General features: G+C 46.9%; 6 protein-coding genes across 23 annotated transcripts; 2 read left to right on the top strand and 4 right to left on the bottom strand.

Moving 5' to 3' along the window:
* Positions 1 to 2,084: 2,084 nt before the first annotated feature.
* LOC149331552 (neprilysin-1-like) lies at positions 2,085 to 38,155 on the bottom strand. Its single transcript, XM_089557363.1, has 5 exons — positions 38,092 to 38,155; positions 36,135 to 36,367; positions 34,318 to 34,461; positions 7,387 to 7,447; positions 2,085 to 2,146 (listed from the first exon to the last, which is right to left on the bottom strand). The coding sequence occupies exons 1-5, from the start codon at positions 38,153 to 38,155 to the stop codon at positions 2,085 to 2,087; spliced, it is 564 nt and encodes a 187-aa protein (XP_089413489.1).
* Positions 8,686 to 29,346, top strand: LOC149331553 (peptidoglycan-recognition protein LF-like). The gene is made up of 8 exons (XM_089555743.1): positions 8,686 to 8,698; positions 8,770 to 9,117; positions 10,202 to 10,407; positions 17,868 to 18,044; positions 22,185 to 22,299; positions 25,260 to 25,508; positions 26,409 to 26,695; positions 29,161 to 29,346. Exons 1-8 carry the CDS (start codon positions 8,686 to 8,688, stop codon positions 29,344 to 29,346), a joined length of 1,581 nt encoding a protein of 526 aa, XP_089411869.1.
* On the bottom strand, positions 31,136 to 34,086 carry LOC149331554 (neprilysin-3-like). The gene is made up of 2 exons (XM_089555744.1): positions 34,066 to 34,086; positions 31,136 to 31,511 (listed from the first exon to the last, which is right to left on the bottom strand). Exons 1-2 carry the CDS (start codon positions 34,084 to 34,086, stop codon positions 31,161 to 31,163), a joined length of 372 nt encoding a protein of 123 aa, XP_089411870.1. The 3' UTR covers positions 31,136 to 31,160.
* Positions 38,137 to 82,013, bottom strand: LOC149331555 (uncharacterized). 18 transcript variants are annotated; one of them, XM_089556719.1, is made up of 12 exons: positions 63,505 to 64,223; positions 57,594 to 57,680; positions 57,201 to 57,305; positions 56,907 to 56,978; positions 55,335 to 55,367; positions 52,208 to 52,408; positions 50,018 to 50,181; positions 48,582 to 48,722; positions 47,410 to 47,586; positions 45,832 to 46,013; positions 43,781 to 43,876; positions 38,137 to 38,289 (listed from the first exon to the last, which is right to left on the bottom strand). In XM_089556719.1, the coding sequence occupies exons 1-12, from the start codon at positions 63,521 to 63,523 to the stop codon at positions 38,277 to 38,279; spliced, it is 1,290 nt and encodes a 429-aa protein (XP_089412845.1). In that variant the 5' UTR covers positions 63,524 to 64,223; the 3' UTR covers positions 38,137 to 38,276. The 18 variants fall into 18 exon arrangements, 16 of the variants coding, with proteins under 16 accessions (XP_089412845.1, XP_089412858.1, XP_089412852.1 ...); XM_089556732.1 differs by lacking the exons at positions 38,137 to 38,289; positions 63,505 to 64,223 and adding exons at positions 40,023 to 40,202; positions 81,854 to 81,873; XM_089556726.1 differs by lacking the exons at positions 38,137 to 38,289; positions 50,018 to 50,181; positions 63,505 to 64,223 and adding exons at positions 40,023 to 40,202; positions 53,351 to 53,455; positions 81,854 to 81,872.
* LOC149331556 (uncharacterized) lies at positions 68,963 to 72,151 on the bottom strand. Its single transcript, XM_089556733.1, has one exon. The coding sequence runs from the start codon at positions 72,118 to 72,120 to the stop codon at positions 70,156 to 70,158; it is 1,965 nt and encodes a 654-aa protein (XP_089412859.1). The 5' UTR covers positions 72,121 to 72,151; the 3' UTR covers positions 68,963 to 70,155.
* A 12,584-nt stretch (positions 82,014 to 94,597) lies between the features above and the next one.
* Positions 94,598 to 106,059, top strand: LOC149331557 (uncharacterized). The gene is made up of 5 exons (XM_089557364.1): positions 94,598 to 94,969; positions 98,153 to 98,428; positions 99,608 to 99,835; positions 102,467 to 102,725; positions 105,741 to 106,059. Exons 1-5 carry the CDS (start codon positions 94,598 to 94,600, stop codon positions 105,860 to 105,862), a joined length of 1,257 nt encoding a protein of 418 aa, XP_089413490.1. The 3' UTR covers positions 105,863 to 106,059.
* Positions 106,060 to 139,973: the final 33,914 nt, after the last annotated feature.

Consider the following 139,973-nt stretch of genomic DNA (forward strand, 5'->3'; position numbering starts at 1 on the left):
CTAACCGCTGTTCCACCACCTCGGTGGTGTAGCTTCTTCTTCGAATCTATAAAGTCTAACATATCTTCATTTCTTCGCTGTCTTAAGCCAGCTAACGCTGGATTACTCGTTCTGGACAAGCAAATTTACATCGCGAAGTTATTTATATCAAGTCATTTTTTCACATGTAAGATTTAACCATAACAAATATTGCTGGGTGCTTCACCTAAGGTATTCTGCATTTGTTTTAAATAGGCTTTTTGAGTTAGAAGAACGGTTTTTTCGGCATAACATTGTCAGTGATGTAGCGCATCAGAATAAAGCTAAGATGTGCTAGCTAGTAGGTTGGTTAACTAATACTAAATTCTTAATGCTTTAAATATCACTGTTAATGTCCTTATTTATTGAGAGACAGGTAGCCCACCGTAAGTAATATACATATCAGTTTTTAGAATTACGAAAACGCAGCTACCCTCGGCGCTTGACCACCCGGGGTCGAAATTTCCGGAGCCCTTCACTACGGCGTCCCTCATAGTCTAAGTCGAGTGGGGACGTTAAACCCCCATAAACTAAACTCAACTAAACTAATTTTCAATCACATGATTCAGGTGAGTGGTCCTGTGGCATTGAAGGCGAGCCCCCGCGTGTACGCGGGAAGGGTGAAGTCTGGAAATTGTGCGTTTTCACTGGCTGGAAGATCAAAGCCGCAATGCTCCATTTTTACTTGTCAGGAAGGCACTATGCGCTCTCGTAGATTTCTCTTTCCACGGACACGGTACTCTCATAGTGCTACAATGACAACAACGTGGCCAGCTGCACCCGAACGCAGTTATTATTCGAAAACAGACAGACGAAAAACTACGTCGCAGCAAGCGTAGTTCACCTTTAATAGGCTCTAAATTCATGCTGTTCTACCTTCTATTTACCACGAAACAAAAACCATAGCGACAACAACTACTGCACCTAGTTCTAAGCACCTACTATGTAACAGTGGTGCGGGTGAGGGCCTATCTGTTTGGTCTCATCTTACTGTCAGTCTGTCTGTACGGGCAGGACACTTTAATTTTATTTATTTTTTCTGCGCAAACTAATCTCTGTCAGTCAGTCTAGCCTCTTGTGTGCATGTGGTGTAGACTGGGGCATTTGTTTTCCAATTTTTCAGGCAGCCCCAAACTGTTCAGTGTCAATATGTCTTGGGCTGGGGAATGTTATTTCTATTTCTTTTTATCTACTCACACTACTTTGTCAGTAAGTGGGCTAGTACTAACACTTATAGCACTTTTATCTACTCCTGAGACTACTATCACTCGTCGAGCCCGCTTATAATGACCGCGGTTGTAATGAACGCAATTATTACGAAAGAGTGTGGTGCTACTGTCAAAATATGTATTCGAGCTACGTCACCGCGTCTTCGGTACAACGAATGACCGTGGCATTACAACTCGGTTAGAGCTAAGGAGTAGGCGCCGCGAATTCGGCACCGCAGGCGAGGAACGCGCGTTTCCCACCAGCGTGCAGACAACCCTTATAAAAATGGTCTATAGAATGTCTATAGACTTCTTATATACTCTATTGCCTTCCCAAAGGTATTCACTTTTGTCTATTCAGTCAACAGACTGTCGATAGACAAAAGTACTAAAAGTGTACGGCCATAAATCTATAGATCGTCTATAGGCTGTCTATAGCGTTTGTATTGCCTATAGACTGTTCTCTAGGATTTGTCTTTAGAGAGTCTACAGACTTTATAGACAGCAGTCTATGGACAGTTTATAGACTGTGTAAATTTTTTTTTCTAAGGGCAAAAAGCGTTTTTTAGCTCCTGTGGCACCGTCGCCCCCTTCCAAAACAACGCGTCGACCTCAAAAAAAAAAAAAGAAACAAAAGTACACCATTGTCACTGGCGGCCAATCGGGGCACACCGACGGGCCGCTGTGTCAACTGGTGCATGCCTTGTGCCGGTTGGCCTCAAGTGGAAGCAGAAGCGCGATGCGCGCGTGACAGGGGCAGCGTTGAAAGCGAAACAAACGCACGCGGTCGGTGGTAAACCTATCGCAGCTAGCTGAGAACCTTGTCTGCCAGCCTTGTCTACCAGTCACGTGGTACGCCTAGGTGGCACAGTTGGCCACGTAGCGTGCGTACTGCAACAAGTAGCCCAACTTATGCGCTCCTGCCGGGCGGAAGCAGCGCATATACAAGCCGTGCAAGTGGTACGTTCTGCGCTCACATGCGTTCCACTAGCTTTGTCACTGCGTCCCTACAGCATTGTAGAGGATCAGAGACGCGGATGCAGACTTGCCGCTATAAGTTGAAGAGGCCCAGAGGTTACTTCATTATAGCCGCAGCTTCGTTATAGCCCGTGTATACCGAGGTTTCCAGGAGGAATCGGCAGTCCTTCGTTATATCCATTATTTCTTTATAAAATGTTTCGTTGTAAGGCTCGACTGAAAGTTGCCGCTAACGCTTATATCGTATTTAGTAATATCACGTTTTTAAGGCGAAAGCCTTTAATGCCTCATGGTTGTCGACAGAAGGTTTTTAGCAGCAGTTTGTCAGCAGAGGTGTCACGCTTTTCTAGTCAGACCAGTAAAGAAATCTTTTTGCACGATGGGATTCGAACCAGCAACCTTCCGTTCGGCAGCCGAGCGTGCTAATGGCTACGATACTTCCTACCAACGCATATGCGGTTCTCCAAGTCTAGGACTCTAGAGAGTGTTTGCAGAAAGGCGTCGAATCAGACGGATGCCTCCCAAACGCCCTCCAGTGTCTTCAGCATTTAAGAGTCACAAACAATTGTGTACTTAATTAGCATCTTAACCACACATCAGTGACACAAGCAGCAACACCGTGCTTAAGGCTTTCACCTCACCGCACTTTAGGTCAGCAAAGTGCCCCCCCCCCCCCCCCCCCCCACCCCCCTGAATTTTTAACGAAGTGGCTCGGTGGGCTAGTTGGGTTAAGGCAGTTAGTTTGTAGGAATTATCTCGATGACAAGCAAATGACCACTCTGGAGAGCTTGGAAAGCGCTGTAACTTGCCCTGCATGAAGAAGTAGATATAAATAATATACCTTTTTCGAGAAATAAACGCCACTTTTGCCTGATATCTCATTTTTCAGTTTAAAAGGGGAAGTTCCCTCACTTACAACGAACGCGGTCCCCGTGATCGTTAGGTATGTTATAAGTGGGCTCGACTTACTAAGTTTTAGCTTATCCCTGCTATAACCAGACAAGAAAAGAGGTGTTTTGAGACTGTTAAGTAGTTAATCTCTCCCATAAGAACAGTCTCGTTAGAATGGCCCGTAATAAGAGTCAACAGCTGGGGCTTCCAATATGCTGCAATATTGTTGGTGAATAACACAGAGATGCTATAAAAACGGACGACTCAGCTTTCCTCCCTGTCCCACGGTTGCTTGTGGCGCATCCTCACTTGCTTATATTCGTGTTACGTCATGCGGAAAACACAGAATAGAAAGAAAGGGGGGCGGAATGGTGGCTTTGAGCACAAATCGGTCGCTCGTAGAGAGGTGACAACCGGAACGACACCTGACAAGTAAAAGGATCTGGCCCCGTTCAAGCGTAGGCCAAGCTTTGGATGACACACACAGTAATAACTAACAAGGAAGCGAAGCAGGCCCAACAAGCGACATGGTATTCCGGCCTCGGCACACTACAAAACAAAATAATTGCTTCGAAAAGATACGGTGACAACTTTAAGGAACAAATAAAGAAATAAGGGGAAAGGAGGCAGAGAAAGTGGAGCTCGTAGAGAGTGAGAGCAGAGGAGAATTTTCTTCAGTATTATGCAGACGCATTGTTCTGTGCGTGCATAGAAGCGTACCTAGAAGAGGCAATACATCATACTGGCAAAGCTGCTGGCGGTCTCCACGATGTGCGAACCCGAGCCGCCCGGGAGCATTCGGCGATGTGATAGCGAGGTCCAGGAAGCATAAGACGCAAGGGACGTTATTAGGAGGACGTGTGCACTTATCATGGCTCGTGGGCTTGTCTTCCTGCTTCTCCTCATCGGAATTATGCTTCAGAATGTGGCGCCAGGTGAGGAGGAAACAGAGATACCTCACTCTTATTGTAAGATCTGCGCGGGCAATTGTGAACACAAAAGAAAATCGCTTTCTTGGATGTTGAAGACAACAAGAAAATTACACTGTCCGTTGCATATATAGAAACCATAGCGATCATAGGCCTGAGGCATAGAGCTTGTTTACCTCTCTAGATATTCGGTACTGCAGAAATAGGTAATTTCCCAGCTCACAGCCAAAGAAGATTTTTTGCGCTTTGAAAATCTATATAGTTATGTTGATGCTCACCTAAACTGTATTTTGTTAAAATAAGCCTGCGTTTTTAGCTTTGTTTTCTGCTGTTCGTCTCGAAGTTGCCGCTTTTTGGATTGTGAAAGAGGGCGAGGTCCTTTGTCAAGCAGCTTTTCTCAACTTTTACGAAACGTCGGCAATGAAATTAAGATGACTGAGGCCCGAAGACTGGATGAAGTTATGATGCAATCGTATACGGCGTAGCGTCGAAGGTGTGAAGCAATGGTCATGGCGCTCGTACACGCATTTTGCCTTATGTTCTGCAGCGAACACTTGACGATCGAAATGGCCGCACTCACAGCTGTTCCCCGCCCTCGGAAAAATGTATTAATGATAATGCACAGCAATGTAATTAAGTATGCTTCCTTCTGACGGTGTAGGTCTCAGTCTTGGCATATGGTTCTATCTTGGTTCTACAGACTTGTTTTAGAAATTTGAGGAAATTAGCGATAAAAAAAAAGATTACTATATTCAAAACTGCCATACTTGAGACAGTGTTTTATGTGTTTCAATTCGTCATATGTATTACTAGGAAAGTCGGTATATACTTCTTTAGCACATATATGTGTTTATCTAATAAGGGAGTAATTACTCATTGGCATCCACCCGAGCGCAGCCATACGGCTACAAAGGCTACGGCATACGGCCTTATTACAAATCTACTCCACCTTGGGGGATTCCCCTAAACATTCGACCATGTGTTTGTCTAGTGTGCTATTTTAAGAAAAGTGTTCCGTATGGTCGTGGAGAAAATATTCATGAAAATAGCTTCCCCTGACAGCTAAGGTGCTTTCGAAAATTCTCCTAGGAAGTGGTAATTCCATTAGGCTAAACGGTCGAAATATACCTGACATGCTTTTTCTTACATTTACTTTAAGAACGCGAAATATATTCACCGTTTATTATATATTTCGGTTCGTGCGTCATTTTTAATTTGCGAAATAGCGCTGTGCGCGAAAACGCTGCCTCCGCACACGACGTCATTCTTAATTTCTTTTCCTCCCAAGCCATTAGCGTTTTAACGGAACGTAATTGACTATCTTCCTACTGAATAATGCGTGCATAATATATAAAATATGGAAGGAAACTAAGAATCTCAAATGTTTAGGCAGTCTAATATCATGAAAGATAGGTTACAGAAATTCGAGATTCCAGGCGCCGGCGACCTGAGTGTGTAGTTAGCTGCAATGAGTTAAGAACAGCAGTAGGGCAAATATCTCTGAGGTAATTGTTTTCAAATGAAAGAAATATCTTGTTCAGATAACTTTCGATTTTGGTAGTACCATTAGTTGGCAAGGGTTATACTCCGTTTCATGCATAGCAGGAAACGCTACCGAAGCTAGCGCGCCTGTTCGCGCAGGATAAGTCCGCGACCAAAAAGTAGCTCGCCGTACAGCCACAGTAACCACAGACGTATTTCGTGCGGCAAATCCCAGGTACAGTGAATGGCAGCCTCCTACAGTTCGTTGTACATTTGCCATCTTTTCGTCCTGCGACTCACTGAGACTTCTAGAAGTAGGAATGACGAGGTGATATTTTACGCGGCTTGAAGGGCGAATCGTCCTTACTCCCTATGCGCCTAAAAAGTAGTCCCACACTCGGCTCTTCAACGCGTGTTTAGAGAAGCTATCAGATATCTCGATTGCTGGGAGTTGGGGATAAAAGTTAATGAATAATGCCTTAAGAACCTGTGGCATACTGATGACGTTGCCTTACTAAGTAACTTAGAGGAGGGATTGCAAAGCATGATCGAGGATCTAGAGAGGCAAAGCAGGAAAGTGGATCTAAAAATTAATGTGCAGAAAAAATCAAGAGTCTCGGTAGGCAATGGGAGTTTATGATAGCCAGCGAAACGCGAAAAAGGTAAGGGAAAACATCAGCTTAAAAAAGGTAGCAACCATAGATCCTGACGATGAGGGGGAAATAACAAGGACAGTAAGAATGTTGCGGAGTGAAATGGCATGGTACTCTCAAATTATGAATGCCCGTTTGCCATTATCCCTCAAAAGGAAAGGATATAAAAGTGTATCTTACCAGTACTCACCTACGGGGCGGAAACTTGGAGGCTAATGAAAAGGGTTGAATTTAAAATAAGGACAGCGCAGAGAACTATGAAACGAAAAATGCTAGGTGTAGTGCTAAGAGACAGAAAGAGAGCTGAGTTTATCAGGGAACAAACGCTTGTTAATGACATCCTAGTCACAATCAAGAAGAAATGGGCATGAACACGGCATGTGATGCGTATGAAAGATAACCGATGGTCGTTAGGGTTAACAGCTCGATTTCAAGAGAAGGCAAGCGTAGCAAGGGGTGTCATAGGGTCAGACAGGAGGGTGAGATTAGAGAGTTTGATGAGATAAGGTGCCCGCAGCTGGCACAGCGCAGGTCAACTGGAGGGATATGAGAGAGATCTTTGTCCTGCAGTGGATGTCGTTATGGGACATCATCAGCATGACTGTGTCCACTGCAGGACAAAGGGACACTCCCATATCTCTCCAATTAACCCCAACTTTTGTCAACTGCGGCCATCGTATCCCCGCAAACTTCTTACTCGCATCCGCACACCTAATTTTTGCCGCCACCGGCTACGCCTGCCTTGTCTTGGAATCCACTCCGTTACCCTTAATGACCAGGGGTTACCTTGCCTTCGCATTACATGCCCTGCCCAAGTCCTCTTGATTTCGACTAGGATGTTATGATGGCAATTTCAGTCATTGTTATACAGAAGCACAAATGACCTTCCCCGGTTGCTCCGTGGCTATAGCGTTAGGCTGTGGAGATCCAATGTCGCGGTATCGAATGCCGGCCGCGGGGGCTGCTTTTTGATGACGAAATGAAAAAAAAGCGCCTGTGTGCTGTGCGATGACAGTACACATTTAAGGATGTCCAGGTGGTCTCAAATAATCCGAGGCCCTCCACTACAGCGTCCCTAATAGCCTACGTTCACTTCGGGACGTTAAAGTCCCCATTCCGCTATAAGGACGTACAATTGTTCTGACGTTCAATACATCGAGTCATTAAAAAAAAGTATAAAAGGAAGCTGTCAAGTAGTTTGAAGTTCTCATAACTGTGCTGACTCACCTTGTATGAGCAAAGCGATGAGAAGGAATCTCGGCACCTTCCGTGGCGGTTGCTGTGTGGTCTAAACTCCGCAAATGAACGGGGAAGAGGGAGAGATGTAAAAATACGCTTCACATAAAAAATGCCAAATTTATAACCATACCTCGGCTAGAAGGTAAACAGTGATGGTAAGGAATGTTCCTTGAGGTCATGATTTCCGTTCTTTTTAATACAGACACCGAAGACCTAAAGTATTTTCAAAGGGTCAAGCCAATTTCGCCCGTTTGTCAGAAGGTTGGTTCTATGAACGTCATTACGTGTGCTCAGCATGCGCAACATACGCGTGACAGACCGGCGTAGAGAGAAGCTCCTCCGAAAATAATTGACTTCTCCGAACCACCAGAGCATACAAATCAAAATAGCGCTCATGGTTCCCTTCAGCAATCTACAGAACGCGCCGGTCCGAACGTCGAGCCTCGCATCCAGGAAGTGAACAAGTGGCGGTATCAATCACGGGACATTGCATCCCCTCGTTCCAATGACGGCCATCGCACGCTTCCGGTGGGCTTCCTACAACGCCCAATATGTCACTGTTGGAATGAGGCTGATGCCAGAACGATTGCCACCGAGTGTACACGATGCAGCTGGCATTTCAAAAATATCCGGCCATTTTGCTCTCTCCGCTCACTCTGAGGTGGAGTGCTACATGCAATTCTCCGAACTCATTCAACGCAGGTGCTGAATACTCACTTCTACGGCATATGACATTCTTGGCACAATTATTTCTTACTACTGCTATTTTATTTACAATCTTTTATGTCCGTTTTGCCATGCACCATGTGAGACAAGCAAATCGTGCTTCCGTGCGTACACAGCCGTCAGCCTCCGGCGGCCTGTAAGGCCGACTTCTGATAATCATTGCGCGGACAGTTTCCTTTAAACCAGGTGTTAGCTAGCAGGGTCACCTGAAGTTGCAACGAAACAGTAGCAGTCAATGTAAATTCATCGATGGCCAGAGAAAAAGCACGTATACATTCAAAGGTTGCTGGCCGCCACGACAGTGGCGTCATCTTCCGTGCCCATAGGAATCTACATTTTGTTTCTATAGCGCATAGCTCAAAACACAGATGGCGCCACACACACAACCAGGGGCTTTAAATCAAGCTAGATCAGGCTAGGGAATCTAGATAAAGCGTGAGAGAAGCGCGAGGAGCAATAACTTAAAATATGCAGCAGAAATCAAGTCACTGAATAGCCTTCGATAAGACCTTTCGAACGGTACACACCGATATGCCCTGACTGCTGAAATTATGGCACGTGATGAACGGGGGAAGTATGGTTTCTACCATAACTTCGTTTTTGTCAGCAAACACGACTGCGCAGAATACCGACCGTAAAATGCAGCCTGCGCTAAAGGCTCCACAGTTCGTACACGCTTGTTACGAGGTTGTTGCAGTTCTCATTTTCACGGAGCTTTCCTTCTCTACCATCAACTTGATCCAGGGCTCGCAGGACTGTGGGGACACCAGTGGATGCCAGGATACAAACTACGGGTGATGCTGGCCTGCTCAGGTATCCAGTTCGTGCCCCGCTCCGGCTGGGGTGCACGTCCACCCAAGAACCAGGAACCGCTGAAAGTTCAACCCGTGCCGCGGTTCTTCGTGCACCACACGTTAGGACCGGAGTGCTTCAACTACAGGACGTGCTCGGAGAGAATGCGGCACTGGCAGAATTTCCACATGGACACAAGAGGTTTGCATGCAATGGCCTTCTTGCGCGGGGCGCCTCTCACCTGTTCAACAGGGAGACGTCATCATGAAACATTCTAAGAGCTCTCTATCTGAAACTCTCTAGTAACTCCAAACAGAGCGCATGTGTTTGGGAAAGATCAAATAATCGCTGGCTGTGAGTACGAAATGAATAAGTTCCTGCATGGGAATGTTCAAGATGCAGTGAGGAATGTGTCTTCGCTGTGGTAAAGGAGCATGTGTCTCAGAAGGTACCTCAATGACGTCAATACAGTGTGAAGGCTTGAACATCTTCTGAGCTATGAGAACTTACCATTGCCGCATATTCACTGTCAGCCAGTGAGCATGCGCCGTTTTGGATCTCTGAGAATAAGAGTCGGCAGCCTAGGCGAAAAGTACGGAGCGGTGGCGGCTTCTTCGCTGTGTATGTTTAAAAGTCTAGGAGTTTTTGCAGTGACATTTCTCTTCTTCCAGGTTAAACGTGGCCGGTGCCGCGGTATGTCGCAAAATTGTTAGCCTGCGTCCTGGGCACAATGTTGCCGACTTGGGGCTGAGCCGCAGGGGACATATGGGCTGGGCAGTTGACACTCTTAGATTGAGTGCCATCTGCAGACATGTGGTCCAGGAGGGCTACTATAATTCCCTAAAAGACTATAGTCGGATACAATTCAAGAAGAAGCGCCTTTTCCCCGCCAAAGGGCCCCTTTCCAGCCTATGGCGTCGGCCGATTCTCACGAACGTGCTATCGTGACAATACAGGGAGTGGCAGATGAAAGGGGACAGTCTCCTCTCTGCAGTGTCATGCCACTCCCTGTTTTGTAATATTCCCGCTAGAAGGTTCATGAGAATTGCCTGGAAGGGGGCCCTCTGACAGGGAAAAGCCGCGTTTTTCTTGACTTGTATCCAACTATATCTACATCGTGACATCAGCGACAGTTACGCTTTTCCCACGGACTAATCGTTCGTCGCGACGACAAAGTGCTGCTTTCACTCCCATTTGGCTCTTCCTTCGCTCGCAGCAAAAATGCATAAAAAATGAGTAAAAACAGCAACAAAGAATTTCATCTCGCGTGTCTTTGACAATCCAGGCTGGGACGACCTCGGCTACAGCTTCCTCATCGGGGGCGACGGCCGGGTGTACGTCGCCCGGGGCTGGGACCGCACCGGCGCACACACCAAGGGGCACAACAGCGATGCCCTGGCGGCGTCCTTCATCGGCGACTTCTCGCGGCACCTGCCGACTCCGAGGGCGGCGTGGGCCCTGAAGAGGCTTCTGGACTGCGGAGTCGCCCTGGTACGGTACAGCGAAGTGTTTACTCGGGCCATTCAGTTACGATGCATGCGTACAGGGCAGAGGAGCGTGAGGAAGGTAGCTTGAGGTGGGATTTATGAAAATGCAGATTTGGGTCGATGATGTTATGGAACTAAAGCGGAGAGGGAAGCAGGAGTTCTTTGGTTTATTGGGGTTAACATGCCAAAGCAACTCAGGCTATGAAGGACGCCGTAGTGAAGGGCTCCGGAGATTTCGACCACCCGCGGATCTTTAACAGGCACGTTCGAGTCAGAATGACCCGTAATCAATTGACCGTTTCCCAAGTGACTGAGTGCTGGACGAGATGCCCTGTATCCATAATATATTTAATCCAACTTTCGGTGGCATAAGCGATGCATGAGGTTAATATTACACGACCCAATGTGCACTCATCTTCCGCTTTCGTCAGTATCCTAATCACTTTCGTCAGTGCTCATTTTAACATTCGCTTACGCGCCTGCTATCTACCGAGGTATACGTGAAACATGACGCCCACGCCGTTGCACTGGCTGTGGAAAGTATTAGCGGTGCACAGTTGAGGATATCTGTTTGCGCAGTAATATCCAGATTCCGACCAAAATGCATGACCGAGTAATCAAAGTGCTACTTGTATACAGAGTCAAAGAAAGAGCTTAGATCAACGTGTTACGTGCTTATTGCCACATGTTCAAAAATATAGTATTTTGTAACAGGACATCTATACTAATCTTCAGGCGACGAAGTTTCTTCTTTATAGACGAATAAATTTCCCCCATGCAAAGTTCTCGAGGACAGACTGTACAGAGGGCAAAACACATGCCTAGAACAAACAAACTGTGTGTTCCGGAGCTCCCAAAGCCGCTGCGACCAAGAAGGCAAAAAATGGCGATGAAATTTTATGAGTTTAACTGCACATGTTTACATCGAGACCATTTTTAACCAAGTCTTATCGCTAGTTATCGTGTTTTACGCCGGAAACACGCTCAGAGCGTGTTCTAAACAATGCGTTTTGCCCTCTGTACATAATTTCTTGTTTTTTGTTTTTCTCGCCATTGCAGAATAGATCTTTTCCTTTGATTCCGAACGTTACCGTTCTGACGGTTTCTTGTAGCCCGCCTGCTACACGCAACGAGAGAAAGACTCTAAACAGAAGGTCTAAGAAACAAATGTTATATAAACAAAGGCGCTTAAAACGCGACACGATGAACCGACCTTTTTGCAAATACTTGTCGGCATGGTCTTCAGCGAGAACGCATGGCGACAAAATGTTTACAAACATTCTATGCTCATTACAACATAGGCCAGTTTCCAACTGCCAACTGTTCAGAGCAGCGTTTTCAAAGAACGACAAGAAAAACCTGAGCTGCGCTCTAGTGGAAGCTCATTGTTCCTACGAAGGCCAGCGAGACATTGTTTCCTTGAATGAGAGGGAGTCCGCAGCTAAGATGAAAACACGTGCAGCGAAAAAACAAATCACAAAATTTTTCGCCGCACATGCAAAAACACTTGCGGCCCAACTACTCAACCAATTGTGTTCTCACCGACGTGGTCGCTTAATCGATGGGCTACAGCTGTGTGCTCAGTGACGACAAAACAGAAAAAGGCAATAAGTAATGCACTCTATTCGCATGACGTTTTTTTGAAAAGAGTGGGTAAGCGGGCAAGGCGTGTATGAAAACCAGATATATGAACTTAATGCTACTAAAAATTTGAAGAAAAAAAAAGAACATGAAAAGCTAGATGCAGGAAAGAACGGAAATCAAGGATCTCAGTTTGAGCCTACGAAGAGAATGTACGCAGATGAGGTATGCAAGCTAAGGCAAAGTGTTCGACACGTTAACTACGTCGTGTATCTCCAGCGTTTTATGCAGCATATCATGGAGGAAGGAAAACTAAGGAGAGGCCCTTCGTATTTCCAATGCATTGACGAGAATGTGGCGGAAGTGACGTCAAAATTTAGGCTTAAAAAGTCGGGCCACTAGCAACGTTGTCGTTGTTGCTAAGAAAACTCGGGCCACTAGCAACGGCGTACGGCGTCGTTAGCGTCGTTGTTGCTAGGGGCCCGAGTGTTTCTCGGTGGCGGTGGACGGGCTTTCGGCACGGTGTGTTCGGCCTTGCGTGTTAAAGTCTACATGCCTGGCGTCGTGACGTTACGCACGCATCTAGGATTACTTTTAAATGCAGCAAATAACCGCTCATTTGATATTTTGTTCGTCAAACTTGGTGTCGTTACGCGGAGCGATCGATGCATTGAAATGAATCTCGTGAAAAGGTGGCACTCCGGAACCGCGCTTCGACACGCGAAGAAGCGTTGTTTTGATCTGCGAACCTCACCAAACAGCACAGAAACATGAAGCCGCTCTCGGCGATGCTAACCTGCGTTTCGAAGGCCACACGGCGGGTGTGCGGTAGCCCGAGGAGGATGGCGCGCAATGTCGTCTTTCTTCCCCTGGCGTCGGAAAAGGTTCACCGCATCTATGCGCCGGTCTGTGTCTAGGTGCGTGTTTGCGGGGAGGGAGGTGTAAGACTGTAGCGGCGAGCGGCGCGTTTTTTTTTTTTTTTATAACTTCCTTTTACGAAGCGCTTGCGAGCCGCGCGCGGTCACCGTCCCGTAGCTCGGTGGAGAAAGAAGATAGTGAGGAGAGCCGAGCCAACTTCCGGTTGCGGGGCGGCTTCACAAAAAGTGACGTCAGGGCCTCTCCTTAGTTCTTTCCGACAGACTCATTTCTTTGCCACTCATTTCATTGCCACTCTTTTTCCTTTTTTCCCCTTTGTTCCCCTCCCCAAGTGTAGGGTAGCCAACTGGGCATCGCCTGGTTAACCTCCCTGCCTTTCCGTCCTTTTCTCTCTCTCTCTTCCTCCATGCAGCATATTCATGCTCTGCGGCCAAGAACACTGACTCGTGTGATGACGCCGTGGGTATAGCCATGGGACCGCTCAGATTTTGCTGAAAAAGCGAAAACATATAGATGGATGGGTGGATGGATGCACAGATGGCCGTAGATGCATGAATGGATTGATGGGAGCATTTGAAACGCGGTGGTGACATTTTTCACCGTGCTCGGCTTTTTGTATTCACATTTATTTAAGCTATCCGTCAAACTTCACTGTACATCTACACAATTCACCAAGTCTTCTTTAAATTTAATTTTTAATCCTGATGTCCTAGCCTTACGTCACCACCTTGCTTTTGAGCCACTAATCTTCCAATCGCTTTTTTGCTAACTTCTACCCTAGATTTACTCACGCGACCTTTGTTATCTCTGAAACAAAGGGACTCAGGGAGAGGGAATGTGCCTGCATCGACATCTGGATGGATATTGACACATAGTATAAGATGTGCCACGTGTCAGTTTGCTATTGCCATCTGTTGGCGGTTCCAAGAAGTTTGCTTTGCCAGAGCGTGGCCTCGGCCGGAGGCTCACTGGTGGGTCACGGCGCAACGATGAAAATTTAAGTGTGCATCACCGGTGGGTCACGAGGCACAGGAATTAGGCTACGAAAATTGCTGCTGCAGTGAGCGTGTTAAAGCTGAGTGAAAAGAAGAAAAATTAGAGCAGGCGAGTAAGTTTTGTAATTTAAAAATCTTAATGTCGAAAATGTAGGAGACGATCTGTAATGCAAAAAAAAATAAGAAAATAGTGAGGCCAAGAAATACTCAGTAAGAAATATATTTGTGCTGGCTGTATTATTTGCATCTACTGCGCCCGAGCATTATTATCGCTCTAAAACGAACGACTGTAGGCTGCTCATGACTGCTCGTGGCTAGCAATTGTTCTGGATTTACAAATCTGGCAATTCAGAGCCCGACAAAGGAACATTGCCTACTCAGTTCTTCTCGAGGCCAGCAAGATGAGTGTCCCGCGAGTACCAACAAAGAAATCTTTGTCAGCGAGTAGGCTCACAGCAATAAAACAACCTTACAACGCTCATCATATGCGAGACAATGCAGAAATATTTTTTGAAATGAACGTTGCCTCTTTGCATGCAAAAAAAGAGGCGATCGATCATTTGCGGAAAACACATTGTCTAGATGTAGACAGCTCCTGGGCACCGATTTTAGCGATGTGGCGGATATGCTTTATTAAAGTGTGCATTGAAAGACTGCTTTCCTGGCTCCTCTGCCGGCTGGTTTAGACCGTAAAATAACACAAATCACAAAAAGGGGCCGCGTTCTAACGCTGCGTACTAAACTGAAGAAATTGCCCAGGGGGCGAAACTGGCATATCCGCGAAGTACCGTTTCATAACTGTCTAGAGATCCAATTTCTATGCTGTGAACTACACTTGGATTGGACGTCGAAATTACGTACGAGAAGGCTGTGAGAGCGCAAAGTGGCTTAAGAGCTTTTTAGTGAATGATTTCTCCATCATTCCAATGGACACTGGAACTCTCTTGGACATCCTATGGACGTCCTCAACGTCCACAGGACGTTCAAGGAAGCTTCAGTGCCGATTGGGATCGACATCTCAACTATAATCATTATCGACCATCCTTACAACGTTTTTCGCGAGCGGTTCACCAAAAATACCATTCCCTGTAGTGCGTAACATGAGCGTCAGCCGCCGAGTATAGAGATGCCCTTTGCTTCTCCTCTTCCTCTGCTGCCCTCCTGCTCCGCTTCTCCGTCTGTTCTCGTTCGATGGTTCGAGAAATTAGCGCTAGGGGCGCTACGGGCACCATGCATTAAGTGCATCTTCTGAGAATTTCTAGTGAATTCACCCGAACAAAATGTACTTTACAGCCAAAACATACCACGGAGCTGAATCAGAATGCAACGCTTTTAAACATTTCTTTATACCGCCATAAAATACCGGTTTGCGCGAATGTCCGTTACTAAATCTGTTTTTGCAGTGGAATGCGTCAAAAATTACCGTTTACACTCACTTCGCACAGCACGCAGACGTTTTTGTATTTCGCCTCCATCGGAATACAGCCGCCGCGGCCGGGATAAATAACCTTAGTGCTTGCCAAACTTGAACTAAACGTTTCGAGGAGGGCAAAAATAAAGACGGAAAAATTGATTGTCGTTATTTATCCCCACAAGAAAGCCAGCTCAAACCATGCAAGCTTATGACATATTTTACCTTGACAGTATATAGAGAAGTGACATTTTTGACTCGATATATTTGATGGTGACGCTCACGTTCTATTTTTAACCGTCTTTCTGATTTTTTTTCTAATTCCTTAATAGCTTGATCCGCTTTTCAGCGGAACAGTTGATAATTAGCGGTCGACATTGTTTTGCGTGTCCCCCCCCCCCCCCCCCCCCCGTCTCCCAATGGCTGTTCGCTTTGTGCAGCATGAATTTCACCAGCCTCCACGAAGCAAAGAGTGTATACAGACTCGGACAGCAGCGGCAAATACCCACCGTGCCGCTACACTTCGCGTGTTTCGCACTGAGTGAAGCAGAAACTGCGCCTGCCTTTTGTTCGAAGGAGTAGACAAAATGGAGGTTTCAAAACAGCCGCTTTTAACTTGGGGGAACCACAGCGCTGCCTTCGATCGTGTAGTTTTGACTTTTCCCGCATAGAGGCGCCACGAGTCCACGAATTGCTCTCAGCGCGCCTAACCATATGACCTGCAATAAAGTAACAAAAAAAAATTGAGATATGTACCGTGGCCGGGAGACAGTGTGAAATGCTTTCCAAGTGCAGCATAGCGCGGTCTAAGATGAGTCAGCATTTCCCACGCTCTTCGATGTGGCGCCGGCAATCTTGTTATCAGCGTGTTCAATATTACATCAAGAAGAGGGGCCATATCTGCATAAGCAAGCCATCTGTGTCGTTGTCAGATGAAGAGATTAGTTTTCTTAGTGGGTCTTTGTCAGCGTTGTAATCATTGCTTCTGTCCTTTTGGCACGTGTGTCTTTGTTAAACTCCGTCTTTTAGCGCCAGCACGCTTTTTGCGTAAACCATATTCTACAACCAACTAGCTCAAATCAAAGTCTTTCTATATGAAGGCTTCGCGGTACAAACAGGCATAGGGGTGAGTGAAACCGTGTTACATGAACCGCCTTTTGCAGTGATGCTCTTAGTGCGAAAGCGATACTTAACACGGTCCCAGCCAAGAATCATCTGCGAAGCCCCGGAATAACTCGGGTAAAGTTCGGGTTAGCTCGGAGGAGCATTGCGCAAGCTGCAGCCAATGGGAATCTGCTCGGGAAAGTTCGGAGGAGCGTCGCGTCAGCTGTAGCCATAGGGAGAGTGACCTTCAGGGTGACTTTGACCAAAGCTAGCATAGCAATAGCCCATGCAGAAAATTTCGCACGTCTACGCCGTTTAAAAACTTTACCAACTTTTTTTTTTAGTATTAAGCTTCTTGATTTCGACGGCGTTGTATGCTTGTGTGCTCTATGCCCTTTTTGTGCCACTTCACGTTTTCCCATTTCTACTCGCCGTCCTGGCAAAGAGGCTGCGGCGTTGTTCTGCTGAAAGAGAAGTCTAGGAAATGGCTATCGTTTTAAAAGGCTATCGTAGAAGTAGCTATTGTATTTGTCGTCGCAGGTGCGAGGGAAGTTATGGCCGAGATGTTCTGCCAATTGTGTTTTGTCTATTCTGGTCACATAATGAACTACAGCTGGGCTCAGAGAAACCTGAACGAAAAAGTTGAAAAGTAGCCCATCTGATCCACATTAGCGCTCAGCAAAGAAACGACAGGAAAGTAAGGCAGGCGAGAAAACAAGAAGCTTTAGATTAACGGCAATTTAAAGTTTAAATATGAACATGAAAACATGGAGGTGGACTAGAACGCTGATCAACGCCCTTACTGTCTGCCTTAGCCTTGAGAGAATGCTCGCTGAGGGAACAGAACCTGAAATTATAAACCTGACTTAGCAGTAGTAGCACATGCCACAGCGGAACTGAACAGTATACAAACGCGATAACGCAAGGCGTTAATTTTCATATATCCAGAAAGCCATTCTCTACTTTACATTCATCGATCCCTCGGGGTCCTCATAGCCTTCGTGGCACAGTGGCGCAGCGGTTAAGCGATGCGCCACTGCCCTACGATGGCAGGTGCTCCTAGCTGCGGGCCTTGTGCGGCCCAAGTTGCTCCTCCCGAGTGACCAATCATTAATTTGACTGCCACCTGCCGCAGGGATCAGTTTGCTCACTGTCCGGTGGGCAGGTTGCGATGACACCGCAAGGTCACGTGATCTGGGTGGCCCATTAGCCTCATAGGTTGCTCTCTGCGTACCGCCTGCCATAGTCACGCTCGTGGTTTTTCGCTCAGAAAGTCGACAACGCCGACGGCGGATTTTCTGCGTGACGGGGCCTTTAACTATATCTAGTTAAAATTTGTGAAGTAAATTCAATCTATGTCAGTCAGTACCTCTCTGTTTAGAATACAGATATCTCTCTAACACGAGAACCCGCCCTGCTCTGATTGCAACCACTACCTCGGTTTGCCTTCACTGTCTTACCCTAAACGAACTGGAATATATCTGTCACTTTTTGCAGGGCAAGATCAGTCCGAACTACACACTGCATGGCCACCGGGACGCCAACTGTAGGACGTGCCCAGGGGACACCCTGTACGCGTACATTCAGCGGTGGAAGCACTTTGGCGGGAGGCTGCAGAAGTACATCTGCGAGACGCCCTCTACCACGCGGGCTCCCATGTCCAGGAGTGGAAGCGCTGCTCCTTAGAACGCCCGTGTTCCTGCTCTGCGAAACTAGCATTTCTCTCAGGCTGCCTTATTTAATGAATCTATTGGTACAGAGTTAGTTAGTTAGTTAGGTACACTAACTAACACTAACTAACTGCAATTGTTATCACGCCTGGCCCAGACGAAGACAAGTCCTCTTGTCGAAACGTTGGCTCAAGCAACCTGAGGTTTTCCCCTCCCTTGTTCATTTTGTGATCGCCAAGGACCATCTACCACACCCTCTCTCTACCACTAACTAGGTACAACTAACTAACTATTGGTACAGAACCCCTGTGAAATGGAACAACAGCCAGTGAGCGGCGCGGCAGTCCCTATCTTCACCCTACAGCAATGAACATCTACGCAAACACAACCCCTCGGCTACGAAAGGAAATGCCCAGTTTTCTAAAAAATTTAGTCGAAACCGAACTCGCTCTTGATTACACGTCGATGAGGAGGCAACAAAGGCGTGATAACGATTGCAGTCGAGCTAGTTACTACTTTCATGAAGGGACACCTCTGCAGCAGCGTTTCTACAGGGCGAAAGGCACAAGCAGGAGCGAGGGAGATCACTTTGTCAAAATGTACGATTATCTACCCATCTAGCTTTTGTCTGAAAACAAAAATGAAATTTTGGTAACAAGCATGGTCTCCAACATTACTTGCCCTTACTACTGTACATAGGTTGTGCAACTTCGATGAAAACGGAATAAAAAATAAACATTTGAGAGCTTCTGATACTACTATGTTTTTGCATGAGACTCGCACCAGTACCCATAGGGAGCGCGCCATTGTTTATTTATTTATTTATTTATTGAATTCTGCGGACATGCTGTATGTCCAAGCAGGAGAGGGAAATACATACAGGAGGGAAAAGCAAAACAGGTGCGATAGTAACGAACGATATAAATACAACAAAACAAGCAAAGCAAAAGTACAATTGAGAACGCGGTTACAGCACAGCTACTAAACCAGCAGTGAAAATCAAGAATGATTACAAAACAACGGAGAGTTCTCCGGTAGAGCATTCCACTGAGAAACTGTTCTCGGAAAAAAAGAAAACTTGTAGGCATCTGTGCGTGCAAAAATAGGTTTCAGGCTAAGGGCATGCTTATGGCGCGAGGCTCGTGTGGAATCATTAACGATGTAATTTTCAGGTCGGATACCAAGTCGAGAAAAGTATAATGAATGAATGAAGTTGAGTTAACTGTGACGAGCACCAGTGCGCATAGTGACATTGACTATTTTACTATCGGTTATTTTTAGGGGTGTGCGAATATCAGACTTTTCGAATACGAATCGAATACGAATACTTGGTTCCGAATATCGAATCGAATATCGAATAATCAAGGACAGACGCATTTAACCACTACAAAACATTTATTTGAGCTCCCAAGAACATCACAGTTCAGCTATCAGGGATTAAATGAGCACAAAAGGTGTGTGTGGCTACACGAAAAGTATCAAAGTCTCGAACATTGTTCTTAGAAGACTGGAAATATCAGAGAAGATGGCTAGTACACAGCATTGATCAAGGCTAGCTTGCCATAAGCGTAAAAGCGCGTTGCTGGGATGAACATAAAAGGTTGTCGTGAAGGAAAACCGGCTGCTCCACATGGTCAGGCAGAAGTAGTTCCCTTCTAGCTGGAACGACTTCTCCAGCCACAGAAAATGCCCTTTCATTTGGCACTGAACTGGCTCGTATTGCGAGGTATTTCGTGCACAGCTCTGACTATACCAGCTTCGCAGGTATAGCCACAAAGAAGCTCACCAGTGCAGTCAGCTACTGCATGGCCCAACGTTACGCATTGTTAGCATTGCTGTGGGCGCCGCCATGTTGTTATGTCTCTGTCGATAGGACTTGCGGACCGAAATGAACGCCGGTGCTCGCAATAGAATATTCGGCTAGATACGAATATTCGCGTCGGGTCGAATATTCGAAACAACATGAATACTTGGACTTCGAATCGAATACGAATACTAAAAATTTAATATTCGAGTTATATTCGAAAATTTCGAATATTCGCACACCCCTAGTTATTTTACTATCAACAGTTACTACCGGCCTTAGGTAAATGTATTTCCTTGCCACTTCCAGTGCTTCGCTGCCTGTCGTAAACTGCGACTCCCTTTCGAGACTTTTGAACAGTACTCCAGATTTCTGTTCATTATTACATCTACCATTCTGCTTTGCCTGCCCAGGTCCTAGATCATGCTTTTCAACTCGTCCTCTGAATTATTTAGCTAGGAAATGTCACTAGCAAATCTGAAATTACCATTAGGCATTCACCATTAGGATTTGTTGCTAGCTCTTCACAATCCAGTTCTGTGGGTACCTCCTGCAAGCACGCGGTGAATATTACTGGATAGGTGATGGCTACCTGCCTGGCACAATTCGTGATTGATTTCTTATCATTTTCTGTACGGAGGACTATGATGGCTGAGCGCCAGCTATAGATGTTTTCCAGTACCTTGACATGTGTGTCTTATAAGCACTGTTGCTAGCGCCTTTACAACTTTTACCGGCATACACAATTTGCTGGCCGTTTGTAAGCACCGAAAGTACGAAGTCGAGGAAATTCAAAGTGAGATAAGGGGCACTACATGTTTCTTCTCCGGGACTTTATTTTTCTTGTCGTAGGTCAACGACATTGTGACGGACACGCAGATTAAACTTAGACTGTTCGCCGACGGTTGCATAACTTACACTGAGGGTCATGCATTATGGGGCAAAACTTGACTAAATTACTGCTTTAATAAATAGATGATTGGTATAATGTGTGGCAAATGTCGTTTACTGAAAGAAAAACTTGCTTTACCGAATCATACAGACGCCAACCATTATAGTTTGGTTATTCTGGACGAGGAAACTCGCTTAGACGTGTAGATGAATACAGGTGCGCTGGAGTATCTATTATTTCAATCCTGAACTGGAGGTCATAGACCATGCTTATTAACGGTAAAGCTGATGAGTACTTCAGGAATAAGTTAAAATTTAGTTCAAATGAAACAAAGTTAACAGCCTACAAAACATTGGTGCGCCCATTGTTGAAGTACCTGTGCGAGGTGTGGTAACTAAAGAACGAAGGGTTAAAGCGGGAATCGGGAAGAGTACAAAGACTTGCCTCTTATACCCCTTGCTTCAGGAGGAAACGTGCAGTGTGTCTGTTATGCAAATGAGCTAGACTGCCGCATCTCTGTGTCCGGGGGAAGCTTACTGTGTCGATATCACAGTTACGCCTTTATTAAAATGATAAATACCATGGTTAGAAATGACATATTAAAGACTGTACATCACGCATAATACGTAATAAACACACTCGGAATGTCAGAGTATTAAATCTCGCTAAATCTGCTTCCAACATTCGCGTTTACCGTTAACCGCACACAATATGGAATTAGCTACGTACTAACGCGGTGTCCGCAACATCTGTCCGTGTGGCACCTAAAATATAGATTTTGGTCGTCGAAACTTTGTCTTACGCACTGTTTTGTACATTTTTTCTCGAACCTGCACATGTAGTAGATTAGTTCTGCGAATAACTTGTACTAATAAATAAATAAATAAATAAATAAATAAATAAATAAATAAATAAATAAATAAATAAATAAATAAATAAATAAATAAATAAATAAATAAATAAATAAATATGAGCTCTGCGTTGCAGACAAAATAAAGAGAGAGAGAAGGAATGGTACCTTGAGTGAAACATTAGTCCCTCATGGAAAGATGACACAATTTAGACAGCACATGACAAAGAATAGGATCTATTATCTTCTTCAATACAGATAATTAAGGCATCAAGATTCAAACAATAATAACAAAGAAAACGAAGCAGTCACAAGAACCAAAACAGCATGCCGACCTCTAAAGTACATAAATAACTGCTTTAAAAAGTACTAAATAACGCTTTGACGAAAAGATAAGGGTAAAGGGATTGCAAAATGGAACTTATTGAAAACGAGGGATATGAAGAAAAATTTCACCCGCGCCTGGGGAGCAGCCTTCACTACTATGCAGCTGCATTGTTTCGCGCGCACGTAGAAGCTTCAGTTGTGCAGACAGAGTGTTTTTCCCCGTGCTTCCATTGTATGAATGCGAGTCCGCGGATATCTGGCAGGGCGGTAGCGAAGTTGTCAACGGGTAAGGCGCACGAGGGGACGTGGCGAATCTGCATGCATGGCTAGCGGACTTGTATCCGCCGTTCTTCTCATCGGAGTTGCGCTACAGAATGCTACGCCAGGTAAGAGAGCTGGAGGGGCAAAGGTTCGTTGTCACTTCTGATCGCGGATGGAATAACTGGTGTGTCCCAGTCTTCCTTGTCTTTGTCTGCTGCCAGCATCGTTCAACTTCCTAACAGCTCAAATAAGCCCTTTTTAGAGCGCTCGCTCAATTACTCGCATTATTCTGAAATCCAAGCCACTGTCTCAAAATGGCGGCCGCAACAGCCTTCGTCGCATAGCAACAGTGTATACATACCACGTGACCGTATGGTCACCATAATATGTAAAGCGGTGGCACCCCACATGGCAACCAAGTGGCACCATTCCATGATACCATACCTTGCGACCCAACCGGTTATCAACAGCGTATACTTATAAACTGCACCGAAGTGCAACATATATTGCTGTACCTTCGTTTCCACACAAATATCCAAGTGTGCAAACAGCAAAACTGAACCCCTGAGTGGTATCATTGGTACACAGATTGTGAGCCACTTAACTGGCGTAGAATATTAGAGGTATCAAACGATTCAGCGTGTTATGCAGGATAAAATTTCAAGTCGAATCAAAGCTCAGCTTAATATAGGGATTCATACCGAGGACCTTTGGTCTCCAAAATTATAATGTTTTGGTTTACGACCGAAATACTTGACGTAGGACATTCGAAGTGGTGCCAAACGCTTTGTCTTCTTGCGCTGTATAGGTTGGCTTCAAAATGGTCCATGCAAAACAAAACAAATCAAAACTTACAGCTAACGCTAAGTCATACGCTACCTCAGCGTCTGGTAATTTTTTTCTACAATTTTGCACCGTGTTTTAGTCAGTATTGACGCTGTTTGCATTGGCGCCGTTACACGCTGTGTACTTGCCCTGCGGTCTATTTCGCTGCCTGTGTGTGTTTTAAAATGTTTTATTCCAACCAATCTAAAACTGCTTCCGTCAGTGCGATACCTATAAACATAGTGGTTTCAGAGCTCGTACTACCACTGAACCTTCTTTCCGCAGGGGACCTAACACGTTTGTGCGATTTGATTCAAAGGTTTCACAATGGGTCATTTTATTTTATTGCAGTCGAACTTATCACATGTTCTTGTAGTACAGCATGTAAATTATTTCTCCATTACTCAAGGCCGTAGTGATTCTATTTGGTCATAATAAGGTTTACCGATATTATTGTGCTTGTTTAACATTTGGACCAACCATTACTCCTAAAAGCTATGGGTGTAAGCTAGAGTTTCAATACTTACTTTGATAAATAAAGAAAAAAAACACGGAAGCACTTGATGTTAAATATGCTTACTTACGCATGAAACTAGAGTAGAACGCTTGTCTTATGGGAGGCACATCAGCAAATGTTTGGTGTGCGTCGGCTGCAGGGTTAAAAGTTTTGATTGTGCCATCTTGCTCGCCAGTCATACCACTGACACGAAAAGTTTAAAGAAACTGGTTGATATTGCAATCCACTGGCAGTAGATGCTATTTATAACTCACCACACTGCCTTATTAAACTACTAGCAAGGACTTAAATGGAGTTTAATTCGTCCAATGTTCCACACCATCTGTAAAATGCTGGCACCACCAAGGTCCTACGACAACCTGTTTGAAGGTTCGCGTGTAGTAGCAGGCGCAGTCCTTAAAATAGCCTTCTTGATCTTGATAACAAGCATGTATTCTCCTCTCACGGTAAAGGCCCCGGTGATTGGAAAATTGAGCTGGTTATATTCGACTCACCAACGGTATTTAGACAAGTTGAAATTTTAGCCACTATTCCCTGAACGTGTGCCTCCGATCTCACCCGACACATATGTTGCTGCTCTCGGAGGCGTCGCAAGAGGCACTCAGAGCGCGAAAGGTCTACAAATCACTTTTACTGCGGTTAGATTGACTCAGCATTAGGACGCGTGGCCGGAAGGACTACGCGTGCAGTGCCCATGGTTATCCCAGGATTCCCCAGCATGTGAGCAGCACTCTCGAGATTAAATGTCAGAAATAAAAAGAAAATAACGAAAAAAAAGGGCAATGTTTATAAAAGATGTCTTCCCGCTTTCCCGAGTGAAAAGCGCTTGGAAATGAGCTTTCTATCCTCCCTTCTGTAACGAAAATGCCTTTCGTCATTGCGGTTATTGGCTAAACCTGCCCGTACACACCATTAAAACTAATCATCATTGCATTTTTATAATTCACTTCTAATCCGTACACATAACTGAATTCCGGTCAGACATATGTCAATGTATTTACGACATTGCTCTAATCAATTACATTCAACATAACGACGCTTGCATCGACTTAATGTCTATGCAGGCCAGCACCAAAAAAGTCATTGGTCATTTGTCTACGACCAGTGAAAGCGCTCGTATGCAATACTGCAGTCTCGACTTTGGCGTCATGTTCTGTGCCCTTGGAAAAGTAGAGCGATGAACAAGCTAACCTGAAATGACGAAGGGAAGACAAAAGCTTTCACATGAATCTGTGCATAAACGAGAACATCAGTCAACTAGATGAACCCATCCACTAGAACGCTGACAGAATTTGCCTTAGAATGGAATGTCCCTGTGATGCTAACGCTTTTACAGCACCTAAGTTAAAGAAGCAGTACACAATAAAAAGATTTTTATGCAAGGAAGCACTCAGGCATGGGTCGCTGGATTGTAAAACTATAAAACACAAAGGCAAACACCTATGATTGCCTAACGCCACTTACGCTGATCCTGGTGTGCTTTCGGTACTGTTGGACTGGTGTCATAATCGTTATCAGTTCTGGTCCTCGTGGCGATTCTGTACCATACGTAGTTATTGGTCGTCGCTTCGTAATTCCAGGTTAGTTTGTTCATGGCTGCAGCCTCTTTGTTGTAGCGTACTTTTGCAGCGTACGCTACAGCGTTATTCCGCGTAAAATCAACGACCTTTCTAACTTCGCTACAGCGAGGTTCAGCTGCAGTTACGATTTTCGCGCCTTTTTATCTGCCTCAACTGGAACCAGGTTTTGCGGACCTGTGGGTACACCAGTGGCCGCCAGACTCGAAAACCCGGGGGATGCTGGCTTGTTCGGCCATTAGGTTCGTGCCTCGCTTTGCATGGGGTGCACGGCCTCCCAGGAAACAGGAACGGCTGAAAGTTCAACCCGTGCCACGGTTCTTCGTCCACCACACGGAAGGTCCGGAGTGCTTCAACTACTGGACGTGCTCGGAGAGGATGCGGCACTGGCAGAACTTTCACATGGACACCAGAGGTATACGTGCGGTGGTCTTGTTGTGGAACGAACCTTCTACATGCATGCTAAGCGCGAAGGCCTCATCATAAAGCACGGTACACTTAACTGAAACTCCGCAATAACATTGAAAGCGTACGCATTCATTGGGAATATAAAATATGGTTATCTGACCGTTTCTTTCTCGCTCCGAGCCAAAGGGGCTGGCCAAGCGTATGGCGCATATGAACAAAGACGAAAAAGGCAGTACTTCTGTGTCGGAAAGCCGACGGTAGTGGAGGGGATGAGTATGCATTTGCTAAGCGGGGTGAGAGGCGATAACTGCTGTAGATGACAGCGGAAGCTTCGTTTGATACGTTAAAAAACAATAGCTCATGGTGATGCCACCGTGATATGCCAGCATGCATGTTGGAGCAGTAAACACGATGACAACTCCACCTTGGGATGACTTGAATATCTTCTGATCCTGTGTGGTTTCTGGAGTGGGCAGTTTGGTGAAAGTGGCTGATGCTGTTGTAATGGCTTCTTGCTTCCGCTGCTGCCCCCCCCCCCCCCCTCGAAATAAGGGAAGAAGTCGGGGAGTTATTCAGAGCGGGAGTTGCATGAGAGACATTCCCCGGGAAAATCGTCGTCGGGGTAGGCATCATCATCATGACAACTATGTCCATTTAAGGAAGAAATTCAAGTTTTAATTCAATTCCTCCACGCTGCCGGCTCTGTCACCCCGTGCTACTTACGTCTTCCCTTGGAATCAACTTCCTTACTCTAGAGGGACCATTTGTCATTTGCCCACCATTTTGTATGGCCTGGCGATGCCCATTTCATGTTCATGATCTCAGTGACGGTATAATTAAGTCGACTTTCTTCACTAACTCATTCTGTTCTCCTCCTGCCTCTTCCCTCTCGCACGTCTTTGTCCAGGCTGGTACGACCTCGGCTACAACTTTCTCATAGGGGGCGACGGACTAGTGTACGTGTCCCGAGGCTGGGACGTCATCGGAAAGCACACTAAAGAACACAACAGTGAGGCCCTGGCTGCTGCCTTCATCGGCGACTTCTCGCGACACCTGCCGACCCCGAGGGCGCTGTGGGCCCTGAAGAAGCTTCTGCAGTGCGGAGTCGCCCTGGTACGATTAAGCGAAGTGTTCATATTGATCAGTCGATTACGATGCATGGGAAGAGGAGAGAGGAGTGTGGATGCGACAGACGTAGCTGACGTTTATCAGAATTATTATTTGAGGTGGCGGATTCATGAAACCTAGCTTGAAAGGGAAAGTACTACAGAAACTTTAGGATGTGTACTAGAGGAAAGGCACATTCTAGAAAGTTAATTTTTGTTCTGAACGAGGTTAGAGGCCATGTTCATATATATCCGTGAAATTATTCGACGAAACCACTGCGCTTTTTGTCTTGCCCTCTTTTCCGATAGCCTTTCTCTTGCAGGCTCCTGAGTGTCCGGTTCAGCTAATGATATTGTGGGTGACAAGTCAATGACCCATGAGAGTATGTATCCGAAAACTTTTAAAAGATACTAAGGACAGAGAGAAGTTGGTCGGTTTCGATAGGGTACCACGATCTAAGCGCGAAGAGACCATTCTCATGAACGGAGCTTTTGAAGGCTAAAATGACCTAAACTGAAATAGGGTGTCGCCATCATCGACCGATTTCGAAAGTGAACTGCTTACGTTCGCACCGTTTTTTTGGCATGAATCCCTCAGGGCTACGCTACACCATGATTCATCTGAAAGCGGCGGCACCCCGCCTTTCTGCGTAATGACGTCGCGAGTTTGAATCGATGGGCGGGAAACTTTTTAACTACAATTTTCTCGGCTATAAAGGTGTCCTTTAATGCCAGACAAATGTACACATAGCTAGAAAGGGGCAACGGATCGATTTTACTGAGAATAATAATTCGATGGAGTTGTCCTCACTGTCACTTTAATGGCTGCTATATTTGCCGGAGGTGCATAAGTCACACTTAGACCAAACGACAGTTTATTTTGGAGATCGCAGTATTATCTCGCTGCAGCTTGGCCTTGGCATGTAACTTTTTTTTTTCATTGTTCATCTTTAAAACTGACTGGTGCTAAGACTACTCGAGTGCTCTGTTTTCACCGCTCAGTGATCTTGCGTATATAGAAGCGGGCAAAATCTATGATGATCTAAACCCATTCCGCAACCATGCGTCAACGAACAAAATGGTTCTAGGTTTTTGACGAAAGACCAGAGGCATGTTTTTTTCTTATTGCAAAGATTGGTTCTAGAGCTTTTGTGTCCGAACTAACAAAGCCGGCCTGGGTAAAAATGCGGATCTACAGGTAAACTGCACCTGGATAACAACGAAGTGCGCGGAACCTTTTTAACGAGCACACTGCGTACAACCGCGAATACATCTCGAGCATACTGCAGATACATGACAGTATGTGTAGGAGGTTAGGGTCATATTTTCTAGATGACCTTAAAAGAGAGAGACGGCTTTATTTCAAAACAATTTTAAGCGTTGAGGTTTTCCTGGGCCAGGGCTACCAAAGCCAACTGGTATGTTGGTTGGTCCAAGGCTAGCCAAGCACCCCACATTGGGGAAGATGCGAATTAAAAATGAGGAGACTGAAAAGCAACGGGGCAGGAGAAACGGAAATTTTGTAAATTAGCATAAGTTTCGGGACAAATAGGGCATAGGTGTAGTGTCGCATACGGTAGATAATAGAATGGGCAGGTGTAGAGAATGTATTTAGGTGTATGCGTCGAAGAACGAATGCTTGCGTTGATGGAAGATTTGTCCGCAACAGGAAGTGTACGAAGAGCTCCTGTAATGTTGTCGTAGTGAAGATTTATCTTTTGTTCGTAGTGGAGAGTAGCGTCCCACGTGGGTGGATAAGGTCAGGGAATCCCGGGCACCCGGTGTTGAAGTTCGCGGGCGGGGCGATTCCTCATCGTCTGGGATTCCAGCGTGATCAGGAATCCACCACAACGTGAGAGTGTGCGGGTGTAGCTTGGCGAGAGCTTCTTGTAGATCATCGTGCATTTGCGCAGGAGTCCGACCCGTACGAATTGCCCGTATAACCCGTATAGAATCAGTATGTAAGGTATACCCTCAGGGGTTAGAGAGTGTTGTGGGGAGGTCCATAAAATGATTTTCGGAAGGGTTGCTAGGGTCGCTGTAGGGTCAATCAGTTAAAGGGGCTAGGATGTCCGTCGCAATCGAGTTGCACAGTCGCAACTGAATAAGCAGTCTCTCCGACGTGAATTCGCAATGCATGTGTATAGGGACGCTCGCCAATCAATACGGTGACCATGATTGGTAACGCGAGCCAGACGTCTGCCTTGGTTGGTATCGGCTATAACATTTTTCGGAATGGAGGCGATTCGGAGGTTATTTGGGATCGGGGAAGGAGGGGTAATGATATGGAGGCCGATAAGTTTGAATGCAGCCTGCTGAACTATCTTGAGTCCCATTTTTGTGCTAGGAAGGCCTAGTGCCATTTGCCAGTTTGGGCGTTGTACGAGTTCTCCGGAGGCAAGAACAGCCCCGTATAGTATAGGCCCTGAGCGGACGTCTGTCTGTCTGCCTATAAAATAACTATCGTCGGAATAAACAAAGCTGCTTCCTCGCGCCAGTTGAGGCCATCTCTTGGGTCAGTATTCACGGTTTTACGTCCGTCGCTCTCCGCAGGGCAAAATCCACCCGAACTACACACTGCACGGCCACCGAGATGGCAACTGCCGAACGTGTCCCGGGGATGCCCTGTACGCCTACATCCGTCGATGGACACACTTCGGCGGGAGGCTGCAGAAATACATCTGCGAGGCGCCCCCTACTCGAGCACCCATGTACAAGAGTAAAAGCACGGTTGTGTAGAGTGCGTTATTGTTTTACCAAAACTATTATTTATCGAGAGGTGTCTTACTTTATGGGTCTCACTGTGGAGAGCTCCTGTGGGATCCGGAGTGTGGTCCTAATACAGGGAGTAGCAGTATCAAGCGTCACTCTGTACTCGAAAGCGCTAAGTGCAGCAACATCCACTTCAGCTCAACATAGAGCCTGCAAAGGCGAGCTGCACAGCGTTCTCAATATTACCATTTGAAGCAAACTTTGATGTCCATCGCGATAGACCCGGTAGCAACTACCCTACAGGGATCGTCACGTTATCAGTTGAGCTGAAATGGGCTTTTAGGAGATAGCAGCGTGTGATAACGAAGTCAGCTGAGATTGCTACTTGCGTGAAGAGACAGATGGGGCAGAAGGGCGATAGCAGTGCAGAGGGAGAAGGGAATTTTAAATTTTGGGGTTTTCTGCAAGTATTGAAAGCTGGTCTGCAAATTGGCCCGAAACATTTCCTGAATTACTAGTGAAGAGAGACCTGGTGCCACCTCCTTGGGAACTGAAGAAAGTTAAGAGTGTCACAGCTTTTGACAGTGGCCTTCTGTACTGTGTGGGATCGTCGCCAGTAGGAGTCATTATGCTACGCCAGCTGATCCGGACTTAGCGCTCGATCATCTACGATTTCTTTGAAAAATAAATGGCTTATTGCGTTACTGTGACAAACACTACCCCAGATTATTAAAAAAAAAATTTTTCGAGTTGTGACCGTCATGGTAAGTTTGCAAGCGGTAGCAAAGCTTATTTTTGCAAAAAAGCTTAAAAATAAAATTTTTGACGCGTGATTACGAATTTTTTTTCGTATAAATAAGACATTTGTAGTGAAATGGGCAGAGTTTTTTTTAAAATAAAACACAGAACAAAGTGCAAAACTGGGAAATCAAATTTTCTGTTCTCACAGTAGTCATTCCAACTGTTCTTCTGTTTCCCACAAGGCAAAGTATCGGATGAAAATGTTTCAGGTGTCAAAAAAAGTAAAAGTATTAAAGGCTGTAAGTTGGAGGTTGCCATTCAATGGCATTTATTTCTGAAAGTTAAACCGAAAAATGTTTGTTTAAGCAAAGAAATAATTTTGAAAGTCGGGTCACTGCGTTCAATCGCGACATTGCTCCGTGCTTGCACTTCACTGCAACAAACTTTGCCTCCGTCTGAAAATATCCAGAGAACCAGCGCTCCACTGCTTGAATAAAATGGCGCACTGGGCTTGGAAGCTGCTAGCTTCGGCAGTGCAGAAATAGGCTGAATGGCACGGTTACAATAAAATAAAATAAAAATGAAGCGGCCCGGCAACGTGGCGGGAGGATCAGGTTACCCAGCAACGGTAACTGGAGATACACACCAAAACTGCTACTGCTACCACACTCCTCACCCCACGGCTGCGAGTAGCGCTTTCAAATGCAGGTGCCGCTTTCAATGCGAGCTCCACCAGAATGGCTATTGTTTCTCAACGTAAACAGCACAGAGCTGCTGTTTGGCCGGGGAGCGCACTTTGCTGTCTGAGCAATCAGAGCAAGAACCGCTCTGATAGAAACGGTTTCAATTTCCCAGTGGAATGGGATGTTCTCGCCACCTCACGTGGTGGCGAAAACATCTCATTCCTCTCTGCTTCCTTCCTCTTTCACTCCCACCTTCCTCTCTTCCCTTATGGCGTGGTTGAGGTGTCCAACGAGAAGTGAGACAGTTACTGCGCCATTTCCTTTCGTCAAAACCAGTCATTGGTTAGGTAAGGTAGATGACGTGGAACCGGTACGAGTGGTGCAAAATTGTGCCGCGTTTATTTCGGCCTCACATCTTTACCAGAAGGAGCACCTCTCTGCTGGATTCATAAGCTCCCCCTGTTTGCAGGAAAAGGCGTTCGCGAACTCCGGCATGTTTTGCAGGGGCACGACGCAGCGAGAGTGGCTGCGCCAGTAGGGTGAGGCCGGGTCGCGACGCCGCTCGGAAGTCGTCGAACACCACTTGAGACAGTGGGACACGAAGAAAAGCTGGTCTGAGTTGAGCCTGACGTTTGGGACAGTCCTCGTGAGCACGTGGTCCGGTAGGCGCCTGTACGCCTCGTACGCAAGGAGGGTGCCGGCGAAGTCAGCGAAGCCCTCCGAGTCGATGTGCTCGTCCAGGGTCCTCGCGCGTGACTGTGTCTCCGCCTACATTTGGAGAGTTCACTATAAGCGGAAAACGGGTTAAAGGGGACTAACTGTGCCGCTTAGTGCTCCCGTCGAACAGTTAGTCTGTGCGGAGATTAACTGCGGCTATCGCCGTTTTGTAAATACCATACCATACCATACCATACCATACCATACCATACCATACCATACCATACCATACCATACCATACCATACCATACCATACCATACGGTATGGTATGGTATGTAGGGTTTAACGTTCCAAAGTTTTATATGGGCTACAAGAGACGCCGCATCGGTAGGCTGCCGAGTAATTTAAGTCTCCTGGAGGTTGGCCTTGAGGAAATAATGGTTGTAGAACGCAGTTGTCAAACTATTAAGGTTGTGGAAGGTAGTTAGTGCCAAACTATTAGTTTTTTTTGGCTTTGAGTGAGGCTAGATGAACAGTGGGAGCGAGATGCTGCGGAGAAGATCTTCATATTTGTTTTCCCAATGTGGTTTTTGCCGCCGGCAAGCGGCCCATGCACCTTGCTGCGTGAGGGCGGTTTTCAGTCAACCGCTCGCTGGACACGGCAAGACCACTCTGGGAAGATCATGATTACGCGCATTTCGCGTTAGCATCTGCGATAATCGGGGTCGTTCGAGGAGTTTACAGAGGCGTGCAGACATCTTTATAATATCGCGTTCATCAGTAAAGTTAGCCGTCATCTTTCTTTTTCAACCATGGCAGAGAACAACGAGCATTGTGATCCAACGTCCCCCGAGTACGCACTTTTTGCCGCCTCCACCGCTGAATTGTTATATTTATCATTCTGTGTAGAACTACGTTCAACAACAACCAAAGAGAACACCTAAGTTCCTCCTCAGACTGCGTCTATGTCGTTCATAAATGCGTTTTTTACTGCTTTCACTGCCCCGGGACGGTAATGTTCTGCATGCTGTTGTACATAGCTTGTTTCAAGAGACGTAAATGTTCGGGCAAGCTTGTCTTGATTTCTTAAAACATGACCGCAATGAGAAACCAAGTATATGTGAGGGCGGGCTATAGAGGGACAACTTTAAACTCTTCCGAGACCCGCAACGTGGCACACATAACAAGTAGTATATCGAAGCTATGAAACTACGGTTCTTGTGACTCTGATCCGAGAGCTGTTGTGCCAACTTCCCGTCGCCGTATGCGAGTCTGGAACACTCTGCGTGTGTATCTTGCACTTGCTTTTGTGCTAGCCGCAGGCCAACCGCCCCGCTACCTCGCGTTGTTAGCTATATGACGCAGAACAAGAGAATAATTATACTCAGTGTCAGACAGACGTGATCCCTACGACTAAAGACAATATTAATACAGTGCGTTTAGTATCTACGCTGTTAATAAAAAAAATTGCCCTCTACGTGCCTTCACGTTACCAGGCTAGCAATTGCACAGCTAGGAAATCATGCCGGGTAATACTTCCAGTATTGTTACTGGAACATTTTTCAATATTATTGGATATCGCCTATCTTATTCAACGGCCAAAGTACACAGTGTAAACACTGACACACGCATCTTGGTCCATAGCCGATGAGGATAGCTGTAACTCAATCACAAAATGCAACACCGTTGGACCTCGTGATAATAGAGAGTTTTAGTATTGCGGGCTTTGCGTAATTGCGTGCATAGCGGAATAGCGAGTCCAGAGTGCGCATGCGCAGAACGCTAACGGGGAAATAGCGTTAGCGTACGCACGCAATTTTCAGAATTTAGCGTTGCGGCAGTTGCGGCTTTAGCGCCCTTAGCGTGGAAACATGGCGGCGTCCTTTCAAGCGACAGCTGCCCGCTTCAGCCGATTCAGCAGCTCTTGCGATTCCGGTCGGCATGTTTACCGGCAACTACTGGTGGTTTTGCTTTTCGCTATGACTTACCTTGCTTCGACGATAAAGTTTAAGCTGCAATTCAGCCCAGTTTTTGAGATACGCTCTCGATTCTGGAGCGCGCAAGCCTAATGCGACCTCCAGCTACACTGCTACCGTCTGCAACTGCCCGAAACGCAGCAGAAACCTAGCAAAAACGTCTGGAACGAGACAAAAATAAATTTGAAGGTTTTTCGCGGTGTTTTATGGACTTGAATTATGTAAAGAGAGTTTATATTAAATTTTCCTCAAGTTTTTGAACATTAGACGTCATGTGATGGCAAATTTTCTTGCTCCAACGGCTTGTAGTTAACATTGCCTTTACTAGATGGCGCCACTATTTTACGTTTTCATTTCATTTTATTTCAATTTCGGGGTCATTTTGCAGACGAAAATGAACGCTGCACTAATAATTCGTTTAAAAAACTCGGAAATATTGTACTTTGGCAAGTTAGCGGCAATGTCAGCCATTTTAGAAGGACCGTTGGCATCCATGTCAAGCAGATGGCGTTTAGCGTTTTCAAAGCGCTATACTAAAACTCTCTAAGGGGATAAGTTGCGGCACGCTAACGTAATTTCCCTTAGGTCCGCTATCACGCTAACGCTATACTAAAACTCTCTAATGAAGTTGAAGGGGCTCGGCAGTTATTTCGCTATAGCGGTAGCTTCGTTATAGCACGTGCTAACCCAGCTTCCAAGGCGAATCATTGTTCCTTCGTTATATCCATTGTTTCGTTATAACGAAGTTCGACATTGCTAGAGAAATTGGGGTTTTTCAAGAGCTAGATACAAAGTGAGGATGTAACCTAACTTGACAAGGAATTTAACTTGCTGGCGCTCATGTAGAAGCTCTGATCTGCGCTACCTTGAAGGGCAAACACGTGCACATTGCACCAAACTATCGGTACGACATAGAAGATGCGTAAGGACTATACGTACCCGTTGGTACGAAGAGCGAAGGCAGAGCACCTTTTTGTTGTATTCCCGCATAGTCAATGTTTTCTGCAAGTTGAACCGACTGTACTGGTAGGAATACGCGATGTTGCCAACGTCGAATCCATGCGTCATTTCGTGGCCGACGACCTGCGTGGCACAACGTCACAAGGCTGCAGACCATTAGTTCACAAGGTAAAGGAAAAGGTAAAGATGTTGGGAAAGTAAACCGCGTAGCTGACAGACTGAATGAAAATCATGGTTCATCCAGTGTTAAGCATTGGGGTCCAATATAAAGCGATAGAAGTTACAGTAAGGGCTCCCATATATGGGAACAGTTACTGTAACTTCTATCATGACATATATGTCACGTCCACCCTTGGTCTTAAAGGTGTGGCATCTATTGTCAGAATATGCGTTGTGAAAACACATTTCAGTCTTATAGCTTGCCTTGAACGTTGAGGTAAACCGCCCACTTTATATATGGAATTGTCTGCAGCGGAAATCTTTATCTATATCAAGACAAAACCAAAACGGAACCGTTACTTGACAAGTTTAAACATTCGCATTCAGCAAGTGAAGTGCCCTTGCTTAATAGGTGGGGATGTAGCTGTTACAAGTGTGTTCTATGCCGAACAAAGGCAACAACCAGCTCCGAGCTAATGGTCCGTGAGAATGCGGTACGAGAGATGCGTGAGTGACAACTGCGATGTCAAGAATTGCGGCATCTTGATTTTTGTAGTTAGCAAGTCGGTAATAAAACGCGAATATAAATTTTTCTTCAGTACCTCAGATTGTCATAATTCGTTGCTTCTTTGAATTCTTGATCGTCGAAGTAGAGAAAGCAGAGCCTTGGGCAAGTTGGTACATCATAAGTAAAACAGCGCTAGACACGGGACGAAGGAAGAAGCCTTGTGCTGTGTTGTTCTTCCTTCGTCTCCTGTCCAGCGCTGTTTTACTTACATATGAAGTAGAGAAAGCGGTCGCTTTGTATTTAAATGAGAAACTCTGCTGAAAGCTAACTTGAATGTCATTAGAGAGCAAAATTATGGAATGTTCTCTTGTAGGGGCCACTTTTTTCGAATATGAACAGTGCCGTTTGCAAAAGTCATTACAAAATGAATACGTCTAATCTGGACGACCCTGGAGGCTTTTTTGTCAAAGCGACATACAAATAAATTTTAAGGCGCAAGTATTATTACGTCATGCTACGTACAGTCTTTGTCAAAAGTAACCAGGCTGCACGTTTTTCTTCTCAGTCGTATATTAAAAGCTATTATGGCAGCCCTCAAGCTCTTAATATCTGTATGGTAAGAAGAACCTCTGTTCTCACCTTGAAATAACTTTTTGATCTTTGGGGAAGCCGTGCGGGCTCTGTTATACCAATGAGAAGCAAACCATATAGCTTGGTTACTTTTGACAAAGACTGTACATGCTCCCCTAATTAATTGGCAAGGGTAACACAATGAGGGGTTACGGTGATTTCATTCTCCTTCGGCGAAATAAATGTCTGGAGCATGGAAATTTGGTTGGAATGCGAGGCTTTTAAACATCGATAAAGGTATACGTCTGCTCACCGTGTACAAACTCTGCTCTACAGGATGGTTTTCAGAGACGATGCTGTGGCTTATGCTTTGAAAGATGACTTGAAAAAAAAAATCTGACTTATACCCTTATACCCTTAGCTGAGTTTACGGCATTTGTCCTTCATTCCTCAGAGGGCGTGACAGAACGAGCAGTGGTGCTGCATCATCAATAAATGTTCTTAGCCGCCAGTGCATGTCTAGTCCATTCCGGTATGCGCAAGCTTTCTACAGTCATACCTGTCCCAGTCCGCCGTAGTTTATGGCAGCCGGACCACCGTGAATGAATACCGGCGGCTGCAGGAGCTCGGGAAGTACGATGACTTTGTTTCTGCCTCCATTGTAGAAAGCGGTGGCAAAGCCTGTCGTGAAGTTGTCAGTGACATTCTCGGTGTGAAAGCGGGTCGTGAGGATGCGGTGCGACTCGAGATACGGAGTGAAGAAATCCGAGGGACGAGCTGTCGGGAAACCCCCTGCAGCAATGTCAGTAGAGAAAGAATGAAGGTGTTTTTGTTAATTTTTCACTGTATTTAACGAAACTGTTACAAGCATGCCTAAAATGAACACACTGCGAAAGCAGGCGTATTAAAATTGGTATCGGGACTTCTCTCATTAAACAACGTCCCTTCAATGCATTTCAGTTCAAAATTAGTTTACTTTTTCGCTCTAACTGAGCTGCTAAGGCGACACAACGTTCCTGCTATGGCTTGATTTGAGCCAGTAACGAGGAATGAACGAGGTGCGTAGCGTGCGTGAACCAATCAGACACAAAAAAAATGAGTGGAATCAAAATGAAATGGCCACATTGCCGCGAAGGTTTGTACTTTGGTTTGTTCGTACTGAAAGCCGTCGGCAAGCACCTTTATCACTTTGTGACGCGAGAAGCGATATCTCGAATGATTGCTGCAACACGCAACTTATTTTACCTTGTTCTAGATTGTTGTAGATGCTTTTGGCACTTTTTCCCGAATATTATTCGCGGGTTTTAAATTTAGCGGGGCCGAGAGCGGAGAGGATTTTGTTCGACGACCGACGACTACGCTTGCTGTTACCGCCTCTGCCGAGTCATTCAGTTCTTCGTGGCCTCGAGTCAGCTCAATAAAGCCTTTATTTTGGAAGCCTTTTCGGAGCCTCCTTGACTGCCCGACTGCCGTCACAGCTACATGAAAATATTCACATCGGTCCAGTGTGGCTTCAACATTTTATGTGGCAACACATCACGATATCTACAGGTGTTCAGAACTTGCACTACAGCTAATGTAGCATTGCAGCGCATAAGGTAATTAGGTGTCCATCTGAGTTTTTGCTGTTCGGTCTGTGTAGCCAGAACGACTGACTGAAGTGACGCATGCGACCACGGTGACGGGTTCCGAAGGTTTCATGAATTGGTAATTGTGTTTCAGTTCCTCCTGCGGAGCAATTGCAAAGAGGGAGTGAAGCCGTGTGTTGATATCCTATTCTACTGAATTTGCGCACTCCTTGTTGAACTGGTATTTCCAAAAATTCTGTCCGAATTTCGCTGCTGCATGTTAGCAATGGACGCGCGTTTTCAGAGTTAGCCAGAGGGCAGGCATTAAGAAGAAGGCATGTATAAGGTGGTTTCTTTCTTATACAAGAGTTCTCAGTAGATTTGGAAGAGGAACGGGCCAGATCGACGGTGCAGTTAGACAGAGGAGCGGCAGACGGGTCTCGTTTATAAAGTCAGCAGCGAGTGACATAGCCAGCACTCGGCAGGCCTTAAACTTTAAGTATGTGTGGTTGATGGAAACTGAACCGTCAAGTGAAGTCAAATTAATCATGGAAATTACAAGTTAGCTTTCAAACTATCCGTTTAGCCTGCCAAATTAGTGACTCAGACAGCCGCTACCGCATGCACCTAATCAACACATACATAAAAATTCACCTCATTTAGATTTTGATTGCTTCTGCGTACTTTGTAGCGACTATTGTTTAATATATCTTTGAAGAGTGGTGTATGACCTGCTGTTGATCGCCGACATCATTACAGCCCTTGTTATGTTTGTTAATTTGTTTGGCTTTTTGTAATGCGTGTTCACATCACTTTCGCCGTTGCAAACCAATATGTCCCCTCTTATGTAATGCCTTCGGGCCTTTAAGGAAACAATAAATGAAAAGAAATGTGATAAAAGGACAGAAACAGAGGACCATGGTGATCGGTGAATCACTAAATGCTCACCGTAGAACCTTTCCACGAGATTGTCAGTGGCGAGCTCTTTGGGGTAGCCTGTGATGAGGCGCATGTTCCTGGCCTTTCCAAACATCAGGCACCACAAGGTGTCCTTGATCCAGTCTGAGTTCTTTATCTTCTCCAGCAGGGTTTCCTTCAAATCTCCCACCACTTGTCTGGCCTCCTCCACCGCACTAGGTGGAACGACTGCCCGGCAGCACGTCCGTAAGAGAAGAAGAGAAGCCGTGGCGTTCGAACCACATGCAAAAAAGAAACGAGCATGCTCACTCCTGCGCCGCGACGTGCCTCCGAATCTTCAGATAAGTCCTGAATTGAGATCCTGAGATAATCTTAGATATAAAGCAATGTATTCAGCATCAAGACAGAACGAATCCGTCGCCACGGCTCATATTTGGGCGGAAATCAAGGCGGAAAATGATACTAGTGCGGTACAGATTTCTGCCAGCGAAAAAAAAAAAAATTGGCAACATGGATACACTGCGGACATGCGCACACCATCCTCTTCATTATTACGAGCTGACTAGATATCGAGGCACCCGAAATTTAAGCTCCGCGATGCCAGGCGGAGTGCTAGCCTCATCAGTTTCGGTTCTTACGCGGGGCTTGAACTTCACGTTTTGAGGCGAAAGCCTTTAATGCCTCATGGTTGTCGACAGAAGGTTGTCAGCAGAGGTGTCAAGCTTTTTCTAGTCAGAATAGAAAAAAAAAACCTTTGTGAACGATGGGATTCGAACCACTACCCTTCCGTTCCGCAGCCGAGCTTGATAATGGCTACGCTACTTCCTGCCAACACATATGTAATTCTCCTTGTCTAGGACTCTGGAGAGTGTTTGCAAAAAGGCGTCGAATCAGACGTATGCCTCCCAAAAGCCCTCCAGTGTCTCCAGCATTTAAGATTCACGAGAAGTTGTGTACCTAATTAACATCATAACCACACCTCAGTGATACAAGCAACAACACCGCGCTAACGGCTTTCGCCTCACCGCACTTTAGGTCAACAAAGTGCCCCCCTGAATTTGGAGGTTATTGGCTTTAGACAGAAAAAACTGCGTTCCGAAGCTGAGCGTCGAAGCTACGTCCGGAATTTCAGGCGCGTATGACTATTGTGCGCCGGAGAAGCCCGGGAAGAGAACACACACTGGGAGCATTCTACGGTCTTGTTTAAGAAAATATTTGAACGAATTTCTTTGGCCAGCATTTTCAGTCTGCCATCCTCCCGAGATATTCCAGATGAAGAAAGGTGCAAGCCAGAAGTTGCCTGCAAAAATGAGTACTTTCTCATGTGTCCGGCTGCGGAACATTTATTCCTTTTGCCCTGCTGAAAGCTCCTACCACATTGCCGAGAATCGGTACAGATATAGAGGTGCTTCTCATACTTGTTGTTCTGCGTGCTGTTATGACAGCCGATGATACAACAATACTTCGTAATGCCCTAGTGTTTCGGTGGGAACGCTTCTAAAATCGCGAAAATGCCACCTCGTGCAACGGGGTGGAGCTGGCACAAGGAGTACCTCCAGTCACGGCCGGACTGGAGGTGAGCGTGCGAGCCGCCGCTGCGTCTAGACTTGCCGCAGCTGCATTGGGTACGTCCCGCTAGTTTTTGGACTAGCGTTACTGGGAGGAGTGGCGCTGTTGTCGCGCCACCTAGCAGAGTGAAGCTATCACTTCAAAACATCAGCGTTAGATTTGACCGAGTCTCCTTTTTTGTGATGTCTCATGTCTACGCTGTTTCTCAATGCGTATGTATGAAACTTCGCGAGCTGGAGACGTTAGATTGAGGTAATACGTACGCTTGCGGAGGTAGTGTTTTGTGATGGGCACTGACATGATGCCGCGGACGGATTGCAGGCAGAAGTCACCGACTGGATCTCGGAGTCTGGATTGGCTCAAGGCCTGCGTGATCATGGCCTGACCGTGGGCCAGGGGCAGGAGCTGGTGGAGCAGACTCCAGCACATCAGGAGCCTGGAGTCCTCGGGTGCCACGTGATTCTTATCCATGAGCAACACCACGATATCCCCCGGGTGGTCCCACAGCACGACCGTGTCCTTAGCCGTAAACAAGTTATCCGTATAGTGCTTGATCAGCTGTTCCCAGCGGCCTAGAAGAGAAGGCGGGATTATACAGGGTTCTGAAAGTTGCAGGACTCATTTTTTTAAATAAAATTTATTGAAGAGAATAGTACAAACGATTAGAATTTTTAAAAGTGGCACTCTTCCGCACCTACACGCTGCTGCCAATGAGTTTTCCATTTTTCGTACGCCTCCAGGAACGCCTGGACCGGAATGCTGTTTAGCTCCCTCGTCACGGCCTGTTGAACCACCTCTACCGATCCGTGATGTTTACCCTTGAGCGTCGATTTTATTCTCGGGAATAGAAAAAAGTCTGGTGGGGCCAAGTCGGGGCTGTAGAGGACCATAGGCAGCGTTGCCGCCTTGTGCTGGGCAAAAAATCGGGGTCCTGATTCACATGATGTAGATCGCTTTCCGGTTGGCCTTTTGCTCCTTTGACAATATTCCCGGCACCAACTTCGCGGACACTTTTTTCATGGCTAAGTTTTCTGTCACAATATCAAAAACTTGAATTTGAGGAAAGCTCAAGTCGTCAGCAATCATTTGATACTCATCCTACAATCACTGTTCAGTAAATGTTTCACTCGCTACACATTTTCATTGCTCTTGCTTATCGAAGGTCGTCCGGAGTGGTCGTCGTCTTCCACTCTTTCCTGACCTTCACGGAACAGCTTGTGGCACTCAAAAAACACCTGAACTACCCATGACAGCGGCACCGCAGGCCTCCTTAATCATATCGTGAGTCTCTTTGCCCGTTTTACCAAGATTTACACAAAATTTGATCGCGTATCGCTGATCCATTAAACGTTCGACGATTCTGCGTGACGAGACGTTTCGACAGGGGCTCACAGTACAAGCGACCTGCTCTCTTCAACGGCTGAGAGCCGACTGCCGATTTTCCCCAGCATTCCCAATATCCCGCTACAACGATCCTGCACACGCACACAGCCTCTCGTCCGCCCGTTCGCCCAGGAAAAAACCAGTCCTACTACTTTAATAAGAACAGACCCTGTATATCCATCGATTTTTTTTTTGTTCAGAAAATTCTCATGTACAGCCTTAATGGAGAGGCATTTGCACGGCTGTCAATACTGCTGATGAATAAAGTCGACACCAAAAGCCCATTGACAGAATCAAAGCTGTCAACTGTTTCAGCACCATTACTGTGCGATGTCAGTGCACGTTAAAGAACCCCAGGTGGTCGCCGTTTTCGGAGCCCTTCACTACGGCGCCTCTCATAGCCTGAGTCGCTTTGGGACGTTAAACCCCATAAACCAACCAACCTTTAATACCATTCCTTTCATTATAGTACAGGGGTGGCCATATGTCATCCTTTGCTTCAGTACCATATGCTGCCGGGCTAGTCGGTTTTGCATTTTTGAAGACGACATGGCGCTACAAGTACATACACAAAAAGACGAGGGGAAGAACAGGCACCGTCTTCCAGCTGTTTACTCCGAAGGTAAAGAATATGTATTTATAGCATTGAGCTACGCCCACTTCCACACTTGCTGTGCGTTATCGTTTCTGACACTTATCGCAACTTATTCTCCTGTCTGCATTGAAAGTCAAACTCTGCCGCGTGTAAGTCGGTCGAAGCATCGCTTACACACGGCGCCGGTTTTTTCTTTATGTGAAAGTTTTTTATGTTTTTTTCTTAATGGAATATCATTTGGAAGTTGGCGCCTGTTCTTCGTCTCCCCGTCTTCTGTGCGTGTACTTGTAGCGCCATGTCTTTTTCTAAAATGTTCTCCTTTGGATTAACAAAATAGCTGCGCCGGTGATAAAAACGTTCGGAAAGCACTTGCCAGCGAACATGGAGATGCGTAAACAGGCTCGAAATTGAGATAACATTATTGATCCCACTGCTCAGCTCACAGTACGTATATGTGAAGCCGCTAGCATTTATTCTTTCCAGGTCAACCAAAAACGCGGGCGGAGTGGTCTCCAAACGTTGCACACCGACGCTGTATGAAACGGAACATCGTCGCGTATCTCGTTGTGGTTGAAGTTTCCGCCGTTGCTTTTACTGCGTTGACAGTAGTGCTATTTCAGTGTAAACCCGTGGTCTGCGCATGCGTATGTGCGTGCGCATGTTCGTCTGTGTGTGCACGCATGTGTGCTTGTGTGCGTGTGGATGTGAAGCCTCCACCTCAGCGCCTCTCTGACGAAGTTCCATCCGCCACTCGTCCACCCGCCTCCATCCTCCAGAGCCCATCACCGACCAGAAGCGCACGTAGCAGGGGAACGACAAAGCGACGGTGATATAAAATTCAAAGAGGTTGTGCAAATGCTACTTATGTAAAAGCTATATGTGCGGCAAAATAATAGTGGTACGCAGATTTTGTCGCATCACATTGCATAATCAGTTTGCATTTTTTAATCGAACATTTTGTTGTGTTCTGTGTGGAATACACGTCCAGAGACGGATAAGGTAAAGCCACCCACTAGCTCTGTTACAGGGACTCGTAGCCCCTAGGACCAAAGCAGCCGCCGCTGAAACGCTAGTGCATCTCTTGTCTGGAGAGAGAGGAAGGACAAACTGTCATGCACCGGTCTCTGTTACAGTAGAGGATGAGTCTTCGAGTCAGGAATCCTAGCTGGAAAAGGCTTGGGGTCGCTGAAATATGCTATTGCACATAAGTATGCGTCCACACTTGTTACTTACTTTTGAGATTAATCGAAAACAAAAATATTTCGATATCGCTAATAGGCCTAGCGTTAGATTATCTAGTTGCTTCTTCATACATGCCGGATTTTCTTAGGGGATCAAAACAGAATGAGGTATAGAACGTAATGGTGTGGCCTAGTTAGGATCGGTTCATACAAGACAACCGCGCTCCCTGAAGGCCCAGCGCAGTTGGGACGAACTATAGACGCAATTGCGACGGACGTCTCATTTGCGTCTTTCGTCTGAAATATTTAGCGTGCATTCTTGTGCATTCTTTCAGCGTATTCATGCCTCTAAACAAAGCGTCTACCCGCAGTGTAGGTATATTGTTGAGAGAACAAGGGTAGAATGGTGCGGTAGAAAATAAGTGTCTGTGAAGTATTGAATACCAGAAAGGGTTAGCGCCAATTGAGTAGTACCGAATATTAACGTCGGGAACTCCATGAACTCGTATTCAGTTGCAGTGAATAGTATGGAAAATATGGTTTGTGGCGTTATTTTATGGTTCGGTTATTAGGTTATTAATAAAAGATAAGGCTGAGGACATTGTTAAAAAAGTTTAAAAGGGCTTTCGAAATCGATAAGGCTGACAAGCATATCCTTAAAACCCTTATTCTTGTGCGAATACTTTGAGGATCCCAGTAGAACGTAGGGTATCTGAAAAGTGTAACTTGATTCGTAAGTTCCTCATCATGTATCATACATCCACTATCTCCCTGAGTATGCCCCCAACACGACGAGGGTGACCGCGATCTACAATAACAACGAAAAGCACGCGGACACAAAGCAGGGAACCATACCAATATCATCCTCTGCCAAGTTTACGGACTGATATCAAAACCTGGGTAGCGCTGCTTTACGGCGGGTCCTTCGAACACACTTTGCGTGCTGGGCTTCACAGTGAGGCCGATAGAACGAGATGAGGCGTATACTTACCGTTTGAGACGTAACCTTTCGTAAACTTGCCAAGTTCGTTCACGTGCGTCGACACGGTTCGCTGGTATGTGCGTACCTTTGCTATGGTCTGTCGCACTGCCAAAAAAGAGGGAAATGGGTTAATCATCATAATTATTGTTCCTTAAGAGCACCGGCTTGCGCATTACATGGGCAGGGAGATAAAGTACATCCGCGGAAATAAATTATGTAATGCAAAAAACACACAAAAATGAGGCATAGTAACGTTATACATTTCCATCGGACCGTGTGTAATGAAATCACATTGTAAAACAAAAAGAACGAAGAGGACGCTGATGCGAATCAACCAATGTATTGGCCTGTGGCAGAGCATCCGCCTTGCACTCGGGAGGCGCTGGGTTCGATCCCCAGTGCGGCTGAGTGCTCATTGGCTTTCTAACGAGTACGAGATTTCCCCCGACCTGGTGCTCTGATTTATGGGTGAAATGCTTGGAAAAAGGCTTTAGATAAAAGAAAACAAATTTGGTGCAGTGGCTAACTGTGAAACAGTTTTCTCAAATTTAAGTTTCCTCTTGCCAGCCGGATTTGCGTAGACCATAGGCCTTTTTTTTGTATTAACATATGCACGTTGATAAAACACCGCAAGTCGCAGCTGGCCACCTCGATTGAGACTTGCTTTAAGGATCGCTTTTAGAGATGTGACGAGAAAATCAGTATTGAGCGATAGCTACAGGGATCTTTTCAACAAAGGTTTCCCCAGCAGCAGCCCAAGATAAACAATTGTATACAAATGTGCCTCACTGCCACTACGCTGTCTTTTTCTCGCTCAAAGAGCATTCCAGAATTTTGAAACCTTAGGCGCACTATTACTTGCTACAGCCTACTCTTACAAAAGTTTCTGTAGACACTCACGGACTGCCCGTAGACTTTTGCCACTAAAGTTTATAGACTTTCTATACACAAATCCTTTAGACTAGTCTGTAGGCAATGTAAATCATATAGACAATGTATAGAAATATGAACATATTCTTTGAGTAGGGTTTTATCTATAGACAATCTGTACGCTACGAATAGATAAAAGAAAATTTCTGTACGAAGGCAATAGAGTCTATAAGAGGACTGAAAAGAATGTTTATAGACTATTTTTATAAATGTACAATCTAGTTGCTTCGACTGGCACTCAATGGGCTTCAAAGATACATTAGCAAATTAAAGTCTGCCTGCATCTATAGATCACCACGTTAAATTAGGTTGTTTTCCCTGGAAGCCCAGCTTTTGGTTTTGGGGTTTAACGTCCCAAAGCGACTAAGGCTATGAGAGACGCCGTAGTGGAGGGCTCCGGAAATTTCGACCACCTGGGGTTCTTCAACGTGCACCAACATCGCACAGTACACGGGCCTCTAGAATTTCTCCTCCAAAGAAATTCTAGCCGCCGCGGCCGGGATCGAACCCGCGTCTTTTGGGTCAGCAGCCGAGCACCATAACCGCTGAGCCACCGCGGCGGCGGAAGCCCAGCTTTTATAAGCTAGGAGAGGGCAAAAATGAACTGCAGCTGTCGCTGCCACGGGCCGCTTTTATCAGCAAAGTGCGATGGTGTCAACGCGTTTTGCATGCGGAGCTCTCAAGCAAGAGCACTCCGCCGCCCATTTCTAGTGAGCGATCCACGTTAGTCCTGACGTCACCATCAACGTCAATAGTTACATTGAGCGGCGATAGAAGTGTTGCATTTTCAACTTCTAATATCTCAGCGATAAATAGAGAATTATCGTGGAGAAAATTTTAAGTAAGTAGATAAGTTGGAGTAAGTTGTCCCGTGCGTCCAATTAGGTTGGTTATTTGACCTCGTTGTGAGCATTGCCACCAGCACTGAACCTGACCAGCCAGTACTGATAAAAAATGCCAAAAAGCTTTCATTTGAAAACGTCTGCGTCCTCTAAGATTGGACTAACTTCTAAACTACTTTTATTCAAATCTGCTCCAACACGACGGTTTACTCTCAGCCCACTGCACAAGCATGGCACCAGGTGTGAAACAACGCGAACAAATGAAATTGCTCTCAACAGTGGAGTTACCGCGCAGTCCTGGTGTACCTGCCTGTGAATTCGCTTCGGATGATGCGTGAGACTAATGCCGCAGCATCCAACTTCGGCTCGTAGAGGCGCACGTAGCTCTCGTAGAGCCGAGACAAGCTGGCATTGTCGTAATCGTTATGATTCTTCTCCATCCACTCCTCGTCAAGTGTATGGATCTGCATCTGTGGGAGACCGCACATGCCATAGAATTAGTGGCGCGTCTTGATAACTGCCTGGCCCGAATGCTAAGCAGTTGTATGTGATACAAAGGATTTCACGCCCAAAACCGCACACACTAAACCCAAGACCGCCGCAGTGGACGGTGCCGGACTAATGTATACCAGCTGAGGTTCTTTAACTTTCGCCCTTTAACCCATAAAGCACAAATCGTGATGCAGGGATATTATTGAAAAAGGAAATAGTATTATTCCTTTAGAGGAATAATACTGCTTCCATAATCATGATACTCCTGTTACGAGGACTATGTATTCCGATTGCCAAGCAATTGAGCAGCAGTTCAGTTTCAACCTGAGATTAAACTTAAAGGCACATGGCTACAGGTACTCGGCACGTTACCGAAAGCTCATTTCACCCTATGGGTAGCAATTCATAATTGTGAAGACTTTGTAATTCGGCATTTTCGGCTTTAAGCAATAAATACGTTCTTTATTTTATTGAACTTCGATCTGTGCGCAAGGTTTGTGCTATGCACACTGCGCAGTTGACCACCGAACACGTCTATTCTATTTACGTGTTTTTAAAGTGATATTCCTTGCTTTAGCAAGTCCAGCATAATTAGGGAAATATATTGAACATTAGAATATCATAGGGCATGTTGCAGAAGTATTGAAGGCAATCGTCCATTCTTCCTATGTGTAGCATCTCTCGCATCGTGTAGTAAGGCTGCCACAAAAAAAAAAAACAATGGGAAACGTTTTGAGCGATAACCTTAATAGGAAAAAAAAATGCAAGCCTGCCGAGGGAAGATAAGCGGATATATTGATTGTTATAGTGAAATCTTACAAGATAAGAAAAAATTGTGGTCATAGACTATTTCTCGTTCAAAATTGCGTTTGTACACAATTGCCGGGTATGGATAAGATTTAAGTGATTTCTAGTTACCATTCCTAACACTAAATTCCTGCTGCTGAAGCCGCTGGACATGCGCCATTGTTTCCTTAACAGGTATGTCCTTAGTAAGCTCATTTGTCAACGGTAGTGTCATTCTTGCTCATTATTCTCCCATCTTTCAGCGCCGCAGTTCATCCGTAATGCTTAAGGAATATGTCCAGTATTTCACTTTGTTGCAGCTACCGAAAAAATGCGCCTAAGTGCTCGAATACCTTTGTGCTCACTCACATTCTTCACTCCAAGATATTTTAATACTTCCCACCTTTCTGACTGCGTTGCCAGGGCAGGATTCACTAAATGCGCTGTTCGTTGGTCCTGGGTGTTGGTGCAACTAAATTAATTAGTGCAAGGACGTGTTTCGGGCTCGATATTCAACAGTCTCCCTGCGCGACATTTGAACCGAAGCTCTCTTCCCGTTCGTGCACTACAACGGGGAAGGATACGTACGTCTAAAACTTTATTGGCGATATGAGCCCTTCTGGTGTAGCCGAACTTGACGAAAGTCGAGAAGCCGTATTCCAGGGACAGCCTCGTGATCCGGTCAGGAATGTCGAAGTTAGGGTCATTGGGAACGTTGGCTACGTCGAGTCCGAGGGCGCCGAGGAAAGACCTGAGCGACTCCACCTGCACATGGAACGGCGCCAAACACACGCATAATGAACTGATTGACTGATTAATGTTTATATTCATATAAACAAGGTCTGTGGTTGCAGGACAAAATGAAACTGGGTCATATGTCTTATCGATGGGAGTACTTGTTAAAAAGAGTACAGCTATTTTGTAGGGTTTAACGTTCTGTGCGATATATGGGCTACGATAGACGTCGTAGTGGAAGCCTCCCGAATATTTTCAGAGCCCTCCATTAAGGCGTCTTTCGTAACTCACGCATGGCTTTGGGGCGTTACTCTACAGAACATAACGTCGGTAAGCCTTTTTAGTGAATGCTCCGCGATATGTTTTGAAGCGAAAGCTTCACTACGGGACCTCGGGCTTCAATCGTGGACCGTGTAAATTTGACCTTCAGCTGAGTTAGAGGTCAAACCGCGAAAAAGAGCAAAAGAAATTGAATCAGTACCCGCGAACCCGTGGCTGCGCGAACAAATCTTAAGGGCCGCTCAGCGAAGCCGCTAGGCTATCGCCACGCGAACAGATCTCCACTAAGGGCCGCTCAGCGAAACCACTAGGCTATCGCCACAGCAAACACACCTCGTGTTAAACTGCACCACACTCTCGCGCTGTGCTTTGGAGAGCGTCGTCTTCATCAACTTCCATCTGCTCCGTACCGCAGCACTGCCTGCTCACCGTCGTCCTCTACGTAGCACAAATCAGTGTTTTCGCTCCGATTCGAATATAGGAAACATTCTTTGCAGTTTCTTTGCTTTAAGGAAACCTTTACTGGAAAAACGCCCTGCCTCAGGACACTGTTTCTAAAACACCATTTCCAGTGTATTATGGTCAACTGTTTGAAAGGCGATATCATTCTGTATTCGGCAGTGAGCTTCCTAAGTGCTGTGTGTGTGTTCCGCTTGTGCACTTTATTTTTGGTGTCCGACATTTTTTTCATCGCACTTTATATTGTGCTGAGCAAACTACGTTACACTCGACCAGGGGCCCCCAACCTCGGAGTTCTCGGGGCTGGACCCGAGGCGCATGCAGGCCTGGTACAAGCCGGCAGCCTTCTCCACAGCTCGCTGGTTTGTTCCTGGGACGTGGAGGCTGAGGAGCATGATCTTGCTTTCTTCTCGATCGTGGTAGTTTTTCTGATGCAAAAAAGACAATGGCAGCGGTAAAAACACGCTATGGAAGTGTAGTCATTATAGTTTAGCTCAAGGTATGGTAGGAAAAGGCAGAGTGTAAATGAAGGCATAGATCCTTCTCATGCATCAGAGCACAGAGAAAATTGCAGCGTTCATTTACACAAGAGGAAGATACTAAACTAGATGTTGCGCACGCGTGAAAAAGCGACGCATTCATAATAGTTAGAAAAACAGTAGGCAATCGGTTAATATTGTGCAACTGGACGATTGAACAAAATTTTTCAAATATTTGAAACAATCCATATCAAAGTAAGAAGTAAAAGTAGAGCTAAGGAAGGAATTTCAGTAGGCGTTGCGGAATTTCCATTCAAACGAACGAAGAATAAATCGCACGGCTTTGAGCGATAGCTCTATTCAATGCAGACACTCGAGTTTGTCCTTTTGACCTTCAAATGACCTTCACTTAGAGATGCATAGCAACAGTCTTAAGTCAGATGCCAAAGCATACATTGACTATGGCTGATACGATGGTGGCCGCAAATTTGGCCCTGGCCATTACTAACATTGACGCAACCTGTCCCCAAAATTTGGCCCATCTCCGAAATCTTTACTCGGGTCACTCCAAAATTTTCCCATTCTACCCCGAATTTCACCTTATCCAGGCTAATTTGGTTATGGCCGACACGATGGCGGCCACCAAATTTGCACCGGCTCACTTCACTTCCAACTTTGGCCCATCCCATCCCCGAAATCTGACCTCGTATTTGGACCAAAATAAACATGCAGGCTAAACTGAACGTGCTCAATACCATGGCGACCTCTAAATTTTACCCGGGGGACTCCAAAAACCGCAACACTAAAGGAGAAACAAGAATAGCTATCGCTCAACAATTCGGTATAATTGAAAATTTTTCTTAGAACTCGCTCTATCTTTTCATATCTGTTTGGTTAACATTCCAAATTTTCAAACCAAACTCAAGACGCGAACAGATTCGAGTTTAGCAAGTTGGGAAGTTTCGCGTCTTCTGGGGTGACGCCGTCACTGTTATACTGTGTCTTCTTTGTGGGGTGTTTGAAATACCTGCACGAGGTCACGTGGTTGTGACGTAATGACCTTCTCGACCAATCCGGATTTTCTGAATACGCCAACAACTACAGTGATTGCCCCACTGAACGGAACCTTTAAAGCTGTCGCGTTAAAACGGCGGAAACGTTCTTTAATAACATGCACGAATGGCTGCTCGCCAACAACGTTGCACTTTCTGTACTAAATAGGCACTGTACCAGCACACACTCACAGAGGATAGGCTGTCAATGAGGGGACCGTTGAATTTACTGCACACAAAGTCATAGAAATTCGAACACGGCGAGTAGCCCCAGTCCAGGGACGAGTTGAGCAGCTCTGCGGCGATACGGTCCGCATCCACATCGGCCGACAGCGACACCAGCTCCTTCCTGTCCACTGCAGACACGGCAGCATAAGCGAACCTTGTGTTGAGTGGGCACAGCAAGCGCACTGCTTGATGCTAGAACCGATTTAACTTGTTGCCCAAATATTTTTTAATGTGTTTGAATAGAAGCCTCACCGAGCAAAAAAATGTGTCGTTGGTCAAAAAATTCGCCGATTTTTAGCTAGGGAGAAAGGGCCGTCACCAGACCAGGTACTGTGAAGACGTGCTAACTAGGAGGTTGGTTAACTAATACTGAATAGGTAACTTTTTAACTGTTGCTCTTCGGCTCCTTAATTATTGACAGGCGAGTAGCGCACCGTAAGTGATATCTATATCAGTTTTTAGAATTTCAAATATGCTTTTATTTTCAGCGCTGTGTCCCAACAAATTTTGGCTATTTCGACTAGTTACGTGCACTAGAGAGGTTGCTTTGCCTGCAAGCATCTAGAAAGAGCATGTATTTTGGCGCGATGTACCCAAATTGTAAGGGAGTAATTACTCCCTTATTACAAATCTACTCCACCTTGGGGGATTCCCCTAAAACATTTGACCAACACTGTTCCCACTTCAAGTTATTGATCAATTCGCTCTCGCCCTGCCATAAGCTTGCCGTCCCGGTTATAGCTCAGTTAGAGCGACTGCTCCGCTGAAGCGGTGGTCCCGGATTCCAACCCCGGACCAGGACGAATTTTTCTTTAACTACGAAGTTTCTGAGAAAGCTGTATAGCTTTCCTTTGTAGCCGTATGGCTGCGCTCGGGTGGATGCCAATGAGTAATTACTCCCTTATTACAAATCTACTTCACCTTGGGGGATTCCCCTAAAACATTTGACCAGCCAGAATATGTTGGGCTGTCGCGCTGAGGGTAACCGCATCTTCGAAATTCTAAAAACTAATATGGGTATTGTTTACGGTGTGCTACACGCCTGCCAATAATTAAGGAGCCTAAGGGTAAGAGTTAAAAAGTTAACTATTTTGTATTAGTTAACCAGATTGCTAGTTAGCACTACTCGGCCGTATTTCGATGTACTACACCGCTGACAATGCTTTGCCGAAAAAAGCGCTCTTCTAACTCTAAAAGACCATTTTTAAAACTTATTTAAATTTATAGACGAAACAGTTAAGGGCCGTAGTTAAGGGCTCCGGAAATTTCGACCACTTGAGGTTCTTTAACGTGCACTGACATCTATAAACGATGAACAGACGAAAGGAAATATCTAGAGGAAGAAAATAGAGACTTTATGAAGTCTGTGACAGTCTTATATAGACTAGTTTATAATGTCTGGAGAGTAGTGGTGGGTGGAGCTCGTATCAAGGGTACCTTCTTACTGGGGAGTGCACCTCGGAACAGCCATCGAACATGCTTTGAGCAGGCACCTGCCGGGTCCTGAGCTTGCCCGGAAGGTTGCCTGACCTTTTCCGATGCTCTACAGGTGTTCAGTGTTGCCGGATTCATTAGTACCCACACACCGCTTTTTTTTTTTTTTTGTGGAAAGAGAAATATAAGCTAACACAGCAAAAATGAAATGGTGTTTACGTAATGCGAGGCTGTTTTAGCGTCGGCTGCGAAGGGACGATGTGTCACGGGGGTCATAAGATGAGCGGAGGTCGTCATTTGTCGAGGCGTAATGGATCATACAAGATTGAGTTGGGTTACCCAATGGCACAAACGGTCACGAAACTCACGGGTCATAAGAGCGAGGGGTGGAACTACAGATTATGGCGTCGCTTATGCGGGCCCTGTAATGAACTTGACAGTGAAAGCGCTCAGAAGGACAAGGACGACCAGACTCTATTGAATGCAAACAGATAAAGCACTCATTAAGAAAAAAGAATTGCGTATGTCTTTCCTTTTCTGTCGTCCTTGTCCTTCTGAGCGCTTTCACTGTCAAGATGGAAAACCAACTCGCCCACTCAATTCCATTATCCTGTAATGAAGACGCTTTTCCTGTGTAAAAGACGCTATCTGAGCATAACAAACCTGGTATAGCTGAAGACGAGAAAAGATAAAGACGGTATATTTGTAGCTCACACGCACCGAGCAATGAGGGTGGTGGAAGGGGCGCCATTTGTTTCCTTTCTTCACGGGGAACCTTAACGCCGACGCCTCCGACGTCTGGCCTGTTGCGCAAGCGCCGAGGTGTGGCACGTCGTCGGCTGGTGGCGCCACTCTCCCTGGAGCTGTCGTCTTTGTCTTCCTGGTTGCTCCCGACGTCATCGCTGTAAACGCTTCCGTCATCTGTGTAACGCCAGGCCGTTATAGGTCATCGCCTATTCACTAAGCCTTTTTTTTCCTGCTGAAACGACGTTGATTTTTCTAGAATCAAGCAGTGATTACGTAGGGACGAGGTACCGTCTTTGATGCGTTGGTTATGTGCTGAATTTCATGTGCGTCTGGGAGGGCAGTTTATTTCCCAGTTGGAGACGAGAACAGCCATACTTCCAGACCGCTACAGAAGATTCCTTTGCACTATCGTGATGACAATGTCCTTGTCATTTCTACAAAAGCCTTTAGAACACTGCGCAGTCTGCTTCTTCGTGACAAAAAAAAAAAAGAAATAAAACTGTTTGTCATGCCAACCAGACGCTATTGAATGCAAACAGATAAAGCACTCATTAAGAAAAAAGAATTACGTAGTTGAGACACATTCATCTATGACGCACAATACATGTTCTACCGAACGTCTACAACAGGGTCGTATAGCCTGGTGCGGATGATGTTTCTCTGCTAGTACACAAAACATAGAATGAAGCCGTGACACCAATTACTGGGAATAAGGTCCTCTGTGTTGTGTTCAAAACTACTCTTTCAGTGCCAATCCTCATTATGACACAATACTACGTTCACAACACTGTATGCACAGTTGACATCATGATTAGAAATGCGGTACATATAGGTGCATCGGTTTATCAATAAATAGATTTTTCATTCAGGTACTTCCCTCAACGTTGTTAGGACTAATATTTCCCGCGCTGATAAATGAGCCTATTAATCAATGTATGGCAAATGAACATTAGCGAAAGATGCTTAAAAAATGCTGTTTATATCACAAAAAGCTGATGTCGTGGCATATATAAATATGGCGACCTTCACAAGCTCTCGGTCGGTAATATTGGAGATGAGCTAATGGCTCTGATCTTTATGCAATTTACACTCGATGGCTCGAATCGACGCTCTCACCCACCGAACGTTGCAACGAGGACGAAGGCGACTACGGCGACAACTCCGGCGAGCAGCACAAAGATGACGATGCCCGTGATCAATGCCTTGTACTCGGATGTTCCCCTGCACGAATCGTGTCGGGCATGGTATGTGTAGAGCCTAGTTCGTATCTTCGGCGCGCATGCGAAACCCACAGCACGGAACAGAATGGCAGATATGACACATTCTGCGCTAAGTTCAGGCAAACACTCTCCTCTCTTGATTAATGCTTTGCAACTCCCGATGGAATCGTATAAGGTCTCCCCTTTCCTTTGGGAGTGCTATGGAGAGTTGGCTGGTGGGTGGTGTTTCAAGAGGGTTAAGAAAGATTAAGATGGCATTTTCACCCAATGCCACTGATACTGCCCAGACAGTGAAAAAAAAACACCCCCCCCCCCAAAAAAAAAAAAAAGAAAGAATCTCTCTCTTTCCCACACTTGGGATACTGTTCTTAGACATTTCAGTTCCTTTTGCGACGAAGGAATAAAAGGTGCGTTGAAACAATTATGACCATCTCTACTAACGAGGAAGAGATGTCAAATTTTAGGTCGTAAATGTGCGCCTCCCATGCCAAGCACTTATGTAGCCTAAAATGTTGGCACTCACAACGCTCACAATGATTTGCTAGAAATCCATCCCCGCTATCGAATCAAACGGTGTGCAGTGCTCTTGGAGTCGGGCGTTTAGGCAGCATCCTGGCTAGCCAACATGACTGTTCTAGCAGGAAAGCTGAATACGATATATGACACTTGTTTTGCAGAATACGATCTTGCATTGGTAGTTGTTTGAGGCTGCCTTCACTTCTTGTTTGACGGCTTTGCACGTGTGCAACCTCTTTTTTGATCAGGATGCTGTAGCTGGTGCAGGCGAGGTACGACTTCTCACCTCGAACTTTACGAGGCCTTTCTAGGCTCCCACGTCAGAGCGTCCACTGGCTCTAACCTCTTTCGTCAGGCTTAGCGCCACTGCCGTAACCGTTTACCAAGGAAAATGGGTGTTAGTAATTTTTAGTGTTTGCAACAGTGTAGCTGATAATTTTGGGACTGCTCAAAGGGCACACTGAATCCAAGCTTCTTTCTATACAGCTGATCATGACATCATCGCGTTATGAAAAGGCTTTGCCAGAAGAAGTGCAGGTTCTTACGGGAAATCTAGTCAAGCGTTGCATCGCCTTTCTCGCGGCTTTTGCGTGAGCTTACTGAACAAGCTATAATGCTTTGTGGCACGAAATGAACTGGCGTGCTCCCTGAGATTGTGATGTACAGGGCTGCACGCTCATTTCTATCGCAAATACTGCTGAAACCGACAAAACGAAGAATGCTTGTGGCTCCCTCTTCTGTCAGCTACAAGTGGAGGATAGTTAGATGGCTTCTTGGACAATATGTTGCGTCACTGCACCTTGTGACCCCCGCAGATAGGTGACGTCAGAACACATAGACACCGGAAAACTATTTGCCTGCATCACTTCATTCCAGATGTTAAGGCAATGCTTACCCTATTTCATTCGCTGAAATGGGAGGAAAGCAGCATTAGCCCTATGAGGCGCAGAAAGAGTGCAAGTACATTGTTTGGAAAAGACTGCCCACCGGTAGACTACTACTTAACGAAGTTCTGTGACAGAAATTTGGCGCTTTGTTATTCAGGGCAGAAAACCAAGTAGAAAGCCGTGGCGTTTTCATTTTCGCCCGCAACACGAACAAGCGGGGCACGAAGTTTGCTCGTTCACAGCCTTACGTTGAAGAGACCAGAACAGCGCACTGGCCACTCATGGAGGCTTCTATAACGAAGTCAAGATTTCACGTGTGGTAGCAATCTTCAGCAGGTGCATCACTCAAACTATACTTGCTAAATCTGAAGAAATATTACCGATGCGTGTACCCACGCTCAGGTGATTTATATACGTTTATATAGAAATAAAGCTGCTGCCTAGGTCCAGTAGGTAAACTGCCGTAACAATGCTTACCCGAGACCAAGCGGAATTCGCTGTAAGCAGCACCTGCAATCCAGAATACAGAGGAGTCAAAGCAATGAAAGTATCTCTCTTATGCAGTCCTTGCATGCTTAGCGCGGAATGCAGCATTCACAGACATAACTCTTAAGGCGTATACGGTGAACCGTTTTCAAGGTCCGCTGATAGGAACACATCTTCCATTTTGAATTTTTCAAGAATTCGCTACCAATAGCCCGATGCTAGCAGTTGCATCCCCTCGATAGAAGCCCCCTGCAAAGCCCATCTGGATGCCAGGCCCCCATATAGAGACAAGAACAGGGGAATAGAAAAGATAGGATATACTTGAAAAAGAAGCCGGCAGTCTCTCAGATAATCTCTGAAGGACTAATGTCTGAAAGACACTTGGCTCCTTTCCTTAGTATGACCACGGACGTGGCACTCTCAACAGTGCGCGCCCCCCCCCCCCCCCCCCCCCCCATTTATTACACTGTTATAGCACTGCGCAGTCCGCGACCTGCTACCGTCAGCCGCTTTCAGGCACCGTCAATGTACACGCGCTGATTGGTCCCGACGAGGCAGGCGTGCGCGCGGCTTACCGCCACCTGGCGTCATCTGGCGCGCTCAGGACGATCTGCTCATCCGCATTGGTTCGCTGTAGCTGATCTCGGATTCAGTTATGCTATAGATCTGTACACACAGGTCCGTCCGCAAGGCGCTTTTTCTTTTTACAGCGAGAACTCTATTCGATGCAGAAACTCGAGTTTCAATCGGCATGTTTAATTGATATTGCAGTGATCTGCGGATTTAGCGATCTCATAGCAATAGCCTTAAGTCAGATGGCGAAGAATACTTTGAGCATGGCCAATGCGATGGTGTCCCCAGATTTGGTCCCGGTCATTAGCAACATTCGCCCACCCCACCCCTTAAATTCGGCCCACCCCACTCTTCAAATTTGACCTCGAATTTTGTCCAGGATAGATATCCAACTTACTATGAATGTGCCCAATACGATGGCTGCCTCCGAATTTGTACTCACTTATTTCCTTAATTCGCCCACCCCAGCCCCGAAAATTGACCTCGGATTTGGACCAAAATCGATATGCAAGCTAATTTGAATGTATCCAGTACGATGGTGGCTTCGAAATTTGACCTGATCCCTCACAAAATTTGGCCCACCCTACCCCCGAAATTTGACCTTCGCAGATGCTACAAGATAATAAAAGAGATAAGGAACAGCAAAATCATACCAGAAGCAAGAATAGCTATCGTTCCACCATTGGGTTAAACCCCCTGTCGTTGTTTCTACCCATGGATGAATGCGTATTTCCGATTACAGCACTCTGCTACATTCGACGCCGACGAAGTTTCGCCCCGCAGGAAGTGCCCAGCCCAACCAACCTTGCATAACTTTGGACTTCACATAAAAGGGATAACATATACAACAAGCCACCAATGACTAATCAAAAAGTATGGCAGCATGATCCCCATTTTACTGCTCTATGTTCGATTAAGGCCGGCTATGCATTCTTCTTCAGTTTAAGCTTTTAATCTTGTGCTAAAATGCTTGCCGCATAGGACGCTTACCAGACCCAGGTGACACCTCCTGAATGAAGGGACCGATGACAGGCATGTTGGACTGGAATCCCGATGAGGGTCCTCAAAATAAAGCGGTAAACACAAGTCAAAATGAACTCGCTTTAATGCGGCCCATATATTCAAGTATGAAACACGTCTTGATCACGGCGCAGTTAGAGAGGAAATACGAAGAAAATTACGAGACATTCCGAATTCCTACTCAATATTAATAATAACTCAAAGCCAAAACTCCAAAATAGTGGCAGTTATAGTTTTACAGGGATATCTATCCGCCACACTAACCTGGACGCAGATAATCCACAGTGTGCTGATCACCAGCATTTACAACACCACCAGAACTCCAATACTTTCCGTACTGCCCCGAAGCGACGACGTGGCACCGACTGCCTGCATGGAGTAGGTGTGACTCGCATGGTTCGTACTGTTCGTCACTAATGGTAAAGACGACCGTTGGGAAAGCACTGAGTTAAATATTTGTACACTACAATACGCCACGCGACGGGACTCTGTCAGGTGGCTGTCAGTGACAATGTAAAGGTGCAAGAATGCAATGCAAGAGTGCATTAGCTGTTACAGAAAGCTAAGCAGCATTGCTGTCGTGGTATGAGCGCTACATCTCATTGTCGAATGAGGGACACCTTGAACGCACTTTACAAAACAAGGTGCTCTGCTCACCTGAGGTGAAGTGATCACTGCGACGTGGTGCGAGAGGGAAGAGCGAGGCCGGTAGGTTCGACAACGAAGGCGGCGACACGCCGTACACTGGAGGAGGGAGACAACGGGAAAGGGATGAGAGCAAAGCGAAACGATTGCGCACAGTAACCGAGAAGGCAGGACTGGCAGGAACGACTCCGGTCATGAGCTTCTTCTTCTTCATTGGTTCTGCCTGGTCAGTTATCCGACCTACGGGTGGTGATGATGATGAGCAGTGGGGAAAAAGAAGAAAAGGAAGCGATTGATGTCGATTTCAATTATGCTAATAGTACGAAATTCCTTGATGCATGCAGCGACGTTAAGACATTTCGCAGGTTGCATTAGCCTAACGACGGCACTGCAGGCAGGCGGAAGTTTGAAGATTTTCTCGAGCGTTTATGCTTATTTTTATGATCAGCACCGAAGTCGTCGCTGTTGGACATATTTGCAATGTTTTCAGCGAGCAATCGTTATCGTGTCCTTAGAGGAGAGAGGGCCCTTTAATGAAAAGGAGAGATTTTAGCCGGCGTGAATATTCGCTAACATGCTACTCTATGTAGGGGAGAGAATAGGGGTATAAACATGGAAGAAGGGTGGTAGAAAAGCGTGAGGTAATTGAGGAGGGTTGCAACGCAATAGTTGAATGCATGATGGCTTCTTTGGCTGAGTCCGCAGTCAAGTTGTGTGCATACACAGCGGGTGATCAAGTGTTCGGGCAATTTGGCGTTTCTGTAGAACACCAATAGCGTCTAAATAGGCAAATAAGAATATTATTGCACGTCGCTGCTGTCTGTAGCAGCCTAAAGGACTTAATATAGAATCCACTGTGAGTGTTACTTGGGTGACAGATTGCATGCATTATTCATAGTGGGTACGTTCGTTGGCGTGCGCTGGACATTCGAAGAGAATATGAACTACTGTCTCAAATGAGCCGCAATTATCACAGTACGGACAGTCTGCTTGCTTGAATCTGTTGGTTTTGTTGAGTACGCAGGGTGACCAGATTTTTGGAAGTCGCAGATTGAGTGGATTTGGAAGGAAGCCAACGGAACGACACACACTGTCAAGCTGCCATTTTTTATTCACACACACACAGAGCAAAGCAAAAGGTGAAACGGCGACGGCGTACCAACGGATACATGGCGCCATCTCGTGCCTGGCCATTACACTACTAACAGAATCAGTATCGTAGACTGTTTCGTAGAATGCAACACTAACACGAAGGAGATGGTAAATTGTTTCTAGATGACGCGGAAGCCCGAGTGGTAGTCGTTTTAATTCGCGCCCTTAGATACAGTTAAAACAGACCCGTACAGAGCTGAGACTGTCATAATTCAAAGGTAAAGATGCATGTGAATAGGTGGCTGAGCACATGTTCCGATACCGAAAATTTAGTTGTAACTACTGTCGGAAACAGGCAACAAAATTGTTTAAGAACTCAGGGCTAGAACTGCGGCTTGTGCTCAACAGGCGCGCATAGAAACAAGCACATGAACTAACATCATGTGCTCACCAATTTTTTTTTTTTCAATCTAAAAGCTTTCGGTTCTGCCTGTCGTGTGGACCTGCAAATCAAACTTCCTTCTTTTGACGATAAAATAATGTAGCGTAATATTTTGAAATCTGTTTGAAAACCCCGAAGTGTTTTCCCCGTGTGGAAATAATTATTTATTTCCAAGCTGAGCATGGAATCTTCCAAGAAAAGAGAATCATCAACATAGTCGCAAAAATTTAGCATCACAAAGATCTCATCGATGAAAGCGGAATTTACCGTGCAGCGTACAGAGCTAACGACGTCACCAACCTTTGAAATGGCTACGATAACATAAAATTATTTAACCTAAACTAAACCTGACAAAACACAAGGCCTTGTCCTTCTACCACAAACATACTTTATCATAGGACACCAAAAAAACTTTGCTGCGACTCTTCACGGCCCACCTTACATCTATTTGTGTGGTTGCACTGGACGTCTACGCTACGCTGGGAAGGGTACACTGAAGAACCTGCTGACAACCTTCTGGGTTTGCGTGAAAACAACGTTACAGCATAGTTCCTTTCAATGAACCTGTTTGGCTATAGCATTCGAGTTCAGCCCTTTATTTTCGCTTTTATTTTGAGGCCAGTGCCGCCTTTATTTGGGTAGAGCACGCAGTGGAAAATCCAATTTCATGGCCTTTAAAAATAGCCAATAATCAGTCCATTCCCTTTTAGCAGACACGCTCAACAAGGCGGAAGCATGATCGTGAAATAACCAAACACCGTTACAGGCGCCTTTAAATATTGATTTCTTTCCTTCAGCGATACGGTAATGAAGCGAACTGGATACATCATTACAAGAGGCAGTTCATCCAGAGAGCGGCGACAGGATCACGGACGCTGCTTTAACGTCAGAATAGTGGCTTGAGGGGCGAGTTGGTGCGTGATGAAATGAACGGCGGCGCAACAAGGACACTAACAAGAAAGGGGTGTCCCTTTCTTGTGTCTTTGTTGCGCCGCCGTTCATTTCACCTGCTTGAACGTGTTTTTCTGCCTTCGTAGCATTTGACACTAGCCACATGACTTCGATACGTGTGCAAGAAGGACAACATTTGACCTGCTTCATCACCTCAAGGCGGGCATCATCAACGGTCCATAGTCTTCAAATATGATAAACTTTGCTGCAGATGCAGTTTCAAAATTTTATGCGCGTTCACTTTTGAAAGTTAGAGTGTAGCATAAGCTTTTTACAGGATACGTTGTCTCTTTCAGTTCGCAGTGCACTATGAACTATTTGCAGGTTACGCTGCAACTCTCATTTTTGCTGTGGGCTGCAAGGTATTTACAGGTTAACTTGTAACCCTGATATGTCACAGATCGCGAAAAATGAAAATTGAAAATTGGTTCCGATTCTTTTACTTTCAGCCACGTTCTCGTTCCTTCCTGAAAATCTCTATTTTGTGCAATTTGTCGGCTTCCATAAGAGAAGACCGCGTAACAAGATGGGGATATTTCCTCTTGCAATTGTAAAAAGACTAATAGCCCCAGCCGGTGAGATGCTGCGTGAACATACTGATTGCGATAGATTACACTTCCTATTCGCTGCCAAATCAAACTAGTAAAAAGGTTACTGCACTCCAAGCGACTAGCAACGTCGGCCATAAAGATCGGTTGGATGTACTGAACTTGCGAAACTCCGGCGGCAATTTTGAACATACCCGGCCAAGCGGCAAGGTATGGCTAGCGTGGAAATAAAAATTATTTCTGATTTCCTCGGCTTGGTGTAATTAATCGCAGAGCCAGCCATACTCATATAAATTTTATATTAAGCCATCGTCATGCTCACACATTTTTTTCCATAGCGCAGAATCAAAAAGTTTGTTATCGAGATCAGGAAAAGAAAATACCTTCCTAAGTATGAAGTAGTGTGGAGAACTATAGCGACAGCTTTAGCTTATGCGCATATTTTAGTAGCATAATAGTGGAATTACTGCTAAACGAAGTGTGAACGGCATACCAGAGAGAACTTGTACATTGGGCACGACGAAGAGCGAAATATTAAATAATTTTCTTCTAGTTCGTTATTGTTGGTCACTCACTTAAATTTTGCAGAGGCGCAAACAAAGCAGCAACTCGGGATGGCCTCTGAGCCTTTTTCAGTTTATAAGATTACGAAGACTTTCAAAAGGTTACAAGTGGAAAGATTTCACCGCAAGAGCGACATCAGGCGGGTCGGCCCAGCAAGACTGAAGCCGCTACAGGGATCCTGGATTAAGAGCTCTTCCCAGACGGGGAACATTATAAAAGTTTTATAGCGTAAGCAATATTACGACAAGTTTCAGCCCTTCGCGTCGGGGAAGCCTCGAGGCACGGTTGACCTTGAAGGGCGGCGCGAGGCGCGTCGCACTACAGGTGTAGCCGCGCCGCTGCCGAGTGGAGGCGCTGCCGTCGCCGTGCTCTCGCCAGCTGCGGTGTGTGCACCATGGAGAGGAAGTTGGTTGGTTGGTTTATGGGGTTTAACGTCCCAAAGCAACTGAGGCTATGAGAAACGCTGTAGTGAAGGGCTCCGGCGTCTCTCATAGCCTCAGTTGCTTTGGGACGTTGTTGAGAGGAGGCTGGAGAACGAGGGGGGGGGGGGGGGAGGGTATTAAATGCGTTCGCTCGCTTGCCGGCTCCGTAGTTCGTTATGCCGCCTGATAAACAAAGACAGGCTACGTCGGCTTGACGAAGCCAGGAAACGACAACAGGCTTCGGAGGCAGATGAACGCGAACAGCGCCTTGCTAAGCGGCGCGCTCAAGACGCTGCTAGACGGGCGCACCGCGCCTCTATCGAAACCGAATCGTCCACAACCGGTGATGAACCCGAATGGAACGCTATGGATGCTTACGCATCTTACCAGGTTTACCAAAGCTAAACCCCAGCCAATTTTTTTCCTGGTTCTCTTCACTAAAACTATGCTTCATTGTAAAACCTTATACGAGGTCTGTTAGAAAAGTATCCGACTTTATTTTTCTTTTTGCAAACACCTGATGGATATCAAACAAGCGCGCTTGCATCAGCCGTCCTTGAACCTTCGTGCGCATGCACAAATTTTTTCCCGCCTGCCGATAGCATCAGTAGCTTGGACGCAGCGTTTGAGTGAGGCAGTGTGCAGTGCTCTCGTCGGTTTTTTATTTCAAGGAAAATGGCGGAGTGACAGGAGCAGCGCTACTGCATCAAATTTTGCCAGAAAGTGGGCAACAGCCAAGTGAAAACCATTCGGAATATTCAGACGGCTTTCGGTGACGATTCTATAAGCAGCACACAGATTAATCAGTGCTAAAATTGGTTTAAAGATGGCCGCAGATCGGTGGAGAGCGAGCCACGCTGCGATCGCCCATCAACATGCCGAAATGACCAGGTCATTGCCGAAGTGAACGCTGTAGTGATGCGGGACCGTCGTTTGACTATCCGAGAAATTGCGGAAGAGGTGGGCATGAGCACGTTTTCTGCACATGCCATTATCACCGAAGATTTGGCCATGGAGAGAGTTGCGGCGAAGTTCGTGCCGAAGCTGCACACGGTGGAGCAAAAGCAGCTTCGTGTTGAAGTCTCACAGGACATGCTGGATTCCACAAACAGCGACCCCGACTTCATCAACACCATAATCGCTGGTGACGAGTCTTGGGTGTCCGGGTACGACCCGGAAACCAAATCCCAGTGGTCACAGTGGGAGCATTCCACGTCACCAAGACAAAAGAAGGCCTGCCAAGTGCGCCGCAATGTCAAGGTGATGCTGACTGCTTTCTTTGACTCCCTCTGTGTGGCACACCACGAGTACGCATCGCGCAGGGTCAGACAATGACCAAAGAGTACTACAGGGATGTCCTCCGTCGCCTACGTGATGCTGTGCGGCGCAAGAAACCGGAGTTGAGGTCAACAGGAAAGTGGCGCATCCATCACGACAATGCTCCTGCACATTCCTAGCTCTTTATTCAGACTTTTTCGGCGGAAATCCAGACTTCTGTGGTTGAACAGACTCCTTACTTTCCTGATATGGCCCCCTGCGACTTCTCGGCTGTTTCCAAAATCTAAAGGCCATTGAAAGGAGCGCGATTTCAGACAAGAGAGGGCATTATGACTGCAACGACAGCTGAGCTAAACTCCATTCCGAAAGGGAGCTTTTCTGAATATTTCCATCAATGGCAGCACCGCTGGCAGAAGTGAGTGGAGTCCCAAGTAGACTACTTTGAAGGTGACTAGGTTTGCAACGCTCCAGTTATGCCAGTTTTTTTCTTCGGCCAAAGGTCAGATACTTTTATAACAGATCTCGTATACAGAATATGGAGCCATCAAGGCTGTGCTGGAAAAAAAATAGAGAAAGGGAAAAGGCGAAAGGCGAAAAAGGAAGATTCCAGCTTAAAGTATACTTACATAATGGTTCCCTCTTCATTCCACGGATACGCACCGAAAGAAAAAAAAAACGTTCGAAACAAACAACCCTTGAGTAATTCCTAAAGGCAACGGCACTGAGATAGGTTAATATATGAGGAATTTCAGGCAGTGGGTTATCCCAGGCTTGAAAAACCCTGATGCGCACGCGCTTTTACAAGAAGGGAACAGAGGGGTTCGCGGGAGATGACCACGAAATCACAAGTGCAGCCATAATTAATGCTATCCTAAATAAGGCGTAAACAAACGAGTGCACAGCTAAGGAAACTGCCAGTACCTATTCAAGTGTACACCTTTGCCAATTTCGAATGATGCCGTGAACACGGCAGGGAGCGTACGCTCGGAAACATGATTACTGATCAAGTTTATATGCTAAATGGTCTTGTATCTAAACGATGGTCCTTGCTGGGAATAACTCAATAGAAACGTGAAATAGTTAAAAAAAGGAAGGGAGTGTTATTTTTCGGCCTGTTGAGAGCTGCTTATTCTTTTGCACACTAAAAACCACGCGCGTTAATTGGCATGCCTATTTCAATTCACACATGCAATGAAAGAAATGAAGCGTAGTATATGAATAAGCCTTTGCCACACAGTTTTGTACAAGACATTTAGATTCAGAGAAATCGCATGGTTAGGCAAGGCGACCAAGTCGAAGAAGGCCATTATGGGCCAATGGTCAAAACTTGCTTCCCACCGATCACAGCTTCACTGAACAGTCAGTTCCTACAACGTCAGCCACCATTAGGAACTTCCGCACTTGAAGCCAGCATTCGTAGTTCAGCTCGTCCAGTTGCACTACATCGCCACGTCCACCGATGCACTCCACACGGTGCTTGACCACACCTGCCAACGTCATGTACTCGTCGAGACCCGTCAAGCATCGAAGGCGCAAGGAGCGCCTGACCATGGCCGCCGCTTCAGCGGCTTCGACACCCGCGCTTTCCTGTACGATGCTGAGGAGCCTTTCGTGCCTTGACGCCAGCTCGACTGCGCGTGCGTTGTAGGGATCATGGTCACCCATCACGAAGCGGGCTGCTCTGGCGACGAAGCTAGCGTTCCGTCTCGTGACGTTCCGGATGACCAAGAGCTCTGCGTCACGCCCTTCGCACCTTGGAAGCTCAACGCGGAGCAGGCTACGATTGTTTTCGATGCCCGACACCAACGTCTGCAAAAAGACATTGTTGGCCTCGCGGCTGCGCACTGTGAACGACAGTTCGGAAAGATTTTGGTTGCAGATAATAGCGCTGGCAAGAAACTTGGAGCCGTCTTCGCTCAAAGGCAGTTCTTTGACAACGAGTCTGGTGAGACTCAGGTTGGATGCCAGCGCGTTCACCAGGAGCTTTTCCGTGAGAGTTTCGTGTTGCTGGTCCATGCACTCCTGTATGTTGACGTAGACGTGCAGTTTTAAGTCCTCCAGTGTTCGTGCTTGCGCTATGTAGGCCGCCATGAATGCCTGGATCCCGTCCAGAAAACAGTACTGCACGCACACACGCAGGGAAGTGACGTGGCTGCAGGAGGCGAGGATTACGAAGGCACGGCGAAGGATCTCCGCGTTGTGCAGATGCAGAGAGCTGATGGTGACTGACGTCACCTCGGGACATTCGGGAAGCATGGGAAGGCTAAAGACGCTCACGTGGTGATCTGCAATGTGAACGGCCTTCGCCAAGCGGGAATCCCGAATAATTTTGCATATCTCTTTAAGTCCAGCGAACGCTGGAAGATGGCCAATGTAGACGTGTCTAAGGGTTTTGTTGAGTGCCAGGGCGTGAAAGAACGCGAAACACTCTTCTTCTGAGTAACCTAAGAGGTCTACTCTAAGCGTCGACAATGCAGTGTTTTCTGGCAGCGCTAAGAGCCAGGGATCGATCCTTGTAGCCGCGTCTCCGGCTAGAAGATCGACGCCGGAGAGGATGGTGGACACGACGCTGTTTCTCGCCCAATTAACACTTAGCGTACGCAGACTGCTGTTCCGGGCGATTATCTCAGCAAAGACAGCTTTGTCTTCGACTTCGTAGATATCTATGTCGACGATCAGCTCTTCCAGCGTCGTCGAAGTCACAACGGCTTTGACCAACATCTTCAGCGCTAGACAGCTGGCCTTGGGTGTTTGCACTGTCAGCTTCTTTAGCGCCGAGGGTTCCTTCTGCAGGTAGGCGACGAAGCCATGGAGGAGGTCCATACAGCCGTATGTGAACACGCAGGCTCCAACGGTCAGCTCACTGACGGTGTCATTCTGCAAGAGGATGTCTAAGAGCTGCCCTGCGCAGCCGGCGCTCATGTGCACATCGGCGACATCCAGCGCAGTGAGGCTGATGCTGCCTTGCTCATTAGGGACTCGAAGCAGTGGGGATCTGACGGAGAAGGAGAAGTATTTTTCCGGGACGTCTGTATCAATTTGGCCAAAGGGGATGGCAAGCTTTTCCAAGGTCTCAAGCACGTTCGCTTCACAGTACGGTACCTCGTAGATCGTCAGCTTCCTGACGCTGTGCTTGCCTTGGAGAAGGCTGAGGAGGTAAGGGTCCCTGGCCACCACAAATGTCAGCTCCACGGCCACAATGCAGTCATGCTGGCCGAGGACGTTTGCGAGGATAATCCTGGAGAGACTTTCATAGCAGATGCGTGCGTCTCCCAAAGAGTAGGGCCCTCTTCCCGGGGCAATAGCGATTGCCAATTCACCTAGGCCACTTTCCTCTCTTATCTCAAGGCCTATGTACCAAAGAACCTCGTTATATTTGGCGATTCGCTGGAAAAGCTGACACACTGGTGTCGCTTCACTTCTGGTGCAGGGCAAGGTGAACGCCGTGCGTTTTTTTGGCACGCATGCTGATGTAGTTGCCATCACACGGTCGGTGGTGAGAACTTGAATTTCACTTCAAGGTGGCGGCTCAAGCGTAGAACAGGCCTCACTTCACGACTGGGAAGAAGGAAGAAAGGATACAAGGTGTCAGGAACTTGCGATCAAAACTGCTCTATGAGGTTAACGAATTGGCTATAAAGAGCAGGAAACACAGTAGGAGGCTACAGGCGGCTTGACGGAGTTAGCAAAGAAGGGAATTTGTTGTGATAGTGATACAGGCTGCTTCGTTGTATAGCTTTTAAGAGATCTATGTGAGTAACCTGTGTATAGCAGTGGACAGCTCCCTGGTGATAACGGCTCTACTGGAATATCGCACTGCAAATTACAGCGCAGTTTGGCTCCGTAATTTTAATGGGGGAAAATCTTAAGATGCTTGTACCCACTGAAGGAACAAGATGTGAGTGAACAAGGTCATTATACTCGGTCTCACTACTATTTACAGTTAAATGAAATCTACGCGTGCGACGAAGCGGCTGCCAGATGGGCAAGATGGGAGTTTGACATCGCCACTTCAATGCTCTCTGTTTTTATCCTTACGTTCCATTTTACTCAGATTTCACTTCATTTTCTTTTTTCTCTGCTACACGCATGTGGGATACAAGAGTTGGCGATCTAATGAATTTGTAAGGGCACAGTTGCTTTACTAGCGTTTTCTGTCAGTCACTTAGTACTAGAACTAGCACTTCCCAAGCAGCAGAACTAACTGGCCCAGTAACGAAAATGGATGGTTTTACATTGGTGTTTTGTGGGATAGCCTTTGCCAGTACGTTTCCAATATTAGGCGGATTACCGGAGGAGCTTGAGTTGGAGACGTGTCGATTTGGTTCGTGAGTTAACGAAAACATACCACTTGTGCAAGCCGTCGCATGCAACACGTAGCTTCTATTCCACCACAGGTAGTGGGATAACGATGTAAGAATGCTATCTATTGTTTTTACAGGACGCCTGCAGCCTGGAAGCAAATACAGCAAGGTAGAAACTGGTAGAAAAAGAAGGTAGAAAATGACAATCTGTGAGAAACACTGAGCTTCGAAAGCTATAACAGACGGAGGTAAAAACCTGCCATAAATATTTAAAGAATAAGGATCAGGTGGCTTGCCCCTAAAGCCCAGAGAAATGAAAAAAAAAAACCAACAACCATGAAGTATTGAAACACTGCAGACTAATTTGCAAGAAACGTAAAATATATGCGTGCCTCGTTTTAAAACAGGCATGTAAGCTACTTGGCTCACCTTTACGACACTGCCGTATCTGGCTTGAAAGCTTATGTACTGACGTATGCATAAGAACCCATCATGCAGTGTTCATGATGTTTTGAGTTGTATTGCGACCGTCACAATCGTGTTCTGTATGGAGCTTGAAACATACTTTGAGTTGTTTATATCAGTATATGACTAAAATGAATCAGCGCCTCGCTAACGCACCTATCAATGACCTGAGGCTGCAGTAAAGACATATAGTGATATGTCCTCAAAAACTAATTTCCAATTTTTTATGCAGGTGAAAAGACGCAAGGAAGCTCAGTCTGTATGAGGTGCTGAGCAATCTAAATAAGCGCAGCAGCCGCTCTTCCGGCATCTAAGCGTGTTGCAACCTGTTTCCGCTTATTCAATGGAGGCGAAATGCTGAACGCGCCCGTTTGCTGTGCGATGTCAGCGCACGTTAAAGATCGCATTGAAATTGGTTTTTGAGGATTGAGGAAAGGAAATAGCGCAGTATCTAGCTCACATATCTCGGTGGACTCCTCAACCGCGCCGTCAGGGAAAGGAGCAAGGTGGGAGTGAAAGAAGAAAGAGAAAGAAGTGGAGGTCTCCGGAATAATTTTGACCACCTGGGGATCTTTAACGTGCACTGACAACGCACAGCACAAGGGCGCCTTATGCTTTTCGCCTCCTTCGAAACGCTGTCGCCCCGGCAGGGACCCGGGTACTCCGGGCTCAGTAGATGAGCGCCTTAAAGGTGCACTGAAGAGGAATCTGAACTCGGCTTTTTGCCGCGGGAACTCAACCTGCACGTTCCGAGCATTCTTAGAAACTTCGATTTATTGCCCTGTGTGGCTGATTTTCCTAATTAAATCGAATTAACGTCCGGCTCCCGCCTTTTTTTTTTAATTCACCCTCGTAGGGTGGGTGGAGTCGACCAACGCGTGGAGTGCCTTTCGCCCAGTCCCGTGGCGGCTTGCCGCTCTGCCATCGGCGGAGTAATACGTAGTAGGCCGTAGAAGCAAATAGTCCGCGCGTATTTTTATTTCTGCGGGCTTATTTTGCGGCTATATTATCTGCGAATGAAACTATTTATTCACGGACACATAAAAAACAAAATAAAGCGAGAGCAAAGCCTCCACGGAGCTGGCTGCAAGGCACTCCACGCGTTGGTCGACTGCGCCCACCGTACGAGGGAGAATTAAAAAAAAAAAGGTGGGAGCCGGACGTTAATTCGATTTAATTAGGGAAATCGTCCACACAGGGCAATAAGTTGCAGTTTCTAAGAATGCTAGGAACGCGTAGATCGAGTTCCCGCGGCAAAAAGACAAGTTCAGAATCCTCTTCAGTGCACCTTTAAGACGGCAGCCGTTTAGTGTCTGTGTGGAAAAAGAAGAACAGGAAGCGATTGGTGTCGATCTCAATTATGGAAATAGTACGAAACTCATTGATGCATGCGGAGATATTAAGACATTTCTCAGGTTGCAGTAGCCTAACGACGGCACTGCAGGCAGGCGGAAGTTTGAAGATTTTCTGAAGCGTTTATGCTTATTTTTATGATCAGCACCGAAGTCGTCGGTGTTGGACATATTTGAATGGTTTTCAGCGAGAAATCGTCCTCGTGTCCTAGAGAAGAGGGCACGAGGAGTTTACGGAAAACAGATTTCAGCCGGCGTGAATATTCGCTGACATGCTACTATGTGTAGGGGAGGGAATATGGAAATAGAGATGGAAGAAGGGTGGTAGAAAACGGTACTGCAATTGAGGAGGGTTGCAACGCAATAGTTCTCCGCATGATGGCTTTTTTGGCTGAGTGCGAAGTCAAGTTGTATGCATGTACAGCGGGTGATCAAGTGTCCGCGCAATTTGGAGTTTGTCTAAAACACCAATATCGCCTAAACAGGCAAGTAGGAATATCATTGGAATATCAATATCATAACAAACAATCCTAGAGTAATTACTAAAGGTGGCGGCACTGAGATAGGTTTATATGACATGCATTTCAGGCTAGCAAAACCTTGATGCCCCTGCGGTTTTACAAGGAGGGAGCAGAGAGGTTCACGGGAGATGATCACGAAATCACAAGTGCAGTCATGATTAATGCAATACTAAATTAAGACGTAAAGAAAAGAGTGCAGAGCTAAGGAAACTGCCAGTACTTATTCAAGTGTTCACATTTTCCGATTTCAAAAGGGGCCGTGAACACGGCAGTGAGCGTACACTCGGAAATATTAAGTTTATATGCTAAATGGTCTTGTATCTACACGACGGTCATTGCTGTGAATTGACTCAACAGAAATGCGGAATAGCTAAAGGAAGGAAGGGAGCGTTATTTTTCTGCCTGCTGAGAGCTGCTTAATCTTTTGCACACTAAAAGCCACGCGCGTTCATTGGCATGCCTATTTCAATTCATACATGCAATGAAAGAAATGAAGAGTACTATATGAATAAGCCTTTGCCACACAGTTTTGTACGAGAGATTTAGATTCATTCAAAGAAATCGCATGATTAGGCAAGGCGACTAAGCCGAAGAAGACTATTCCGGGCCAATGGTCAAGACTTGCTGCCCACCGATCACAACTTCACTGAACAGTCAGTTCCTGCAACGTCAGCCACCATTAGGAACTTCCGCACTTGAAGCCAGCAGTCGTAGCTCAGCTCGTCCAGTTGCATTGCGTCGCCACGTCCACCGATGCACTCCACACGGTGCTTGACCACACCTGCCAACGTCATGTACTCGTCGAGGCCCGTCAAGCATCGAAGGCCCAAAGAGCGCCTGATCATGGCCGCCGCTTCAGCGGCTTCGACACCCGCGCTTTCCTGTACGATGCTGAGGACCCTTTCATGTCTCGACGCCAGCTCGACCACGCGTGCATTGTAGGGATCGTGGTCACCCATGACGAAGCGGGCTGCCCTGGCGACGAAGCTAGCGTTCCGTCTCGTGACGTTCCGGATGACCACGAGCTCTGCGTCACGGCCTTGGCAACCTGGCAGCTCAACGCGGAGCAGGCTACGATTGTTTTCGATGCCCGACACCAAAGTCTGAGAAAAGACGTTGTTGGCTTCGTGGGTGAGCACCGTGAACGACAGTTCGGAAAGATTTCGGTTGCAGATAATAGCGCTCGCAAGAAACTTTGAGCTGTCTTCGCTCAAAGGCAGCTCTTTGACAACGAGTCTGGTGAGACTCTGGTTGGATGCCAGCGCGTTCACCAGGAGCTTTTCAGCGGGAGGTTCGTGTTGCTGGTCCTCGCGCTCCTGCATGTCGACGTAGACGTGCAGTTTTAGGTCCTTCAGTGTGCGTGCTTCCGCTATGTAGGCCGCCATGACAGCCTGGATCCCGTCCAAAAAACAGTACTGCACGCACACACGCAGGGAAGTGATATGGCTGCAGGAGGCGAGGATTACGAATGCTCGATGAAGGGTCTCCAAGTTGTGCAGATGCAGAGAGCTGATGGTGACTGACGTCACCTCGGGACATTCGGGAAGGATGGGAAGGCTACACATGCTCACGTGATGATCTTCAATGTGAACGGCCTTCGCCAAGCGGGAATCCCGAATAATTTTGCATATCTCTTTAAGTCCAGCGCACGCTGGAAGATGGCCAATGTAGACGTTTCTAAGGGTTTTGTTGAGTGCCAGGGCGTGAAAGAAGGCGCAACACTCTTCTTCTGAGAAACCTAAGAGGTCTACAGTAAGCGTCGACAATGTGGTGTTTTCGGGCAGCGCTAAGAGCCAGGGATTGATCCTTGAAGCCGCGTCACCGTCTTGAAGATCCACGCCGTAGAGGATGGTGGACACGACGCAGTTTCTCGACCAGTTAACACTTAGTGTACGCAGACTGCTGTTCCGGGCGATTATTTCAGCAAAGAGAGCTTTGTCTTCGACTTCGTAGATATCTATGTCCACGATCAGCTCTTCCAGCGTCGTCGTCGTCACAACGGCTCTGACCAACGCCTCCAGCGCTAGCCAGCTGGCCTCGGGAGTTCGCACTGTCAGCTTCTTGAGCGCGGAGGGTTCCTTCTCCAGGTAGGCGACGAAGCCATGGAGGAGGTCCATACAGCCGTATGTGAACACGCAATCTCCAACGGTCAGCTCACTGATGGTGTCATTCTGCAAGAGCATGTCTAAGAGCTGGCCTGCGCTGCCGGTGCTCATGTGCAAATCGGCGATATTCAGCGAAGTAAGGCTGATGCTGCCCTGCTCATTAGGGACTAGAAGCAGTGGGGATCTTACGGAGAAGCAGAAGTATTTTTTCCGGACGTCTGCATCAATTTGGTTAGAGGGGATGGCAAGCTTTTCCAAGGTCTCAAGCACGTTCTCTTCACAGTACGGTACGTCCCAGATCGTGAGCTTCCTGACGCTGCGCTTGCCTTGGAGAAGGCTAAGAAGGTAAGGGTCTCTCGCCACCACAAAAGTAAGTTCCACGGCCACAATGCAGTCATGCTGGCCGAGGATGTTTGCGAAGATAATCATGGCGAGACTTTCATAGTCCATGCGTGGGTCTGCCCAAGGGTACGTCAGCGGTCTTCCGGGGACCATGGCGACTGCCAATTCACCTAGGCCGCTCTCCTCCCTTATCTCAAGGCCTACGTACCAAAGAATCTTGTTATATTCGGCGATACGCTGGAAAAGCTGACACACTGGTGCCGCTTCACTTCTGGTGCAGGGCAAGGTTAATGCCGTACGTTTTTTTGACACGTATGTTGATGTAGTTGCCATCACACCGTCGATGGTGAGAGCTTGAAGTTCACTTCAAGATGGCGACTCAAGCGTATAGCAGGCTTCCACGTCAAGACTGGGAAGAAGGAAGGAAGGATACAAGGTTTCAGGAAGTTGCGATCGGAACTGCTCTATGAGGTTAACAATGACTATCAGGAGCTGGAAACATAGCAGGGGGCTATGGGTGGCTTGCTGGAGTTACTAAAGAAGTGAATTTGGGATAGCGAGGCTGGGGTTGGCTCGGAGTAGAGCTATTCAGCGATCTGTGGGAAGAACCTGTGTCCAGCAGCGGACTTAGGTTCCTGGTGATAACGGCCGTTTAGGAATACCGCGCAGTAATTTACAGCGCAATTTGGCTCAGTAATTTGAAACGGGGGAAAATCTTTAGAAGCTTGTACCCACTGAAGGAGCATGATGTGAGTGAACAAGATCCCTATACTCGATCTCACTATTATTTACAGCTGGATAAAAATTACGCATGCGACGAGGCGCCTGCCAGATGGTGAAGACGGGAGTTTGAGGCTTACGTTGCCACTTCAGTGCTGTCTGTTATTAACCTTACACTCCATTTTACTCGGATTTTACTTTATTTTCCACTTGCTCTGCTACACGCATGTTGAATACTAGAGTCGGTGATCTAATGAATTTGGAGGGGCACATGAGTTTACTCTTGTTTTCTGACAGCCACTTAGTACTAGAACTAACACTTCCCATGCAGCATAGCTAATTGGGCCAATAATGAAAATGGATGGTTTTACACAAGACCTACTGAACTACAGACCTGCACATTTGGCGGGGTCCTATGGAGCAGCGTGCGCCAACTTTCGTTAGCTTATTGGCCGTTGAGGGCGCTCGGTTGACCTGTTCGTCTGCTGTCATCATCATCATCGTTTTGCCAATTTGAACAAGATATTTAATACATTTGTTTCGTCTTCTTCTGCTATCTTACCATCAACAATAAAAATATCCACAATAACGACTTTTTTCGCTCTCGATGAGTATAAAAAACGTCTTTCTTTTTATCCGCTTTCTTTTCGTCAGCACCACCGTGCCTAGCATAGATAAATTGGTGTAATGATTACGTGGACAAACGACAAAACTGCCTTGTTTGAAATAAAATGATGGAGGAGGCCATCTTGTTCAACAGGTATAATGTAGCGCCACGCTTCCCGTAGGTGCCTTTTCCTAGCGGCAAAAGGCATGAACTAGAACTTGCGCGCTGGAGCAGTGCCAAATGTGCAGGTCTTTAGTTCAGTAGGTCTTGGTTTTACATTGGTGTTTTTTAGGACCAGCCTTTATCAATATATTTCCAATATTGGACTGATTGCCTGTTCTGCTTAGTTTGGAGACGAGTCTATTTGGCTTGTGAGTTCACGAAAACAGCCCACTTGTGGAAGCCGTCACATGGCCCACGTAGCTTCTCTTCCACCACAGGTAGTGGGATCGGATATGTGTAATTCTTACAAGGTAAGGATGCAAGTACGCTATCGATAGTTTCTACAAGCCACCTGCTGCCTGGAAACAAATGCAGCAAGATAGACACTTCAAAAATTGAGAGAGTGTGAGAAAAACTGAGCTTCAAAAGCTATAAGAGACGGAGGTGAACCATCACGGAACCTGTCAATAATATTTAAAGTATAAACATCGGGAGCCTTGCCCCTAAAGCCTAGGGGAAAGAAAAAAAAAACTACAGGAGTATTGAAACAACTCCAGACAAATTTGAAATAAAAAAACAAGTAAAATGCTTACGTCGTTTGGTTGAAAACATTCATGTAAACTACTTGGCACACCTATATGAAACTGCCTTATCTCCATTGAAAGCTTATGTACTGAGATATGCATAAGAACCCGTCATGCTGTGTTCATAGCGATGTGTTGAGTTGTACTGCGACCGTCAGAACCGTAGTCGGTATGGAGCTTGAAACGTACTTCGAAAAGTACATATCAGTATATGATTGAAATGAACCAGCACCTCGCTAACGCACCTATCAATGACCTGTGCCTGCGGTAAAGATATATAGTGAAATTTGCTCAAAAAGTAATTTCCATTTTTTTCCACATGAAAAGGTGAAAAGACGCAAGGAAACTCTGTCTGTATGAGATGCAATCTGTTCCCGCTTATTCGATTGAGGCGAAAGGCTAAACGCGCCCCTTTTCTGTGCGATGTCAGCGCACGTTAATGATCACATTGACATCAGTTTTTGGTAAATTGGTTTAATTGCGTTAGCAATACTACTGTAGGTTTCGCATCGTCGCGTAGCACCGGCCGGTAGGGACGGATGACCTTGAAAAGCTTTGCTTCAGCCGCGCTCCGCTAGATGGACCGCAGCTACTGCGCAGCTGCGGAAAGTGTTGACGCGCTGTCAAGCCGCTGCTAAGAGCGGCGACCGTTCACTTCGTCACGGTCAGCGGTCACACTCCGTTTGCTCGAAACGCCGTTGAGAGCGCTGCAATTTGGTAGCGCACGACTGTAGTCATGTCGTTACCCGCGGTACTTTAGTGGAGCAGGCGAGGTTACTTTGAACCTCAATCTACTTTCTGTAGTCATGTGGTATTTTTTTATATTTCGCGGGCTTTCTTTAGATGCCGACAAAAAAGGACCCCGTAGGAGATACGATGCTACAATAAACAGGATCGGTTGTTTATAAACCTGCTCTACAACCTAACCTCTACAACCTCTACAACCTAACGTAACGGTCTTGGCACTAAAATGAATATTTGAAAATTTGCATAATTCATCTTAGTTAATTAACAAATTAAGCACAATAAAATATTCTGAGGAGCACCACATGATGGCGAACAATGTACCGTTGGTTTCCGCGGGCTGCGGTTTATCGCTTTTTTTAAATTCTTGGTTCAAGTTACGTGAAAGACCCTGCATATGATTCGCATCGGTCTGCGTGTTAACACCTCAGCAACGTTTTTCTAAGAACATGCAGGGGTAAATGGCTCCCTTGAAGTTGGTCTCAAACATTTGGTCGATTTTGGCCAGCTTTCATTATCGCATGTAGTCGTCCAAAAACCATTAACGCACGAGCGCATTTGTTCTTAGGTACTACATCCCCACGATGTTTCTGGCTGCGGCGTTCGGAAGGGCGCGGGGTAGTCCCGGAGGCGGCGGCGTTGAATGAATAAATCGAAAATTGCTTTTGAGGAAAGGAAAGGGGGCAGTAACTGCCTTAGTGCTCGTGAACCCCAAGAACCCAGCCGAGACAGAAGTGATGAAAGAGGGAATGAATAAAGGGAGAGTTTGACCACGTGGGCACCTTTCCATATTGCACAGCACATGGCGACTTGCGTTTCGCTTTCGTCTAAACGCTGCCGTCGAGGCCGGAATTCGGTCCTGCGTCCTTAAGCTCGGAAGCCAGGCGAGGTATGTTTCGATGGAGGCGGAATGCAAAATTGGTCGCTGGCTGTGCGCTATCAGTACACCGTAAAGACCACCGGATGGTCGAAGCACTCCGCTACATCACCTCATTTTATCTCCCTCCAAAGCTTCGCTCTAGACCGGTTCTAAGCGAGAAAGCTAAGGCGCGTTCACAATGGCGTGTCGCGAAGGCTGCTTGGTTTGTGGTTTGATTTGTGGAGCTTTAACGTCCCAAAGGGACTAAGGCTATTAGGGACGCCGTAGTGAAGGGCTCCGGAAATTTCGACCATCCGGGGTTTAACGTGCACTGACATCGCACAGTACACGGGCCTCGAATTTGACCGCCGCAGCCGGGATCGCACCCGCGTCTTTCGGGTCAGCAGCCGTGCGACATAACCACTGAGCCACAGCAGCGTTTGCGTGACCTTTTCTGGTCGAGTCGCGACGGGCGCCAAGGTGGTGGTGGTGGAACTTTATTTCCAGCGGATATAGAGGAGCGACCCGAAGTCACCCCCCGCTTAAACGGCGGCCGCTATCCCTTGGGCAGCGGAGGCGTCTTCAGCCAGCTGGAGGAGCTTGATCTGTGTCCCCGGGTCGGGGCTGAGCAATAGAGCCTCCCAATGATCAGAGTCGGTAATGAAGCGACTCGCGGGTAGGGACTGCGGGCAGTTCCAGATCATATGATTTAGATCGGCTTTGGCATCACAATTTTTGCATTTGTCTGAGTAGAGTCCATCCGAATAGAAGCTACACAATTGGGGATTTGGATAGGTTTTAGTTTGAAGTTTACGCCAGGCTTTGGCCTGTTGCTTGGAAAGCGTTTTATCTGCTGGGGGAAATCTGAGTCTTGCAAGCCTGTAGTGCTGCAGGATTTCTCTGTAAGAAAACAACCTGTCCTTGCCGGAGTATAGGGCGGGTGGACTGCACGACCCAGCTCGGCGGGACAGTTCTCGAGCTAGGTTATGAGCCGCCTCATTACCAGCAAGGGAGGCATGAGAAGGCGTCCAGATTAGGCGAATGCGCCGCGTGGGCTGATAATTTAGCAGAATCCGTGCTGCTTGTGGAGAGATTCTTCCAAACATGTAGTTACGTATTGCCAATTTTGAGTCGCTGCCAATGGTTTCTGCCGAGGATCCCGCAATGGCTAGAGCAATGGCTGTTTCTTCACCAACATGTGTGTGTTGAGTGCGTATAGTGCCCCCAGTTATGAATGTACCACATTCATTGGTGACCACAGCTACCATCTTGTCAGCCGAAGAATCTGCTGCATCAACATATACCACAGAGGTATCATTAAGGAAACGTTTGCCTAATGATTTGGCTCTCTCTGCACGACGTTCAGCGTGGAAATCGGGGTGCATGTTCCGAGGTAGTGGAGGAATGACCAGAAGCTGACGTATATGCTTGGGAAGGTCAGTTGTTGGTCCGCTTTGTCGTTCGTATGTTATGCCGAGTGTGGACAGAATGTGTCTGCCAGTTGGTGTGGCCGTTAGTCGTTCGTACTGCGAGACGGTTACCGCTTCAATAATCTCACTTAGGGTGTTATGAAGACCGAGACCTAAGACTTTCTCAGTCGCTGTGTGCATGGGTAGCCCAACTGCCTGTTTGACGCATTTTCTGATTATGGCTTCCACTTTCTCTTTTTCAGCTGACTTGAGATGTAGGTAAGGGCATACGTAAGCGATGCGGCTGATCACAAAAGCTTGTACTAAACGGAGAGTATTGCTTTCCCTCAATCCCGAGTGGCGGTTACTAATGCGGCGAATGAGTCGCATAATTTGCTGCGAGGTTCCCTGAAGCTTCTGAATTACGTCACCATTGAAGCCGTGTTCTTGTAGAATTAGGCCCAAGATTTTAATTTTGGGTACTCGAGGAATGGGGACTCCGCGAATACTGAGTTCGATGGCCGGTGGGGGTTGCGCAAGGGATCTGATTTTGCGGAATATGAGAAATTCAGATTTGGCTGGAGAGCACCGCAACCCCCTGGGGTCTACATAGTTCCCCACGATATCGATGGCACGCTGGAGTCTCTCTTCGATTTCGGCATCACTGCCCTCGGCGGTCCACAAGGTGATATCGTCAGCGTAGAGGCTGTGGTGGAGTTGCGGGATCTGCGCTAATTGGTGTGGAAGTTTCAACATTGCAACGTTGAAGAGAAAGGGTGACAGGACCGATCCCTGCGGGGTGCCCTTGTTGCCGAGGGGGAAGTCACGCGAGTGGAGACCTCCTACTTGAAAATGCGCCTTTCTACCTGCGAGAAAGTCGCGGATATAGTTGAAGGTGCGGGCTCCCACCCCGAGTTCATGAAGGTTCTCCAAGATCGCATCATGTCTGACATTGTCAAAGGCCTTTTCCAGGTCGAGTCCAAGAATTATTCTGGTGTCCCGCGTTTTTGCCTCAATAATGTGATGTTTGAGCTGAAGCATTACATCCTGCGTAGAAAGTTTTGGTCGAAAGCCAATCATGGTTGGGGGGTACAGCTCGTTCTCCTCCATAAACCTGTTTAGGCGGGTATGAACTACGTGCTCCATGAGCTTACCTACACAAGACGTGAGCGAAATTGGCCTGAGGTTCTCAAGGCTGAGTGCCTTCCCGGGTTTTGGAATGAGAATGATCTCTGCCGTTTTCCATATTTGTGGGATTGAGCCCTCCGTTTAATAAACAGATTCACAACAGCGCTACGGAACAAGGACAAAAGGAACACGAAAAACACAGGACGGGCGCTGCGTAGCCCACAACTAGCCCACACAACCAACTAGCCCACACCAGAATTCTCTGAGCCCTCCGACCAGCATTTCTGCATATACTCAGTTAGTGATTGTAGCGACTGTTCATCTAGGTTGCGGAGGATCTTGTTGGATACTGCATCTGGGCCAGAGGCGGATTTACAGTTTAGCCTGGCAATCTCTGCCCTAACCTCATCCACAGTAATCGGGGAGTCGAGCTGCGTGTTTTCCGGACCAGCATAATCTGGGAAGGCTTGGATAGGAGCATTGCCAATATATCTGTCTTTAAGTTCAAGGAAAAGGTCCTCTGGTGTGCCTGCGTATGCATGCACAAGCTTTTGCAGGTTCTGCCTCTGGGTGGTTTTGCTACCTGCAGGGTCAAGTAGATGACGGAGCAAGTTCCAAGTCTTAGAGACTCCCATATTGCGATCCATGCGGTTGCAAATGTCCTCCCAGTTTTGCTGAGTAAGTTTCACCGCATGATCCTCGATCTCCTTGTTTAGCCTAGCTATTCTTCTGCGCAGATTGCGGTTCCACCGCTGTCGTTTGAGTCGGTTCTCGAGTCCTCTCTTTGCCTCCCATAGGTGAAGAAGCCGGCTGTCCGCAATCTCCAGGTGGTCAGCCTGCTCTAACGTACGGGTGGCTGCCTTCGTATCTTGGCAAAGATCCTGTGCCCCGACATCTATGTCTAGCATATCGGGGGTATCAGCTTCTCGGGCGGCCCTTTTAGCGCGGAACATGTCCCAATCGACAAGGGTGGGAGCTCGAGCGCTACGACGCTTGGGGCCAGTCGAAGCCACTATTTCCAATATGTAGTGATCGCTGCCGAAATTTTGTTGAGTGTTTATCCATGTTGGAGTGCCCGAATTTTTAGCAAAAGTCAGATCGGGAGTCGTATCCCTGGAAACACTGTTGCCGCAGCGGGTGGGGACTACTGGGTCTGTAAGAAGAGTCAACCCACACTGTTGTGCGGTGAGCCACAATTTTCGACCTTTAATGTCCTCCTGTGGGTACCCCCAAGCCGGGTGTTGCGCATTAAAGTCTCCCGTGAAAATGACGGGGTGATTGCCTGCATGTTTCAGGGTCGCCTGAAAGAGCGGGCCAAAGCATGCTTTCCGTAACTTTGGGCTGCTATAGACATTCAGCACAAACAGACTGTGGTCAGGTTTCCTAGGCGGAATTAATTCGACTAGCACGTGTGTGACATTTGTGACTGGGGTATCGTGCTGGACAACCGTAATATTTCGTTTGACGAGAGTCGTGACTCCAAGCGTGTCACCCCCCGATGAAAAGGATTGATATCCAGCTAGCTTGCTATTGGTTTGTGTCTCTTGTAGTGCGATTAGTCCGGTCCGTCCCTATTGTGGAGGAATTGTTGGAGTACAGCTCGTTTGCGGTTAAATCCTCGGCAGTTCCACTGCCAGATGGTGTAGTTTGGTTGTGGCGCCATATTGGGCTAGTCTGATACCGCTTCAGAAGAAGCGGGTTTGCGAATTTTGACGGGAAAGAGCCTACTCTCTGCCTCCTGCTGCCAGGTGCCTAAGTTAAGTAATTCCTGCCGGTGTGTGCATAATTCTTCCATGATGGAAGTCATTGTAAGCTGCATTTGAATGAGGGTGTTGGTAGTCTGCGTTTGCGCTTCTTCAATTTTGTGAATGCTGTCGGCTAGTTTTTGGTCTTCGGAGAGGGAACCGCCCGCTTTTCGCTTAGGCGGGGGTGCCCGCGGTGATTCAACATGCATGTCCGCTCCGGCGGAGGTAGAAGGGGTAGGGTTATTGGCGCCAACGGTCATAGGCGGTGACCCAGTCTGCATTTGTTGCTGTTTTAGAGCGGCATTTTCTTTCTTTAGTTCCTCCACCTCGCGAAGTAATTTCCCTACCAGCACTTTCAGGTCTGCTAGCTCAGAGGGGTTGGAGTTAGATTTCTGGGAGGCTTTATCTGCCCAGCCTACCTTTTGCGTGCCGACGGCGTCCTGGTTCAAACCGGGGTTCCGTGGCTGGTGTGAAGGAGTACTGGATTTGGAGGCGGACCGGCCTCTCTGTTGCAGTCGTGGAAAAGAGCTGGATCGATGTCTATAGTCCGTCCGCACAAAGAACACACTTCGTATTTTTTTTTGTAGAGGCAGCAACGAATCATGCCACCACCGAAGCTGATCCAACGGGGAACTCTCTCACCGTTGACAGCGTCCGATAGATGTTTGGGAACGCCTTGGATCACTCCTTTACCACTGCCGTCCGGCGTGGCGACATACGAGGTGATGGCGATCTTGTTCTCGCCGTAGGTGAGCTCCTGGATGCTTAAGTAGCGTTCCACTCGTGCCGCGGAATGGGTGGCCACCAGTATGGTGTGTTGCTTGAGGTTGAGGAGCATGCAGTCTTCAGAAGATTCCGCCAAGGTTACACCCGCGGCGTCACGAATGAGTTGAAAGATTCCGAGTTGGCCACAGCTCTCGAGTATACGGAGGCCGCCCGATGGCCGGAGTATCACCTTGGTTACGCCCTTGGGTAGGCGAGGTAGGTTTGACGCCACCGATTGTCGAGCAAGTCGTCGGCCAAGCTTTTTCGCAGAGGAGTCGGCGGATTGCCGCATGCTGCCCTGTCCCTGGGCGCAATCGGTTCCATTGTGTGCCGCGGGGTCAGTCCTTCGGCGTTCGTGACCGGATCGTTGAGATTCACCGACGGTGAACCAACCATATTGGTGCGAAACTTCTTCGGGGGCTATATCAGTCCCCTCCACGGTGACTTCCATATCCAATGTTGGACGAAGATCCCACTCAGAAAATGTGGCACAGCCCCGTCAGAGCGGGGTCGCTAGGCCTGGCGTAGGCCTAGCGGGCCGTGCGTACCGGCGAGAGCCGAATCGCAAAAAAGTCCGAACAAACAGGCAAAAAGGGACTTGCCGATGCGTTCGATGGCGTTATCCGAGCTTCAAACACGAAATCCAGGCGAGAGCGGTGTTGAGCGTCGCTGAATTCAGCGGTGGGCATGGGTGAAGCGAGGAGCGTTCGCACAAGCGTCCCATCCACGCCACGTCCAGCCTAAAAGTCCACGGGCGCCAAGGGACAAAGTTTTTCACACACGAGTCAAATATGCGTCCTGCTTCGTGAAACCTTTCCGTCTGAACAAGATTGAGCGGCCGAGACACCGCTTAAGTACTCTTACCCTTCGGCGTCTGCTCTCTCATGTAGTCGTGATCCCTTCAGCCATGGACGCCATGGATGCATATGACGACGCGGGTTCGATCCCGGCCACGGCAGTCGAATTTAGATGGAGGCGAAATTCTAGAGGCCCGTGTACTGTGCTATGTCAGTGCACGTTATAGAACGCCGGTGGTCGAAATTTCCGGAGCCCTTCACTACGGCGTCCCTTATAGCCTGAGGCGCTTTAGGACGTTAAACCCCCCAAAACAAACCAAACTACTAAACCGAATAAGGTGTGAGCGTGAAAGACGAGGGACTCACCAGCTTCAGGGTCGCAGGCATGAAGTCCTTCGGGTGAAGGTCAGCCAACGGCTGCTCCTGCTCTGGCTCTGCGCTCTTAGAAGTGATGATGATGATGATGTCCTCAGGCTGAATAAGTGGCACGCTCAAGACTCGCACGAGGGCCCACTTCATTGTCGTCGCAACCAGCACTCGCACTCTCTCCCAGCGCGAAGGAAAAAGAAAAGAGAGAAGAAAAAAACGCTTTCGGCTTTTCTTTATTTGGTCATTTTCATTCCTAACGTCCAAATCTCTTACATTATTTGACCTTTCCAGTTTCTTTATTAATTTATATTCAATGTCATTCGTTCTGCAGTCAATCTTGACCAATCCTAGGGTCTCTTTTTAGCCACTTTTTTCCTGCACTGGGAAAAAAAATGGAGCCATACTACACTGGCTACAGTAGTGTAGCCAGCGCATCATGGCTCCATTTTTTTTGCCAGTGAAGAAAACGTGTAGCTCTGGCCACCTACACGAACGCATTTCCTTTACGCATAGAGTAGGTTGCGACTGAGAGAAGGATGAAAAGGAAAGTGCACGGGCCTGCCAACTGGCTCGAGCCGAGCCACCACCGCTGCCACGTGCAGATAGAAGAGAGTTGAAAGATAAGAGGACAGAGTAAAAGACAGTAAAGACGCGCGTCGCAACAACCGCGTCCGCCGGAACGGACGCTGGCTGAAAAATACAGATACACGTCCGCAGCCCGAAGGCTGCAAACCGGATGCCACAGATTACGCAGATTACGTGTAGAGTAGCTCGACAGCTATACTTTATACATCGCTTTCTTTGGACGTATAGGCTAACAGACGAAAAAATTGCCGACGATTACGTTCTTCATAATGCGAAATTTGAGCGCAGCTCATCAGCTGTTTCAGCTTTTCGATAGATTGAGGCAAAGAATTCGAGCAAGACATGTATGTGCAATTACAGACAAGTCGCTATTTTTCACACACATTCCTCCTTCAAGAAACACTCCACTAACAGTTCTTGATTATCATGATGGAAGCTTTGCGTTCCGAGAAACAGATGGATATATGCTCGACGTGCTGCACCAATGCCTGGTTTTCAAAGATGAATTCAGTGCAAGTATTTCGCGAGGTTGTCACAGCTGTGGGAGCGGTTACGAGCGAGAGGAACGGGATGTTCTCCCGCATGAGTGGTGAGAGATTCCCGTTTGTCTTTATGACTACATTAAAGTCCCCATCAACCCTGCCACCCCGACAGGTGGCAGCGTTTCTGGCACAACGTTGTCAATGCCAAACAGTGTAGCCAAATCATGCAGTGCACATCTGTCACTACCGCCATGTAGCTTAAAACACGATTGAGGTGTCCACTGTTCTAAGAGGGCAGTTATGCGCCTTCTCTCTGGTTCAGGTGTCCACCGAGGTATGTGAGACCGATACTGCTCCTTTGCTTTCCTCAAAAACCAATTTACAAATTTTCCTTCTGTTTTCCAAGCCCCCGCTCTATTGGTTTCGCAGATGTGGGAGACAGATACTGCGCATTTCCTTAAAAAAAAATGGCTGAGGCTTAGCTTAGATTAAGCCTAGTCAGATGCGAAGCATATTGTCTCCGAGTTGCATATCGAGCACGCCGCTTGGCTAGACATTCTTCACGCTCTTCATCAGTCTCTGTAGCACGCCGCAACTTTTGCTTCTCATTCCAACGAGCAGCCCTGTCTCCAGGAGGCATCTCTATCCCGTGTACGCCTAGCAGAGGCAGGCGCACCCCCTTGTATACCGCCGCTCCAGCATCACGTGTTCACTACAGCGCACCTAGCGGCAGAAGCAGGAAACACATTGGTCGCGACGCCTCGCGCGACGGCGCGAGCTGGGGCCCCGTTTCTCCTATGTCGTTACGTCACGCATCACGTGGTCCTCCTCGGTCGCGACGCCTCGCGCGACGGCGCGAGCTGGGCCCCCGTTTCTCATCTGCTGTGACGTCACGCACCACGTGGTCATCCTTGGTCACGACGCCTCGCGCGACGGCGCGAGCTGGGGCCCCGTTTCTCCTATGTCGTTACGTCACGCATCACGTGGTCCTCCTTGGTCGCGACGCCTCGCGCGACGGCGCGAGCTGGGCCCCCGTTTCTCATCTGCTGTGACGTCACGCACCACGTGGTCATCCTTGGTCACGACGGCTCGCGCGACGGCGCGAGCTGGGCCCCCGTTTTTCATCTGCTGTGACGTCACGCATCACGTGGTATGACATGGAGGTCACGAAAGGTCAATGGTAACGACACCGCCGCGCTCGAGGAGCTGGGTTGGGCTATTTTAGTATGCTTCGCATAAAAAAACTCTGTTTCTCCCGTAACCGAGAGTAGAGTAAGCATGAAATGTTTACGGGCATAACACGAAACGTACGCAGACACGACGAGACGCAGGCCTGACAAGAATGTATATGCAGCACGTTCGAAACTGTCTAAAGTGCACAGAGGCGCAAGCGTTTTCCGCACCACTTTGCCTATGTGACACTGGTGGCGTCACTACTGGATTACGTCACACATAATTCATGACTAAGTAATGGGAAATTACTAATTAGTGACTAATTACTGATTAATGACAAATACTATTTTACTGCTAATTAATGACGCTTAAGCTTTGCCTTTAGGTGTGGAACGCGACAACGTGTTGTAACGCTGCCAGGCAGTCCACGGAAAGCCACCATGCGTTCGGCGCGATGCCTTACCCTTTGAACGCGACGCTTTTTGAGGAAAGGAAATTACGCAGTAATTCTCTGTCATATCGGTGGGCACCCGAACTGCAGCGTACAGGAAGGGAGGAACGCCACCACCCGTTCGGCGCGATGCCTTGGCCTTTGAACGGCTTTTTGAGGAAAGGAAATGGCGCAGTAATTCTCTATCTCGGTGGACACCCGAACCGCAGCGTAAAGGAAGGGAGGAACGCCACCACCCGTTCGGCCCGATGCCTTGCCCTTTGAACGCAACGCTTTTTGAGGAAAGGAAATGGCGCAGTAATTCTCTATCTCGGTGGACACCCGAACCACACCGTAAAGGAAGGGAGGAACGCCACCACCCGTTCGGCCCGATGCCTTGCCCTTTGAACGCAACGCTTTTTGAGGAAAGGAAATGGCGCAGTAATTTTCTATCTCGGTGGACACCCGAACCGCACCGTAAAGGAAGGGAGGAACGCCACCACCCGTTCGGCCCGATGTCTTGCCCTTTGAACGCAACGCTTTTTGAGGAAAGGAAATGGCGCAGTAATGCTCTGTCATCTCGGTGGACACCCGAACGGCACTTTAAAGGAAGAGAGGAATGCCACCACCCGTTCGGCGCGATGCCTTGCCCTTTGAACGCAACGCTTTTTGAGGAAAGGAACTGGTACAGTAATTCTCTGTTATCTCGGTGCACACTCGAACCGCGCCGTACACGAAGGGAGGAACGCCACCACCCGTTCAGCACGAAGCTACCGGCGCTTGTATGCCGGTCCTGTAGAAGGGCTTAGAGAGTCTCGTTAAATCTCGTACGGTGCCCGGATGTTCTCGTTTAAGTGCCCGGATGAGTGGAATTCAGTGCCCGGATGAGTGGAATTCAGCGCCCGGATGTTGGATTTCGGACTCGGCGTGACGTCACCACACTGCCGACAACGGGAGCTAAAAGCATTTCATGCTTAAAAAAATAGGAAGGCACTGGAAATTCTAAAGTGTGCTTGGCGAAAGCCTTGCGGTCAACCCACTGCGGCTTCGCCGAACCGCTTGGCGCGGAATCACTGGGCCGCTTCGGAGCCATGCGCTTCACTCGACTGCAACGAGACGTCTGGCGAAGGAGCGGCGGTGTAGCTGCAACAGCCGGCGCGCGCGCGCTCGTTCTACCGCTACTGTGCGACGTGACGGTTGCTATGCACAGCTGCGCCCCCCACTGGCACGCCGGTTGCTAAGGAGGGGAGGAGGTTGCGCTTTTACTCTTTCCTTTCCATGCACCTGCTCCCTTGCTTTCGCAGCTTAAAGGGTGGCCACTGTTGGTTACAACGGACAACGGCGACGGCGACGCCGCGAAACGCAGAAACGGACGCCTAAAGCCCGACCCACATGGAGCGGTTTTCTCGCGGAAAACCTGCGTACGGCCGCCCGGCGGCGGCCGCTTGGCCGCCGGCGGCCGTTCGCCGCCGACCAAGCAGTGCTAGATACGTTCGCCCGGCGGTCAGCCGCTCACCGGAAGCGGCGAATGCGAGCTGTCAGCGCGGACCAATGAGGGCGCTCTCTTCCCGCATCTAGCTTCCGCCCGCGCGCGGCGACAAACATGGCGGCGCCTTTCGAAGCCGGACTCCTCGCTTTGGACTGAATTCTCGTTGTTGCTGCCTTTTTCACTGCGTTCACTGGCCGTAAATGGAGCACCGGTCTTTCGCTTCCTCTCGCCTTGCCTATAATAAAACTTATAAGTGATAAATTTGCCTTAATTTTTTATTTAGAGTGACGATTCTCCCACTTCTAGGCTTAAGAGGAGAGCCGGTTAGTTTACAATAATGGTTCCTGTCCCGAGAACCAGATGGCGCTACTATAGGCTGAGTCTATTTTTGCGTCTCTGCTAGCAGCAGCTGCCGGTGGCTCGGCGCGCAGGGTGAAACCGAGTGGGGGTGGAGTGGAGAGGGGAGATAGCATACGCTGAACTAAAAAGTGAGAATGCGCCCTCCAATAAACAATGGCTTTAGAGTAAGCTTACAAATCTTTTTTTTTTGTTTTTGTCGGCAGCGGTTTGGCGGCAGCCGCCCGTTTTCCGCCTCTTGTGGTGCGGCACAGCGGCGGTGCGTCCGCGTTCCGCCGCGCCGCTCAAAATCCGCAGCGCAAGTTCGCTCCATGTGGGTCGCCCTTAAGAGCTCGTCTATATAGGCGGGTAGCCCTCTGGCTACCCTCTGTCTGTTGGATATTAAAAGTTTTCCTATCCTATCCTATCCTATCCTATCCTATCCTATCCTATCCTATCCTATCCTATCCTATCCTATCCTATCCTATCCTATCCTATCCTATCCTATCCTATCCTATCCTATCCTAAGAGCTGCGCTCTAAAAAGAAGGTGCACGTTTCAAACACCGAACGCCATTTTTTAAAGGTAAGCAGCGCGAGCGGTTGCAGCGCAGCCTCGAAAGTCCGTGAAGTTCGTCCGACTGGACGCACCCGCGCGTCGCAGACAGTGGCAACCTTACCTTCAATGGAGATTAAATCGCTTACAGCACCGAAAGACGCAGGTTCGATACCGGCCGCGGCGGTCGAATTTCGATGGGGGCAAAATTCTAGAGGCTCGTGTACTGTGCGATGTCAGTGAACGTTTAGAACTACAGGGGGCCGATATTTTCAGAGCCCTTCACTACGGCGTCCCTCATAGCCATAGTCGCTTTGAGACGTTAACAACCCGCGACTGAAAGTGCGTATTTTAGTCTGCTGAACGGCACTTCGCGTTAAAGTAAGCCATTTCGTTCAGTTGGCATCGATGCCTGGCCACCCACGTGAAAAATGGAACTATATTTGCATAAATGATCATTTAAATACATGTATATTTTAGTGCGAAGCTCCCTACTCTTACAGTGTCGTCTTTCAGGTCTGTGTATTGATACGACGGCGTCTCAAGAGCCCGCTGGCTGAAAGCCAAGAAACAGCCATTGAAAGTGGCACCCCATATGCCACCCGCAGATCGCCGGTTTCAACGCGGGGTAGAACGCTGTTCCCCTTGTGATGAGAGAAACATGAATGCTTGAATGCTTTGCATTTCACCCGAGGAACTCGTCGTCGACCCTTCTTCCGATGATGAACTTACTGTGCAAGAAATTTAGCGAGAATTTTGAGATATGCAGCATGCATATCCGCTGAGCAGGCGGTACAAGATTGTGTGTTGCGCTCAACTTGAGAGGAAACAAAAATGTCCTTTGGATTTATTTACCGTAACAACGCCAGGCGCAAAAACCTTTTGCAGTATGTAATTCTTCATTGCATGTTATAGTATATTACGGCGGTTAAAAAGTTGAGAGGTCTGTTCCCGAGGACGACGATGTTCGGTATCACCGTATCACGCTATTGGCTTACGCTCGTGAAGACAAGTGCAGTGCCTTTACGTCATAGGCTTAGCCCCGCCCTTCACTCGCCTACATGAGCTTGAACGAAGTGCAGCTCAGTGTAGGTTCAAAAAAATTGTCGGGGGTTTAGCTTTGGTTACGGCTAGTAGGTTGCGAAAGCAATACTCCTTGGCTACGCCTTAGCACGGCTTGTGGTGTACCTTGGTGGTGCCCTTGGTTAAACATGCGTTCTCCATGGCTTTCCCTTTGGGTCAAGCTCATGGTGTACCCATGTATTGTTTGGCTGTGTGATTAAACTGAGGCCAGAGATAGATTGTACTGTGGTTGCAGTTTATTTATGCCTATAAATACGCTTCGGTGATCCGTGAAGAAATTGCTTTTGGTTTCAACTTGGGGGATGATGAATTCGTCGGTGGTGGTGGTGAAAAACATTTATAATGCAATAAATATTTACAGAGAGGTGATTGGGGTAGGCCCTATTGGCCCTTTCCCCTAACAATACTAGGTGGAGCCCCTATTCCGGGGCCCCATTGGCAAGCAACGCCGCCCGCGTCCGGTGAACCAAGGCCTTTTGGGTCTTTAGGTCCTGACAGCCGAGCAGGGCCGCCTCCCAGTCCTCTCTGGTGGGGTTGGGGTTGGGGGGGATAGATGGGTTTGACTGACACGCCCAAACCATGTGGAAGGTGTCAGCCACCTCCCCACAGAACTGGCACGCGCCATCAAAGGATGTATTGAAATGTTTAAGCACCGCCGGGCACAGTACAGTGTTAGTAAGAATTTTGATGAGGAGGCGCTCGTCAGCGCGATCCAGACCCTTACAAGGGGCCGGGTAGCGCCGGTGCTCCTCCTTGTAGTAATCGGTGATTTGTTTGAATGTAATGGCCAGATTGTCTGATTGGGAGTACCCTTCCAAGGACAGGGAGATAGCCCGGGGAGAGAGTGCGCGGGCGGCCTGATCGGCCTGTTCGTTTCCCTGGAGTCCCTGGTGACCGGGGGCCCAAATCAGGTTGCGTGGAGTTGGATCTTCAGATCGACAGCTATATTCCAGTATGCGCCAGGCAAGCGGGGGAGCCCAGCCCAACTCGTAGTTCCGACAGGCCCCTCGCGAGTCGGTGATGATGTGTTTAGACTTGGGAGTAGTGAGAGCAAGAGCAATGGCAATCTCCTCCGCGTGTGTTGCGCTGTAGGCTTTGAAAGTGAGCCCGTTGACTGTGTTTGTGTTGTGTACGACTGCGGCCGTGTACCACACCCCGTGGTGTAGGCCGGCAACGTCCACGTAATACACATGTTGTTGGTTACCATAGTATCGCGCCAACGCTTCCGCGCGCGCCTGGCGACGACCACTATGGTCTTCTCTGGACATGTTGCGGGGAAGGGTTCGGACCCGGAGGGCGCGCCTCCAGGGTTCTGGCACTCTCTCCCTTTCCTCAATATGGTAGTCATGTTTGATGTGTAGCCGGTCCAAGAGGCGGTGACCGGACGTGGTCTGTGCAAGACGCGTGTATTGGTTGACTAAGTGGGCCTCTCGAAGCACCCGAAATGTGTTCACCACGCCCAAGGCCAGAAGTCGCTGGTTGGACGTGGTGACCGGGAGGTCGAGAGCCCGCTTGATGACTTTCCGGTGGATGACCTCCAGTTGGTCATCATCATGTTTGCGCAGGTGCAAGTAGGGGGTTGAGTACAGGATTCTACTCGTTACGAAAGCATGGACAAGCCGCAGTGCATCCTTGCTTCGTAATCCGCCCCGCTTGTTGGAGACCCGGCGGACCATGCGGCCCACCTGGTCTCCCACCGTGCGAAGTTTGGCTAGGGTGGTGTCGACTCTGCGTTGGTGGTGTATGAAGAGACCAAGGACGCGGATCTCCTTGGACTCCCGGATCGGTCCCGAGGGGATACTGATGCAAAGCGGAGTTGTGTCCCGAGGGGAGGGACGTATGTGCACAAATTCTGATTTAGACGGGGCGCACTGGAGTCCGCAGTAGGCCGTGTAGTCGTCGACTAGGGTCGCCGCTGCTTGCAGGCAGGATTCCATGTGGCCCAGGTTACCTTGCGTGGCCCAGATTGTAATGTCATCCGCATAAAGAGCGTGATGTATCCCGGGCAAAGAGGACAATTTGGAGGGAAGATGAAGCATTGCCAAATTGAAGAGGAGGGGAGACAGGACCGCGCCTTGAGGTGTTCCCCTCGAGCCGATGGTGTATGGCCCGTGTTCCGCATCTTGTATGCGTATGTAGGCTTGACGGTCTGTAAGAAATTGTTTTATGTAGTTGAATGTTTTGTGGCCACAGTTGGTGTTACTGAGGTGGTCCAGGATTACTTCGTGCTTGACGTTGTCGAATGCGCCTTTGAGATCCAAGGCCAGGACCACCTTCCTTTCCTTTCCTTTCCTTTCCTTTCCTTTCCTTTCCTTTCCTTTCCTTTCCTTTCCTTTCCTTTCCTTTCCTTTCCTTTCCTTTCCTTTCCTTTCCTTTCCTTTCCTTTCCTTTCCTTTCCTTTCCTTTCCTTTCCTTTCCTTTCCTTTCCTTTCCTTTCCTTTCCTTTCCTTTCCTTTCCTTTCCTTTCCTTTCCTTTCCATCTTTCCTTGACCCACCCCGGTCAAGGAAAGATGCGGCCTTTGTGGCCAAAACGTGGGGCTTGATACTGAGGGGATGGCCCCCCACGTCTGCAATCCTATCTGTTTAATCTGCGGGGGCCCGCACCTCACCAGCTCCCGCGAATGCACCGCGAAATTCATCAAGTTGCCGCAGCCAGGGCCCAGGACGCCACCCAAGGGAGCCAATGCCGGCGCTACACGGGGAGGGCGGCAGCGAAACAACCAGAAGACGCCACGGCGTGGCGTGATGCCTCCCCCTGGCAAGACAGCAACAGTAACGCCACCACCCGGAGCAGCGGAGTTCCCAGCTCTCAGCGCTTCATCGGCGGCGCCGCCTGCAACCAACCCAAGGTAGGCAGCTGGGTGAGGGTCGCCTCCTCTCCTTCCCCTCCTCCCTCCTCCCCCACCAGCACCGCCGAGACACAGGAACTCAAGCGCGAGCTCGCCCTCTTGCGAGCTCAAAACGAAAAACTAGCCAGCGAGCTTAACTCGCTCAAATCCCAATTCCATACTCCGCCCGCGTCGAGCGACGAGGCAGAAAACATAACAGACAGGGAGATCCCTCCTCCTGTGGAGAGTCGCGCCGCGGCCCTGGAGACCCGGGTGACCGCAATTGAAACACAATTGGCTGACCTCCCCAAAATTATCCATGACACCATCGCGCGTCTGGTGGAGAGTGTCATCGCACAGGTGACACAAGCCGTTACGCACATTATCCAAAAATGGATAAAAGATAATCCGCGCGTCCTTAAACGCATAGGACCCATCAGGGACGCTAACCGCCCCTCAAAATTCAATAGAGCTATTCCCGATGAGTTTGACTTTTCGGAAGACTCCTGCACGTCTGCGCCGGGCACTAGCGGACTGGGGAGTCTTAACAACGTGACCCCACCCTCCGCCTCCGACCATGGCCCCCAACCCTAAGTCGCGAGCAAGAACAACTCAGCCGCTTACACTAACGCAGTGGAACAGCCGAGGTCTCAAGGACCACAAGAAGCGGACTCATCCCCAGTGGGTGGTTGTGCGTGGTTGTAATGTAGTCACCTGCAGGAGATGCTCCGATTCGACTGCTTCGATGAAGCCAGGGTCTTCGCGATGGCCTTTGTTAAAGTCTCTGGTACAGACAACCAACCTCTTCTCCTATCGGCTTGGTAGTCCGGTTGAGGTGACGTCAAGAGCTTCTTTTACTCCTGCTTGGGGAGAGATATAACAGCAGTTATAACCAGCTCCAAGGCAGTAAGTTGAACGCACAGTGGCTCGCCATGCTCAGTGGGTACAGGCGGTGTTACTAAGGTGGCTTGGAAAGGTCGCCTGACATATATCGCTACCCCAGCGTTTCTGCTTTGGCCGACCGGTCTGGTCGCAGCTACGAGGTTATAGCCAGGTATTGGAAGGGCGTTTGACTGGGAAACCCCCGTTTCTGTAGCATTCCTACGTTCTTCGCTGGTGAATGAACACGTGGATAGAGTCAGCTACGCTGTGCAGAGAATCCATCATGCTCCAGTCTGAATTATCGTCAGATGAGCAGGATTCACGAGAAGATCGACGTGCCCGCCTAGCTGCATCTTGAGCAGGCCGTCGAGCGAGACGCTTTTCCCGCTGTTCGTCTGTCTCCGTAGCTCGCCGTTGCTTCCTAGCAGCAGCGAGGCGACGCGTCTTCTCTTGCGGACGCATGGCGACTGACTTGGCAGACGGTGAACGCGAGTATTAAGGCGAAGGCCTTTAATGGCTCATGCTCGCGGTGTCCGTCCGAGCGCTGGAATCGTGCACACTGTGGCCTCTCCTCCGCGCAGCGGCGCAACCTCCTCCGTAATTTCCTTTCCTCAATTCATTTTCTTCACTACAGGCCCCCCTTTCTGTTCCTTCTTTCATTCCCATTTCCTCCCTTCCTCTGCAAACGGATGACGGGTGTCCACCGATAGATGCGAGACACTCACTGCGTAATTTCCTTTCGTTCTTCTTCTTCACCATATGAAAATGGCACATACCCACGCGGGGGGATTGGCCAAGGTACGGTGGTGAATGCCAAGGAAAAAAAAGTGGGGAAAAAAACTAAGTAAAATAGTAGAATCAAATAGAATTTTCATTTTCTTCACTACGGCTCCTCTTTGTCTTTCTCCTTTCGCTCCCACTACCTCCCTTCCTGTACGGTGCGGTTCAGGTGTCCACCGCGACGGTTGCTACGGCAGAGGTCATTCTAAAGGTCAAACGTGGCTACCGGCCGCCGCTACGCGAAAGGCCGTTCGTGATCGTAGTACTGCTTTCGCAATAAAATAGCCCTCCTGCTTTGTGGAGTGAAGCAAGAAGAACAATACCAGCACCTAGAGCAGGCGAAGTAATAATTTTAATCTGGTGCGGTAGCATCGTTTCCATAGCGCAGGATCTCCGTTACGGCCTTTCAAATTTGCTTTCAAGTTACTTTCAAATTTAGTACAAACTTAAAAAAAAATTCACCTTTTAATATACCTTGCCTCCTTTCATACTGCTGAGATCTGTACATCCGCCCTCACCCTAAGCGAAGGGATACGTTCTGGTCAGTTTTACCCGCCCTTTTACGGAGTTTTAAAACAGCGCGGGTCGCAAGAGCATAGACTGAATGCCTAAGTCACAGTCAAAAGAATGGAGAAGGATTGATTTCAAACAAAATCACACGAGAAATGAAAAACTAGGACGTTTTTGTTCAGAACGACTGATTACGAAGACATTCCATTTTCAATTCGATGGAGAAACGCCCGCTCAGTGGGTGTGTTAACACCTCCATTCTCTTTACTCACGCCGCTAATATTGTCGTGTTCCTCTTTGTGCATTGCAGTTATCCTGTCCATGTTCCGTTTGAGATTAACGACACATAATCATTTCACGGTACTAAATACTACTGTGAAAAGAAAAATAGGAGTTCTTTCGTGTAACTGATAACCGTGGGCTCAGACGCCGGACATAACCAGCTTTCCTTGACGTCACCAACCAGTGCTATATGCCATCCGCGTAGTAACTGAATGGCAATATTTTAACTTGTAATCAGAGAAAACTTAAAAGTACGGTGATAAGGCGAGCGTACGGTGATAAGGTGAGAACTGCGATTTCTACGCGGAACTGTACCTGCCCTATAAATTTTTTTCTGTGCTGGCACAGATTTATTCAGGAGCCCTTAGAAAAACAGTGATGTGATCCAAACAATTAAAATTCTTGACATGATTCTTGTAGTTCAGTGCCGTGTAGCTCGTTGTGGTAGCTATGGAGGCGTTTGTTTAGATTCGCACGTCTTGATGGGGCGCTTAGAATGCGCTTGCTGTAATCAATTTCTTCGATTGGTTGAAATATAGATGTCACAATAATTCACTTTCTATCTTGGGTGAGAAAGTGAAATTATAAATCGAAAGCGAGTCGATTACCGGAACGGGATTTGAACTATCCTCCTCCGCGTCCGCAAACACTACGAGAATCGATTACTTCTGCAACTAATAATAAAGATAAGCATAATAATAACATTTATTTTTGGGATACCGAAGGGCGAAGATCGAAACTACTTGCTGCAAAAGAATCTTTCTCTTCTTTTTGTGCAGACAATAAACGAAGTGCAAACTGTGGTCTGCCCTGGTTGTTCGTTATACTTTTTATATCAGATACTGAGATCGTGTTCAGAAAAAAATGGTCCTTTATAAAGCTGTGAGGCGACTCAATGCAAAACAAAAAATGCACCTCGAGGCTCAGATGTGTGCCATTCTGCACGCGATAAAGGAGGAGGAGGAAGAACTTTCTTAAATTGAAGGGGAGTTGTGCAAGCTGATCGTTGGGGCCCTCATTTCCGGGGCTCCACAGGCTTGATGTGCCCTGCGTACCTGTTGTATGAGGGCCCGTTGGTCCTACAAGTTATCGCTGGTCAGCAGCGCCTCCCACCGCTCAAAAGACGACTGCGTCGCTCTATTTCTCGCATTCAAGAAGTTGACGAAGTCGAAGCAGGAAGGGTGTCTACTGTGGAGAAGAGGAATAAGAAGAAGAAGGGCGTCGAAATCTGCAGCCCCACTCGGTGGCCCTCATTCTGTCTTAAAATTCACCGCCGCGCAACCTCTCCGGCTGGTCTCAAAAATACCAAGCGTCGACGGGCCAGTCATGACCGACGTGTGTCAGGGAGGGTCGACGACGTTTGCTGCCAGGCTGAATACGGAACGGTCAGGGGCCACAGAAGAGCGGAAGCGGCCGCCGGCTGTGTTCAACAGAAACTACGAATACTGTGCCGAAGGGGACGACCTTTCCTCGAGTGCAGTGTCTTGTCCGCAGCCCTGTAAGGAGGGGTTGAATGCAGGTGGCAGCCAGCAGGAGGTGGCGCTGCGGGGTCAGCATGAACGCCGTGGTTTGTTCCGGGAAGTGTGGTGTCCCTTCATCGACCGCTGGCGTGATTACGCTCGCTGCTGGCGAAACATGTTCTTGCGACTGGACGCGGCTACCAGCCAAGCATTATGTGCTTGCGCCATTGGTTTCATGGTGAGCGGATTCAGTATACAACAGCTGTATCTTACCGGCACTCACCTATGGGGCAGAAACGTGGAGGCTAACAAAGAGGACTCAGCTTAAGTCAAGGACAACGCAGGCAGCGAGGCATGGAAAGGAAAATGATCGGTGTAACGTTAAAAGACCGCAAGCGGGCAGAGTGGCTGAGGGAACGAATGCGGATTAATGGCATCCTGGTCGAAATCAAGAGGAAGAAATGTGTTGGGCAGGGCATGCACTGCGAAGGCTCTATTAAAACTCTAATCTGGGCGAGTTGGTTCATAGCTTGAAAGGGGTACATACAGCCTTTGTCAAAAGTTTGGAGCCCAGGGGGTTTGTTTCTGAAGCACACTGTCTGGTTCGTAATGCACCTCCAGCGCTGCAAATCTGCTGAAGGCAAGAAGATTTCTGGGCCTGCCTCCTCTAATGGGTAGAACTACGACGAATGTTAGAGTGGCACTTCGAGGCTTAGAAGCGAACCCCCTGGGCTCTAAACTTTTGACAAAGACTGTACTTGCGCAAACGACGGGACGAAAACGAGGAAGCACGAACGACATGTACATGTCATTTGTGTTTCCTCGTTTCCGTCCCGTCTTTTGCGCAAGTACGTACCTCTTTCAAGTTTCAAAAATGCGAAGGCACGATAACCGCTGGTCCATAAGGGTAATGGAGTGTATTACAAGAGAAGGCAAGCGTAGCAAGGGGCGGCACAAAGTTAGGTGGGTGGTTAAGGTTAAGACGTTTGCGGGGTACGGTGGTCGCAACTGGCAAAGGACAGGGTTATTTGGAGACACATGGGAGATACCTTTGCCTTGCAGTGGGCGTAGTCAGGCTGATGATGATGATGGTGGGTTGAGGGCAGGCAACATGCACGTCTGGGGAGGGGGAGAAAAAATTAGGAGGTGGCTATATTTCTGGCAGCCGGCAGAATCAGCCGAAAAACAGAATAACGACAGTGCCGTCGTAGTGGCTCGCTGTAGTCACATGACGCGCACCCCCCCCCCCCCCCGCCCCCCAACCTAGAAAAATTATTTTGTTCTTATAAAAAGAAAAAGAAAACAGGACAAATCAATATTTGTTTCTCCTGGTAGAGTGCCGCCTTTAGGCAACATTCTGAGATTCTTTGGGTTAAATTTGATTGCCGGCTGCCGGTAATTTTTTATGCCGGCTATTCTTCCAGCAATACAGCTAGAAAAACAAAATTCTAGCAGTCTCGTTTCATTGGCTGTGTGTCGCGATGTGGAAGGAATAAGGCAATGGAGTTGTCCCCTGCGGGCTATTTTGCCGGCTGCCGGCAGAGTAGCCTCGCCGAGGAAATTTAAGGGCAACCAATTCTATTGATGCGGGGAAAATGCGGCAACATTCTTCTTTCACTCGCCAATATCTTCCAATTCTCTTTCTATTACAATTCTTAGTCCATTATCTTCCGCCTCCTAACCCACTGCAGTTGTGATCCTTTTCCGTCATTCCGATTCCGGCCACGCTAAATGCGTGTCATTGTTAGATCTTTGCGTGCCTTTATACCACTACCGACGCCGTGGCGCTGCATTTAGGCGATGTGCGACAGCACTGGCATGTGGCAGTTTCAAACAGCTGCCGATGGGGCTGCCGAGAACCTGGTTGCTTTTACCGAGCAATGCAAGGAAGAATAGCTCCATCAAGCCTGATTTTTGCGGAAACAGTTCTCGGGGAGGCTGTAGTCCTGCTGTTGTCTGAGTAATTTTCTTATGCATTTTCGTATATTTTAGTCATTCTTAGTGAGGCATCTGTCTCCTCTCCCCTACAAATGGAGAGGGGAGGGGAATGGTTGACAGGTGGCAGGTGAGAAGAGGCAAATTCCCCATAAACACCACCTAATAGTGGGAAGCTTCATCAGACACCGATACCCCCGGAAAGGTTTTGCTTTTGTGAACCTCCTGTGCTATGAAATTAAAAAATGCTACGTCACTAGGTACCACCTTATAGAAAGAAGAATACAACCTGTTAGATGCGTTCTGGGGATACTGGGTTCATCTGCTTCGTTTTGTTTGCCTCTTTTTCTTGGTCTTGTGACGTTAGTGGACTGTTCGCCCCAATTGTGATTAGTTTTGTCGGTCATGTGCCTACCATCTGTTGCATATGTCCCTGCTACGCGATGTATAGTGCGCAGTTCGAAAGAACTAACCGAATTCAATCTTTTCAATTCCACATATTACAGATGGTTTTCATATAGAAAAGAAAACGGCTTCTAATTATTTCACCTCGTCCTGAGCAGAAAATCAAGCTCACGCTTCAAAAACACGTTTAAAGATAAAGTATCCAGTTTGTTTTTGGTTTCAAGATAGTTTGTATTTGAGATCAGGTGGTGCGACATAGAAGTTCGCATTGCTGTGCAAGAGAATGCTTTGCTTTCTACTTACCTGACAAGCAGCAAGACAGCACAGGAAGCTGTAGGTCTAATGTGTGTGCAGATATTTATTATTCTCGGCTTACTAATGAAGTAATGCCGATGCAGTGGAGAGTACGTGTCGTGCGTTGTCCTTTGCCAAGCATGGTAAGCACGGCGAAGTACATAAAAGTGGGTATGCTCGTATTAAAACAATGCTTTTATTCTAGTGTTCTGGGCGATGTGAACACGACATATTTTTTGCTCCGCGCTGGTTATTAGGAGCACGGAAGTCGGAGATAGCAGGTGCTTGCGTAGAGAGCTTGGCCACCTTTCTCGTTAGGGCATCTCAGCCTAAATTTGATTTTTGTTTCTGCAAATTACATAAGAAAAGGACTGTAAATTCCTACAATCTTTGTTAAATATCGTGCAAACAGAAGCAGGCAGCTGTATTTTATTTAAAGGCACTGGCAACTTGGGATGACGTTTGGTGTTCCTAAGAGCAAGAGAAAGGAGCCAATTATATGACACTCCAGTCCGGCCAGAGTACGTGCCCGAAAACCACTTTCAGTTACGAAGTTTCCGCGCCTTTCGTTTCATTTTTACACTTTTCCTTTCTTTTCTTCCTGGTGCAGTTTTTGTTGTTACTGTGTGCTTAGCGACCCACATTTCTTAAGACTGAAAGGCCAGACCGTGCACGCCATGTTTTTGAATTTACTCAGAATGTTTTTTTTCCTGCTTGGATGTGCGTCTAACTGGGCGCAGGGACGAGAGTTCATCCGTTCTAAACGTTTTTTCTTTGACGTACTCAGGGCCTCCGTCTTCTGGCGTTCCTGAGGGAGGTGGTGAATTGTCAGAGGCAGTCCCCCTTTCGGATACTGGGCGATCAAAGAATGCCGGCGCTGATCGTCATTGAGTCTGCCATCTACGTCGGTCCTGAATTCGTGATGTACCTCTGCCTGCCAGCGCTACGAACGGCCGGGAACGTCGGGCCCTTCGCTGTCTGGCTCTTCACGAAGCTCTGCTACACGACGTGGATGGTTGCTTCGTCGAAGGTTAACGGTCCTCTCCTGGTGTCAGGCTTCAAGGTGAAAGTCGCACTCTCTTCCGGAGAGCTATTAGATGAAATTTTATAAGGGTTTAACGTCCCAGAGCGACTCAGGCTATGAGGGGCGGCGTAGCGAAGGGCTCCGGAAATTTCAAACACCTGGGGTTCTTTAACGTGCACTGACATCGCACAGTACACGGGCCTCTAGAATTTCGCCTCCATCGGAAAATACGGAAAATATTTAAGAAGCATGTACAATCTTTGTCAAAGTTATACAGCTCAAGGTGTTTACCTCCAAGCCGTGTAGCGGGGCTCTTTAAGCACATTTGACAGTCCTTAGCTTGGGAGGGTTGAGGACTTAAGATCCTCCCGCCTTCATGAGATTACGGTCCCTGAGTATGGAAACGGGGTGGCGGTGCAGGGCTCAGAAGTCACCTTGGGCTGTATATTTTTGACAAAGACCCTAACTAACTAATTCTACATCGTAATCTCATTGCAATTAAGCACGTTTAGCACCTTGTATAGAAGGATACAGACAGTGAGGTAGCAGGATATATTCTACGCTTATTTAATATGTAATTCCGCTACTTCACCAGAAAGAAAAAGGGTGAGTAAAAGCTTAACGCTACAGGCTACTGGGCTATTTGAACTAAATAGCCCAGTAGCCTGTAGAACTGTCAAATGTGCATAAAAAGCCCCGCTACACGGCTTGGAGGTAAACCCCTTGGGCTGTATAATTTTGACAAAGATTGTACATGCTTCATAAATATTTTCCATATTTCTCGATGGAGGCGAAATTCTAGAGGCCCGTGTACTGTGCGATGTCAGTGCACGTTGAAGAACCCCAGGTGGTCGAAAAATATATTGAACTAAATAGTTCAATATATTTTACGAAAAAAAGTAGCATTCTCAATAGTGACGAGCCATGGTACTCTTCATGTGCATTGGGGTTTATTTCAGTTTTCCATTTCGCTGCGATGTCACCATTCAAATTGTTGTGGTGTATAATCAACTACTGACACTCTGAAGCAATGTGCGATGCGACCAATCCTGTGCTTGACTGGGCCAAAAGAAAGCTTTGCGTCGTGGCAGAGAAGGACAGTAGGCGTGCTTCTCTGTATAGCACTTTGGAGTACTGGGCCAGTCGCTGAAGCACGTTGAAAAGGTTTGCTGTCTGGTGTCTCGCCCTTTTTTATTATTTCTGAACTTCTCTACACAGATGATGCGGGACCGCGCTGTTACGGCGTCGACGTTCTACGCCCACAACAGCTACAGCAAGTATCTCGCATGCCGGCCCCGCAAGCTACCGGACCTTTACGGTTCACGCTCCTGCGTGCTTCCAAAGATGTGCCATGAGCCCTCGGGCCGCTCTAGAGAAGACATCCTCAGAGCGTGCGCATGTCTCTATGAAATGCTTGCCACGTCAGAGCACAGCGAGCTTATCCAGGTACACGGGCCGCTTTGGTCTTGTAATACCTTTTTCAGCATGCCACCATAGGCAATCGAGTGGACGCACGTGTGGTTACGGTAACTGAGCCTACTCTGGAAGACAGCCTGTGGCAAGCGCTCGCAAAAATATGAAAGAAACTAACGGAGTTTAGGAGCCGTTTTAACCATATAGCTCTCACACGAATTCTGCAGATTTTGCCTTCTATGGTACAGTGTTCCATATGACGATTGCCTTTGTTCCATATGTTCTCCATGCGGCGGATATGGAAAGCATATAGAAAACTGGAGGTGATAGTTAAGCTTCACCTTATGAGTATTACGTGATAGTGTTAATAGGTTAATGCTCACATATGCGGAATCGGTCATTCTGCACTTTGGATTCGCTGGTCCATGGGTGTCCTGGCTGGCGCACTGGCGATGGCAGGTGGTGCAACCGGTTGGGATCGCGCTACCCAGGTTCCTCCTGCCGAGGAAACTCTGGCGACCAAACAATTACGTAACTGCCACCTGCTACGGTGGGCAGTTTGCTCCTAATCCAATGGGCCGGTGGCGATGACGCCAGATGGTCATGTGACCTTGGTGGCCCACCTGCCCCCTACATTTGCCTCCTAGGTTGCTTCTGTGGGAATTTTTCCTAGAATTTTTGCCCACGGTCAACTACGCCGACAACTGGCCGGCGTCTATGGCAATGCCCCGAGATGTGGCCAGGATGCCCACATCGGTCGCAAACCACTGCCAGACAGACGAAAGTCTTCACCTTAAAGCCGTCATCGTTGCCTGCATCCAGAGGCAAGGCGTCTCGTCTTACGCCAGCTTCGTAAATGGCTAGTGGACGCTCGCTGTAGCGCACACGCTCTTCCTTGAGCGAGCGTGGTACTTGGTGCGGTCTGGATCGCTGAGGCACTCTATACACCGCAAAGTCCGCTGTGCTGGCAGACAGGGGCAATGCCTCATCCAGCGGCTACGTAGGTGAATGCTCGGTGGGGCGACAAATAAGATTCTGGAAGCGAAATAATTCTTCGCTGTCAATCTGGCGAATAGTGGCGGCAAGATCGGTGGAAGCAAAGGGGGAAGCATCCGCAGTAATCACACTGTTCAGTGTGGCCACACTGGAGACGTTGCTTGGGTAGGGCAACTCTTGTCGCACAAGACCCACCGGAGGCAGCACCTACCACCGCAGGGCAGTGACGCATCGCTTAACCGCTGAACCACTGCGTGAGGAGGGGTATCAGGACTCCCAGGGATCTATGAAAGTAAAATCGAGAATGTTGAATTCCGCATATATGGTCATTAACCCATTAATACTCTCGCGTCATAACCACGCGGCGCGCAATTGTTTCTTCCACTTTTTCTCACCAACTAGCCTAATCGAATGTTAAAGTTACTGTGCATGGAGGAAAATGTCGATTTCAGTTGTTTCCTTAACTGTAGCGTGCTTCCAATTATTTGCTCTGACTACAGCCCTACAGATTTAAACTGGGGCTCGGCTATGCGCTGCAATGGCGGGGGTTGTATATCTCTGGAACAAGCATCTTTTAAGGGACCCGCTTGCTGAAAGCACCGATGTATAAGCAGTAAATAGGTTACAGTCACGAGCTTTATTCTGAGCTGAATAAAAACATGAAACCAAGAGGAAGTTACTGTGGAAACGGAAATTTCACAGCCTGCTCAGGAAATAGTGTATTCGAAATTTGCATTTAAGTGATTTAAGTACTCGACAGTGCATTTATGCATCTTTGTTAATTAGAAGACGAGGCGTATTTAGGAATGAGTTGACCCGGACAAAACGACAACCAACAACCCTTCACTAGTTGTCGCTCTGTAGAAAGCATTACCGTTTTCAAGAGCGTTGCACAACTTAGGGGAAAAATACTGTATAAAATGTACAGTATCCTTTGGTTTGCTGGTTATGTGGAGCCTATAACAATTATATTTGGTCTCATTCACTGGCCATGAAACCTATTCCGAGGGTCCAAGCTCTTGCAAGCACACTCCTCCAAGCACACAAGATACGCACAGCCGCTTGCAAAGCCACAGGCACGAAGCGACGATGCGCGTGGCAGCGGACTGTGCAGATTTTTGAGAACTGGTGGCTGCCTTTACGGGACAGCCTCTCGGTAATCTACTGCTTTTTTAAGAAGGAGGTGCACGGTGTACTAATCACACAGCATTATTTTCAAATGACGTAATATTTCGCATGCCTTAATGGCTGCCGCAGAAAAATTTTCTCCGGCATATTAAAGATCGTTTCATAGGAATACGAAACTATTCCTTTTAAGCCAAAGTTAACGCAAAATGACAAGGTTTCAGTGTAGCGAGTTCAATTCTATATGGATAGGCCAACTTCGACAATGCGACGCGGACGGGAAAAAGGTGGATTGACACATTATTCTCTCAGCAGCATTTCCTATGCGCTTCGCTGCGTGTTCGTGACGAATCTTTAAACCTACCTGTCCAAAAGGTGTTACCGGTTGTTGAAGCAATGGACAGTTGATTCTAGATTTATTTTTTGAAGAAGCAATGAAAATACCGTAATGACGCCGCCACAGCATTATCATGATTTCCTCTCCGAGGTTAGTCCCCTCCCCAACCTGCTTTCATCCGCTTGTGCTCGCTTTGTGCCTTGCAGATGCACCACGACAAATACGGCCCATACATGCAGAATTTCGTGGTCGACAACGCTATTGGGGCCTGCGTGTGGGTGTTTGCCCTCTGCAACGCGTTGTGGACGGCTCTTTCTATGATCAAGATGTCTTTAGGTGACATGGTTGCCTTGGGGATTCTCTATATAAGCTACACGAGACAGCGGCGCCGAGGATCCACTCGCAGGGACGCCTTTCACGCAGCCTTGCTGGCATTGCTTACGACAGGCAGGCCCATCCCTGATGGTAAGCTTACTATTGTGGTATAATCTGACGTTCGAGAAGAGGTCAGCTAAGATTGAATGATAACTGCTTGGAGGAGTAGAGGTGTTCACGTGACGGAGAGGACAAGAATGGGGAGGCAGAGGGGGTGATGGAATAGCGAAGGGGGGGGGGGGGGGTGGAATGCGTGTGGGAGATCACCGTGAACGTAAATCTGGCGGAAAAATCGAGCCTGTTTCTGGTACGATTAGTTATATCATAAAACCTGACTTTTCCACTGAAGTTCCGTAGGCCACAAGTCTTAGCGACGCTAGCTAACAAGTGTCTGAAATCCTGATAACCTAGAAACTAGCTGAATAATATGTACAAGTTATATGTTTTCCTATTCTATTTGCGATCCAACTATTCTCATCATCATCATCATTATCATTTATTTTCCTTTAAGGACCCCTAGCTGGGGCATTACATAAGGGGGGAGCAAAAATACGAAATCACAAACAATAGGAACATTTGAAATATAACAGTGAAGAAGGCAAAACAATTGTTAAAAGAGCATTGAAAAATGAAAAAGGGAACAATCACAGGTACACTGTGGCCATCACGCTATATATACAGGAAGAAAACGGGAACACTGATTAGCAGACAAGGGTTCAAAAATGTAACATGTGCAGAGGTGGTACTGAAAATTGTCGGGCATTACACTTAAGTGCGCTAACGAAAGGGTTGAGATAAAAGCAGGGTTTTGAATTTATTTGCATCGCGCTCAGTTACAACTGCCTCAGGCAGCTCATTCCACAGTTCAATGGCGGATGGCGGGAATGATTTTTGAAAGGCATTGGTGGAACCATGTAAACGCTGTAGGCTCAGGCTGTTAAAAAGACGACGAGATGTTCTATAGGGAGGGAGTAGAAGTGTGCAGTGCAATTGAGGAAAACAGTAGTATAACTTGTGGAAAAGGCAGAGTTGGGAAATTTTACGGCGAAAAGACAGTGGCGGTATGTCAAGAGATGATTTTATGCCAGAAACACTGGTTCTGCGATCGTAACAAGAAGTAATAAATCGGGCTGCACGACTTTGTACTGATTCTAATGCTTCAATTAGGTATGACTGGTGCGGGTTCCATTCTAGGCATATTCTAGTTTAGTACGAATGAATGTTTCATAAGCGAGTTTGCGGATGAATGGAGGGGACACGGCTAGGTACCTTCTCAGTCTGTTGGGCGATTTTGAACTTTCAGCTACTATGTTTAAGATGTGCTCAGGCCATGAAAGTTTGCTAGTGATTGTTATTCCTAATTACCGGTAGGACTCGACTTGTGTTAGGGGGATTGACCTTAAAGAATACTGGTAATTTAAGCTATTGCGTTTACGTGATACTGCCATGTACTTGCATTTTGAAACGTTTAATGTCATCAGCCGCCGGGTGCACCAGTTGGTTATTTTGTTGAGGTCATATTGGAGGAGGACTTGATCGTTGTTTGATGATATGCGTCGATATAGAATGCAGTCATCTGCGAATAGGCGAATTGACGATGATATGATGCAAGGAAGGTCGTTAATAAATACCAAAAAAAGAAGAGGGCCGAGCACAGAGCCCTGAGGAACACCCGAAATGACGTTTGCAGCTGAAGAATGGTGGTTGTCTATTACAGTGCGTTGCGAACGGTTAGAAAGGAAACAGTGGATCCACGATAAAACCAGCGGGTCAAGATGAAGGCTCGAAAGTTTTGCCATGAGGCGACGATGGGGTACGCAGTCAAATGCTTTAGAAAAGTCCAGATAAATGACGTCAGTTTGAAAGCCGGAGTCGAGATTAAGGTGAAGGTCTGTTGTGAATTCGAATAGCTGTGTTTCGCATGAAAGGCCTCGACGGAAACCATGCTGATTCGGAAAGAAAAAAGAATTGGCGTCAAGGTGTGATGCAATGGCTGAATACAGTACATGCTCTAGCTGTTTGCAAGAGATGCACGTCAAAGAAATGAGGCGGTAATTCGAAGTGTCAGAACGGCTGCCAGATTTGTGTACAGGGGTTACGGTGCTATCTTTCCAGTCACTTGGAATTGATGTTGTGGCGATAGACTGATTGAAAATTATCTGTAAAATCAAACTGGAAACCAGTTTGGTACCTTTTAGAATTTTAGGCGATATGTTGTCAGGGCCTGGACTGCTACAGATCTTAAGGTTATCTATTAGTTTCGCTATGCCTTCAGATGTGATTGTGACCGGCTGCATTTCGGAGTAGTTAAAACACGTTTGGAAGGGAACGTCGGAAGTGGGTTCATGAGTGAACACAGAATCGAAATACGAATTCATGACTTCAGCGCACTGGTTACCTGGTACATGCGAGCCATCAGAATGGGTCATTGACATGTGTGGCGGGCAGCGTTTCGGGGTTAATATGCTCCAACTGTTTGTTTGTATGCACAAGATGACATATCAGCTTTAACTGTTCATGCTAACTTATTAAAAAACTTCGCAGTAAGAAAGTGAAAATAAGAATGCTCTGCAACTTGTTTTAGTGTGTAGTGCGGCTAAAGTGTTTGATGAATTTAATCGAAGTGGGTGCGTTTCTTTATTACTTCGGAACCTTATACACGGATAGCTTATAACAACAAATGATTGACATTAAAGGTTGAATCATGTGTTTTGAACATGCGGGAAATACTGTGCCATAAGCCAGTTGAACAGGATTGAGCAAAGTTGTATAAGTTATACCACATGCTGTGAATGTGTAGTTTTTGCAAGTGTGTAAATGATTGCACTCTCGCTGTATCTACGCTGGTTTTACTTTATTACAGTGGCCTCGCATCATTTATATTATTTATGATACGCGCATACTTATGGAAAGAAAGCTGCTTAGAAACCGGTAGCGGTATTAACGGTATCTATTATGTGAAAAAAAAAAAGTTAGGGTACATATGCTTGCGCCGTCGTCGTATGCAAGGATATAGTAATTCTAGCTATCTTAAATCGGCATAATGAGGTAGGCAATTACGCGAGTTTGCCCGTCAAGTTAATTGCCATCTTGTGCTGCCAACAGTTGTCCCGTACCACGAAATGGCTGAAGCAACTGAGGTCCACGAAGCAGAAATCTCAGCGGCCATCGTATCCCACAAGACGGTGGTCCACCGTGCGCTGACAAGAGGTGTCGGCGCTTCATAGATGTCCGTCAGGATTCACAGGGCCGCAAAATTTATTACGGAAGCGAGGACGGAGCCTTTGCTTGGTTGGCCTCACAGACCCCAACGAATGACATTACAGAAAACATATACGCATCGTTTCCTAGTGAAACGCTGTCAAAGTGATCAAATTTTTTGAAAAAGAAAATCTGGCCTTGCTGCCGAATGGATTTTGATGTAATTAAACATAAATAAAATCTGCCGCTGCTTGTAACCGGGCCTCTTCACTTGTTCTTTGTTAATGGAAGAACGGCTGTTTAGCTAACAGCGGGGACAGGAAGTGACGGGTGGAGCTGCTCAGTTTGTAACCAGGTGCCTGCTGTTCGCTCTGAAATGCATAGAAGCGTCCCACCGACCAAGGCATTCAATTCCTGTCCGCTTGCTCACTGCATCGCCAAGAGTGCCTAGGAAAAGTGCCGTGCACCCTTAGTGCGCCGGGGTTCGCGCGCCGCCACACCCGCCTCCGAGTGCTTTAGAGAAAAATCAGAGCGCTAACTTTTAATGCGAACATCACCGGGCAAAGCGTGCTTGTCGGCGTGGTCGTAGCCGTAGTAGTCAGAACGCGCCTGTGCAGGAGAACAGGCGCGTTCTGACTACTACGGCTATGGCTATGCTATGCTATGCTATGGCTCAGGTGACCACCCTGAGCCATAGCATATATCTCGCGCCTCCTGCAAAGTTACTCGATAGAAATAGGGCGAAGATTAGCCAAATGGGCATATTTGTGTTCATGTCCCTGCTGTCCATAAAGTCGGCAGCCCGGTCTGTGGCGGTCTTCTGTCGGACCGGGCCCTCAGAGCGTCTGAGTGCCGCTATAATGATTCTCCTGCTTCTTGCGTTGGGGTTGGTTGGTTGGTTTTAGAGGAAAGGAAATAGTGCAGTATCTGTCTCACATATTTCGGTGGAAACATGAGCCGTGCCGTAAGGGAAGGGAGGAAGGTGGGAGTGAAAGAAGAAAAGAGAAAGAGGTGCTGCAGTGGAGGTCTCCCAGCTTCAGCTTCGCGGGGGCGGAATTTCTGGTACTGGCGCCGTTTTCTGATCATCTCGTCATCTCGAACTCGCACGTCATTATTCTCTCACTGACAATGAGTTCACTCGGCTTAGCGGGCACGCAGTTCTAGACCTTGAAGTAGCAATAGCTTGCGCTCATGTTCACGGCGAAGTTCACATAGTTGTTCCTTGTGCTGCCCCGAGCGCCTCATCTTCACTGCCATAGAAACGAATGACTGAGTTATTTATTTATTTATTTATTTATTTCCAAATACTGTTAGCCCTTGCGGGCTGTTACAGGGTGGGAATGGTATAGTCAGTCAGTACAACACAGTTCTGCCAGCAACTGACAGGTGCCCTCACTGCGGCGCTGCACCGGACATTTGTGATGTGCGGCACCTGTTGTGGACTTGCCCAGCGACGGCCCCTATTAGAAAACGGCTCCTCAGGGAGGTTGGCCTGTGGTGGAACCGCGACGGGGACTATGTGAAGTGGACTATGGACAATCACTTCACCAGCAGCCTATGCGAGTACCTCGCCGAAACTGGTCTACACTCCTTCTTTTAACTTTCTGTAACCTACATTCCACTCCCCCTGTTCTCAACTTATGCCTCAAGGCAGACTTCTCGAATAAAAAAAAAAGTTCCAGCTCTTTTAGAAAAGTTTCAAGTGAACAAGTTTTGTTGAATACGTGTCGGTCAAGGTTTTAGGCAGAAACGAAAACTTATGCACATCAACTCTCGGCATATATGACATAACTGCGAAGGGATGGTTAGTACGCGATGACAGTCTTCCGGGTGGTCGCAAGTACAAGGTAGAATCCAGGTTGAACATATTGTGATAAAGCTGATAAAAAAAAAACTTTAGCCTAGCAATTTTTCTGCGAATAGCCAATGTTGGTAACTGTGCTCGTAATAGAAGCTCTGATACGGACTGCGTTCTTCGGTAAGACGAAAATATAAACCTTGCTGCCAATCTTTGAACACGTTCAACCTTTTCTACAAGATATTTCTGATTCGGATCCCAACTATGCTTGCGTATTCCAGAGTTGGTCTTACTATTGATTTATATGCTTGTAGTTTGACATTTATGGCATGCTCAGAAGACACCTTGAATAAGAGAAGAAGGTGCGACATCTTAACACTGTTTACCCTAAAGGCCCACATGAGTACAGCCTCCCCCCCCCTCAATGGTTTTAAAATCTGGCCAAAGAAGCGACAAAGGAGTCGCAGCCAGACGTGCAGTTACGATGTTGGAAGAAGAGATGGCGATCATGGTCGAGCCTTTGGGAAGGCTTGTGGGTTAAGTAATCGACGAAATGACAATACGCTGTACTTTTTAATACATCGTTCATGACTCTTCTAAAGGAATAATATGCCTATCCACTGCGTTGGCTGAGAAGCTTTGCCGCTCGGCCAAGGTCGCGGGTTTGATCCCAGCTGCAGCGGCTGTATTTAGATCTAGATGAAATACAAAAACACTTTTACGCTCTACGGTGTCAGTGTATGTTTGTCCAGGCGTTTGAATAGTGTTGCCCTTGAAAAGACCTCTCGTCTCGGGTTATTGCACTGAAATTACAGAGACCCTGCGAAGCATCTCCTCGCCTCACATTTTCGGAGCTACCTGAGAATTTCACCTACCAGTACAATATATTTTTATGCGATATTGTTAAGTGTCCCGTTCAGCGGAGAAACCATCGAGCGTTGGCGTGTACAGGAAATCGGGGTTGGTCGAGGTGGTCGTGACAGCACAATCACGAGACCCCGCGCGGTTAATTGAATCACCACGCAACGATAAAAAAGTGGAACACTGATGACGTCCCTACAGAATTCGTTATTGGTTTACAGGTTCGTGAAGTCATTTGAGTGACTTTAAGTAGAACCTCTAAAGAAATAAACGCAATGTAGCCAAATGGGTCGAGGCGGGACTCGAACCACTGCTCCTGGGGTCGTGACCCAGGTCCCGTTCCTCTCTACCACTGAAGAATGTTTGTTCCAAATGGTGAAATGGCGGCCTTGTGTGTCCTGTGGTAAATAAAAAAAGGAGAAAACAAAATAAAATGAAATAAAATTAGGAACAGTGTCTGTGTGGGCGAAGTTATATTGCAAAGAGGACCCCAGGCCGCCGAAGGAACCCATTAACAACATCGTGTCATGCCGTTTAGTTGCTTAGGTGCCCCCTGAATATTTAATTCTTCAGTGGTGTTTCGTAGTAAAATCTTTGTTGCTCGTTCAGTTTCGCACTTTATTTCATCATTCTACAATGCGACAAAGCGAAGAATGCGTGGCAGTCGTTGATCTGCCATTTGTGGCTAGTTGAGTCACCTTCCTCGTCGATTGGGGAGGCATGCGAGTGGGCCTTGCTGGAAACCGCGTGTTACGAAGCACCGACAATTCTGTCCGCAGGGCTCGCCCGGTAGTCTACACTGGGAGTGAAACAGTGCAGTTGGTGAGCTGTAACTGCCGGTAGTACAGTTTTCAGCTGGCGGAATTCGGCCGCAATTATTTAAAACATAATAGTCATGAGAATTGTGTACGCTGCCCAATGATAACACACTGCGTTCCAATCGCAAATCCGGAGCACTTCCGGATCAAATATTTCTGCTCTCTTCGGAGCAAGAGTATACCAGTGGCAAATCGGAATTGGGAATCACTCGCTCCGATGAGAGATTGAGAGTAGTCTAACGCACAAGATAGCTCCCTGGAGCAGTCTGTACTGCCGCCGAAAACTGCGGATTCGACGGGATGTATGTCGACCCATAGCAGAATACGCGTGCGGGAAAGCGCCAGGAACACTGGGTACTTTTTTCTCTAAATGGCGAGGGAGCACCCCCTGCTTGCTCCGGCGGGAGCACAAATCTTTCAAACGCAGATTTGGAGTGGGTGCTCGCTGCACGATTCAGGCGCACTGTTGCGGAGCGGGTGGAACACTCCCGATCTACGACGATCGGAATTCACCGTTAGCGTCATGCTGCCATGCTGTGCAAAGAACCGTTGCACACAGAAGCCATGCCCTGCTATGGTCTATTACTCATCTGGTTGCTTCTTAAATAGTTTTGAAAAGTTTATTTTAACCAAATAATGAAGTGGACCGCAATAACATGTTAAAGAGCTTCTGAGAAGGCATTTTCAGCTTACACAAGCAAGCATAGTGGAGTTGTTGGGATCATCGTTCAAAAATTGAAAGCCTTGCGCACATTGACAAGGCAGCTCTCAACCTCCCTATCACTACCTCTACTGCAAAGATCTTTGCAACAGGCCTCTTTCATCCTCTCCGTTCTCTGCTCTCTCTCCATCATGACTCGCAGATTGCCCGGCTTTCCCATACCCGTCAGGGTCAGTGGATACTGACTCAAGCGGGTATTTCGCCCATTCCCTGCGCCCCGTTTACCTCTCCTATTCCCACCCCGGCTCCCAATCTTCGGATCCTCCCCCTTCCGTCCAACATGTCCCCCGTTCTGCACGCCTGCGGTCGTCATGCGGCCGCACAGCACCATTCCCCTCTCTTTGATACCCAGGGTGTAGCTTACACGGATGCCTCCTTCGTGGCTCCTCGAGGTTCCTGCGGCTGCGCCCTGTACCACCCCCACCTCCCCGCTCCTGAAACTCACACCAGCGGGCCGTTTCTACGCCCTCCGGATGCATTGTCCCTCGAGGTCCTCGCCGTTGCGCATGCCCTCCAGTCATTTGCCCTCCTTCCCTCTCTTCAAGAGTACACAGTCTATTCAGACTCACAAGCCGCTATACACCACATACAGAAACGCACCCTAACCCCTTCTCTTCAACAGGAGGTCGAACGAGCGGTCTCCGCATTGCAACCTTCCATCGTTTTCCTCCGCTGGGTCCCTGGGCATTCAGGGATTGACGGCAATGAGCTGGCTCATCAGCTCGCCCGTGACACACTTTTCCGGGCACCGCTGATCCCCTGGCCCAAGCCCTCGGAGGACAGTGGGAGACTCACCCTTCGCCGCACCATAAAAGAGGTCTACCTCGAGCTCCGCCTCGACAAACGCCTTTACCCTCCCCCTCATCCATCACTCACAGTGCCGGAGGCTCGCCTTCTTCGGCACGTTCAAATGAATGCAATCATCACCCCGTCTCGCCTCTTTCTCTATCGCTATCGATCGGACCCTTCCTGTCCCAACTGCCCCTGTATCTATGCGGACCTTGCCCATTGCCTCTTCTATTGCCCGGCTGCTCAGCAGTCGGGTTCCTACCCCCCACCTTCTTTATCCGTCACCACCTGGCTCGACTGGCTTGGCGCTGAAGGGGAGGAAGAACAGCGACTTCTGGTCGCCCAGGCGGTCGAGATGCTCGGCCTGTAAATTTTGGCCGAATAAACGTCTTCTACTACTACTACAATAGAGCAAATATTAAACGTACTAGTCACCTCCACCGTTGTTCCACCCATGAGTGCGGTTTATTCAAGAAACGTTTGCATAACCTGATTGTCGCGCTACATTCGCATGAGCGTTCTTTGCTTATTTATACTTTTGTGGCTAAGCGTCGTCTCTAAAGATTGGCCACGGTCAACACGTCACCCGCAACAGAGCTGTAAGGTAGGCACGTCTATAAGGTTCTTTGGAGCGCCGCGACAGCACGCTCGAGCCGGGGAACGGCGCCCTGGCTTGCGAATTCATGACTAAAGGTGGCGCTTTCGGCGTTTCGATATTTATTTAACCATGTTTATTGCCCGGTAACTAATAAAAATGAAACATTGCATGAATTATGCACAGTGCAGGGTAGACACCAGAAATTTGGTCGTCGTAGTAGGAGGCTTTAGTTGAACCCGCATTAGTAGGAGGCTCTAATGCGGGTTCAACTAAAGCCTCCTACTACGACGAGCAAAGATGAACCCGCATTGCCGCCGCGGTGGCTCAGCGGTTATGGTGCTCGGCTGCTGACCCGAAAGACGCGGGTTCGATCCCGGCCGCGGCGGCTGGAATTTCTTTGGAGGAGAAATTCTAGAGGCCCGTGTACTGTGCGATGTCAGTGAACGTTAAAGAACCCCAGGTGGTCGAAATTTCCGGAGCCCTCCGCTACGGCGTGTCTCATAGCCTTAGTCGCTTTGGGACGTTAAACCCCATAAACCAAACTAAACCAAACCTTGAACCCGCATTACAACCTCTTCGTCAGGACAATGGCTAGTGTAGTTTCAAGTAAGCCTCACCCTTTGATTTAGCTTGAGCGCAGTGAAAAAGTTTGGGCAGTTTCACAACTAGCAACTACGTTTTAATTATCCCTTTATGACGCCTAAAACTGAAAAAAAGTTGCCTACTTCTCAATATTTCGCAGCGATGAAACGCCGCTTAATTGCTGTTGCAGCCTTGTCAGTAACCATATAACATACTGTTGATATCCGCAGACGCACTACTGCCCTACGGCCGGTTCGCAGGCAGGCAACAAAATTATTTTACGTGACAGAGGGCTGGTGCTTGGAGTGGCGGCAGCGGAGGAGGGGGGGGGGGGGGAATTTACGAGATGCACAGCGAGACACTGCAGTGTGCTTAATTTTTGAATTTGCAGTGTTCAGAGAAAAAAAAAAACTGACCGATGATTTTTGCGTGGTTAGGTTTCCATGCGCATGTTCCAGACAGTTTAAGCTCTTAGATTGCGCATAAACGTTTGCTATCTTGCCATTGCAGGATGCTACAAAAATCTAGCACTAATTTTTTTGCTTCTTTAAATCATTGTTGTGTAGAATTGGATTGAGATTCAATGCTTTCATGCAGGCATAGCATGCGAAGTAGGTTTTTCTTTTTGAGCTAGCATTTAAAACTCCGGCGCAATCGCCGAATAAAATTTCGAGAATATTTAGGCTTCTCGTGACACAATTTAGTTGTGTGGAGAAGTCGGGTGATGGTGTCATTTTGGACGGGATTTCAGACCTCTGCTGCCACCGCCCGCATTTTGCCGTGCCTCGTCGAATGCTGCCCAGTAAAAATCAGTGACGTCCTCAGTGACGTCGCCAGGGTGGAGAAATACCATTGGCTGGAAGGTCTTGATGTCACCAGACTAAAAGTATGACATCAGGCTGGAAAACTGGCGTCGTCACCGGACCGGCACTGACGTCACATTTCCAGGCTCGCCTTTGTGAAGCAGGTGGAAGGTGGCGTACGGGAAGAGCTCGGAAAGAGCAGCTTGGAACTCACAAGCCCACCTGTCACCTCCGGAAAAGATGTCAACAGCTTCGAACTCTATAGCACTGCCATTACTTGACGGTATTAGGTGTCCTCGGGTTTTTTTCTTTTCATTTGAGGAAGTGTTCCTGCGTCAGAAATGCACTGCCACCTTGGGTAAAGTTATCATCGTGCTCCCTGTCTGGAACCGCGGAGCGCTGGGAAACCTAAACGTCGTGACGGCTTGAGCCGGCGGTAGGGTAAATAATTAAGATGCTGGCGCACAAAAGATTCCGCATGCTACACCAGTAAGTTAAGCACATTCGAACCCTCGAAGTTCGTCGATCTCGAAAGCTTCTTCAGTGCCGCTTTAATGAAAAGTATCCTGTGATGCTTACGTGTGCCCAGCATGCCCCATTGATCTGCCCTAGCGGAGGTGGAAGTCCGCATCTGTAATAAAAGGAGACTTCAAAATAAAGCGCAGCACAGAGAAGAGAAGCTGTTCTGTTGTCCCGAAATATAATATTGCCAGTCTTGAAACTCCACACTTTCTTGGATCAATCAGGAGCGCAAAGAATGGGCTTATTTGGAGAGGCTGCAGAGGGCGGCCACAGCAACATAAATCAAAGCACCTTTCATTTCAGTCGTTTCTAGAGTGGCCGAAAAAATGAAACCTTTGCGCAGATGGTGATCACCTCATTCCCCACAGATTATGTATGAAAATTCAGTTGGCTGAAAAGTATTTACAAAAATAAATTTTTAAATGATGGACTAATTGGTTTAGTCCTACATGCTTATGATTTCTCTTCTGCAATGCTGATTTAATAAAAATATGCGTTTGAGCAAGAAAAGCTTTTTATTTTCGACCAGGGTGTCGTCTTGAACCTCAAAAATATGATTTAGATATTAGCAAGATGTCCGAACGAAAGCCACAATGTGGCAGTTCAGACTGAAGTTTCAATTTATGACGCGTCTTATTGAATTTATCCACTTTTCGTGACAGCCGTGATCGCGGTTTCGATGGAGGTAGCGGAGGTCGTGTTTCGATTCAGACGTAATGCCAGAAAGTCACTCGGTGATTGCGGTACTCGCTTGTAAGACAATTTTCAGCGCGGCTCTGGCGGTATTTTGATTCTGCAGTACATTGTGGTAAAGAATTTCAGAGCGGCATGATTATTTGTGTCTAGAGGCTACTATTTCTTTTTCACGCATACTGGTTCTCCGACAAATCCGTCTCTCCAAGTCCCTCGCTCGAAGCGCGTGGCGCTGTAGCCGGTGAAACTCTCCTCGGGTGACGCTTTCAGCAGCAGGTGCCGCAGATGAAGCGGGCGCCATTTCTCCGCGTTCACCATATAAGCACCTTCCTTGGCAACCACCCTCTGTCCGCTACACCAACCACCTACGCCGACACCGACGGCCTATAGCGACGACATTGAAGATAAACCGAAGAAAAGGTCATTTAATAGCTTCGCTTTAGACCAACCGCATATCCTGTGACGTCAGCTCTCTTTTTAGAGAACTCCAGGTGGCCTAAATTAGTCTGAAACATGCCATTATAGAGTACCTCTTGTAAATGTGCCGCTTTAAGACGTAAAGCACCTCAATTTTGATTTAGTATTTTTTAGATGATGATATTGGACTCGATGATGTCTCTTTTTTCTTTTTGTGTTCTTTTCACAAACCACTTCTACAGTGGTCTCTTGAGCACATTTGATATCGAGAAATTTTCAGCGTACAGGTCCGCTAGCTTCCTTAGACGGTGGGCACAGTATTTTTTCACATCTAGAAAAGCAGCAACGCAATGTGGGGATAATAAAAACACAGAATAATTAAAATACTATCGTAAATATTGTTTTTTGTTTTACGAGCCACGGTGCTCTTTTTGCTGCCCTGCACTGCAGAGACCTGTGTCGTACGTCCTGAGTCAACAAGTTGATTCTTCATCGTGCTTTGAAATACCGTCGAACCTCGTGATAACAAAGCGTTTATAACGAAATAATGGATATAACGAAGCAATAATGATTCCCTTTGGAAGCACGCTCAACACAAGCTGTGACGAATTACGGCTATAACGAAGTGACCGCCGGGTCCGTTAACTTTGGCATCGTTTTTCAGTCAACAACAACTTCGTTATAACGAGGTTTCAACTGTACGTACTGTTACGACTCAACTTGAGACAAGCGATGATCACGGTGGCGGATTCAGCAGCGGAAATTTCGATATGTCGTTTGACCTTACCAAAAAGTATGACTAGCTGGGAAGTGGCCGGTGGAGCTCTTCCCACGCTCGGCTCGGTGCGAACGACCTTCCCTTCTAGAAGCGACCGACGATGGACCGACGACAAGGGAAGAAAGGATTCACCTCGTCTCAGAGGACCAGGAACGAATCGGAGGAAGCCGGCGCAGATGCGGCCGCGGCGCCAGCATGTCTACGCCACACCTGTATTCGACAGACACGTGCTGCTTGCAGTGATGTTGCACCGCAGTGCGAAGGAGTTGCGGACTTGCGTTTCCTCCTAGCCAGTTCCCAAGCGGGGACTCTGCACCAGGCGCCTCCGGGCTGTGCTGTACTGTGCCGATCTGTGTGACGTGTTGAATTGCCGCCTGGTAAAAGGGTGGGGCCTTAGGGTATATAACCAGCGCCCTAAGTGAAAACGAATATTCTGGGCCTTGGGTAATAGGCTCATCCAGTAGCTCGACGTCATGAACTCTTGAATTTTTGACTCTTTGCTCTTTTGTACAGTATGTAAATAAGTGTCTTAAAAAAGTGCCATTAAACCTGCTTGGTTTCGTATCCCCAACCTTCGAAGCTTCAGACTTTCCTCAGTCCGACCACTCAACACGCTACCAAATGGAGCCCGGGTTCGAGCTTTCCTGTGCGCCACAACAGTACCCACGAGTCAAACCAGGCAAAACCGTAAGACCGGCGAAAGCGTAGCCTCAGTAACCTTCAGGACGAAGCGATGAGCAAATTGAAGGGGACACAAGATCTGAAAGCGGAACATGAAGTGGGTTAGTGTGACGAATGGATTGTCTGAAGCTGCGTTGGTTGTTGTGGCCAGAGCCAAACGTAGAGAGAATTCAAAGAACTGGCGTGGTCAGGTAGCTGTAGAATACCAGCGACGTATGACGCACGTCAACACTGCGTCATGGGAGATTTTGGGCACTTTTACGGTGAGGGCCGTCATTCGGAGCCTGCCCTGGTCCTTCGTGAAACCATGGTCTTTAGAATTTGGACTGCGCCCAGATCTGCACCGAGTGATGAGTTGGTGCTTCTGGGTCAGGATGGTGTCTCCATCCGGTGAATGCACCTGCGGGCACCTTTCCGGCGCGTAGGCTTCCCGGAAGCTACCCACTCCACTGGCATCGCCTTGCTGCACTGGGTTTGCGGCTCATCTATCCACTGTGAGACAAAGCAGAGGGGCATTCATTTCCAGCCTTTACAGAATGGCTGCCGAAAATTGAAATTGTGATTATCCTGAGCCGTGGTTTCTGAGCGGAGGGGCGTGCTCCGAATTTATTTTATAATAAAGTTTTTAGAGCTCAGCTCTTTGGCGCCGGTTTCTGCGTTTCGCGGCGTCGCCGTTGTCTGTTGTAACCAGCAGTGGACACCTCAGTCGCGCTTTAAGGTGCGAAACCAATGGAGTGGGAGCTTGGAAAGCAGAGGGAGCAGCGTATAAATGGCAAAGGACGAGATGAACACACACACAAGGCTAACTTGGAAGAACTTTACCGGGAAAAGTGCTCTACTCTTTATAAATTCTGCATTTCCGCGGCATCAAAAGACGTGTAATCAGCGGGAACGAAGTTAAGGAAGTTCTTTTTTGGAAAGACTGACAGAGGGGGTGGTCATGCAAGCACATTCCTAATCACGGTATCTTTTCGGCTTCATGTAATCGGCATGTATTATTTTGAGTTTTCCCGATAAAGTTCGTCGTCCCTTGTCTTTGACATGGTGCAGCTTAAGTATATGCATCAACAAGATCAAATACGACGTTATTGGACTACTTGCTGCCGTAGGTGTTCAGTGAATTAGTCGAGCTGCTTATTTAGTTTCCATTTGACTGAGTGACATTTCTGGCTTCTACCATGCTTTAGAAACAGCTTTTCCGAATGCTGTGTAGCAGATATTACAATTGCAAGCTTTGCGTTTACGTTGCTTACAAAGGTCAAATGACTAAAAATGTATTCGCTTTTCATATGCACACAAGCTCGCGTGACAAATGTAAGAAGTACATTCTGACAGCATGCTTTTTTCACGTGTGTATGCTTAGTGTGCGAGAATACATTAACACTGACATTCTGATAGATGCCATTTTGACATTCTATCTCTAGGTAGCTCCTGAAACGCATCTAGCGGCTTTGAAATTTGCATATTGCGACGAACCTACTGAAGAATTTGAAAAATTACAAGCTGGTGATGCTTCAGATTAAGCATCCGCTCAGCTATAGGTATGGAGGTTAGCAGTATCATGACTGGCATTTATTTCCAAAGGAGCAAATTATGCTTTCTTTGAAGTGCTACTTAGAGTGACGTGCTATTTTTATATGACAGCGTAAGCGAAGAATTGCTCCCCTGGCGTTGTCGAGAGATACATCATCCCAGCCAGTCATTATGACATCTGTTCTTGCTTTCTCTTGGCTGTGGGCTCAGTTGATGATGCGTTTTGTTAAATGCAACAAATGCTTTCAATAAGTGAATGCTAATAAATGACAGGGTTTTGGAAAGCGTGTTCTGTCAACAAGCAGAGCAGCTGACAATTGGCTGAAATTATAGATTTTTCTTCAGAGAATACACTCTGAATAAGGCTTACAACAAGAAGTATATATATATATATATATGACAGAAGCCAACAGCCACAGAAACCAAGGGGCACAGGGGATTTTTTTTAATTTATTTATTTATTTTGTGGGGTTGATCAATTTAGAATATTACTGAATATGTTATCGTTTAAAGCTAATTGTTAGAAAAGCAGAAGAAAAAACAACCACATCCCACCGGCGGCATGTGGTTGTTTTTTCTTCTGCTTTTCTAGCAATTAGCTTTAAGCGATAACATATTCAGTAATATTCTAAATTGATCAACCACACAAAATAAATAAATAAATTTAAAAAAATCCCCTGTGCTCCTTGGTTTCTGTGGCTGTTGGCTTCTGTCATATTTATAACGAGCCCTTTATTCCCCTTCCTATATATATATATATATATATATATATATATATATATATATATATATATATATAGTTCGCCTTTTTAGCGCTCCCTGAACTGTTCTTATTGAGGTCGCCTGACGCTGAGAAATATTAAAAAGGATGCAACAGCCTCTTCACGCGTTTTCAGAAGAGCAAGGAAATGAAACTGAAAGTCTCTGTTTTTGCTACTTTATTTTGCGTGCCCACGATTGGAAAGAAAGGAGGACAGCATGGTGGTCGAGGAAATCTTTCTCGTGGCTAGTTTCGTTCGTGCAGTAGCCGTCTTCCTCGCGGGGTCCGGGCGCATGAAAGTGGGCCTTGCTGGAAATCCCGTATTATGTGGCACCAAGAGCCCTGGCCGCATTTTATACCCACCAACCGGCACTTACGATGGTGAGAAAAGAGAGATGTTGTGGAGCTCTGTTTGTCGCAAATTTTTCAATTATTGCCTTTCAGTATCCGCAATTTAAAATTATACGGTGCAGATAAACACGCCATGTTTTGAAGGATAGCTCCTGGCTTACCTTCTACTGTGAGTAAAACTGTTATGTACAAAACAGTATGCCTGAGATTATTTGACTAGTTGAAGCATAATAGCAATGCAGCATTTTTTCTCAAATGTTCTGGGGCGCTTTATCATGCCCTGTGTATGTTTTAGACTGTGCACTTTCGATGTACAGTAAAGTATTACTACTATATCTGTTCAGGTGAGAAGTATGTTATTTTGTTCAGATGATAAATAGTTTATGTAAACTTTTTGCAAGCTACCTTTCACACTGTAAACAAGTAGTGGAAATTAAAGAATCATTTAGTACTTTTTCTTATATTCAGTACGGCGTTGCACGAGGTTCCGTTTTGGGACCACCTTTGCTTAATATTCATGTAAATGATACTGTTAACCTAAATAATACAAAATTATTTCGGTATGCTGGTGACACAGTTATAGTAATATTTCATCAATCAAGCTCACTGGCATTGAAACTACTTCAGTACGATGTCAATAAAATAGTTGACTAGTTTTCTGCAAATCAAAGATACATAAACGAAGCGAAAACTGTGTTAATACATGTATGCTCCAGAAATTCGGACAATAATGTTGATCTTGCCGAGTCGGTTCTTTTGCATGGTAGCAACTGTGATAATTGCGAATGTTCGCCACTACTCCACTCGAACAGCGTTAAATATCTTGGCCTGTATCCTTATTCCCACATGTGTTGGTCTTCCCAAATTTAGTATTTATTAAAGCGACTCCGTGTCCTTTCTTTCGAGCCTTATCGTATAAAAATACACTACACCTGTAAACTTGCGTCAGACTGCGTATAAATCTTTAGGATAATCTATCCTTAGATACGCTGTTTCAGTGTACGGTTCTTGCGCGCCTTGTAAGATCACGTCGCAAATTCCACAAGAATTCCACAACTCTTCAACAAATACCCTGACAAATTAAACTTAATAAGTTCTGTTGTTCCTCCTGTTCAATTGAAAAAGCAAGTTAAAGCAATATTTCTATATGAGCAGGAGGTGCATGGGTTAAACTCCTGAGCCAACTCTTGGTGCTATTAATCTGTATTATGTTGTACTACCATCGTGCACTATAGATCATATTCCATTACCTATGTACACTGGATTGCATTTCACATTATCAATTTTTGTTTGGTGAAACATTTTTGTTTACTGATAAACTTGATGCAGTACGTAAGAAATTGTTTTTGTATTACTACAGTTCAAATAAGTTACTTTCCTTTTCGTTCTACAGAGAGGTTAGAGTGTAACCTAAGAGAGTGTATATCTTTCTGTATTCTGTATTGATGTGTTGTACTTCGGTCTACTTATGATGTATAATCATATGTACACTTGTGCTGCCTGTGCTGTCAGGGGGGCATAGCCTAGTCAGGCCCCATCCGGGCCTTTTGCTATTGCCTCCTGAGCCAATTTGTAGCAAATTGTCTCAAATAAAGAAAGAAAGAAAGAAAGAAAGAAAGAAAGGAAGGAAGGAAGGAAGAAAGAAGGTTGATAGATTGCTTTGCAGAATCTCCACTAATATATTGTACGGCACTGCTCACGAGAAGTGTAACCACCACACCAGAATGCTTAAAGTAGGCGCTATTCCTCTCTATGACTTCAAAGTGCAGTGGTAGTTCTTAGAAATTACTTTTCAGAATACATATGATGGACTGGTTGTGATGACATCACAAAGACTCGTTTGTGGATTTCTCTGGGAATTTCTCGCTCACGCCGCCGGCGACGACGACGTCAGGTTTTCCGCTCAAGCGAACACTTTACGCTATCGGGTTAAAAATGACAGCCGCTCAAAAGGGAGGTTTCGCGTTGTCTTTTCCTTTATATTGAAATTGGGTTAAGAGACCGATCTTGAAGAAGATCGGCCTTCCGATCGAAACGTCGAGTCGAATAAATGTTTCCTTTACGAAGCGTATACTTCGCTATATACTCCTGTAAGCAGTCAAGTACTTCATGCTCTCGCAACCTATATATACGAGGGGGGACCCAAACGAAACCGGATTTTTTGTATAAAAACGTTATTTATTAACTCTTGCACAAAATTCCTTCAGTCACCTTCAAAGTATTCTCCATGAAATGCGATGTACTTGTCAAGTCTTTTTTCCCACTGTTTGAAGCATCTCTGGAACTCTTCAACTCTGATATCGTCCAGTGCCCTTTGCGAAGCTTTTTGTACGGCCTCCACATCACCAAAACGCTTCCCTTTTAGACTTTTCTTCATTCTCGGAAAGAGAAAAAGTCGCACGGGGCTAGGTCTCGTGAATAGGGAGGGTGCGGAACGACAGTCGATCCACGAGAGGCCAAATAGTGGGTCACTCGTAAGGCCGTGTGTGCGGGGTCGTTGTCGTGATGAAGGAACCAGTCACCTGATCGCCAACGTTCCTTGCGTTTCCTCCGCCCATCCTCTCGCAGACGTCTTAAAGCTTCGAAATAAAGGGGGAACAAATTCTTGGTGCACAATTTCACGAACATCACAAAAGACAATGATCATTGCCTTCACATTCGACTTCAACTGCCTTGCTTTTTTTTTGGTCTCGGAGAGTTGGGAGACTTCCACTGGCTTGACGCTTGCTTAGTTTCTGGGTCATACCCCTAACACCAACTCTCATCACCTGTAATCACTTTAGTCAAGAAGTTTGGATCACCTTCAATCTCTTTTTTTAAATCTCTACTCAAATTTAATCGAATGTTCTTTTCATCCTGTCTGAGAATGCGAGGAAGAAATTTAGCGGAAACACGTCTCATTTGCAACTGCTCAGTCAAAACTCGCTGACGGGAGCTCCAACTCACCCCTGTCTCTTTTGAAATCTGGTCGATCGTGAAACGACGATCTTTGTTCATTTTTTGACAGAATTTGCAACGTTTTCATCGTTTCGAGACTTTGAAGGACGCCCAGAACGAGCATGGTCCTAGACACTCATCTCACCACATTTCAAGCGCCTAAATCACTCGAAAACTTGTGTGCGGCTCATAGCATCCTCTTTAAAAGCGTGTTGCAACATTTGGTAAGCTTCCGTTGCCGATTTTTCAACCAGGAAACAAAACTTCAAAAACACTCTCTGTTCTTTTAAATTTGCCATAAAGATTTCGCAGGCGGAACAAAATAACTGCAAGCGAAACACAACACTACGCTCATATTTTTGCCTGAAAATTTATGCCGTCTGCACAGTTGTTTCGTGAAGGTCTCTACTAACCCCACCTAGCGGTAGAACTCTCTACTACATCTACGAATGGCAGCGCGCTCTCAGTCCGGTTTCTTTTGGGTCCCCCCTCGTATATATATATATATATATATATATATATATATATATATATATATATATATATATATATATATATATATATATATATATATATATATATATGCTCGGCTGCTGACCCGAAAGACGCGGGTTCGATCCCAGCCGCGGTGGCTGAAATTCGATGAAGGCGAAATTCTAGAGGCCCGTGTGCTGTGCGATGTGAGTGCACGCTAAAGAACTCCAGGTGGTCGAAATTTCCGGAGCCCTTGACTACGGCGTCTTTCATAATATATATATATATATATATATATATATATATATATATATATATATATATATATATATATATATATACTCGTCGTTCATGGTGGGTGGGGTACCGGTGAACCTGTCAGGTGGTTAGCGTCAGTGACCGCAACGTAGCTGTTTCCTTTTGAACATTCGAGGGAATTCAGTGGCGTGGTGTTTGTCGCCGACGCCAGTTTTCGCATATGAGTTCAACGCCGCATTCGCAGACCGTATCCTTTCTTATACAGTTGGGTTTATCCCCATCTACTCTTGTCAGCTTGCGATGGCAGGCGTAGCAATAACGTGGCCGGCAAAAGGAGTAAGTGGGACCACTTCTCGAAGCATCCGACTGAAGATGACTGGACACTCATTGACCAGGCCATCCGCGAAGCTGTCTGGCGTATGTAAAAAATTTTACCGAGAGTAGAAAATATTGGTGGTCCAACGTCGTTTCGTTGGTTTTTCAAACGAAATAAAGAAGCGATTTCTTACACACTTTGTTTTCTGCTTTATTTACCCGTTTGCACCGAGAGGAGGAGGTAAAACTCTTTTATTGGCCGTCTCAGTCTAGACGCGTAATATATGAATGGTGATCAGGACCATGGCTTGCTATGTCCTCGTTGGGGTCCGCCGACTAGGTCGTCCAGGCAGAGGGAGGGAGATTGGAATAGATGGTGAGGAGGAAGCGACAAGGCGAGAGGAAAGGAAGTGTTCCATGTCACAGCAGGAAGAAGGACAGTTAGGGAAACAGGGCTGCTTTAAAAGTTTATTAGGCGTAGCCTACAGCGGGAATAAGGACCGACTGAGAAGAAAAAGGGCTGAATGGCTGAGCATGCTATCCCATTTCGGGCTTGTTGAATGGCGGCAGTCGTGTTCTCCTTCTTCTTCGGCGAATGCTCATACATACAAGTGGGCCTTGCGCAGAACCGAGCATAGCGTAGCACCGACATTGATGTCCACATGTCGCACCGGTCACTCGGCACTGGTAGTGGGAAGAAAATGACGTATTTTTCACCTGAACATATCGCTAACACAACTTTAGAGGCCACTAACTTCGCCACGATAGTACCAATCAAGACACCCACATAAATTATGTCAGTTTCAAAATGATAACATAGCCGATATTTTCTACTTTTGCAAAGAGCTGTTGTGTACAAAATCGAGTAGATAGGCACAATGAACGCACAAGACTGTTCACGTTTGTAAGAATTTGAATTGGACGGTGCCAACTTTTTCTCCAGAGCACCTGAAAAGGTTTGGATCATCGAGATACGCAGGTTAGATCCTAACTATGCGATTTTGAAGAATACAATAGTCATGCATGCAGAAAAAGGCCGGCAGATTTCATAAGCAAATCGCCCTACCAATACCTCTTTGTATTTTATGCGAAGCATACTACTTTAGCTACCACTTCAGCCCTTCACCGTGGTTATGCGCCTCCAAATCACGTGATACATGACGTCACACCACGTGACACGATGACGTCACGGCAGTGGAGAAACGGGGGCCCACCTCGCGCCGTCGCTGTGGTTGTGCGCCTCCAAATCACGTGATACATGACGTCACACCAAGTGACCTAATGACGTCACGACAGTGGAGAAACGGGGGCCCACCTCGCGCCGTCGCTGTGGTTGTGCGCTTCCAAATTACGCGACACGATGATGCTTCGCATTCTCCAGGCTTAACCAAGTTAAGCCTCAGCCATTTTTTGTACTTCGAGAGGGGTGGGGGAGGGAGTGGGTGGTGTTCTACAAATTCTTTCACCGCTTTCTCCGGCATGCCGGACACTTGTTTGTTATTAAGAGGGTTTTTCAGTTAGGCTGGTCGAACTTTATCAAAAGTCCCTAAGGTGCCCCAGCAGACGGTATTTTTTTTTTCTTGTGACAGCCTAAGACATACAGTATGTGCCATGCGTAGGAAGAACTTGACGAATGATTAAATCTCCTCTTAACTTGACAAACGTAGGTTTCACTGCAAAGCGAAAAGAGGCGCAGAGAGATCTAGAGTAGGGGCCTGAGGCAGCCCAGCTACTAAGCAGTTAAACCTAGCTTTCTCCCTATTAGGAGCGCGTTTGCCCATTCCTCGTGCCTTCTCTAAATGTGTCGCGTACTGTACAAACGCTCTTTATCTATTTTCATACGTTTCCGCGCCATCTAGCGATATTGTAAAAATTGCGTTTCAGTGCAGCGTCATGATTGGTGCGCTGTAGTGATGCGTGAGGGTGCGAGAAGAAGGGCCTTTTGTGATGGCGAGAGTCAGAAGGGCGATGATATTTCTCGGTTTCGACCGCTTTGCCTTAGCTAATAATAATGGTGATAAAAACTTTCTGCAGTTTGTTCCATGCATGATGCCTGAAACTATCGGAGTGAAAATAGATTCTTGTCAGACAGAAGTGGGATGTGACATTTTCCACAGTAGGCCCCGAAGGGAAGCTCGACTTCAGCGTTGTGAACGAGCTCCGCTTACGGGCGATATGTTTGATAGCATACTGACGCGGAATATTGCTTTGTTTGTTTTCTATTATCTTCGTGCATCACCATGGTCTTGAATTGCGTTGATCGGACTTGGCGTTTTATAGAATGTTTCAATCAGTTTATCTTTAAAAAAAATTGCTTTTGAGTTTAGGAAATGACTCAGTGGCTGTCTCACTTCTCTGTGGGGTCAAGCATGCCGTGAGGAACGTGTGCTGCAGTGTAAGGCTCCGCAATAATTTCAGTCACCCGAGTATTTTCAACGTGCACTGAAATTTATGAACGCACGGCTGCTTTTGCGTTTAGCTCACCAATCCCGCGATTTAACTTGGATTCTCCGGCCAAATAGCCGAGCGCGCTAGTCCGGAGCCGCCGCGGCGGCTTGTAAGCATGGAATTCATGTATGCATCTCTAAGTGGGCTACACGAAGAAAAGAAGAGAAATCTTCACCGGCTTGTCGACTGGCAGCAGGCGCTTTATATGCAAGCCTCCTGCTTATAGCAGAAAGTTCAACATATCTTGTAGACAAGCAATATGTTGCATAACTTTTGAAGAAGTATTTGCGTAAAAAAAATACACGCACCCAAAAACGCAAGGGAAGGAAAGGACAAGAGTTCAAGCCTAGCGTTCCTCTGAGATTTGCGAAAGAGCAGAAACGCCATCTTAGAGTGTGATGCCACTCGCGCTGTTGGCAACGCGCAACAAGCGCACAGTTCAGTCTCGCACCCTGCTCACCACGCGGGAACACTGGGAAAGGAAGGCGCAGTAACAGCCTGACTTCAATGTGGACACCTCAACTTCGCCGGGATGAAGAGATGAAGTGAAAGAAAGAAGGATTAAGGCACGGGGGTGGAGGGCTGCGTACAAATTTCAACCACTTGTGGTTCTTTAAGTGAGAAGTAAATACGTACCGTGAACACCAGTGCGGATTTTAAAGCGAAGGGGATAAGCCGGAATGATTTGCATCATTCCGGCGACACAGGACCTCTCTCTTTCTCCCTTGTTTCACTCCCTCATTCATTCGTTTCCTGAGGGAGCATCCGTGGTGCCCATAGAGAAGTGAGACTTCGGGGTTTCTTTTGCTTATATCAAATACTTATCGAATAACCACGTGAATAACCACGCGGTATATGAAGTAAAAACTGAAATTAATGGCTGCCTTGAAACGATTGCTGCATGAATACGCTTCGCGTTTGTTTCATGTCTTCATCTCGGGCTTTCTTAGCTGCCTCTGTTTGCTTCCGCACTGTGTGCCGTTCACATCTTTCTGTTACTTTCTCCTTGTTCCTTTCCGCGGAGTTTCAGTGTGTTTAGTGCTACGTAGTTGCTGAACCCTAGGTCGTGGGTGGAATCTTTCTGCATGTAGATTTGGGCGAAAGGCGAGAAAGCATGTCGCACTGTCGGTGTGCGTTAATGAATGCTCGGCGGTTGAAGTTAGAGAGTTGCAGCACATGCGTACGGCATGTACAACCATATGGTAACTCATTGCCTTTCATACTGTAGTGCATGCCTATCCGGTCGCTACTGCCGTACAGTCGTAGTTACCATAGATAGCGTATTTACCACAAAGATATCTGAACAAAATTATTCTTAACCCGGAACCCTAATAAGGCGTTACCCAAATTATACATGTGGTCTTGTGACGTTGAAATCCGAAACCACCCTGCTACCGCTGTGACGAGCTTCTAAGGGGCACGTACCATTTTTGAAAGGTCGTCAGGGGTCTATAGTTCATTGTCTGCAATCTGTACAGCCACTCTGCTACCACATTTATACGGTTTGGTTTTGGTTTTGGTTTTATGGGGTTTAACGTCCCAAAACGACTAAAGCTATGAGAGACGCCGTAGTGGAGGGCTCCGGAATAATTTCTACCACATGGGGTTCTTTAACGTGCACTGACATCGCACAGTACACGGTCATTTATACGACATGAGGATAGCTCATATGTGGAATGACTTCTGCCACCTTCGCCTTCATAGCTGCGCTCGGCGCAGGCCGAGCAAGTGCACATATATAGAGGGCCTGTCGGTGGACTCTGTCCTGTTGCCGCAGGTGATGGATCATTAGTATTATTTTCTACTTTACCACTGCAGCGCATGATACTGCAATTATACTTAACCTGCATTAAACGATTCTTGCCACCTGCATAGATTTTTATTGACAATACACATGCCTTTTAGCGAATGCATCTTCTGACGGAAGCCTACGAAACAAACAAGACGCTTCCCTGCCTTTAGGCAGCCACGCCACCGCCTCGGCAATCACTAAAACTACTCACCGATGAGCGTAACCGCTGCGGGGTGCAGCCGTCCGGCATCTGCTACGACACCAGCGCGCCCGCGCGGAGACGGCCGCAACGGGTGCGAGAAACACGCGAAGAAAGCGCGCACAGAATGCGAACACGCTCAGTCAAAGAGCCGCGGCGGCGTCATGCGCTATCAAAGCCTCAAAATTTGTTTATTGGTTTATTGCGGTTTAACGTCCCAAAACGACTCAGGCTATGAGGGACGCCGTAGCGAAGGGCTCCGGAAATTTCGACCCCCTGGGGTTCTTTAACGTGCACTGACATCGCACAGTACACGGGCCTCTAGAATTTCGCCTCCATCGAAATTCGGCCGCCGCGGCCGGGATCGAACCCACGTCTTTCGGGTCAGCAGCCGAACGCCGTAACCACTGAGCCACCGCGGCGGGGCAGAGCCTCAAAATTCTGCCACTAGATTAACTCTATGGCTGCTAGGAAAAGAGCGTGGCGCTGGCGTCGCGCAGCCAAGCTTAGGTTGTGTTCCCTATCGTAATGCTGCTGCCGCTACCACGTTCAAAGCCGAGTAGATGGTGAGAACTCCTCAGGCTCCACGCGGCGGAAGGGCATGGCACGGAACGAAGCAGACGAGAAGCACCGCGGAGGAGGGCGCGGTAGACAAGAGTTCCTACATCTTCTGCAACGGCGTTGGGGACGTATTGGCGGTGGATTTACGGGAGACAGGCGCCGGAAAAAGGCGCCTGTGTGCTTGCGATGTCAGTGCACGTTAAAGATCGCCAGGTGGTCCAAATTATTCCGGAGACCTTCACTACGGCACCCTTTCTCTCTTTCCTCTTTCACTACCACCTTCCTCCCTTCCCTTAGGGTGCAGTGCAGGGGTCCACCGAGATGTGAGACAGCTACTGCGCCATTTCATTTCCTCAAGAACCAGTTATTATTATATTTTTTGTCTCGGATAAGACTGTTTAACGAGTGGTCGAAAATTCATAAAGAAACTCCAGTCTGCTGTCTCCAGATAGTTCGACCAACGTGGCCGTAGAATTCGGAGCAAGCTGTATTACATAAGAGGACATAGAGCTAATGTGTGTAGGATGCGAAAAGGATTTTGCAATTTTCACGCATCGAATAGATTTGGTCTTCATGCAGAGATTAGCGTTGTTTGAGGCGAAACACACACAACTATTACGGACTTGTGCGGCAGGATGCCTTTGCCAATAGAGTATCTTTCGCGCTCACCTTTTTCTAGAAACGCACATTATAGCACGAGGAAGCTTTTCGTTATGGTGTGGAACAACCGCAGAGCTACCTGGGCAGCGCAAGTGCCCCATGAAGATCTAGTACACATTGCTTTCTATATAAGAAGGCAAATCATTTGGTCATGCTTACATCTGCCGTACAAGCAGCATCGCCGAAGTCTGATGGTTCAGGCGGAAGTCCTGATCTGAAATAAAGATCGATTTGAATGTATAATGCAGCACTAGAACATCAAGCGACGTTAATGTAACAATACTCATCAGTATTACGCTTACAACTTCATAGCTTCATTTGTGGAATGATTGATTAAATAAACCTTTACTGGCAGAGGAGAGCCCGTAGCCATGGCTGGGGGATGGGGAAGAAAAGGACCAGCTAGGTGAAGTAATATTTAAATTCCGACTCGAAAGGATGCAAGTCTGAAAAACGGTAGGAGTACTCTACAAAGTAGGTTGAGGAGCTCCTCTTCACACTGATCATATAGGGCCACTTCGTCTACCATAAGCAGCAAGGTTCACTTTAATGCTTTGGAGGTTGAAAGAAAGCAGTTGATAAAAAGCATTGGAGCCAGCTTTTGTTGTATATTTGGTATCCAAGGCGTCCCTGCTTCAGTCAAAAACAAGCAGTGCCATATTACAAGAAATTGGTCTCGTTTACAAATGAGGCAACTGTTAGGGCATTTAAGTAATCTGCGGTCATGTAAGATCAGCGACGACAATTGTGGGTTATGTGGCGTGAGCCATTTGCAGAGAATGTGGCGAGTATAAACGGTATTACCACAAAGGACGTTAATGAAACTTCGTCCACCCAAGAAAGCTTGGTGGTATCAGTGAGAAAACAATGAGGGGTGGTATAATAGAATGAAATTTAAAATTATTGGGCTTACTTGCACAGGCTGAACAAAACCACAAGGGCGACGCAAATCAGCGGAGTCTCCATTCAAGAAAAGTTGAGATGATCAGGGACGCCTGACTATGCTGAAAATACTTGAATATTGGTCAATCGTTCCGACGCAAGTCCTGGAAAGTCACTTTTTCACTGAGGGATTTGTCGCAAAGAGAATCCCTTCCTGTTCCCTTTTAGCTCTTTACAATGAGAGAACGGAGATAACTTCGTTCTAGACAATACTGACGCCTGGAATTATGATGAACGTAGAACCTTAGAATAAGATGATGGATATTGCGTCAAGACGCGCGAAAGAGCAGAAATTAAATGATAATTGCAAGCTGTGGATTCATGAGCAAGGCTTTCAAAGAAACGACAGGAGCAGCGCTTCACAATGCGTGTCTTTGGCTATTTGCTGGTGAAGCTCGCAACGAATGTTGCTTATGAAAGAGAAATTACTGAAATGCGCTCACTTTTTATACACGCAGATGTTCGTATGACGAATTGGTGCCAAAAATATGCTTTTGAAGGAAGCTTCCTTTACGTGCATATTGCATGAGTGCGATGATACCGACCAGATAAAATTTTGACATTTCTTGACAGATTGCACTACTGCCTATTGCTGGTTCCTAAACAGCCAATAGCGGCCGCTAAGGTGCTGTGAAGGTGACCACAAACATGTTTTATGAAAGAATATTAAAGATTTGCAGCACATAACGGCAGAATGTGTTGACTCAGTAAATTTTTTGTTTTTCAGCACTGCTAGTTCTCCTCGATGAAATGAGTTGAAAAATCGCACGACGCTTACATTATATCGCTATATGGTGACTAAATGTCAAATCAAATCAAATCAAATTTATTCATCTTCATTTAGTACATGAGTTTTCCCGTCCAACCTAAGCACAGAGTGCTTGTTGGTTGTTCAGGCAGTACAGTGAATCACCGAATGTGTACAAAAAATTATCTACAAAACAATAAATTTGAGAACACTAGTGCATGCACATTATACAAAAATTATGTATGCATATTGAGCAAATAGGAATGCAACTTGAGAAAAACGAAAACAAACATGAACAGACGTCATCATAACTTGAAATGAGCCATCTAAACAACTGAACAAATCTAAAATATCTAAACAACTCTAAAATCTGAAGCAAAAACAGAGAAAGTAGATTATAGCATGCAAGAGGCCATCAGTGATTTATCTGCAAGGATGAGCACCATTTTCTTATTGCTTTAGTCATGTTACGTTTTGTTTTGAAATTCTAAAATTCTTCACCAAGTGTATTGAATACCTGTGGCACGTAATATCTCCGTATCTTTTTCCCATAGTGCGTGAAGCAGCGCGGCTTATATATAAGATTCTGTCTTTCTTAGGGCAGCGTTTTTCTTGACGGGTATTTTGAAAGCATTTGTAAAATAATGACGTGTGAGCACTGTGTAATAAAATAGTTCCCGCATTTCCAGTACACCTAGTCTACTGTATTTTTCATCCTTATCAACCTCCTGCAGCACAGTACCATAAGTTATACTGTTTACAATTCTTTTAATTATGCGATTTATGGATCCAATTTTGTGATCAGAGCAGGTGCCATATAATGTAATGCCGTAGGTTATAATAGATTCAGCTAGCGCCTTGAATATGACACGCCTTAAGTGCATCGAAGTCTTACCTCTGAGGTTGTACATCATCGCGGACACTGCTCTAAGCCTGTTACATATATACTGCACATGATTAGTGCATGTCATATGCTCATGAAATATTATTCCGAGATATTTTACTGAGAGTTCAAATGGTATGACATTACATGTGCACGGATCACAATGCGAGCCATGTAAAAAAAGTGACTCATTTAGGAGTACTCGCTTGTGCGGGTTTCTAAAACAGAGAAATTTCGTTTTTTTGCCGGTTTAAATAAATTGAGTTTTGAGCAAGCCAGCCTATTACCTTGCATATATCCTGCTGAAAGCTTTTGCTTGCAAAATGAAGATCAGTGAATTCTAGTGCTAGTGCTGTGTCGTCTGCATACTGAAAGATTCTCGACGTTAATTCCAAAAAACCGAGTTCAGAGACGTACATATTGAACAGTAATGGGCCCAGTGTACTTCCTTGTGGAACACCAAATTTGATCGCCTTAAATTCACTGTTTTATCATCAATTCTAACGCACTGTGCTCTGTCTATGAAATAGCCCTGAAAGAATTGATGAAATCGTCCCCGGAAACCCATGTTTTCTAACTTTTGCAAATTTAATGCGTGATCAATAGTGTCAAAGGCTTTCGATAGGTCTAAAAATAGTGCTAATGTAAGATGATTGTTTTCAATTGCGGTGTTAACGTAATCCGAGAATTCTTCTAAGAGCGTAGTTGTGTTCCGATCCTTTGTAAAGCCATATTGTGCCGGGTTATTTAAAAAAAAACTTCTCGCAAAAAGACCGCATAACTAATCGCACGTGTTTTTCCAAAATATGAGCAAGAGCAGATATAATAGAAATCGGTCGGTAGTTTGCGCAGTCATTTCTTTTTCCGCTTTTATACACAGGCCTCACTATCGATATTTTCAACTGTCTGGGCATTATTCCGGTTTCTAATATGCCGTTTAGTGTTTTGAGGATCACACCTTTTAATATGTTAAAGTTGCAGTACAGATCGCGCACACGGATCTTATCAAAACCTGGCGGCTTGAACATCTTCATTCTACGTATGATGTTCCACAACTCAGCCTCTGTTAACTCGGGAAGGTACGCTGTTTGTGCGCATGTAAGTATTGGCTTCTATTCTAGACGTTTTGTTCCATGAGCGACGCGCAGCTTATCTGTTGTGTGAATGAATGTGTCGTTAAACAATTCACACAATGACTGTGTTTCTTCCTTTGGAAAGTTTTTTTCGATCGTCTCCTCAATCGTAGACTGTTTGACCCGGCCCATTAAACTGTTTGCTAATTTCCATGTCTTTTTTCCATCGTTCCTGTTCAGTGCAAACTGCTGGGATAGGTATCTTCTTTTAGCCAGTCGCGTTTTGGCTGTTACAAGATTTGGCAATGTGCGAAATTGCTGTCTAAGTGCGGTGTTTACAGGGTCCTTCCTACAGTTTTGCCAGGCTTTATCGATTAAGTAACACAACTCCATAATTTCCTGCGTAATCCAGTGGTTGTCTGGTTTTCTTTGTTTAATTTTGACAGATTTGTATGATGTCGAGATTATTAGGTACAACTTTGCAAGAAATGCAATATACAAAGTCATGTGATCCAGAGATAACATCGCATCCCAGTTTGTGTGCTGAATTGCATTGTCTACATTCCTGTCGTCTAAAATTTTTCTAGCTATAGGTCTTATGTTCGCACTACCTTCGTAGTTGGAAGTTTCTGTCATGGTTACTAGTACCACAAAGTAGTGATCTGCGAGTTTCAGTTTAATTACTCCTGAAGAGCAGTGTTTGTCTGCCATGCGAACAACTATATGGTCGATGCACGATGTCGTTATCTTGGAACCTAAAAATTCCTTTCTAGTAGATTTATTAATAAGGTTAGCTAAGCCAAATTCTGCCAGTATATCAAGATAGTCCCTGGCTACCCTCTTTGACTCTTGCATTATATCTATATTTAGATCTCCGGCTAAAATAAAATGCTTCTCGTTCATATATGTTTTTACTAGTGAGCTGAGTTCTTCTAGGAATAAAGTGGTGTTCTTGCTGGCCGGTCTGTATATTGCACACACAGTGTAAGTTACATTCAATTTGTTAAGAGAAACAACAACCATTTTTGCGTTGTCTATGGATACCTGAATTTCGTATGAGAGCCAGGTATCATTAACGAACACGATCACACCTCCTCCTTTCCTGTTTTCTCGACACCAAGTGTAATGAGAGTAACCAACAAGGCTGTAAATGTTTTGTTGGGTTGCGTCTAGATTAACCTCGGTTAGGACAATTACATATTCTTTCTTCTGCCGGCTATTCACATAAGCACATAGCTGATCCCAGTTTTTTTAATGCTAGGTATGTTTACATGCAATAAATTTAGTTCCTGAATCAACCCTTCTTCTTTTGAAACCTGTTTTACATGAGAATCCCACTAAAAAAAAAGACATGAACTCAGCCATTAGTTCATTTTTTCCAAATCACTTTCCGTTGCAATGTTAATAACAGTACTTCCTTCTTCCCGCCTTGCAAAGATTTTGCCATTGCGCATCCAGACAAACTTGTAGCCCTGCTGTTTGCCCCTCTGTTTACTCTGCCAAAATAACTTCTTGTGTGCTCGTGTCAGATTTTCATTTATGTAAATGTCATCAGACTTCAGTGCATACTTCTTCGAAATCCAAAGGTCACGATCAGCCAAGTCCTTAAATCTGACAATGATTGGGGGTATCTTATCTTTCTGCTCTTTTAACCTGTGAACGGCTTCTAGTGAGTGACGCTCGACTGTCGCTATTTCTAGCTTTGCGCTCAGTTCCGCTAGAACTTTGTACAGATCTTCGCCCTGCTTATAGGGAACGCCATGCAGCTCGACGTTTTTCCGCCTTGAGTACTGTGCAGCACTCTCAGCGTTTTCCTTCAGTCGTGCGATTTCAGTGCCCTTTTCTGAAATCCTTTGCATCAGCTTTGCTGAAGTGGTTTTTAGTTCAGCAATATCCTTTTCTTGCCTTGCCATGGTGGCGATAACTTCGTCATATTTATGCGACAGGAGTTCCATCGATGCTTCTATTCCTGCTGTTGTCGTGCACTGGCTGTCTACCTTTCTTTCCAGCGCTTCCAGCCGACCCAAGACTGCAGCTACCTTTTGGATAATCTCCTCAATCAGTTTTGCTACATGATTCAGTCGACTTTTCTTTCCTCCCCTTCGTTCTCTACTTAGTTCTGTGTCACTGGTTTCTGATGTTTCTTCCTCTGTGTCCTTCTTCTTACAGCTCTCACACATCATCTCACACATCCAGCGGTCGATTTCGCGTGCTGTCATGTTTTTGAAAGTTTTTTCAGTCATTCCCGCACATTTACCTGCATGGTATACTTTTTTGCATTTAGCACATGATACACTCTCTTGACCGTTTTCAAGCAACTTTGAACATTTCGTGCAATCTCGCGGCGGCATGGTTCAATACAGGAATGCAGTCCAGTGGAGCAAAGAAAGACGTCTGAACTCAGCTGAAAGGCCTCTTACCTAGAAGTAAGCAGCAAGATCAGCACGTAGCTCGGTGCTCCACCGGACTGCACCCCAGCATCGTTTGGCTCTTCGTTTTGTAGGCTTTAGCTCCTTCCAGGCCTCTGACGTCACCGCTGCCGTCGAACATCAAGCGATGATGTTACCGCTGGCCCGCCCACGCTCGTGGCTTAGATGTTGCGCCGTGCGTATTCCGTTGCTCGCTCGTTGATCAGCCGGCAAGTAGCCGGTATGCGGCCAAGTGAACGGGGGCAGCAGGCGATCGCGAAAGCAGGACCTAGAAGTAAGCAGCAAGATCAGCACGTAGCTCGGTGCTCCACCGGACTGCAGCATAGCAGTGTCTTTTGCAGCATAGCAGTGTTACTTAAAATAAATTGATGAAGAATTTACTCCTGATACAAAACATTTTTAATTACCTGCCGGAACTACAGCAATGAACCTTGTCGCGCTTATTTCCAAGAAAATGGGCATTCTCCTCAGTTAGGATCATAATTGTTTTTATCGTTACTTCAAAATCATTTTTCAACGCTGCAGATTCTGTTTTTCCTGTACAGAACTTTCTAGCGAAGTACTTTTAGTTCACTGTACGTTCCGAAAATATAGTAAATGTTTGATGAAAAAAGTCGCATGGATGGTTTACCGGTTGCTAAAAACGTGTTATTTAAGTCCAAAAAAATGCGTTTCCGGGAGTTAATATTCAAAAGTACTATAAATACCAAACCTATGGTCGCGTTTTTACTTCTTTCTTGAGTAAGTCATTATTATACATGCATTGCTTCTTAGTATTCGCCTACCACCCTTAAAGAATTTATGATTCAAGTTATTTCACATGCTCCTTCGATTTATTTTAAACAGCCCAACGATTGCTATGGCCTCAAGCGTTAGCATCGGTTAAGTTAGGCATGAGGAAGCTACTATTTGATCATCTTTTTGCTTTTTTATTTCCCAAACTTTTAATCCAGCCTGCCTCAAGAGCTGAAATGACTGATTTGGGGAGCAGGAATCATGTTGTAGGTTTTCATGCCTGACGTAACCTATGCTTGATTTGAAGAAAATAGCGCCAGAGCATGTAACCTATGTAATGTAATGTAATGTAAGCTATGCTGTTTTTACAACACAGCTATCTACTATATAACCATCTCTTTGCTTTTTTATTTCCTAAAACTTTTAATCCAGCCTGCCTCAAGAGCTGGAATGACTGATTTGGGGAGCAGGAATCATGTTGTAGGTTTTCATGCCTGACGTAACCTATGCTATTTTTACAACACAGCCATCGATCGGTGGTTGAAATGGAAACCAAGGAGCGTGAGGGAAGAAATTGATTTTAGAACGATTTAGCGGCTGCAGGTGAATGAAACAGGGTGATGAATATATACTAATGACTTACCCATTACTAAAAGGAAGAAAAAATCAACCAAAATTTCGCGCCTATACAATTATACCCAATATATCCATATGATTGCTTTCCAAATACTAGATATGTCTGGTATGATAGAATGGTAGCGCTAAAAACATGAGCTCCCTATTTCGGCCCATTTCGACCAGTCGGATCTGAATTATGTTCTTACACGGGTGCGCGGATATGGGATGGGTGTTGTGCTCCCTGCATCCCCAAGGTCAAGACCATGTGATTGCTTATGCCAGCCGCCTTTTTTTTTCTACCGCTGAGCGCAATTACTCAATTACAGACCGGGAACGTCTAGCCCTTGTTTGGGTAGTAGGTGAATTCCAACCCCGCTCTGTTTGGCCGTCCTTTCTCAGATATGGCTGATCGCCACACTTCCACTCCGATCGCCAGAGTACGCTTGGAAACAGTGATCTCGGCCCTTGCCTGTTTGCTACTTCCGATCTGCTCATCGTCGCAGTCGAGCAGTGCCAGAACTTCTTCTTGCGACCACTCATTGATCGCCTCAGCCCTGTCAACCCAGAACCCTCTCTCGAACTCTTTGTTATTAAAGACTACATCCGATACCATCACAGCCTTCGTTCTCACGGACCTTCTTCCCTGCTCGTCGTTCCCCAGCGTCTCCGCTCATGTGTCTTTGCGGAAGTTCACGACCGTCTACCGCACGTGCTCGTTCGACAGGGTTCGACAGCGGTTCTTGTGGCCCTGTCGATACCGTACTTTTCAGCGTTACGTCGCCAGTTGCGACCTATTTCAGAGCAGGAAGAGGCCGTCCACGTTGCCTGCTTCAGCCTGTCGATGTCCATCTAGAGCTCTTTTATTGTGCTGGACTAGACCTCATCGGACCCATCCCGCAGTCTCGCTCTAGAAACCAATGGATCGCGTTCGCAACTGATTGTGCGATCCGGTACGCTATCACGCATGTATTGCAAACTAGTTGTGGCCACCTATGTCGCCGATTTCCTGTTGCAGAATGACATCCTACACAACGGTGCTCCACACCAATAGCTGATGGACCGCCGCCGCTACTTTTTACTTTTTGTCCCGGGTAGTTGGCGACGCACTCCGGTCTACATGCAGCATAAGCTCACTACAGCATAACATCCGCCAAACAGCAGGCTTGCCGAGAGGCGGCTCAAGATGACCCTGATTGATATAATATTTATGCACATTTCAACCGATCACGGTGATTGGGACATTGCCTCGTCCCATGTAACCTCTGCCTATAATCGGCCGCAACATGACACCGTGGGCTATTCGCCTTCTATCCGCCTGTTGGTCGGCCTGCAGCACAACCATTGGATACACTGCTACCGCTATCTGTGGCCTCAACCACTTCATACACCCGTGTCGTCGTACTGGCTACTTTTGTCCGCAAAATCATCCGTGACCGGCTTGCCGTTTCGAAAACCTACCAGAAGTCTGTTTACGAGCGCCGGCACTAGCCAGTACATCCTGATAACTCGTCCGCGTTGTTGTTGCGCTCAAGAAGATAAAAACGACAACGAGGACGAGTGATCGGTGTGGGTAGCTCGTCTCCTCCTCGCCGCGTCAGGCTGTCTGAGAAACTTCTTCGTCAGTACAACAGGCTTTAACGCGTGTTCCGTCAAGTGATCGACATAACCTATCAAAATAGCTCCTCGATTCTTCGGCATTGTCCACCTTCGTCAACACCAATATCGTTCATATGGTTTGTCTCAAACCATATCCCACATGGTATTGTGGCCGTGTTACAGACCTTCTACGGCCTCTACTTAAAAGTGGGACGATTGTGGTGGTGGTAGTAAAAACATTTATTTAGGGTTCATGCTTTTGCCGCCAGAAATAGTGTCACGGCGTGGACAATTAGGACGCATGGCTGTGCGCGTGCATGGGAGATGACGAGGACGAAGTGGCTTTGGGGTTCAACGTCCCAAAGCAACTCAGGTTATGAGGGACGCCGTAGTGAAGGGCTCCGGAAATTTCGACCTCCCTGGGTTCTTTAACGTGCACTGATATCGCACAGTACATGAGTCTCTAGAATTTCGCCTTCACCGAAATTCAGCCGCCGAGGCCAGGATCGAACCCGCGTTCTTCAGGTCAACAGCCGAGCGCCACCGCGGCGGCACGACGATGAAGTGTGTCTTCTGGTGCTGGGCATCTCACCCCTTTGCTTTAAGGCTCTTCGGCTCTCTGCCTATGTACATGCCTTCAGTCTCCTTATGCAAACATATTTCTTCTAGTTAGAATATTGCTACGTGCATATTGATGAAAATAGTTCAAACTTCCAATGCGTAGCCAAATCCTGCTTTTACTCTTCCTCCTGCACTCGCACCGAGTTGTTAAAATGCCGTAGCAAACCAAATTGGTGCGTTATTCAAAACAAATAGAATATAACTGCAAACAGCCCGAGGAGAGATCTCAAGATCGATTGATTCTTAAGGTGTAATCATACGATATTCAATAAAAATTGCAATTCACAAACAACTTTCAGATGAGAAAGTACTCTTGTTCAAAATTTCCGAGTATGCAGATCTCCCAGCCTTCTCACCGGGACTGACGAATATTGATGCCAGAGATACTTGACAGTGACAGTGAACACGTGCCAGAAAGTTTGCCAGCGAACGAAATGGCTTACAGGTATAATACGGGGAAGTAATGTTCCCGGTGCCGGCATTCTTGGCAGAGGCTGGGGGTTCGTGAAGGTGGAGTTAATGATGTCCGTGTCGCCAACTGAAGGAGCAAAGTGTTCAAAATCTTTACAGCATATATTTTACAAAACGCTGTTCTGCAGTCGTCGAGAGGACGGAGCTGCACACTGTGTGTCGACTGCGTGTCGAGGAATTGAACTTGTGTACCAAACTTGAGTCGCGTGCAGCGAGTGCAAGGAGGAACTTCGTCGTTCGTCATGGCATGGTCGGCCACGCGATATCTTTCTCACCGTGTATGACAAGCGAGAACAGGACTATGTGAGACAGTATGGGCTGATATAACTGTAAATGATTAGCAACTTTAACCAGGAATCGGGTGGACCTTGATTCTAAGAGCGGTGGTGGCCTGTGCGGTCCTGGTTCGCTAAGACTAGGCATGAGTGCGCGCACAGCACGCATATCCCACGCGGCAAAACGTTGGGCTACATTGGTTACATTAGTTACATTGGTCCAGACTGCTGCAGTACTCGGCTGCAGTCGCGACCACGAGGTACGGTGACTGTGACTTTAGCTGTGATTTCCTGTTGTTTTTAGTTTAGTTTTTGCTTTTTTATTGCGAAAGCAATACTACTTGCACTTTCACGCCTTTGCCGTGCCGCGGCGGTGACCACCATCGTGCCGCGGTGGTGACCACCATTGACCTGCATTTGACCTTGATTGGATTAGATTGGATTAGATTGGATTAGATTGGATTAGATTGGATTAGATTGGATTAGATTAGATTGGATTGGACTGGACTGGACTGGATTGGGTTGGATTAGATTAGATTACATTAGTTTAGATTAGATTACATTACATTAGATTAATCACATTGGATTGGATTGGATTGCATTGGATTGGAGTGGAGTGGATTGAATTGAATTGGAATGAAATGGATTGGCTTGGATTGGATTGTATAACCGATGCATCACCACAAGTCTAACCACAAGCACCACCACCAGCTACACTACCAGCTGTACCATGGCGTAGGTAGGGATATTGCTTTCGCAATTACCGGGCTTAACCAAGCTAAGCCACACCGAATATTTACTATTCTGCTTTTCCATTTCGGCTGTTCTTTTTCTTTTGAGCATTTAGCTCCTTTTAATTTATCTTGAATTGGCGTTAAGCCTGGCAAAGCTTTGCTGGTCCGGGCACCCTCTCTCTTTATTTATTTGCTGGTCCGGGCACCCTCTCTCTTTATTTAATGTTTTTACATTTTCTGAGAGGACCAATAAAAAGGGGAGGCCAGCAGAAACACGCATGGCACGGACATCGATTGGGTCATTTCCACGTTCTGCTGAAGCAATACGCAACCGGTGGCGGATGCATCAAATGCTGAGGACTGCTGCGAATGGAGAGGTTTCGGTTCCAGTGGACGTTTCTGCCTTGAGCGCTGTGAGTCAGGATCTTCTACCGTGGTTTCGTATGCGTTCTTTAATTTCTGTATTCGCCCGAGCAATCTCAAACAACGGTATCGCACCATCTGGTTGGCACTAAATTTTTCAGCATACCAAATAATGTCTGGGACACATTTTTGAAGATAATTGTCTCTTTACTTCATTTGCGTTTGGCGAATGTCGATAATGTCGAGTTCGCAGGTTGTATCTTGTTCTTTAGTGAGTCGATCACATTTATAGTTTGATAG

Source organism: Amblyomma mixtum, chromosome 8 (genome assembly GCF_055824585.1).
Source record: "Amblyomma mixtum isolate Tamu chromosome 8, ASM5582458v1, whole genome shotgun sequence".
Taxonomy (NCBI): Eukaryota; Metazoa; Arthropoda; class Arachnida; order Ixodida; family Ixodidae; genus Amblyomma; species Amblyomma mixtum.

Excerpts from the sequence above, each read along its gene's own strand:
- LOC149331553 (XM_089555743.1), top strand. Across the intron at positions 10,408-17,867 it reads TGGACTGCGGAGTCGCCCTG|GGCAAGATCAGTCCGAACTA; the intron begins GTACGGTACAGC and ends CACTTTTTGCAG. Across the intron at positions 25,509-26,408 it reads CTTTCACATGGACACCAGAG|GCTGGTACGACCTCGGCTAC; the intron begins GTATACGTGCGG and ends GTCTTTGTCCAG.
- LOC149331554 (XM_089555744.1), bottom strand. The coding sequence starts at position 34,086 with ATGATTCGCCTTGGAAGCTGG. Across the intron at positions 31,512-34,065 it reads TGATTCGCCTTGGAAGCTGG|GCGGAGACACAGTCACGCGC; the intron begins GTTAGCACGTGC and ends CTCCAAATGTAG.
- LOC149331552 (XM_089557363.1), bottom strand. The coding sequence starts at position 38,155 with ATGCGCCTCATCACAGGCTACCCCAAAGAGCTCGCCACTGACAATCTC. Across the intron at positions 34,462-36,134 it reads ACTACGGCGGACTGGGACAG|GTCGTCGGCCACGAAATGAC; the intron begins GTATGACTGTAG and ends TGTGCCACGCAG. Across the intron at positions 2,147-7,386 it reads CATCGCTTTGCTCATACAAG|GAGCGCATAAGTTGGGCTAC; the intron begins GTGAGTCAGCAC and ends TCCGCCCGGCAG.
- LOC149331557 (XM_089557364.1), top strand. The coding sequence starts at position 94,598 with ATGACCGACGTGTGTCAGGGAGGGTCGACGACGTTTGCTGCCAGGCTG. Across the intron at positions 94,970-98,152 it reads CTTGCGCCATTGGTTTCATG|GGCCTCCGTCTTCTGGCGTT; the intron begins GTGAGCGGATTC and ends TGACGTACTCAG. Across the intron at positions 98,429-99,607 it reads TCCTGGTGTCAGGCTTCAAG|ATGATGCGGGACCGCGCTGT; the intron begins GTGAAAGTCGCA and ends TTCTCTACACAG.
- LOC149331555 (XM_089556716.1), bottom strand. The coding sequence starts at position 66,361 with ATGGCAACTACATCAGCATGCGTGCCAAAAAAACGCACGGCGTTCACC.
- LOC149331556 (XM_089556733.1), bottom strand. The coding sequence starts at position 72,120 with ATGGTCCCCGGAAGACCGCTGACGTACCCTTGGGCAGACCCACGCATG.